Here is a 144,179-nt window from a genome sequence, read left to right as displayed (position 1 = left end):
GAATTCAGTTTTAATATCAATCTCTATCTATTATGTTCATATGATGGTTGTTTTTTCATGAAAAACTGTTGAAAACTGTTTTAGAAAAATTCTGGAAATTTGAGTTTCACGAGTTTCGATCAATCAAAAATTACCTTCGATCGATCGAGTGAAACAGTAACCAATCTATTTGGTTTGATTGATATTCGATTGCTAGTCGATCGATTGAATGTTCTTTTTCAATCGATCAAGAAGCGATCGAGTACCAATTGAGCCAGGCAGATTGTTAAGTTTAATTCGATTGATATTTGATTGCTGGTCGATCAATCGAGAAGCGATCGAGTTCCAATCAAGCAAGGGAAATTGTTTTGTGACAATTTTCTAATTTTTTTAACCGATCAAGATATACATTCGATCAATCGAAAACTGGGAATTTTGAATTTTTCTAAGTGTTTTCACATGGATAAAGTGCATGGCTATGTGTAATTAGACTACACATGTTTTATAACTAAAAACCTTTCATTTAAAACATCTAATGAGAGAGAGATACAAGGGTTGGATCTCACGGCCTCCATTGTCAGTTTATGGTAGTGTGATTAAGCACCTCGCCTTGGCATATATGCCTTGCTCCCTTCGAAGGGTGTTTAATTCATGTTACTACATATTAAACTTCTTAATGATGGATGATATGTGTTTTTACATTAAGAACAACCACTCTACCGTGGAGTTACTTAACGACTCTCATAGAATTCAGGCCATGGTGTACACTAGACTAAGTTTAATGTTAACCTCCCTTCGGAGCTTTGTCATTATTACTTAGAGGCTAAAGTTATTAGTGTTTGATAAGAGTTATCATGATAGCACTAATAATGAGAATAGTTCTCAATCAGTCATAGTGTTTATAATTTACTTGCTACCAAGGAATTTTAAACATGGGATTGAGTTGTCATTGCATATTTTATATTATGGTTTTATTAAGGTTCCATACTATATGTTTATATGCTAAATTGATAATGTCCAGTTTACTTATTATATTTATGTTTATTATTTTCAGATTTGATCATGGCATCATTTAGCCCACTTGTTACTATTCTTAATCAAAACAAACTGACTAGATCCAACTATGTTGACTAGAAAAGAAATTTGGACTTTGTTCTTAAAGCTGAAGAGCACAAATATGTGCTTACTCAACCATGTCATAGCTTTCCATCATTAGATGCTCCTCTTAAGAAAAAACAGTGATATGATCGTTGGCAGAAATTTAATGTGATGGCCAAGTGCTATATCCTAGCATCTATCTCAAATGTTCTACAGTATCAAATGCAGGATGTAGAACTAGCTTCAGACATAATGCTGAGTCTGAAGGAAATGTTTGATGAGCAAGGCCATTCTGTAAGGCAAGAAACCATGAGGCAAATTTAGAATACCAAAATTCAAAGACTGATTAAAGATGGACTCTTAGAGCCATTGGACTAATTAAATTTATAATACCAAAATTCAAAGACTGATTAAAGATGAATTTTGGTATTATAAATTTAATCAGTCTTTGAATTTTGATCAGTCCAATGGCTCTTAGAGTCCATCTAATGGCTCCAAGAGTCCTACTAATGACGCATATCTTTGGCACTTGCATTTGGGTCATATTAATCCAAACAGAATTCAAAGACTGATCAAAGATGGACTCTTAGAGCCATTGGACTTTGATGGATTTCCAGTTTGTGAATCTTGTTTGGAGGGCAAAATGACCAAACAATCTTTTAATGCAAAAGGTAGAAGAGCCCAAAAGTTGCTTGAATTAGTTCATACGGATGTATGTGGTCCTATGTCAACCCAAGCAAAAGGAGGTTATGAGTACTTCATCACTTTTACCGATGGCAAGGAAGCCATCATTTAGTTTAGTTTAGGTATTTCCTAGAATGTAATTATATTTATATAGTAGTATTAAATATAATTAATGGTAACTTTGGACTTGTCAAGAATTGACAGAAAAGCCCAAGGCCCATTAGAGCTAGTATCTTATTTGTTCCCTTTTGGTCCCACTCCAAGCCACATACTAAAACCCAATTGGAATGGCCCAAGAGGCTAGCCCAATTAGATAATCAGTTATAAGGAAAGAAACATATAGAATTTTGTAAGAGAATGAAATGGTTTGTATGTGAATGTTGGACACTCTCTTATTCTCCCTTGAACACATTCATAGAAATTGATTGAGAGACCACACTTCTTGGGTACAAGTGGAATTGAAGTGAAGATTAAAAGTGTTCCCAAGTACTTCTAATCTTTGATTTTGAATTTTATTGCACCAAGGTACACTCTATTGTTCTTATATTCTGAAATTTACATAGTACATGTTATCAATTACGAATAAAGTAGATCCGTTAATTTTCCGTTGTGTATTTTGTATGCAATACAAACATGTATTTTTCCATCACCTTCGACGAGGATATCTGCGGAGACTTGTAGTAGTAGAAGAACTCATTAAGGGTAAGCTGATAATTGCCACCACTTAACTGACCCCATATCACCCTGGCCCCAATAAATATCCTCCACGTGTTAGGGGCAAGTTGACTGGCGAATAGATTGAGAAAATTGGCAAGTTATTGATGTAGCTCTGTCAGCAGTAACCTCAAGCTTATGGTAAACAACGCATCATACATGTCAACGTCCTCCATCTGACCCGAATAGCACTTCTCAAACTTCCTTGGTAACCGAAGGGGGATGTGCTCAGGAATTTGATAATGGTCGGCAAGGGTGTTGAAGACCTTCATGGACATGGTCAAGTAGAAGTCATTCACCGTCCATATCAGAGGAAGGATGAAAGGCCTATGACCGCTACCGTCTACCTGACGTACGGCCCCGTCATCTTCCCCATGTTCCATTCGATCACTGTCGCCTTTTTCTTCGCTCTCATCCTCCTCATCTTCCGCTTCCTCTTCCTCCATCCTCCTCTCCTCCTTCTTCCTCATACTCCTCCGCCTCTTCCTCGTTAGTAGGGGAGTGAGCAAATGGCTCCCTTTTAGGGGACCATGTTAAATCCTTCACAGGCTCACACCCAAATGGATAGACTTCGTCGTAGCCCGCACCCTCATGAACTGACGACGACTGTTCACTCCTCGCTTTTCTATCACCAAACATCTATTCACCTACAAGCGACGGATGTATTCTAGGAACCTATTCGACGGGTCTCTAAAAAACAACGACCAGCTAGAAAGGCAAAGAAATGAGATAAAGAGAAGGAGACTTACGAAGAGAGTCGACGGTTACTCGTTAGTCCAAACGACGGATTGCTCGTTGGTCAAGATGACGGATGAACACAGTGATGGAACGGCTTAAGTTCAACTTGGGATCACAGCTCTCAAGAGGTGAAAATAAAGTAAAATAAAAAACTGAGGGAGAAATAACTATTTATAGAATGAAGGAGCGTAGTATACGAAGCAACGCTTCTGATTAGAAACGAGGCTAATCAAAAAGTGTCATGTGTCACCTAGCATTCATTCTAAGAGCTACATGCCCCATTAATGACACTATCTTCAATAAAGCAATTAATGCTCATAAAAACCCTTATTACTTTGAGACTCGTCGGTCATAGTCAACGGGGCCACGGAGTAGGGGGCACTTGATAAGGGTATTTTTGTAACAAAATCAAGACCCTTGGACAAACGAAGCCCATCAAGGGACGGCCATGAGGATAGATTGAAGACGAAGCTGACAGGTGTGCTTCCCTACTAGACCAACAGAGGACCCCCTAACTGATAGAAAGGCATACCGACGGATCCTACGTGGCCTTACATGGAAACATCTTGCGCATCACGCACAAAGACACTACCATACAATATTTACCTTCCTAAAATGGAGAGTATCCCCAAGATCTCGATAGCATTAACTCCACCTTCTCCCCATAAGGAAAATCCCCCTATTCTCAAGATCTAGGGCTCTTCCCCATCACTATATAAGCAACAATTCTCTTCCTTTTCCGGGTACACAGAAAATCCCTACCTCTCTCACAATAGAGTTCTTAGAGATTTCTCATTCATTGACTTAACCTTTGGAGGGTCTTTGGCTAGTACCACACTAATACATTCTGTCTGGTTCTTGTTTTCTCATTCTTTAAGTACCCATTAGTGTAATCAGGAGCCATCAACTCACTGACGATTTTCATGCATCATCAGTGCTGAACATAATATCAAGAACAATAGAAAAGTGATTTAGAAGACACCTAAAGGTGTCAAATTAAAGGCATACCCTTCCTTTCCCTTTTTTGCCACCAATGCTCATAAATAGTTTTGATTAGATTCATGGGGCTAACTCCATCCATAAGGTCTACTATTTCTTCAAATGCGAACTAATCACACTATTGAGTATATGCAGCATTCTCAAAAATGTCCATTGTCCTTTCAAACATCTCCTCAGAGATCTTTCCCAAGCCACAGTCATCAATTTCAGAGGAGCTTGGATTGCTCAAAACCCACTCCAAAAAAAAAAAAATTACAAAACAAAAACTACAAATTTATCACTGCAAGAACTCAAGCTAGCCAAAACAGTAATTTAATGAAAATTACAAACAAGAAATCTAATTATCACAGCAAGAAAAAACTAGAATTAAATCATCCAAATATATCACACAAAACAAACCAAAATAATATCAAATAAAGAGGGAGAGGCAGAGCATGTGGTAGTGGTTGGAGTTTCTGAAAAGAACAAAGAATAAGGATAAGAGAGGTGTTGATGGGGTTTTAAAGAGAGAGAGTATTTTCTTCCCGTTAGTACGTGGTCGTGATGCTCTTGCTGGTCTGAGGTTGCTGAGAAAAACAAAGGTGGAGGAGGATGAGAGAGAGAGGAGAGAGGCCGTCTGGCTAATGCTATTAACGTTAGGGTTAACATCTCTTCTCTTGCACATGACCCCAAGCTTATATGTCTTTTTATTTTATTGACACATGTCCCTGTTTGTAGGAATTGTTGCAAGCTTGTTTGGAGGAAATCCCTATCCTTTATTTATTTATTTATTTTCATGTTTATAAACATATAATTTAAAATTGACATATTTTATAAGTCCAAATATTGGCCTAAGTACATTAAACCAATGTATTAGCTTAAATAATAAGTTTTTAACTTTTTAAATATTTTTTTATTGCATTGGTTGAAACATCAATATCAACCAAAACATTTGACAAATCCTTAGTACAACTGGTATAGGATCTGTACAGCCCTGTGTTTTATCTGGTACATTTAATAGGAGTGTTGATTTTGGCTTAATTGTTAGCATGGTATATACCACTGGTATAGTATTAACTTCTTTGATACAATGATCACAACAATGAGTGGGAAGAACAAACAATCGAAATATCTGCTCTAATATATTTCAACCCATTAATCACCACACTTTAAAAATAAATGAGTCTCTTTCATTTTCAATATGTACAACCCACTGGACATATAGGCCTTACTTTAAATTTGGCTGAAAAATAGCCACCCAAACACTTTATAACAACCATTTTTTAGAACCGGCCTTAATTAGGGCTAACCACAGATTGGTTTGGGTCAGGCTTGTGCCCAACCCTCAACCGACCCAACCAAATTGGGTGGGGAGATTTCGAAACCGCAACCAACTTGTAAGACTATTAGGTTGGGCAGTTTGGGTGAATATCAGGTGGCGGTTAGTTTCGGGTGAAGCCGAAAATCAACGAAAATTGGCAACTCTTTAGATCCGGCAAGTTTTCACTAGATCCGTCTAAGACCCTGTGAGATCTAGCCAGATCTGATGGAGATCTCATTGGATATGGAGAGATTTCTACCAAATCGTATGGAGAACTCACCAGATCTAGTTGGAAAAGTCACTAGATATAGCCGGAAAAATCATTGAACTTGATGTTTTCGAGTCAATTCAGGTTTCATGGGTTTTGGAGTATGAGACCCACAACCAACTCGCCGGCATCGAGTTTTTGAATTTCAGGACCCACGTTCGACTGTCGAAGCAGTCGGATCAGGTGGTGGGGAGTCGAATACGGTTAGGTTAGGTGGGTTTGTTGAGTGGGTGGGTGGGTAGGTGGGTTGGACACCCTTAGCCTTAACCATCACAATCATCATGCAACCTAGACTATTTCCACCATTCTTGACGTTATTGTCCCTAGTGTCATCACCACCTTCAATGTTGTCACCATAACTACTGACATCTTGACCAGTATCATTTTTATAACACAATATATATATATATATATATATATATAAATGAATGAACTAAAAAGTTTTTTTTTTTTTTTTAATTTTAAATTGTGTGTTTGGCTAATATATTTGCATCTAACCTATTTGTTTAATTACTATTAAGAGTTGAGATAAATAAATAAATAAATAAATAAATTTTAAAAAATAATTAGTTTATTTTAAAAATGCTAATTTATTTATTTAAAGTTTTTTTTTATTCCTTAATAAAATAAACTAAAAACACAAAATTGCTAAACCCACAAATTTGAGAGAATAATTCATTTTCTAAAAAATATCAATGTAGAAATAAAACGAAGCATAAAATATATAGGATAGAAATAGTGATATCTTATACCTTCCACTATATAAGTTTTGTTTGAGTTTGTTGTGGTGTATGAGGCTGCAATTACTATGTTACCCCTAAAGACATATATGGGTTAAATCTTATATATATATGATGAAAATTTGTGTGGTTTTTTGTTTGTGGTGGTTTTGACAATGAGGTTGCTTTCTTCTTCTTTGTTTTAATTGCAGTGATTACTTAATTTGCTTTGGTAGAGAAATGATGATAAGCAATCGCTTTAAAATGCATATTATAAAATATTGGCTTTACTTTTAGCATCCTCGGGACAAATTCTTTAAAAGTAATTTTGTTGTGAATAAATTATTGGTCTTTTTTTTTTTTTAATCCATCTTCATTTTAAATGATATATAGAAAATTAATTTTAAATTAAAGGAGGATGTAATATAGTCATAATATTGTTTGTAATAAATATTTGTCAATTGTGATTTATATGTATCTTGCACATGCTTTAAAACTAATAATGATAAAAAGTTGAGAATTCATCCTAAAAAAGGTTGAGGAAGTAATGTGGTTTTTTTTTTTTTTTTTGGTGTGTGTGTGTGTTTGTAATAAATATTTGTCAATTGTGATTTATATGTATCTTGCACATGCTTTAAAACTAATAATAATAAAAAGTTGAGAATTCATCCTAAAAAAGGTTGAGGAAGTAATGAGGTTTTTTTTGTGTGTGTGTGCGCGCGCGTGCGTGCATGCGTACGTGTGTGCATGCGTACGTGCGTGCGCGCGCGCGCGTATGTGTGCATGCGCACACATTAAGATAGGTGTGCTTTTATGCCACAACCATAACTTTTTTTATTTTATAGAAAAGTTCCACAACCACAACTTGGTAGTTTAAAATGTCTTTACTATTCAATGGATTTTGGGGAGACATCTCTTTAATGAGTAGGGAGACATGTTTTAAATTTTTAATTAAAGCAGGATGGTACACATGGCCTAGGAGCTAGGACTCACTTGTTAAGAACAAATAAGTAACCACACACCAATGATTACTCCATATGGACTCACCACTTTCAACCTCCTGAAAGGGATATTAGTTTAACAATATTACATATACTTTAATGTTATAATTTTTTTTTCACAATATCTTATGTAGCATGTAGTGATTAATGCATCATCATATTTATATGGATTATGATTGACATGATTTATAAGTTTCACAGGTAATTATTGAGTACGCTTAAAGTACCATAAATGCATAATCCTCTCTTTCACATAATTGTGGATCGCATTAATTAAATTTATGATGGGATCCACAATTCATGTGAGAGGGGAGAATATGCATTTATAGTACTCCCGAAGTATTCAATAATTTTCCAAATTCCACTTAACTTAACTAATAAAATCTCTTGTCATCATAAGTTGAATTTTATCCTATCTATTATAAAAATTAGTTGACATAATTTTTATTGCGCACAAATTATAATTTTTTTGTATTAATAATTATAAAAAAATTCTCTAAATCAATTTTGAAGAAAATTCAACTAATTCTCTACATGATAATTGATAAAGTTATCAAACCATTTACATATACTTTTAATCATATGATACATTTACATACACTTTATAATTTAATGTACATGTTTTTTTTAAAAAAAAATAATTAAGAATAATAAATAAAAAAAAAGTAGATTTTTATGTTAAAATATATAAGGTTTTATATAATAAAAAAAAGTTATGTAAATTAAACAAAAATCGACAAATTTTGGAAATAAAGTCAGCTTGGAAGGTGTGGCCAGCAGAAATCCCAACCACCGAAGTCAATCCTTTTACTTAATAGAACTATGTGCTTACCGTAGAGTTTATGCTGCCTTTTATTGAAGCATTAAATAACCATTTGAAATGAATTGACTTAGGTCAAATCATTTTAACTAAACTTTTGATGTGTGGCCAGATCTACGCCAAGGCCGGTGTTTTCGTACAAACTTAGCTTTCTTTCGTTCATATTGAAAAGACAGAATCCTGCCACCGACTTGTTCCTTTATTTTCTTTTAGGTAGAGAGCATTAAATGCTTAATTGTTTTTTTTATTAAATGAAATTTTTGATCAATTTTAAGGGAGCAAGTAGAAGTATCTAAGTATTGTGTCTAAATCTTACTCATAAGAATAGGACAAAATTTATATATAATACATTAGATACTGTTTCTTAGGTTTTTCTTTTAAGATTCTGTCATATGATTGCTTAATTAAAAAATACACTTCTATTTCATGAGAAAAAAACCACATGATAGAATTTTAAGAAAGGAACCTAACGAACAATATCTAATTACTGTACCTAAGTCTTACTCATAAGAATAATAGTATTAATCTATTATTAGGTGGTGTGAACAAATTATATTTGTTAAAGCTACTCTCTTTTTATATAAATATATTATTTTATAATACAACTTGTATTATATGTTCTATTCTTTTATTACTTTATTTAAATATTTTTTTTTTTTTTTATTTAATTTTAATTTTATTCTTTCATTATAATTTGTTCCTACGCGGTCAATTTTTTAAATATGCATTTTATTCTAATGGTCACATTTTACAATAATCGCCTTATTCTATAGGTCATATTTTTAAAATTCTGAATTTTCTTAACAAGCATTTTTTTCTTTAAAAAGGATTTTTCTAATAGTCATATTTTTAGAAATCCATTTCTTGTGACAACCATATTTTTGGATTTTTTCCCCCCCTTAACAATCACATAGAGTTTTTGAAGAGTATCATAGATATAATAGAAACTCATATCCACTTTAATTGAACTAAACAATCAATCTGTCCAAAATTATATATGTAAAACATAAACTAAACTATGAACCAGTCAAAATTAGGGCTAAGCATGCCAACTTAACCCACTCGATCGACCTGACCCAACTCGAAAGGTCTTGGGCGGGTTGGATGAATGCTTGGGTCGGGTTTAGGTCCAATATTCGGGTCTACCTTGAGTTCGGGTCAGTCTCAAGTGCAACCCGACCCGACCCAACCAATCTTAAATTAAAAAAAAAAAAAATCATTTTCGTAACTTTCAATGCCAAATGTTGTTTTTATGTATTGTTTTTATTTAAATAGTAATGGTCTTTTCTTGCAATATTTCCAAATATAATTTTTAGCATAATTTGGTTTATTGTAGCATAATTTCCTAAATGATACTAATAGTGAAAATACTTTCCATCCAAATGAAGGTTAGAAATTAGAATGAAGATAAAATAATTGGACTTTACGCAAAAAGAATAACTCTAACAATAATATTTTCCATAGTGAGAGTTAAATTGTTGTTTAAATTTTTTTTTTTTTTATTTCGGTTCTAATTATACCAAGAATCTTATTTTTTTATTGGAAAGTATATTTCCAAACTAAGCCCCGAGTACTGATTTAAACAAAAATGGTAAAACTTATTTTCTCATTTAATGAGGATCGGGTCAAGATGTACACAAGGAAAAGAAATTGTAAAAGTTTGTTGCCTAATCAAGAAATCACGACCATTAAGCCTATACGACAATAAATAAATTATTGAATTTAATTTTTCACATTAATCTGCCAATCATTAAATAAGTAAATTAATTTCAAAAAAATATTGCCTAGTCATAGACATGCATTAACTTGATAAAGAAAAAGAAACTAATATTTATTATCATAAAAAGTAGAGATCCTTCCAACATGGAAGTTTAAAAATAATAATAAAACCATGACAACTTTTAAATGGCATGTCTGAGTAATAGAGTAAGTAATTTTTTCTCTATTAATAGCTCATGAAAGTGGTGACTATTTCAATGTTTCTTTAGGCCTTTCAAGGATTCACCTTCACACAATTTGAGGAAAAAAAAAAAAGGACCCAACCCAATACCCTATCACCCGACTCAACCATAGACTTGTAATTTTCGGGTTGGGTCGGGTTTCTCCCTAATAAACCTGATTACTATTGGGTCGGGTTGCGAGTGATAGTGAAACCAACCCGACCCGACCTGATTTCAGTCCTAGTCAAAACTCATATCAAAAGCCGAAAACATTTTTATAGATGCAATACAAATATCAACCATTCAAGTTGAAGTTGTTTCAATTGAACTAAACTACAATGAAGTCCACAAAAAACTTACATACATAACTCATATCCAATAAAATTAACTCACACAGCAAACTCATGGAATTCAACAACCATTAAGCTTGCAACTTCCTTTGATGACAAATGGTACTTAAAATTAACACAACAACACAAAATTCAATGACCATTAAGCTTGCCACTTCCTTTAATGGCAAATGGAACTTAAAGTTAACACAACAACACTACCAATGACGGCTTCATAAAGAAAAGGAAAAAAAAAACCAAATCAAAAGTTTTCACCACTCACCTTGTTGTAACAAGGGCAGCTCCACATTGAGTTCAGATGGGTCATAGGACCACCTTTGCCTGGAAAAAAAATTATTATATATATAAAATTTAAAAATTTATGATTTTTTATCTAAATTTTTTTAGGCCCAACATAATTTAACTTTAGGCAAAGTTTGGTAACAAACTTGGTTGTAAACTAAGGTTACAACTCCATTCAATATATACATTTATTTTATGTGAATTTTGACAAATCCATCATTGGATTACATTTTCTTCTTATATCCTCTATACTTGCAAAATTTTAAGAAAATCAAAAATCAATAGCTATGTCATCAATCAAATATTTAAATTTTTAGTTTTTGTAGTCTAAAATTGTACATAAAAAAAAAAAAAAAGTTTATAGATCGAATAGTAAATAGTAAATAACATCTGACTTGCATGAAATTTGATATGTGTTTTAAGAAAATAAAGAACACGCAATTCATCGGTTAGACTATCAAAATATGTAGTCATGTTAATTTATTTAGTGAGAGTTGTAGCCTTTACAACTAAATTTGTAGCCAAATTTCCTTCTAAGATAATTCGTAGAAGGAAATTGTATGACTTTATGTATTTTTGTGTGTGTGTGTGAGGGGTCTTTTTTTTTTTTTTCAATATATGAAGTTCACTTTTTATCAGATTTTGTATGATTTAAATTTCTTAATGACCACCTTGAAAAATTGTTTTGGAGCCGCCATTGCTTGTAATTGTCATAAATGTTCAACGAGGTCTAGTTGGAGTTGAGAATGAACTTCTTGGTCCCTAATGTATTGATGAAATTGAATGAACTCTATAAATTCATTTGGCTACTCACGTGACACTAGTGTACACGAAATCTCATCAATTTTTTCATAATTTACTTCTATTACTTCAACTTCATCTCGCTCATCTTTAATAATCATGTTATGGAGAATTATGCATGCTTTCATGTTGTCTTGTAGTGTTTCATGATAGAAAAACCGAGTAGGTCCACGTGCAATTGCAAATTGTGCTTGAAGCACTCCAAATGCATGCTCTACATCCTTCCTATGTGCCTTCTAAGCTTTTGCAAATAATATTCTTTTTTGTTTGAGTGGAGTTGGTCTTTTCTTCACAAATGTTGATCACTTTGGATATATACTATTGGCAAGGTAGTTTCTCATTGTGTAGCTATTATCATGGTTTTAAAAACCAAACCGGTCAAACAACCAAAAAAGGTAGTGGTTTTCGATTTTATGGTCGGACCGATGATCGAACCGGTGATGTCATAATTAATTAATTAATAATTATAAAAATATAAATAATAGAATATGTAATAAGTTTAAAACTAAGACTATTTAATTTTAAATACATAATTTTTTTTATAAAAAAAAATATGTGAGTATAATTATCACATATTATTTTTAGAAAATTAAAATAACAAATCCACAACTTATGTATAGTATTAAAACTATTTACCATGAAATTAACAATACATAATAAATTAGTAATTCTTTCAAAAAAATGGAAATAAAAAGTGTACTATTACTTATTATTTAATTTATATAAATTATTATTGTACATTTTTTACATTTGTGTTTATAATCCAAAAAGCCTAGTCAAGTTGCAAATAGGGCTCATTGCACTTATTTATAAATCCACGTACACCTAATAAACACCCTTATGGGACTCAAACTCAATACATAACCGCACAACACACTCAAACAGTCCAATCCACACAATTTTGAGAGGAAAACTAAGAAAAAATGTATAGATGATTGTAGATTTACAATCTCTAACTCTTAAGCGTTTTGCTAGGGTTTTCTCTCTAAAAGTCTCTTTACAATTTCGTGGATAATGTAAGCTTTTATGGTGTAGGTAAAGAAATGAGAAATGCACTCTCTAAAAAGTTCTAGGCGGAGAGTTTTACGGGTCACTTGCAAGTTGGCCAAGTCACGAAGTGACTTGCGAAATACAGTCTAGCAAAAGACTGTTCAAATTTCAACATGTGCTTCTTACGTGGTCTTTCACGAATTGTCCACTCGCGAGCTAGTCGCAAACTTCTGTATCTTCACAATTCTTCACCAACCGTCATACTCAACCTTTACATTAAATCTTACAAACATATATGAAAATGATTGAACAAAAATACAATAAAATTTAACACGAAATTAAATCTAATAAAAAAATAGTTGTAAATCACAACTTTACATTAAGTTTTTGTCTTTTTCATTTTAAAATAAAAAAACTTACACCACACATTTCCATGGAAGATCTAAGCAACCAAGGGTCCAAGACCACAATTGCTTGTACCAATCAGACCTTTAGAGCAATTACATCAGTTGATGCAAATTTACCTTCTATTTTGCACAAAAAAAGCTACTTTTTCTATTTTACACACTTATTTTTATAAAACACCAACATCAGTTTATCTATTATATACATTTATTCAATAAAATATTCATTCTTTTACCATTTTTTATTATTCTCTCTCTCACCGCTTTTCTCTCACAGACTCAATCTAAAAGCACCGAAACCCAAACCCATCTCCCTCGGAACAACTCTCTCTCTCTCACAGACCCAAACCACCACCACACAAACCTTAAGATTCTCCCTCAGAAAAACTCTCTCTCTCTCTCACAGACCTAAACCACCACTGCACAAACCTTAAGATTTTAGCTCTGACGAAGCACTCGTTCATCACGTCGTTCATCGCCTCGTCGCTTTAGTGGGTTCCGACCAGAATCTCAGAATCCCGATGCCGACAAAGAAAATCGGCGAAAAGGTGATGAAGCTCAGAATCGGCGGCAGTGAAGGCATGGTTTGACCGGCTTCTTAGAGAAAATTGCCCAAAGCCTGATAGAGATACCTTCGGATTGATTCACCCTTCTCATGGTGCTGCAAAAACTCCAAACTGATCACATAATTTCCGGTGATGATGACAAAGAGCAAGAGTTGAAAAGAACTAGAGGAAGAGAGAAGATGAGAGGATTAACTCAGGAATGAAACTGGGAGGAACACGCTGGTCGGCGTGGGTGCCGCTCAGTGAGAGGAGAGAGAAAAAGTGTGAAAAAGATGGTTTTTATACTATACCAATATAACATTAAAATAATACTTATAAAAAAAAACATTAAAATAATAAATAGGAGCACTACAGTACCCGTGTATATTTACACCGATACTGTAGCAACTTGTATTTATACACAAGTTTACCTAAACTGATGTAAATTTTTTTTTTTGCTCATATTGTATAAAATTATCACATTTTTTCGTTTTGTACAATTTTAAGCAATTTTCTATAAACTGATGTAATTGCTCTTACACCTTTACCCAAGGCTGACAGTTACACGGCCCGCAGTCTCTATGAGCATGCAGTCATGTCGCTGCCAAGTGCTAACCAATTAGCTGCACAGGATTCCACATTCAATTCATTTTGAAGAACTGTTCGTTAGATCATTATCGTGCAAAAAGTTGTCCAGTCACGTCAAATTAATTATTTTATATTATATTATAATAATTATCAAAGGACTCCACATTCAATTCATTTTGAAGAACTGTTCGTTAGATCATTATCGTGCAAAAAGTTGTCCAGTCACATCAAATTAATTATTTTATATTATATTATAATAATTATCATTCGTACTTTCTCTTCAATGCGTTAAGAGAAAATAAAAAGCAATATGTAAAATGAATATTATCCATTCTCTGAAAAAAAAATTATCCATATAAATTTATATATTTATTATAATATTAAGTATTTTTAATTTAATTGATGGAGTGATTTTCAAGTTAAACATGTCAAATTGATTCCTTTTTCATTTTTCATTTATCAATGCAAATGCTCTTTCCTCACTTCTCAATATATAAATAAATATATATATATATATATATTTTTTCGGTAAACATATATATATAAAATACACATCACGCTTTTCAAAAAAAAAAAAAAAAATACACATTACGTGAACTTCTTTGAATATTTTTTTTTTTTTTTTGAAAAGGAACTTCTTTGAATCTGTTCTTAACAAAATATAAGAGCAAAATTATTAATATACATTTTTTCCGTTTAGGTAAGATTTATTGTAAAAATATTTTATACCACTATCACCGTCACAAACCACCGCTATCACAAACCCACTACCACCCGAAATCAACAAACTATCACAGTAACAAGAACCTAAAATCAACTAGCCTCCACCAGTCCACCATAACCAAAACCCAATCAACCCACAACCACTGCAATCCACCAAAATCAGCTCACCACGAACCCATCAAAATCAAACAACCACAAAAAAAGAAAAGAAAAAAAAAGACCCACAAAAACCCAAAAAAACCATCACCACAACCACTGCAATGACCGTCGCCATAACCCAAAACTTCCAGTTGGGAGAGATTTAAAAGCTCTCGGTGGCATGGATGAGGGAAGATGGTGAGATCGACGCTTGGTTGAGAAAGAGGATGAGATCGGCAGCGTGGCTAAGATTGATGGGTTAAATGAGAAAAGAACGATCTAAGCAAACTGCTTTCCTCACAAATCACGATTGATGGCAAGCAAAAGAGTAAAAAGCACATATCGCTTGCAATCTTCGATCTTCTTCTTCTTGTATATATTCTTGTTTTGTTTCTCTGGTGTATATTGCTCCGCTAGAGATATTTTGAAGCATGGTGAGTGGATCATTGACAACGGTTCAACTCTTGTCTCCGCTGGAGAAAAGTTTGAACTTGGATTCTTCACCCCTTCGAAAGGCTCCAGCTCCAAAAGGTTCATTGGGATATGGTATCGCAATTGGGGTGGTCAACAAGCAGTTGTATGGGTTGCCAACGGGGACAACCCAATACTTTACGGTTCCACTGGAATGTTTGGAATTGCAGAAGATGGAAACGTCAAGGTTTTGGATATTTCTAGTTCTGGAAAAGAATATTGGTCTACAAATCTTAATAAAGCCTCATCCACAAATCGGACTGTGAAGCTCATGGATTCTGGAAACCTGGTCTTAAGCGATGATAATCAATTCTGTGGGAGAGCTTCAAAAATCCAACTGATACGTTTCTTTCAGGAATGAAGATGGATGAAAATATAACTTTGGACTCATGGAAGAACTCTGATGATCCGGGAAGTGGAGATTTCAAGTTTAGGCAAGATGGAGAGGGTGGCTACGTTATAAAAAATAAAGCGGTTACATACTGGAAAAGTCGGATCAAAGGCACGTTCATGAGATCAGATAAAATTCCTAGTAGAATATTCTATTTGTTATCAAACTTTAGCACAAATTCTTCTTCATATTTCAAAAAACCATTATTATCTGAGAATGATAATTACGCAAGACTGGTGATCAATTTCTTTGGGGAGTTTAAGGTATCTGGTCTGGGATAAAAATAATCAAAATTGGTCCGTGGGATGGCGGGAGCCAGAAGACCAATGTAGCATTCACAATGCTTGTGGGAAATTGGGGAGCTGTAATATCAACAATTTGTTCACTCGGTGCAAATGTTTGCCTGGGGCCAAGCCTGCTGAGCCTGAGAAGTGGAATAATCTAATATTTTCTGAAGGGTGCACCCAAACTTCGACATCATGTGAGAAGAGAAAGGGAAAATTATTAAGTATTTCTGGACTATTATTGAAGATGGTAAGATTTAGTCTGGTGGGCCTATCTTAATGGGCCTGACGGATAGGTACTGTTTGGTCTGTGTAAAGCGGGACCCACGCTCCCTAAAGGCCCATCATGGACAGACATAGTAAGGGCCCATAGCCCGAAATCTCTATTGCCTGGAAAAGCCTTAAGATCCAATAAGGGAAATGGTATCAGAGTCCCACATTGGAAAGATCTGGAGGTCAAGAAGAAAAGCCACCTCTCCACTGCTATAAAAGGAGTAACTTTCACGCAAATCAAGGTAAGATTAATTGACCCTCTCTAACGCCTTTAAAAAATAACTCAAGGGACGAATTCTAACTTGACCTTCGGAGAACTTTTGGCCGGCACCACACCGGTGCTCTCTAAGGGTTTTTCTCCCGTTCGTTCTTGTTGTGCAGGTTCGTTGACTCGCGAGTACAGTGCGACTCATTGGTGACAATTCTCAACGTCATCAGTTGGCGCCGTCTGTGGGAAAGAACGAGAGACGTATAGTACTTCGTAGATTCCCAGACAAAAGAGTTCCATGGTACTCACTCGCTCAATGGCAACCACGAATGACGTTCAGGAAGAAGCCCCTACGACGGCCCTTGAGAGACAGGTCAGGACGCTCGCCGCAGCCGTAGAGCGCCTCACCAAGCAAAACCACGACCTACAAGAGCAGCTGAACCAAAAGAATGCCGCGGTCAGTAACCAAGGAGCGGATCAAGAGGGAAACAGCGCCGAAAGGAGAAATCAGGACGGACCACAGGGGAGTAACGCCCCGAGCAAACCAGTAAGACGGGACATAAGCATCCCTTCCCCGACGGACACTGCCCCACAATCCATCATCGCGGAGATGCAGGCGATGAAGGAGCAGATGGATGTGATGATGAGCGCTCTCAAGGGGCGAGTGTCAAGTGATCTTGACGACCTTGTCAACCGGACTGACTCACCATTCACAGCAGCTGTTAACTCCTTCCCCCTGCCAAATAAGTTCCGTATGCCAAGTATGGATAGTTACGACGGAGTCAAGGACCCTCTAGATCACCTAGAGACCTTCAAGACCCTGATGCACCTTCAGGGAGTGGCAGACGCGATTATGTGCAGGGCCTTTCCTACAACCCTGAAGGGCGCAGCAAGGATTTGGTTCAGCCGGATAGCGCCCAACTCCATCAGCACCTTCAAGGAGCTAAGCGCTCAATTTACTACGCATTTCATCGGAGGACATCGGTACAAGAAATCCACGGCTTGTTTGATGAATATCAAGCAACGGGAAGAGGAGACGTTAAGGGCCTACATATCACGCTTCAACAAAGAAGCACTCTCGATCGACGAAGCCGACGACAAGATATTGGTAGCAGCATTCACAAACGGACTAAAGGGGGGTAAGTTTTTGTTCTCCCTATACAAAAACGACCCCAAGACCATGTCGGAGGTCCTTTACAGGGCCACCAAATATATGAACGCTGAAGACGCACTATTATCGCGAGAAGATAGGCCCAAGAAAAGAGACCGACAGGAGGATTCTCGACAAGACCAGGGGCGGAAGAAAGGAAGGATGGGAGACCGAAGGGAGGACAGACGTCCAAAACCCATGGGCGGAAGGTTCGCGAGTTTCACCCCTCTAAACGCGCCGATTGACCAAGTCCTAATGCAGATTAAGGACGAAGGATCCCTGACGTTCCCAGGAAAGCTGAAGAGTGACCCCAGCAAAAGGCCTAGAGACAAATATTGCCGCTTTCATCGTGACCACGGCCACGACACGGCCAATTGCTACGACTTGAAGCAGCAAATCGAAGCACTTATCCGACAAGGGAAGCTGCAGAAGTTCGTCAACAAGGGGAGAACGGATCAACCCCCACAGGAACAACACCTCCGTCGAGAAAACGAGCGACCAAGACCCCCAATTGGAGACATAAGAATGATAGTCGGAGGGACTGCTGCGGCCGGATCGTCAAAGAAGGCTCGCAAAACATACCTTCGGACGGTACAGAATGTCCAGTTGACGAGCAGACTGCCAAGGATAGCAAACGGAGAAGAACCTATTGTTGGGTTCACGGAAGAGGATGCACGGCGCCTACACCATCCACACGACGATGCCCTCGTCGTCAGCGTGCGGACAGGAGACTACAACGTCCACCGAGTGTTGATCGACAACGGCAGTTCGGCCGACATATTGTACTATCCGGCATTCCAGCAGATGAGGATTGATAGGGACCTGCTAATACCGACAGACGCCCCGCTCGTTGGTTTTGGAGGGAGTAAGGTATTCCCTCTGGGCTCAGTAACGTTACGGGTGACAGTAGGAGATTACCCCCAACAAATCACCAGGAACGTGACATTCTTGGTGGTCGATTGCTCGTCCGCCTACAATGCCATTCTTGGACGACCTACGCTCAACACGTGGAAGGCGTCAACATCAACTTACGCCCTAATGGTCAGGTTCCCAACGGAATATGGGGTAGGAGAGCTACGCGGAAGCCAAGTTGCCGCACGAGAATGCTACGTCGCTATGATGGAGATGCAAGACCAAATCCAGGCCTTGAACATAGAAGAGCACCGAACGGTGGCGGAACCGACAGAGAAGCTGGAGGAGATAACTCTTGACAGTTCCAATCCGGACAGAACAACCAAGATCGGAACGCTTGCCAAACCCGGAATCCGTCAAGAGCTAGTAGCTTTCCTGAGGAGCAATAAGGATGTGTTCGCCTGGAGCCATGACGATATGCCGGGAATCGATCCCTCCGTCATGGTACACAAATTGAATGTATTACCCTCGTTTCCACCCGTCCGACAAAAGAAGAGAGTGTTCGCAACGGAACGGGACCAAGCAATAGCGGAGGAGGTCCGCAAACTCCAAGAGGCAAGCCTCATCAGGGAAGTCTACTATCCCGATTGGCTGGCGAATGTGGTAATGGTAAAGAAAGCGAGCGGCAAGTGGCGCATGTGCGTGGATTTCACCGATCTTAACAAAGCGTGCCCTAAAGATAGCTATCCCCTTCCAAGAGTCGACGTCCTAGTAGACTCGACGGCTCAACACCAGTTACTAAGCTTCATGGACGCTTTCTCGGGTTACAATCAGATCCGCATGCACGAGGCCGATCAGGAAAAGACTTCGTTCGTAACCAGCCAAGGACTATTCTGCTACAAAGTAATGCCATTCGGCCTGAAGAATGCGGGGGCAACATACCAAAGGCTAATATGAACAAGATGTTCGCGCAGCAGATCGGGAGGAATGTTCAAGTCTATGTCGACGACATGCTTGTGAAGAGCCGGAAGGAGGAAGACCACCTCGAAGATCTTAAGGAAACGTTCGGTACGCTACGATCCTACAACATGAAACTCAATCCGGGAAAATGCGCATTCGGCGTAACGGCAGGCAAATTCCTAGGCTTCATGGTATCCCAAAGAGGGATTGAGGCTAACCCGGACAAAATCCGAGCCATATTAGAAATGGCACCCCCGCGAAATGTGAAGGAGATACAAAGCCTTAACGGCAAGATAGCGGCGTTAAATAGATTCGTGTCGAGAGCCACGGACAAGTGCCTGCCCTTTTTTCGCACATTAAAGAAATCCTTCGAGTGGACGGACGAGTGTCAGAGAGCGTTCGAGGAGTTAAAGGCATACCTATCTTCACCACCCCTATTGAGTCCATCGCAACCTGGCGAAGAACTTTTCCTCTACTTGGCAGTCTCATCTGTCGCCGTCAGCGCTGCTTTAATTAGAGAAGAGGATAATGCACAGAAGCCTGTATACTACGCCAGCCGGGCGCTCCGCGGCGCCGAAGAAAGATACCAACCTATGGAGAAACTCGCTTTCGCATTGATAACGGCGGCTCGCAAGCTGAAACCTTACTTTCAAGCCCATACCATGAATGTAATGACCGACAAGCCCTTGCGAAGGGCACTGAGTAATCCCGAAGCCGCGGGTCGACTGACGTTGAGGGCAATAGAATTGAGTGAGTTTGACATCAAGTACCGTCCGCGTGTAGCCATCAAAGGACAAGCTGTAGCCGACTTCATAGCAGAGTTTACGCGAGACGAGGACAAGGGGGCAGAAGAACCCCCCAAATGGAGCATCTACACCGACGGGTCCTCCAATCGGCGAATTGGAGGGGCCGGCATAGTGTTGCTGTCACCAGAAGGAGACAAGATCGAATGTATGGTCCGTCTCGACTTTCCCATTACCAACAATGAAGCAGAGTACGAAGCAGTGGCGGCAGGACTCGACCTGGCAAAAGCCGCCGGAGCGGAAAGTGTAGCCGTTCATTGCGACTCGCAGGTCGTAACCAATCAAGTAAACGGAGAGTATGAATGTAAGGGGGAAAGGCTAAAGAGATATCTTGATCAAGTGAAGGCGAGAATCAACGGGCTAAAAGCGACGGTCGTCCAAATCCCCAGAGGAGAGAATGAGCTCGCCGATCGCCTAGCCAAAGCCGCTTCAGCAGAACATGTGACGACACCGGGTAATGTACTTTCCTTTTTTCAAGTCTTCCCACTAATAGACCCCGACAATATGCAGGAGATACGCTCCGAAAGAAACTGGACTACACAGATAACTTCATACTTGAAGGACGGGTTACTGCCCCAAGAGAAGGAGGCAGCGAGGAAATTAAAAGTCCAAGCGGCGAGATTCGTCTTGATAAAAGACATTCTTTACAAGAGGGGTTTCTCCCGTCCTTACCTAAGATGCCTCGGGGTTGAAGAGGCAGACTACGTAATGAGGGAAGTACACGAAGGGATATGCGGGAACCATTCTGGGTCGCGGTCGTTAGTGCACAAACTGGTACGAGCTGGGTACTACTGGCCGACCATGCAGAAGGATGCCGAGTCTTACGTTAAAAGCTGCGACAAATGCCAGCGGTTCAGCAATTTTATCGGACAGCCGGCTGAGGAGCTCACACCCATGACGGCTCCATGGCCGTTCGCTCAATGGGGACTGGATATCATGGGGCCTTTCCCAACATGGGGCCTTTCCCAACGGCGGTAAGGCAGCTCAAGTTCTTGGTAGTGGGTATTGACTACTTCACAAAATGGGTAGAAGCGGAAGCCTTGGCCACCATCACAGAAAAGAACATTAGAAGTTTTGTCTGGCGGTCCATCGTATGCAGGTTTGGTATTCCTAGAGTCCTTGTCTCGGACAACGGGAGGCAGTTCGACAACGGCCACTTCAGGGATTTCTGCACACAGCTAGGAATAAAAAACCACTACTCATCACCCGCCCATCCTCAGGCCAATGGCCAGGTTGAAGTCACGAACCGATCCCTGCTAAAGATTATCAAGACTCGGCTCGAGGGGGCAAAGGGGATATGGCCCGAAGAATTACCGAGCATACTTTGGGCGTACAGGACGACGGCTAGGACTCCGACAGGAGAGACGCCATTCCGACTGACATACGGGAATGAGGCGGTCATCCCCGCAGAAGTTGGCCTCACAAGTTACAGGGTTCATAACCATGATGAAGGCAGGAACGACGAATCAATGAGGCTACAGCTGGACCTGATAGATGAGGTAAGGTCGGCCGCGGAGCAAAGGATCGCAAGATACCAGGAACGCATGGCCAGACATTACAACTCCAGGGTCCGACACAGAGACTTCCAAGTGGGAGACCTGGTACTCAGAAGGGTCATGGGCGCAGCTAGAGACCCTACACAGGGAAAGCTCGGCCCCAACTGGGAAGGACCTTACCGAGTCACGGCATGGAAAAGGAAAGGAACATACCACCTGGAGACTACAGAGGGGGAGAAGCTACTACATCCATGGAATGCGGAGCATTTGAGGAAATACTACCAGTGATAGTAACACGGCGAACGGCAACCAATTTTCCATTTGGCTTTTTATTAACTATTTATAAGTTTTCTTTAACATGTGTTTCTTTGCTACAATCCAGTCGTGCCTTTTTTAAGCCCAAGGGGGCAGGCACTTTTCCTTTACGCAATTAGAAACAAGTATGATTTTCTGTCTACTTTGATGTCACTACAATTGTCCTCAAATTGAACGGATGCTAGTTAAAAGTCCACAAAGTGGACGGATCACCTAAACAGGTGCATAATTCTACATGTCCGTCAAAGTGGACGGTTAATACGCCACTAAGTGGACGGATCACCTAAACAGGTGTATAATTCTACATGTCCGTCAAAGTGGACGGTTAATACGCCACTAAGTGGACGGATCACCTAAACAGGTGTATAATTCTACATGTCCGTCAAAGTGGACGGTTAATACGCCACTAAGTGGACGGATCACCTAAACAGGTGTATAATTCTACATGTCCGTCAAAGTGGACGGTTAATACGCCACTAAGTGGACGGATCACCTAAACAGGTGAATAATTCTACATGCCCGTCAAAGTGGACGGTTAATACGCCACTAAGTGGACGGATCACCTAAACAGGTGAATAATTCTACATGCCCGTCAAAGTGGACGGTTAATACGCCACTAAGTGGACGGATCACCTAAACAGGTGAATAATTCTACATGTCCGTAAAAGTGGACGGTTAATACGTCACTAAGTGGACGGATCACCTAAAAACGGTGAATAATTCTACGCGTCCGTAAAAGTAGACGGTCTATACGCCACAATGTGGACGGGTAACCTAAAACGGTAAATAATTCTACATGTCCACGAAATGGACGGATCATCAAAACGGTGAGTATTTAAACAAGTCCACAAGTTGGACGGTATGGCCTCCACAAAGTGGACGGACCTACGTAATTCAATACTTCCATAAGTTCGAGGTATTTATGCCACTAAGTGGACGGATCATCTAAAACGGTAAATAATTCTACATGTCCACGAAATGGACGGATCATCAAAACGATGAGTATTTAAACAAGTCCACAAGTTGGACGGTATGGCCTCCACAAAGTGGACGGACCTACGTAATTCAATACTTCCATAAGTTCGAGGTATTTAAGCCACTAAGTGGACGGATCATCTAAAACGGTGAATAATTCTACATGTCCATAAATTGGACGGTTCAGCCAAAACGGTGGGAAAATTACATACATAAATAAAGCGGACGGCTCCAGAACGCCCACGAGGTGGACGGACGACCTGACTATATAAGTCAGCAACAGCTTTTAAAATGGACGGATCAACAGATTAGCTTGTGCAAATCAACACTTAAAATCAAACATTGTTCAATACAAAATCAAACTTTAAACAAACCGTCTACAAATAATTAACTGTATATAAAAGGGAGACGGATCCTCCTAAACAATTACATGGGTTACTCTGCTTTCTTGGGGTCGGCAACAGCGACCTCATTCGGCGGAGCGGACTCTCCGTCACCCTGAGCTGCTTCTTCCCCAAAGAGGTCCTCCGTATTTTCGGAGGCGACGGGCAGGGCAGAAGTCTGATCTTGATCAGTAAGTGTTATCATAGACACGTCCAGATCTGGATAGGTCTTTTTTATCTGACGGAGCGCATCGTCAAAGCCTTGAAGGAACGATCCTCCCAGCTCCTTCAACAAGGACTCGGAGTTGCGATATTCGCTGACGGCGTCGTCCTTTGCATGACGGAGCTTTTTCTTCAGATCTTTCACCTCGTCCGCTCTGCTCTTCAAGACCTTCCCAGCTTCTTCCGTCTTCTGTTCAAGCTCCTTTCTTGTATTCTCAGACAGTTCAAATTTCTGCTCCATGGTGGACTTCCACTTGTGCAGCTGGCTAAGCTCTTCTTCCGTCTTCCCAAGTTTTGACCGTACCCGTTCCAGAGCCGCTTCACGGTTGAGGCAACGGTCCATCAAGCCCTTCATCATAACCAAGGACTGAAATAAAGAAAATTAGAAGTGTTAAAAATGAAACTAGAAAGTGAACGGACATACACTGAAGGATAATGAAAAGTTACCTGTCCGACGGCAAATAACCCCGTCTCTCCCATCGCCTCCGTCGAGTGATTCCCCAGATCCTCATAGTCCTCTGCAGAAAGTATGGACGTAAGCTTTTCCAAAGCGAACTTCGAATCATCACGAAGAAGGGGAGGGGGCTTCTCCTCGCTGACGGGTGGAGCATGCATTAGGCCCTTACCGGCCCCCTGTTTAACTTGGTTGACGGCCTTAGGGCCCTCAGCCATCAAGCCCACGATGGGCTCCATTGACACCTTTGGCTGCTTGTGTGGACGGTCGGACTTTGGTGGCTGCTTCCTCTTGCCCGATGACCCCGGCACACTGGGAACAACGATCTCACCCGTCTTCTTTTGCTCGACGGCTAGAGATTTTATCATGGCTCTTCTCTTGGCGTCGTCCATTTCTGCAATACAGGACGGATGATGATGTTCTCTCAAAAGTAAAATTTCAATTTCAAGGGTAAAAGTAGACGGACTCACGTTTGTGTATTCTTTCGTCGTAAGCAATGGCCTCACGGGTAGGTTCTGGACCGTCACAATACCAGTGTATTGTCTTTGGATTCACTAACTTGGCCCAGGTCCTTTCGTCCGGCTTAGCTTTTCTACAAACCTTTTCAAGGAAACTAAATTCCTCGAGGCTAACCTGCGGGCGCCCTCTACCTGCAAAGAGAGACGGTCAAAATACGCACATAATAGAGGACGGGTGTATAAAAAAGGAACAAGCAAGACGGGTGCATACGCGCTTGGTTTATTATCCCCCAAGTTGTATCGACGGGCATGTACTCCGTCTCTCCTGGACGGTTCATCCACCTGTCACCCTCCAGGAAGAAATAGCGACTCTTCCAGTCTCTATTTGAGTCTGGGGTCTCAAAGATGACCTTCAACAAGGGACTTCGACTAGCAAAACGGTACAACCCCCTTGATCTATCAATCTCATCTGGACGGTAACAGTGAAGAAATTCACGGACCGTCAGTCTCCTTTCTCCATTCGACATTGCGCCATAAAGAATCTCCATTGCTATGAAGACCCTCCAGGCGTTTGGAGAAATCTGGGTGACGGACAGTCCCAGGTAATGCAAGAGTTCCCTATGGAGTGTAGAGAGCGGGAACCGAAGTCCAGCCTTCAACACCTGCTCGTACACTCCAACACCTTCTACTCCGTCATAATAACATCTCTCCGACACGTAGGGAAGACGGATCGGGATGTAGTCTGGTATCTGAAAATTTGTTCTAAAGGTACTGAAATGTCTCTCCCGGATGACGGATGTGAACCTATGCACTGTCCACTCTGGTAACATGATGAACTGCCTTAGTCCATCAGCACCTACGACGGACTCCAGTGCTTGATTCCCGTCAGGACCCTCTATCTCAATTTTCTCCACATCCTCACTTGTTGAGGACGAAGAGGATGCAGACGGACTCCTATCTTCGCCTGGACTATCTTGGTCTTTATGACCGGACGGGTATACATTCTCGTATTCCGTCCCGTCACGAACCACCGATTGGTTACTTGACGCACTAGACATTTCCTACAATTAATGATGAAACCTAAGACTTGACGGGTTTAAAAACATTGACGGGTATATTAAGCCTAACAATATTGCTTGGTCGAAAATGTAACTTGAATATGAAATTAAAGTAAATACTTACCACACCTGACGGAGTAATGCTGACGGTTGTGGTAATTGGTGGTTACCAGTGCTCGACGGACTTCTCTGGCAAGGTTGACGGTTCTCTCTGACAGACGTTTTCTGTTTGGAAATGCGAAAATGAGAGATTGAGACGCCTCATATATATAGGAGATACACGGAAGACGAAGCGACGCTTCGATCCTATACAACGGCCAGTCAGAGATTGACACGTGGCATGCTAATAAATGCTAACCTGTCTGCTCGCATCAGTAGATGGTAACCGTCGACTATATGAAACCGTCTGAAACTGCAAGATACCCGTCATCCTATCTGACGGTTAAAGATCTGAAACCGTCATACATTCTGACGGTTGTGTCCGCCTATTACTTTAAATCTTCTGTTTCACGGATCCATTCCGTCATTAAAGTACCCGTCATGCCCCTACATTAGGATCGTCACCCCATTGATCCTTGGAACAGACGGACCATTGGGGTGAAGGGGGCAACTGAAGATGGTAAGATTTAGTCTGGTGGGCCTATCTTAATGGGCCTGACGGATAGGTACTGTTTGGCCTGTGTAAAGCGGGACCCACGCTCCCTAAAGGCCCATCATGGACAGACATAGTAAGGGCCCATAGCCCGAAATCTCTATTGCCTGGAAAAGCCTTAAGATCCAATAAGGGAAATGGTATCAGAGTCCCACATTGGAAAGATCTGGAGGTCAAGAAGAAAAGCCACCTCTCCACTGCTATAAAAGGAGTAACTTTCACGCAAATCAAGGTAAGATTAATTGACCCTCTCTAACGCCTTTAAAAAATAACTCAAGGGACGAATTCTAACTTGACCTTCGGAGAACTTTTGGCCGGCACCACACCGGTGCTCTCTAAGGGTTTTTCTCCCGTTCGTTCTTGTTGTGCAGGTTCGTTGACTCGCGAGTACAGTGCGACTCATTGGTGACAATTCTCAACGTCATCAATTATAATTGTGTATTTTTCCCTCTCACATGAATGATAAGTCTCATCATGAATTTAATTAATAGGACCCACCCTTCATGTGAGAAGAGAGAATACGTATTTATGGTACTCCAGGAGTATAGAGAAAGACAATCTTGCCCTTAAAAATGATGAAAGTGAGCAATATTCCAGACACAGATTCCGAGGTAAAAAATGAAGAAGAATGCAAAAAATTGTGCGATGAGGAATGCCAGTGCCAGGCTTACGCATATGCGGTAACTGAAACCAACACACAAAGAGGTGATACTTCTACTAGTGCCAACAAATGCTGGATTTGGAATGATGGTCTAAGTTTCAACATGAATTTAATTAGTAGGACACACTCTTCATGTGAGAAGAGGGAATACGCATTTATGGTACTTCAGGAGTACAAAGAAAGACATTCTTGCCCTTAAAAATGATGAAAGTGAGCAATATTCCAGACACAGATTTCGAGGTAAAAAATGAAAGAAGAATGCAAAAAATTGTGCGATGAGGAATGCCAGTGCCAGGCTTACGCATATGCGGTAACTGAAACCAACACGCAAAGAGGTGATACTTCTACTAGTGCCAACAAATGCTGGATTTGGAATGATGGTCTAAGTGATCTTCAAGAGGAGTACGTACACGGTCGTAACATCTCCGTTCGTGTTGCGAAATCCAATATAGGTTTTTACCCGTTTACAAATTGAATTAAATTAACAAAGCATCTCTAAAATGGAAAAGGAAGTGATGAGAAACCAGTCAACCACCTCTCTGGGGTTAGACCTGGAATTTGAGATGATATATTGTGCTCCCTCCTATGGAGGAGCGCGGCTCTCATAAGCTTGTGAGCTTCATAAAACGAGCACATAATATTTTCCAAAATTTTAAATTTGTAGAACTTATATTTCTTTTACTAATATATTTTTATATTTATTAAATTAACTAGGGCTTTTGGACGTAATTTTTCACTTTACATTTCTCGATGCAAAGAGGATAAAAAAAATAGAAGAAGCAAGGTTTTGGAGATGCCTTTCCTCTCCCTTATTTATTTTTATTTTTTTTCAAAATTGGAAAAGGTTTTGTTTTTTGGAATATGTTAACGAGGAGTGTCATGCAGACGTAGTGCACCCGTTAAAGTGATTTTTTTTTTTTTTATTAAAAGTGAATTTTAAAAATTTAACAATTGGATTGAATTTTTTTATTTATTAAATGTGGATTTTAAAAATCTAGTCATTAAATTGAATATTTTTTATGTTTTTAATATGTATGTCAAATTTTATTCAAATTGAGTGTTATTTACTATTCAATCTATAAACTTGTTTTTTTATTTATAATTTTTTACCACAAAAACTTTAAATTTAAATATGTCATTGATAGCATAGATGATATAATAAAAACATGCAATCCATAAGTTATATTTTCAAAATTCACATCAAAAAAGAGATATAGGAAGAGTTTAAAGGGTAAACCTTTTTCCAACCTAATATGTCCCTCAACATTTATTCAATTATTCAATCTAATTAATAAGTAATTAATAATGTAATTAGTTAATTCATATAAGGAGTCAAGCATAGTTTTTTTTTTTTTTTTAATTGACTTTTATTATTTTTTAAAATATGTAAAATCCCTTAGAAGCCTTGATGATGCCTGAATCGTCAGTCAAGTTTGATCGTCTTGATTGGAGTCATCCTCAGCCAACCCGCCCTAAAGAATGAATGGAAAGAAGAAGAAATGTGGGTCACTGGTGTGGTGCCTGCCACAAAGCCTCCAATGCTAAAGTCAGAAAAATTGGCCAAAGAAATGTTAAGAAATCAGTATTCAAGAGCTAGAGAATTACTTTGTATCTATACCACCCTTTTGGATTTCATAGTTATATATATACGTGCACACAGGTGTCTTCTTCTAGCCGTTGGTGAAGCCTTGATGATGACTTTATTCTCTCCTGGTAACGCCTTTACAGGGCGTTAATGGTGGGTTATCCTCCCAACGGTATGGAAGCTAATCAATGCTTTGTAATGGTTCCTTGATGAGTAAAGATGGATTTGTCTGTCCTTGTTTGGCGATCATTACAGCTAGGACGGATCTGGAAATCTTCCTCGTCCTTGCTCGTGGTAATGGACGACGATGATAAGATCGGGTCTATTAGCTGCCCCCCCTATTCCGTGGTCGTCCATACTTTGGACGGTCACAGGAATACGAAAGGATTTATTTATTTATTATTTACCTCTTTTTTTTTTTTTTTGCGGTTGTGGCGCTTAGGGTTCTGCTCCGCATTGATTGCCTAACGGTGGCTTGACACACATCGTGGCCACGTGTTTGATTTTGATTGACCGGGGGGGTCTTGTTTCTAGTGAAAACCTTTTCAGGTTTCCCGCATTTTTCAAGGCAAAACCTTTTGATTTTTGGCTTTCCTTTTTTCACTTCTCTATCTTCTCTTTACAATTGGTTTCTCCAACTCCCTTAGTTGCACATTTCGCTTTTAGTCTTCTCAGTTTCCTCCCTAATTTCCAGGTATACCCTTTATTTACTCTTTTTTCCTTTCTGAATTTTACTTGTATTCCTGTCATTTGAGTTCTTTTTTCTTTCTGTGCTTCCCTTTCCTCTTTTTGAGTGGTGTTGTTTCCTTAAATGGTGGGTAGCTCTGAAGTTAAGCGCACTTCTCCTTCCGTCGCATTTCTTTTTGCCCACTTAGGGGCTTTAGTGGAATCTTCCAACGACCCACTGGGTGCGCTTTCACCTAGTGATTCATACCCACAGATTGAGGGTTTTGTTTTTAGTGGCAGTGGCTTAGGTTTAGTATTGGGTGATTTATACCCTTTACTGTATAAATCTCAGGTTTGGTTTAAATCTATTTGAGAGGTCCTAAGGAGGGAAAATATGGGGTCCGAGGTGGGATCAGGTGACTTAGAGAGAGGCTCGTCTTCTGATGTTGGCGGGGAAGGGGCCGGGGTAGATACAGCCACTTCTGTGCTTTCTCACGCGCCTTCGTCTTCCCATTCTCCTGCTCTAGCCATTGTCCATCCTTTCCATGCCCTTAAGGAGAAATGCTCTTTGAAAATAGAAGTCTTTAGCAAGTTCAAAGATAGGTTTCAGTTTCCCGAGGGGACTAGGGCTCGTCTTCCCAGGCAAGGTGAGAAGGCTTGCGCCTTTGCTCATGGGGAAGTTTGTTTTTATGAGGCTGCGTTTTCGTGCGACCTCAGATTCCCCGTCCATCCATTTATCATGGAGCTTCTTCACTATCTAAACCTTGCACCAGGGCAGCTTATGCCCAACTCATGGAGAATCATCATAAGTTGTATCATGATTTGGACAACCATCGCACACGGAGATATGATCACGATAAATGAGCTCGTCCATCTCTATCATTTGAAAGAATCCAAGGAATTTGGGTATTAAGAGTTTGTACCTTGGAATAGGAAGTCGCGTCTTATCGTTGATCTCCCGTCGTCCTTCCGTTATTGGAAGTCTAGATACTTCTTTGTGTCAGGCGACGATTGGGAGACACTGTCTGATGATTTTTGGGGGGACGTCCCTAGGTTGCCGCGCCGGTGGGAGATCCCTCTGATTGGTGTGTTTGCTCCTCATGAGATGCTTTTTTTTTTTTTTCTCCAACTTCTTGTTTATATTGGTCTTCTGATCTTTTCTTGCCTTTGTATTTTGTAGTAAAAGAGCGTCCTGAGCTTGAGAGTAAGTTTGAGGAGTGGGTTCAGGCAGCAATCAGGTACACAAGGACGATTGATGATTTTGACGAATTAATTGATCCACGTACATTAGCTCATCATTACTTAGGGTCGGAACCTTCTCTTTACGTCCTCAGCACACTTGACTGAGAAGAAAGAAAATGTAAGTTGCCTATGCATATAGGATTGTCTTATCTACTTTTTCTTCCTCCTTAACTTTCTGTTTTCTTTGGCGTAAAGATGACGACCAAGTTTAACAAGGAGATATACAAGAAAATTAAGGAGAAGAAGAATGAACCCCTTTCTAACATTGGTCAGAGAAGGTTAAGGATCACAGACAAGGAAAAGGAGAAAGAGAAAGAAACAGTGGAGAGAGGTTCGTCCACCCCTGCCTTGGACTTGGAAGAGGGTCAGGCTGCTTCTCCTGGCGTTTCTGTTGAGGAGGTTGCTCGTCCTTTGAAAAAGCAGAAAGTAGCGAAGAAGGGAAAAGAGAAGATTGGTTCCAGTGTTTGGTCTGATGCCGAGACGGCTATGGATCGTGCCAATGAGCTCCTCACTCCCGGGGAGATGAAAGAGATCTCAAGCGTACCCTCCCACAAGATGTTGAGTCGTCATGTCCACAAGTTCGTGCAGGTAATCCTTCATATCTTCGTCCTCTTTTTCTTCGTCCTTAAGCGTTTAACTTTTTTTACTGACTTTGATAAGACTTTTCATTGTAAGGTGTTGGGGGAAACCATGCATATTACCATTCAGTACTTGGCAAATGAGGAGAAGGACGTTGTGGCCAACTCAAAGGTGGAAGCGCTTGAGGCTAAGGCTTCGAGGTTACGGAAGGATCTGATCGCAGCCATGGATGCTCTCAACACCTCCAAGGAACAGATTCAAGTCTTAACGGAGCAACTAGAATCTGAGAAGCAATCAGTGAAGCAAAAGGACGAACTCCTTGCAACAGCTGCCCAAAGAATGAAGGTCGTCGTGGCTAAGGCCGTCACTGCATTCCAGACCACAGAGGAATATAATACTATACTATTCTAGTGGTACTTCAAAGGCTTTGAACTTTTCCGGAGATACCTGATTAAGCACGGCCTTGGCACGGATCTCGAAGACTTGGATTTTGAAGCTGTTGACAGAGAGATTGAGGAGGATGTGGTAGCTTAGACCGCAGCGTCCACCAGTACGGAACCTTCCCAAGCAAACCAAGACAATGACGCTACCCCCCAAGCTTGAACCTGTTGCTTCTTACCAAAGTTTTTCTTCTTTTTTTTTTTTTTTTTTTTTTTTTTTTTTTTTTTTTTTTTTTTGCCTATATGTCTTAAGGTTATTGGACAACTGGTATTTGGATTCCCTACCTGTTTTTGGGGCTTTTTTGAATAGTTTAGTTTTATATAATATGTCTATTGATTTACCTTGACCTTCCTGGTTGGTTGTTATCTTTTGCTTGTGTTATGTTAGGATCTACTTTTGGATGTTCTTCTCTTCCCTTCAAGGACTTAGAAAAATTTTGTTGGCATATTTTAGTTATCTTCGTCCTTTTGTGGACTTACAAGATTTTGCCCCTTTTTTTTTGAACGCAAGGTTTGATGCTTCGCAAAAAACCTTTCGTTTGGGCAACGTTTCTGCGGATAAGGAGTTTGATAATTTTTATTAGGGCGATGTGACTCCGTTCAAGGAATTTAATCGTCTTTTTGTCTGGACGGTGTGTTTCCTTTTGGGGGACCACATCGTCTCTTTAATTAGGATGATGTACATTTCATCGTCTTTTTTGTTTAGGATGATGTACACCCATTTAAGGAACCTTATCGTCTTTTTCATTTAGGACGATGTACATTCATTTAAGGAATCTTTTCGTCTTTTTTATTTAGGATGATGTACATCCATTTAAGGAATCTTATCGTCTTTTTTATTTAGGACAACCATTTTGGTCTTTCGAGGAGGAAATAATTAGGGCGCATGGATTGCTGGGTAATACTTGTGAAATGCTGAATAACAACTTAGTAAATTCTGAATAATCACTTACATCCATTTAAGGAATCTTATCGTCTTTTTTATTTAGGACAACCATTTTGGTCTTTCGAGGAGGAAATAATTAGGGCGCATGGATTGCTGGGTAATACTTGTGAAATGCTGAATAACAACTTAGTAAATTCTGAATAATCACTTATATAAAAAGAGAAGCACAAAATCAAATTAGGTTTTACAATCAGGCTATGACTTCTTTTCATAATACCTCTTTAGATGTTCGACATTCCATGGATGAGGTAGCCTCTTTCCCTCTGAGTCTTCTAGATGGTAACTTCCCTAGCGTGAATAGTGGACAACTTTATAAGGTCCTTCCCAAGTTGGACCTAGTTTGTCTTGTGTTGGGTCTTTTGTTGCAGGGGTCACCTTTCGAAGGACGAGATCTCCGATGTTGAATCTTTTCAACTTCACTCTCCGATTGTAGTATTCGGCTATCTTCTGCTGGTACTTGGCCATTCTTTGGGATGCTTGGTCTCTAACTTCATCCAGACAATTGAGGTTCTGCTTCAATTGATCATCATTGCTTTGCTCGTCAAAGAATTCCCTCCTAAGGCTAGTGAGTCCTACTTCGACCGGGATGACTGCTTCTGTGCCATACGTCAGGTTGAATGGTGTCTCTCCTGTTGGTGTTCATGCCGTCGTCCTGTACGCCCACAGGACACTTGGTAATTCTTCGGGCTATGCTCCCTTTACCCCAACTAACCGAGACTTAATAATCTTGAACAAGGTCCGATTGGTTACTTTTGTCTATCCATTGGCCTAAGGATGTCCTAGTGATGAGTACTTGTTTTTGATGCCCAAGCTCGAGCAAAACGATCTGAATCCCTAACTATCGAACTGATGACCGTTATCTGATATGATCGTCCTGGGTATCCCGAACCTGCAAATAATATTTTTCCACACAAAATTTTGTACCTTTTCTCCTGGGACCCATTGAACATTTCCGTACCTTTGGCAACTGTCACACTTCTTCACGAAATCAGTTGTGTCTTGCTGCATCGTGGGCCAGAAATAGCCTGCCCTCATGATCTTCTTGACAAGGGACTTTGCCCCCATGTGATCTCCACATATGTGTACTTCTTCCAGGACGTATCTGGCTTCTTCCTATTCTATACTTCTCAAGTAAGGCTGGGAGTAGCCCTTCTTGAAAAGCTCGTCATTTAGTATTGTAAATATGGCAGGACGTTTCTGGATCTTCTTGGCTTCTTCGGGGTTTGGTGGTAATCATCCTTCTCGAAGGAACGAAAAAATCAGGCTCGTCCATCCCAAGCGGGTGAGCACAGGGAAAGTTTGAAGTTCCTTGATGCTAGGGGAGTTTTGTTCTTCTAGCCTCCAATCATTCATTTTATCCCGGTTGTCTGTTGAGGCACTTCGTGCTACCTCGTCAGCTTCTGCATTCTGATCCCGTGGGATCTGAATGAACTCCGCGTGATGAAAGGTACTTACCAGCTGGTTCGTTAATTTAAGGTATTTCTGCATTCTCGTCTCTTTTGCTTCAAAATCTCCTCTAACTTGCCCTATGACGAGCTGTGAGTTGCTCTTGAGCACGATATTTTCAACTCCAAGTGCCTGAGCAATTCTTAGTCCTGTCAGCAAGGCCTCGTACTCTACTTCGTTATTAGTTATAGGGAATTTGAGCTGGACTCCATACTTGAGAACGTCTTTTTCAGGGGAAGTAATAACAATGCCTGCTCCGCCTCCTTTCTAAGTGGACGATCCATCAGTGTTTATCGTCCAAAGTTCTTCTTGGTCACCTGTGTTCTTGGGGGTGGTAAATTCCGCTATGAAATCAGCTAACGCCTGAGCTTTTATGGCTGTTTGTGGACAGTATTCTATGTCAAACTGGCTGAGTTCGATAGCCCATTGTACCATTCGTCCTGCGGCCTCGGGTTTGTTCATCGCTTTTTTGATCAATTGGTCCATCATTACTATGATAGGATTAGCTTGGAAGTATAGACGAAGTTTTCTTGAAGCCATTATTAGGGCGAAGGTGATCTTCTTTATGCAAGGATATCGCGCCTCGACACCCTGAAAAGCCTGGCTGATGTAGTATACAGGGAGTTGCAATCTATTTTCTTCTTTGATCAACGCTGCACTGACTGCCGTGAGAGATACCGCTAAGTATAAGAATAAGTCTTCGCCTTCTTTGGATGGATTTAAGAGTGGGGGGTTGCTCAGGTAGTGCTTCAACTCTTGAAACGCTGTTTCGCATTCCTCCGTCCAAGCAAACGCTTTCTTCAAAGTCTTGAAGAATGGAAGGCATTTGTCTGTGGCCTTAGAGACAAACCTATTGAGGGCTGCTACTCTTCCTGTGAGGGATTGTACTTCTTTGATCGTCTTTGGCGAAGACATTTCGAGGATGGCCTTAACTTTCTCAAGGTTTGCTTCAATTCCCCTTTGCAACACCATAAACCCGAGGAATTTCCCTAAGGAAACCCTGAAAACACATTTGGACGGGTGTAGACACCCAATTTTACAACTTGCATTTAACCAACCGGTAGATCTTTAGATTTGTGATACAAAACAAATCTTGATGTTCTAACGATCATAATGGTATGTCATGGGTTTTGATCGGACCACCTTATCGAAAGTTATCATACAAATAACTTTCAATGATCATGGCTCGCCTATACAATGGGCCTAATCACATCCTATTCTAAACACTTAATTTTGATTGGTTCTCACAAAAATTAATTTGAAATTAATTAAGTGTGATTTTTTATTGGATTTCATTTTATTTCATTTTTTTTAAGAAATAATAAAAAATGTTTTTCTTTATGGCATCTTATCTGCTCTTTTTTTTTTATAAAAATAAAAAAATAAAAAAAAATTTCTGGAGATATGATCCATGAAAAATTCAAAAAAACAGAAAAATGCTCAAAAAACGTCATTATCTTCAGCTGTAACTTGAATCGCATTTTTGGTCAGAAAAACGTTGAAATTTGGATTTCTCTATTTCTATAAAAGTTGTAGAGAAATAATTTCCTTTCAAAAAACATCAATCCCGAATCGATTGGAATTTTTAGAAGCAAGTTATGGCTAAAATACGAAACAGGTGCAGAAGATAACACAAATTCAGCATTATCTTCAATTTTCTCTCAAAATTTCAAATGGGTTCAACATCAAATCTGTTCAAGCCTATCTAATAGACTTATCCTTTCCCTTTGCTTCAGAAGAAAGATTTTTGAAAAATAAATTGGATAAAGAAACAGATACATCCTATGAAAAATTCAAAAATGCTCAAAAGACGTTACTATTTTCAGCAGCAATTTGAAACACATTTTTGGCATGGATAACGTTGAAATTTGGCTTTCTCTATTTCAGAAAAAGTTGTAGATAATTGAATTTAATTTCAAAAAACACCCATCTTGAATCAATTGGAATTTTGAACGGAAAATTAGAGCCAAAATATGAAGCAGGTGCAGCATCATTTCAAAATTTGAATGGGGATCAACACCAAATCCGTCCCAACTCATTTAAACAGGTTATCTCCTCCCTTAGTTTCAAAAGAAAGCTAATAACTTAGCTTTAAAGCTAAGCCATCCCTTCCCCTATAAATAGAGAAGACCTCTTCCATTTTCTGGACCCCGAATTCCCTCTAGAGAGCTAGTGAGAAAGCAAAAAAGAAAAGCTATTGAACAACCATTGTTCTTACTTTGGTTGTAGTTTAGTACTTCCTTGCTTTCTCCCTAGCCCTTTAAGTGATCACTTCCCCTTTTAATTTATGCTGGTAAGTAGTTAATTTTTTTTAATTCTTTATACATGCTAGAATAAATGCTTACAAATCATTATTCACTTCTTTTATGCTATGCTTGGATGAACATGCCTATATGTCTTATTGGTTTTCTCTTGAATGCTTAGATGAACACTTCTAAGCTAATACACAATCTTCTTTTGAATGCTTAGATGAGCACTTCTAGGTTAAAACACAACTTTCTCTTTAATACTTAGATGAACATGTCTAGGTTGTTGTTTTACTTTTTTAAATGCTTGAACAAACATGTCAAAGTATTTTGATTTTGTCTAGATAAACATGTCTAGGGTTTTTCCTTTACTTCTCTTCATAATTGCTTGGATGATCAAATATGCTTAAAGGTTTTATTTTTTAATTGTTTCTCTTTGCAATTATGTTGATGACAAATAACATGACAATTTTGTTTTTCCTTCACATGCTTAGATGAACATGTCTAGGCTAGGAATTCTTTATTTATATTGATCTCTTGGATGAACATGCCATTACCTTCATTTTTTTTTACATTAAAATTGTTATCTAACAAGTTTTATTTATTTATTTATTTTTTGTTTCTCTTTATGTCAAATTCCCCTAACACATATTTATTTATAATTCCTACAAATCACATGTTTATATTACATATTCTTTGTATTTGTTTGACATGACATGACATTGGCCACCTTAACCTAGGAGACCGGTTATATCAGGCGAGATAACTGCTTAATCTCTTCTCATCTCGTAAATTAGCCTCCGAACCAAGATCAAGGGTTCTAGACAATGCTCTTGTATATACAATTTTACTTTTTTTAGAATGTAACTAGGAAATAAAGTAATGTAATTTACTTTTCTTAGATTGTATCTAGGACAAAAAGCACTGTAAATTTTTGTTACAAAATTCGATGTAAATTGTCATATACATTAATACAACAGAAGTATTTTTCATTAAAGGTTTTCTTGTTTTTCCTTTTAAATTAAATAAGTGGCGACTCCATGTAAAACCCTTGATCTAGGGGGGAGCACATTTTACAACGGGTTCAGCTTCATGCTGTACTGTCTGAGTGTGTTGAACGTCTCTTTGAGGTCATCCAAGTGATCCTCTTCCTCTTTGCTCTTGAGGAGCATATCATCAACGTATACCTCCATGTTTCTCCCGATCTGTTTCTTGAACATCTGGTTCACCAACCTTTGATAGGTGGCCCCTGTGTTCTTGAGTCCAAAAGGCATGACCCGGTAACAGTAGAGCCCCTGACTGGTGATAAAGGCAGTTTTTTTCTTGATCTTCTTCAGCCATTTGTATCTGGTTATATCCGGAAAATGCGTCCATGAACGTGAGAAGTTTATGTCCGGCGATGGAATCTACCAACTGATCAATTCTGGGCAAGGGAAAACTGTCCTTCGGGCAGGCTTGATTAAGATCTGTGAAATCGACACACATTCTCCACTTTCTGTTTGTTTTCTTGACCATGACCACGTTAGCCAACCACTCAGGGTAGTGAACTTCCCGAATAAAATTGGCAGCAAGCAACTTATTTACTTCGTCCATTACTGCTTTGTTTCGTTCGGGGGCAAAGACTCTTCTTCTCTGCTGGACGGGCTTCTTCTCTGGATCAACATTCAGGAGATGTTGGATGAGGCTTGCTGGGATCCCTGGCATATCTTCGTGGCTCCAAGCAAATACATCGAGGTTATCTTTCAGGAAGTTGATGATCCCTTCCTTCGTCCTGGGACTTAGATTCGTCCCTATTTGGGTAGTCTTCGCTAGACTTCCTTCAACCAACTCTATCGTTTCTAGCTTCTCAACGATCTCAGGTGTTTTTTCCTCGATTGTCCACGTATGGTTCTCTTTTGAGGCCAAGATGGCCTGGAAACACTCTCTTGCCAATACTTGGTCTCTTTTTATCTCTCCGACCCCCTGTTCTGTTGGAAATTTTACCTTCAAACAGTACATGGAAGTAACAACCTTCCAGCGATTGAGTGCAGGTTGTCCTATGATCACATTGTAGGACGAGGGTGAGTCTACCACCAAGAAATTGTGCTGGTTGGTTACCTGGAGGGGGTACGAGCCAGCAGTGACTGTCAACGTCACTATCCTCCTGGGGTATACCTTGTCTCCATTGAAACTGACGAGGGGGGACTCGAAAGGACGAAACCTTTTTAGGTCTAGCTTTAGTTGCTGGAAGGCGGAAAGGTAGATAATATCAGCCGAGCTCCCGTTGTCTACCAGAACTCTCCTTCTATTGAACCCCTTGATCATGATCATAATGACTAGTGGGTCATCATGAGGTTACCTTATACCCCTGGCATCTTCTTCTGAAAAGTACATGTCTTGATTTGTTCGTCTTTGCTTCAGGGGAGATAGACTGTGAACACTATTTACCTGCCTCTGGTGTGACTTCCTGAGGGATCTGAATGATCCCCCTGTGGTTGGTCCCCCTGCGATAGTTTTTATTTCCACTAGTGCATTCTGTGGACGAGGCGATGGGTGGTCTTCATCCCTCCTTGAACCCCTATGCTGACCTTTTTGGCTGTATTTGCTGGAATCTCCCCTTTTTACATATTGTTGTAGTTTTCCTTTCCGTATAAGTTCTTCAATCTACTCCTTTAGATCTCTGCAATCCTCTGTGTAATGCCCATGGTCTTTGTGAAAATGACAGTATTTCCTTCTGTTGCGCAAACTAGGCGATGAATGGAGTGGCCTCAGCCATTTAAGAGATGGTTCGTCTTTTATTTCCATCAGAATCTGGTCAACAAGCATCACTAACGGTGTGAACTTCATTGGATGAGGGTTCTTGTCCTCCCTCCGTCTATTTCCTTCGTCATTCCGTTGATCAGCTCGATCTTTTTTTTGCCCTCTCCGATCATCCTCCTTCTCCTTCTTCTTTTCCTTGCTTTTTTCTGCTCCATCAATTGCTACTAGAGCTTCTTCAGCGTTCATATACTTTTGTACTTTCAATAATGCCTCGGCCATTGTCTTGGGGGGATTTTTGGCCAAGGAAGCCACGAAATCTTTGGACTTCAACCCTACCTTGAAGGTTGTGAGCTGTACCTTATCATCCGCCTCGTCTACTTCCAACATTCCTCTGGTGAAGCGTGTTACATAAGACCTCAATGGTTCCTTCTCTCCTTGTTTGATGGTGAGCAAATGTTCGGCAGTCCTTTTTGGACGTTGCCTGCCGAAAAAATGATGGACAAAGGAACTGCTTAGTTGCTTGAAGTTATCAATGGATGACGTTGGAAACTTGTTGAACCACTCCCTGGCTGGCCCCTTGAGGGTAGTAGGAAAGGAGCGGCACAAAATCTCATCAGGGGGTTGTTGAAGACCCAGGGTCGTCTTGAAGGTATTCAAGTGATCCAGTGGGTCTTTCAGCCCGTCAAAGGGCTCTAGCTATGGTAGACGGAACTTGGAGGGCACTGGGCACTCTTGAACGGCCACAGTGAAAGGTGAATCTGTCTTCCTGACTATCCTTTCCAAGCTTTGGTCCGTCTTCCCTTTGATGGCGTTTCTCAATTCGTCCATCTCCTTTCTCATTTCCCTGAGGAGATCTGAGCTCGCCTCTTCTGGAGTGCTGGTTCGTCTCTTGTTACTGTCTTCATCGTCATCCCTGTTGACGTCTGTATGGTTGTCTTCCTGTTGCAACCGCTGCCTCATCTCCTGGTTTTGCCTGGTAAGTTCCTCCACAGTGGCTGCGAGTGACTGAATTTGTAGGGCCAACGCGGCAGGATCTGGGTTAGTATTGGATTCCATCTGGACTTGTGAGTTAATTAGGACAAATCACGTGTTGAATAGTACTCGTCCCCACATATGACGCCAAATTGATGATGCCTGAATTGTCAGTCAAGTTTGATCGTCTTGATTGGAGTCGTCCTCAGCCAACTCAACCCTAAAGAATGAATGGAAAGAAGAAGAAATGTGGGTCACCGGTGTGGTGCCTGCCATAAAGCCTCCGATGCTAAAGTCAGAAAAATTGGCCAAAGAAATGTTAAGAAATCAGTATTCAAGAGCTAGAGAATTACTTTGTATCTGTACCTCCCAACGGTGTGGAAGCTGATCATTGCTTTGTAACGGTTTATTGATGAGTGAAGATGGATTTGTCCGTCCTTGTTTGGCGACCATTATTGCCAGGACAGATCTGGAAATCTTCCTTGTCCTTGCTCGTGGTAATGGACAACGATGATATGATCAAGTCTATCAAGCCTCATTAACTAGTACACTTTGGCACACATTAACAAAAATCATTATTGTTTTATATTTAACAGTGTCAACACTCTTTTACATCAAGTTTAAAGTATGGATATTTTTGGAAAATGCGGACATTTAATATGGAAATGTGGTCATTGTGTGTATAAAATGTGCTTCCATGACTTGGGTGTCATAAAATTGTACTAGTCTTGATATTGTTGTGAGTCAAATTGATCATAGAATGGAAAAAAGTTAATTGTTATCAAAATGGGTACATGTATTATTATACCTTTGGCTCTGGTACTTGCTGCCTCAAAGTGGAGCTGATCAAACTGGGCACGTAGCTGCTCTGTGTAAAAAAGAAAAAGAAAAAAAAAGACTGTCCAACTTGAGACCCAACCCAAGACGTGATAAACCGACCCAATAATAGACCTGAATTTTTAGGTTAGGTCGGGTTTTAGCTAGGTAAACCCAATTTTCTATTAGGTCAGGTTACAGGTCACATTGAACTCGACCCGACCTAACCCAATATCACTCCTAATTATGAGCTTTGAGAGATGGATTGTCTTTGTTTTTAAACCTTAACTTATTGGCCGGTAGTTAAAATTGAGATTGATGCTAAGTTTATTTTATTTATTTATTTATTTTTTTAAGGTTTTAGAAACACATAACAATAACTCATAGCATGCAACTCTTATAGGAACCTCTTCAGTCAGATACCGTAGGAAATGAGTTATTGCTTCTAGGAGGCAAACCAATGAGCTTACGCCATGGCTAGAGAAAGACCAGATATAAGTTAGGATTTGAAGTTTTTCGTAGCCCCGTGTGTATATTTGCATTTTGCCTTTGTATGATAAAATGGATTTGTATTATGAGAGGCCATATTCTCCTAATAAGCTTCTTTTGCCTCATTAATGAAATCATTTATTACTACAAAAAACAAAACAAAAAATTCCAAAACCAAAAACCTCTTAGGGTCATGCGAAAGGACAGGCTGGTCGACCTTGATCTTGTTAGTTTTTTGGTGAACGATCTTGTTAGTTATGTCATTATCATCGTGTTATTAAATTGCTCGAAACAAAAAGTGACAAATGATGCTTTTCTATATAAGAAACCCGCGTAATCACATCTTAAATTCTTTCCAACAAAAAGAGGGAAAAAAGATCAAGCCAGTTAAAGAAAGTTTTTATAGGAAAAGAAAAAAAATAATTAATATTTTGACAGTTTTTTTTTCATTTTCCATAAAAGTAATGTCAAAACTTTCTTAAAATAGTTATTTTAGCATGACCCTTTTAATAAGGGAAATGCTAATGAGTGCCCTTAGGGCACTGGTTAGGAATCCAGTTAAAGAAAGTTTTTATGAGAAAAGAAAAAATAATAATTAATGTTTTGACAGTTTTTTTCATTTCCCATAAAAGTGATGTCAAAACTTTCTTAAAATAGATTAGGGCACTCGTTAGCATGACCCTTTTAATAATTCAACTTAGTTCACTCAATTACCCCTCTAATTACAGATTATTATTGTCCTGCCCATTTTATATAAAAATAAATAAAAAATAAAATTATTCTTTATTTAAATTCTACAAGTCTACGACCTTGTATCATAGTCCCCTTCAATCGTGTGTGGTTATGTAAGGAGAGAAAATAAATATGACAATTCTGATGGTTAGATTAAACTTCAACTAGAATATCATATGGTTAGATTAAACTTCAACTTATTGGTATTGTTTTTCCTCGAATCTAATTATAGGTTTAACGCACAAATAAAACAGGCTGAAAGAATTGTTGATAGGTAAAGCCGTAAAGGGCTAGCTCAGTCTTGGTCTCGGAAAGAGGACAGCTGTAAGTTCAATTCAATGAGTAATTTGTGGTTCATTATGGGCCAGTTTTTCTTCTTTCTGCTAGTGCCTTTCGTCCCCAAGTCATCTTCACGTGCTTCTTACTTGTTATTTATTTGTCATCCTTTGCATAATTTCTTTGTGCCCTGTGACGTCTATGAAGCTAAATGTCAAATGGGAATAGTGCTGCATTTCCTTTTCTTTTGATAATGTGAATCTTGGATAAGATGTTAAATCAGCTCTAAAGTCTAAATCAAGTCAATTCCGACTAGAAAATTGGGTACCAATTATTTAACTAGTACACATCACCCCATATTCCACATTGGTCTAAATGTCAGTCAATATGTAAAATAAAGTGTTTTTGTTTTTTACTCAAATTTTTCTATTTCTTTATTCACGTATGATTTTCTTTTTCAATATGAATGTACCTTCTTTTATATAAATATTAGTTCATATTGCTTATTGTATGCAAGGGTACACACATTTTGCACTGAAATGGTTATTTCAAGTCACGATCTCAGTTCAAAAAGTTTTGAACTAAAGTCGTTGGAAAATGTTTATGTGAAATAAACACCATCCACAATTATGCTTTAAGGGTGATAGTCGACAGGGATGTGGTATGTGTAATTTTAATTGATTTTTCTATATATACTAATTAAATATTTTTTATTCAATATTTTTTTTAAGTAAAACTATCTTTCCTTATGAAAAAATTTCAAATCCATTATATGAGATTATGAGTTTGTCTCAGGTTTTTAAGACTGTTTGGCACTATCAATAACATTGCATAAGTGATAATTTAAATTCTTCATTCATTGTTGGATTTTTTTTTTTATATATATAATTAATTGATTTCTTGTGCATCTCATAAGTTAGCAACTAGTTGCAAAAATATATTACTGACCATGATATTGAGGTGGCCATGTACTTTGGTATTTTTATTTTTTTTTCTTTTAAATTCTTTTTAGATAAGAAAAAACTGGTGAGCCAGATGCAACAGACTTAATAGTTAATATGCATAAAAAAAATAAAAAATAATAAAAATAAAAACAGCTAACAAGAGACAAGGATCCCAAAAGCGACATATGTACGCCGCACACTGCGCACAGTGCACTCTAATAGAACAAAGATAAAAATAATAGTGTTAAATAAATAAACTATTATAGGACCCCTTTTGTTTTTCATTGGCTGTCACTTTAGAGTCCAAATCTTCTGTCTCATTTTTTCTACTCCACTCTATATTCCATCAATAAAAACTAACCACCTATTCACTTAATTAATTAAATACTACCATTATGACTTATTGTTTTTATTTTTACTACTAAATAAAATAAGATAAAACAAAACCCAAAAACCTACACTGCCACCACCACCAAACATGTCGGCACTGTCAACTGCCGCCCTCGGCTTCTCCAATCACGGAAAAAACCATCACCCGATCTACACCATGTCGGACATCTCACTGCCCCTCACCAACCAACATCACTCCACCAAAAACACCAACAGATCTAGAACCAGCATCATTCAAAGCAAGACTTTGTTTTTCTCAAATCCAAATCTTTTAGATCTCTCTAACTTTCTTGTTAAATTTTCAAATAATATGGACATGTTGGTACTGAATGTGTTGGATTGTTCATGGATTTCAGATCTGTTGGGTTTATCTGGTGGTTGGAGGGCGGTGGTTGGATATAACCCACGTATCAATTTCTTCAACCAAAAACAAAACTTGAACAAAGGCCATAACTTTATTGTGTAACTAGGAAAAGGGGAAAACTAAGCTCAAGGGGAAAAAGTATTTAAAAAGAAAGCTACTGTACATCCATAGCTTTATTGAGGAGAAAAAGGGATTTATGGGTGATGCACAAATTGGAGTCTTCGCTTCTTCTTCTTGTTTCTGTTTTGTGGGTTTGGTTTTCTTTGATTTGGACAGTTTTTTTTATCGCACTTGCACTTTTGTTGTGTTCTTGGATTTATTTTTAGGTGGTAGCGTGACACTGGTTTGGATTTGAAAATAGAGAGATAGTAGTTCAGACCAAGCAATGGTAGTTAGCCATGACCGGTGATGTTGATGGAGCCGGCGCCAGTGGTTGTAGTGGTGGCCTGGTGGGGATGGGCTGGGGTTTTTATTTATTATTTATTTTAAGTAATTGAAATTAGGAAATGTTTAATGGTATGAGAGAATTAAATGCATTACCATGTGGCATAGTTTTATTGGTGGAGTCTAGAATGAAGTAGGAAAAATGAGACAGAAGATTTGAACTCGTCACTTTAGCCCTTTTGGCTAGTGGATCTGCAGAGAGGCCCACTTGGTCGTCTTCAACCTCTAACCTTCAAATTCTTTATCACAAAAATGGGTTTAAGACAAAAACTTTTATGCTGTTGCAGTAAGCTCCATTCCCTTTAACCTTTTTTTTTTTTTTTTTTTTTTTTTTAAATGACTTAGTAAAAAAAAATCGTTAAAAGTAAAAGCTAAGAGAGAATGTACAAACGAGTCAAATTAGGCAATTAGCTACATGACAATAGTTTTTTTTTTTTTTTTTAAGAAAAGAAAAGAAAGGGCTACATGTCAATAGTTTATATCCTAAATTGACAAATAAATAAATAAATAATCCTACTACTATAGCATGGAGTTAAGTTTTTTTTTTATTTTAGAGTTTCAATATATAGTGTTCAATTTTTATAATAGCTCTTTATTATCAAACCAAAATACCAATTGATTTTTGGTGCAGATGGAGATTGAATTTCAAATTTCTTATTCAATTATAAAAAATTTTACCAGTTAAGCTAATTGAAACCAAGTTCAAAACCCGGCTTATATAATGCGTTTGCCATAACTTTTTTTTTCCAACCATTTTTATAAACGAAATTTCTTGATCATGAAGCATTTTGGTTAAAAAGTAAGAACATTGGGGGCATTTTTGTACAAAGGCAATGTGTATGGACTAGCAGCGAAACCTTTTGCAGCTGATCTTCCTACCATTTTTATAAATGAAATTTCTTGATCATGAAGCATTTTGGTTAAAAAAACAAGAACATTGGGGACATTTTTGTACAAAGACAATGTGTGTGTACTAGCAGCGAAACCTTTTGCAGCTGATCCATACTGTCTGCAAAGCAACCATTCACAGAACATACCAACACTGCATAATTTCCTCACAATTCAGGATAAAAACCATTATTTTATAATGTCTGCATACCCCTTTCCATCTTCCGTCTCCTTCTTGTATGTAATCTTCTTGTGTTCCTCTCATGTATTTTGCTCTGCTAGAGATATTTTGAAGCATGGCGAGTGGATCACTGACAACGATTCAACTCTTGTCTCCCCTGGAGGAAAGTTCGAACTTGGATTCTTTACCCCTATGGAAAGCTCTAACTCGGAAAGGTTCGTCGGGATAAGGTATCACAAATGGGATAAAGCAGTTGTATGGGTTGCCAATCGAAACCAACCAATACCTAAAGGTTCCACTGGAAAGTTTGGAATTGCAGAAGATGGAAACCTCATGGTATTGGATACTTCGAGTTATGGAAGGGAAAGTTATTGGTCTACAGGTCTTGCAAAATCATCGTCCGCAAATCGGACTGTGAAGCTCTTGGATTCTGGAAACCTGGTCTTAAGCGAGGATGATCAGTCAGCAATGAGTCTGTGGGAGAGCTTTAAAAATCCAACTGATACATTTCTTCCAGGCATGAAGATGGATGAAAACATTGAATTGGTTTCATGGACAGACCCTGGTGACCCTAGGAAAGGAAATTTCACGTTTAAGCTAGATGAATCAGGAGAGGGCATCTACACTATCACAAATATACTGGGTTACTGGAAAAGTCGGACCCCAGGTAAGTTCTTGAGCTCAGATAAAATGCCTGATCCTATAGCCAACTTTTTGTCAAACTTTAGCAGGAATGCGACTTATGAATTTCCCAAAAACCAAGCAAAAATAGTACCGTCTCAGAATTATAGTAACGCAAGGCTGGTGATGGATTACAGCGGGGAGTTGAAATATCAAATCTGGGATACCACGAAGGGTGATTCTACAGAATGGATGGCGCCAGAAGACCAATGTAGCATTTACAACGCTTGTGGGAAATCTGGTAGCTGCAATAAAGGCAATTGGTTCAAGTGCAAATGTTTGCCGGGGTCGAAACCAACTGATACTGACAACTGGTTTTCTCAACAATTTGTTGATGGGTGCATCAGAAATTCGAGGTGTGACAATAACGGGTCGGCTTTCTTGAGCTTAAATGTGACACAAGTTCGCAATCCGGATAATAATTTCCCTGTAAATGATGTAAAAGAATGCAAAATAAAGTGCGTTGAGAATTGCCAGTGTCAGGCTTATTCATATGTGGCTGTAAACAGCACAGTAAGACGTGATACTTCTACTAGTACCAGTTTGTGCTGGATTTGGATCGATGATCTAAATGATCTTCAAGAGGGGTATGAAAACAGTCAAAAAATCTTCGTCCGCGTTCCAAAATCTGATAGAGGTATTTATTCCTTTTACAAATTGAAATATGTATTTGCAGGAACTAACTTAGTTACTGAATTGCACCCATAGATATTGAGTTGGCTAATATAATAGATGTAGTTTTTGAAATTAACAGAGCATTGATATCATTGAGTTGGAGAAGGAAGTGAGAACTGAGAAACCATCTCTCCCGGACATGAATTTTTAATTTAAGTAATGATAGTCATACACTCATTATACATTTATTGTACACACACTATCGATCTATCACATGTAAAAACATTATTTTAGTTAAAATTGTGAAATTGTGAAAAACAATTTAATTAAAAGCTTTTTTTTTTTTTTTTTTTTGGAGAAGATGAAGAAGAAGAGAAGTGTGCAATAGGAGTGTATAATAAGATTTTCTGTTTTAAATTCATAGTGCTAATCTTTCTTTTGTTAATATATATATTTTATATCTTTAAAATTAATTACTGCTTCTAGTCCCTGATGAACTGACGATGCATGTTGCACTTCTATGTACAAAGGGGCAAAAAGTGTTAGTATAACTGGGAAAATTCTTAGGTACTCTCTACAGAGAAATGGTACTCCTCTCACATTCATAGTGGACCTTACCATGAATTTAGTGAGTAGATCCTATCATAAATGTAAGAGGAGGGAACACCATTCTTCGTGCTCTGAGAGTACCTAAGAATTACTCGTATAATAAGGTCTTCCCATTTATTATGTTTATCCTAATATCTCTCTCTTTATTGTGTATATCCCGATTGACCCAAAATCAAGGACAATAAACATTATAGTCCTTAATTTTAGTCTAAATCCGGGAATATTTATTCCTTTTAGTCAATTAGCACTAGGCCTATACAAAAGATATAGAGAAAATACATACAACAGTATTCTATAAATGTTCATTCTCACTTACTATTTTATTTCTCTTGTTCTTGTGGCCTATGCTAGTCCAGCTCCTCACCTATTGGAAATTGCCTCAAATTATAATTGTGACTTGAAAAGCTAATTGGGTTTTCTTGTTGAAAAAAGAAAAATTAAATTGGTTATTTTTTGGGTTTCTTTGGTGCGAAAGAAAAGATTATTCCTTAAATAAAAAGGATAGTCTATTCATTGTCAAAGAAGTAATATATTTATTGTACATAATCGGAATTAAAGTATTATAAATAGATAGTATTACAAATGATTTGATGGCTTTGATCCAACTGTCCCCCTTGTGGGGGGAGGAAAAAAAAATATAGAATTGAATGTGAAACCAAGAGAACAAAAAATGGATTTCACTTGGAAGGTAGTACAAGAATAGAAAAATAGAGAAATGCAGCCTAGGGGACTTTTGTGATTAAAAAAAGAAAACAATTTGTGATGCCCCAATTTGATTGATTGTGTGATGTGTGTGGGTGTGTGATGAGTTCCACATCGGGTATTTACTGGGTTAAATTAAGCTTTATTAACTACTGCAAAGAGCCTCAATTGTGACTAATCCTTTTGAGGTGTAGCGTAGACGTGGCTAGAGCTTTTCCTTGGGTCATTACATATGGTATCAGAGCCGACCTGGTAAACCCATGTGGACTCGAAGACATTATCCCACAAAGTGGACCCTAACGAGGACGTTAGGGATTTAAGTGGGGGAGATTGTGATACAAGGAATCTCAATTGTGACTAGTCCTTTTAGGGTGTGGCGCAAATGTGGTTAGCGCTTTTTTTTGGTTCGTTACACAATTAGTCCAGAAAATGAATTTGGAGTTTTGTCTAGAAGGAGATTTTTTGGGTGCTACAATCATAGAGTTGTATTCAAAGTGAGTGAAAATCTCATATGATTTCACATAAATTCCTAAAGTGAGAAAAATTCATAGTACTAAAATCTTTAACATATGTTATCCAGACTATGTTTAATTACTATTCCAGACTTTGTACCTTTGCAGAATCAACTGTAAGGAACTGTGAGCCTTGCGGCATAAACGTGATCCCCTATCCACTGAGTACAGGACCAAATTGTGGTGATCCCATGTACTTTAGCTTTGAATGCAACAATTCCACGGGCCAGCTAAGCTTCAAATCACCTACTGGCACCTATCAAGTCGATGGTATCTATCCCAGTGAACAAAAATTTATCATCGAAGTCAAACGTGCAGATAATAGTGATGCTAGAAATTTAGAAAGAGTTCTGTCGCTCAATCAGTCCTTGCCTTTTGTAAACATCTCGTTCCTTAAAGATTCGGGCAAAATTACTTCTACTATTAGAGGTGTAGAGATTAGTTGGAAGCCACCCCCGGAGCCAATGTGCAATTCACCCGCTGACTGTAAGGATTGGCCTAATTCAACTTGCAATGCAGCAACAGATGGAAATATGAGGTGCCATTGTCTCCCAAACTTCGTATGGGATGCCTCAAATTTGAATTGCACTCATCAAGGTTAGGATATGTTATATTTTTCACCAATGACAATTTAAGATTCCTATGTTAATGAATTGCACTTATAAGATACATTTCAATAATTGAATTGAACTTATAAGATACATTTCAATAATTGTAGCAATCCATTATCCATATAAACTCCCATTTCTTGAATTTGACTTATTGTCATTTTGATTGCCAATTGTTCATTGTCAAGAACATAGTGATGGAGAGTTGTTTTCGTATTTTACCTATAAGTGAGACTAGCTCTGTTTCTTTCTTGTAAAGGTGATACTCCGTCAGAAGTAGTTGGTAATCCTGGGTCAGTAGATGAGGCTTTATCAAGGAAGATTTCATTGTCTTTGATTGTTGCGGTATCTCTTATAAGTGTGATTGCTTTCTCAAGTACCATTATATTTGTATATTTGTGGAGACGAAGGATGGCCAAGAGGAAAGGTAATTGCTTTGCATGATGCACACCTTGCACAATCTATAGTTTTGTCCACTTTGATCAAAGTAAAACCATTTGACTTGTTTCCTGTAATTATCATCTAAATATTCATATATTGTTGTCTTCTTAACTCAGAAAACAGAAACAGAGTACTTCGCACAATGAACAGTGAACATGTTAAAGACTTGATAGACTCAGGTGATTTTAGAGAAGAAGGTGAGACAGACATAGATCTACCCTTTTTTGATTTCGAAAGCATATTAGTTGCTACAGATAGTTTCTCAAATGCAAACAAGCTTGGACAGGGGGGCTATGGGCCTGTTTATAAGGTAATTTTATCTACATTACCTGGTTATTTATTTTCATGTTAACTAGGTTCTCGGTAATAGTAATTAATAACATTGTGATCTTGATGAATTTGGTCTTATTAGGGTACATTTCCAGGAGGCCAAGAAATAGCAGTAAAGAGGCTCTCAAGTGCCTCAGGACAAGGCTTACAGGAATTTAAAAATGAGGTGGTGTTGATTGCGAAACTACAACATAGGAATCTTGTTAGACTACGGGGATATTGCATAAAAGGGGATGAAAAGATTTTACTCTATGAGTATATGCCAAATAAAAGCTTAGACTCTTTTCTATTTGGTTGGTTTCCTAAACCGAATTCCTAGTATCCACTAGTAATTGATAAATTATCTAATTTGAGTAAAAGCTGACTTGTTATTGTTGCTGATATTGTTCTATTGAATGGAAAACGGAAAACCTTGTAAGATCCAAAGCAGAGCATGCTTTTGGATTGGGAGATGCGCTTCAACATCATCTTGGGAATAGCTCGAGGGCTTCTTTATCTTCACCAAGACTCTAGATTAAGGATCATCCATAGAGATATGAAAACTAGCAACATTCTTCTAGATCAAGAGATGAACCCCAAAATATCTGACTTTGGCTTGGCAAAGATTGTTAGAGGCAAAGAAACTGAATCAAACACCGCTAGAGTAATCGGAACTTAGTAAGTCTATAGTAGACTGTTTCTTATGAAAGTTGGTTCTTATATATTGTAGAAAAATTTTCAATCCCCTAAACCTATTTGTAACAATTTCTCTAATGTAGTGGGTATATGGCCCCGGAGTACGCATTGGATGGAGTTTTCTCAACAAAATCCGATGTATTTAGTTTCGGAGTAGTTTTGCTTGAGATTATTAGTGGAAAAAAGAACACTGGATTTTACCGATCAGAGCAAGCCATGAGCCTTATAGGTTATGTAAGTGTCTTGAATTTTTTAAAATCATTCATTCTCTGGTCATTTTCTACTTCATACCAATTTTGATTTCAAATTTGTCTCAGGCATGGATATTGTGGACAGAAACCAAGGTGTTGGATTTAATGGACCAAACTCTACATGAATCTTGCAATGCAGACCTATTTACGAAGTGCGTAAATGTTGGACTCCTATGCATACAAGAAGACCCAAGTGATCGTCCCACCATGTCAAATGTTGTTACCATGCTTGATGGTGAAACCGTAACAGTTCCAACTCCTAAACAACCAGCTTTTGTTCTAAGGAGAGGCGAATCTAGCACTTCTTCTAGTAGACCGGAAACATATACAGAAATAACTACTAGTTTAGAAGAAGCAGTATAATGCATTATTGTATTTCTGTGCAAGCTTGCTCTTTATCGCACTTGTAAAGTTTCTCATGCACAAAAGATTGATTTCTAGTTGTATTATTGTAATTGTAACCTTCTTTTTCCTTTGGTAACTATTTTTTCTTTTTGGGCAGTTCTTGGTAACTATTCCTTTGCTTTTTTTTTTTTCCTTTTTCATTTTTCTAAGTAAATGGAAGTAGAGTAGATGCAGGTCTTATAGCATTCGTATGAACGCTATAAGTTCATATGATTTAATAAAATCCAAGTTCAAATCATCAAGTGAAAAAATTGATTTGAGAGGACAATAGAAAGCCAATTTTTAAAGAAAATATTGAAGAGATTTTTTTTTTTTTTTTTTAAATTGAGTTTTGTAAGGTTGAATTTTATCAACTATCTTGTTGGCTTAATTTCGAGCCAAATTTGCTTGTATTTTAACAATTAGTAACCCTATATTTAGGTGGGAATCATGTAAGGGTAGTGTGTGAGAGAGTGTGAAGAAATGTTCAAGATTGTGCAAAGAAGCAGGGACTCGCGACTAGATCTTGCGGGTAGCTCGCGGCTTGCAAGCCGCCAGAAGTTGCACACGTGCCGAGCATGCAGAGAAGCTGAACCGTCATGCCAGCTGTAGCACTACAAGACAAAAAGTCCAGTCTGGCCATTCAGTTACCTTACGACTGGAACTCGCAGCTCAGTCAAGTCGTGAGGCCAAGTCGCTAGCCAGCTCTATTTTGAAAAACTGACTCTTCGCATTCCACTCTCACCTTAGTATATATACCATTTATACTCACGAAATGTAAAGAGCTTCTAGAGAGAATTTTGAGAGAGAAACCCTAGAGAAAAAACAAGATTAACTCATCCCCAATCTTCACATAAAGACTCTTCAAATTTCTCTACTCTCACCCTCTCCATTGTTACATCATTGAGAGGTACATTACCAAAACCTTTTCTCACCATGCCCACATCTGTGAGAAGGTCATTTGGTGATTGAAAAGCAGTTAGAAAGGGACCAATTTTATATTGGTTGATGCTATAGGCTATAGCGGAATTTGATAAGTTAAAGAAGAAATAGGTTCGGCATAACCTCATTGAAGTAGGAGCTTGGAGGACTTAGGTACACTGAGTAGATTAGGCTTGGAGGGTTTTCTGCTGTTCATGTATCCCAACTACATTTTTTAATGGATTATTTACCGCTTGGAGGGCAGTGGAGAGGTTTTACGCTGAGGACTTCAGTTTCCTCTTCGATAACACATCGTTGTGTTGTCCTTATTTTTGCATCTCTCTTCCCTTAATCTTTACCATTTAATTTCTACTGTGAATGTGATTTTATTTGGTCTAAGATTGTTTATCAATTCTGTTATATGCTTATGTTCATATTCCGCACAGTAATTGTTTGATAATAAGCTTGAATTCGTAATTTGTATATTGAGGGTCTAAACGTTCAAGGTGTTTTACACACTTATTGAACTTTCAAGTTTTATCATTGAAAGTTGCACAATTTTGTGCAGAATTAATCAATGAAGAAATTATGGATGTTCTTGATACAATTGATGAATATTATAGTGAAGCACAAGATCGTGAGGCAAAAATTGAAGAGAAAAATTGTCTAAGATCTTGTTGAAATCAAATCATATCAATGCCAATCTAAAGTTTCTAATTTTTTGGGAGGCGACATTGTTGGGTTATAGATTGATACTGGTTAATTAATTTAATTACTTAAGTTGATTAATTCTCCAAATTACATGCAAATATTGTGGAGGCACAATCAAATCACCAAACTAAATTAAGTGCAGCGAAAAATAAATTTGACATGACGATTTAATCATGATGGGGAAAATCTTCATAGACAAAAACCCCATTTGGTGAATTTCAAGTCACTACTTCCAAAAAATCCATTAATCAAGAAACAAGTGTTACAAGTACAAAAAATCTTACCCCACTCTCCTATCCCAAAATACCAACTTACAGTTAAACATTTGCTCCAATACCCAATTAGACTTGTTTTTGTAAAGATTTCTCATCTACACAAATAGAGTACTTCGCACAATGAACAGTGAACATGTTAAAGACTTGATAGACTCCAGTGATTTTAGAGAAGAAGGTGAGACAGACATAGATCTACCCTTTTTTGATTTGGAAAGCATATTAGTTGCTACAGATAGTTTCTCAAATGCAAACAAGCTTGGACAGGGGAGCTATGGGCCTGTTTATAAGGTAATTTTATCAACATTACCTGGTTATTTATGTTCATGTTAACTAGGTTCTCGGTAATAGTAATTAATAGCATTGTGGTCTTGATGAATTTGGTCTTAGGGTACATTTCCAAGAGGCCAAGTAATGGCAGTAAAGAGGCTCTCAAGTGCCTCAGGACAAGGCTTACAGGAATTTAAAAATGAGGTGTTGATTGCGAAACTACAACATAGGAATCTTGTTAGACTACGGTGATATTACAGAAAAGGGGATGAAAAGATTTTACTCTATGAGTACATGCCAAATAAAAGCTTACCTGGTTATTTATGTTCATGTTAACTAGGTTCTCGGTAATAGTAATTAATAGCATTGTGGTCTTGATGAATTTGGTCTTAGGGTACATTTCCGAGAGGCCAAGTAATGGCAGTAAAGAGGCTCTCAAGTGCCTCAGGACAAGGCTTACAGGAATTTAAAAATGAGGTGTTGATTGCGAAACTACAACATAGGAATCTTGTTAGACTACAGTGATATTGCAGAAAAGGGGATGAAAAGATTTTACTCTATGAGTACATGCCAAATAAAAGCTTAGACTCTTTTATATTTGGTTGGTTTCCTAAACCAAATTCCTAGTATCCACTAGTAATTGATAAATTGTATCTTCTTTGAGTAAAAGCTGACTTGTTATTGTTGCTGATATTGTTCTATTGAATGGAAAACGGAAAACCTTGTAAGATCCAAAGCGAAGCATGCTTTTGGATTGGGAGATGTGCTTCAACATCATCTTGGGAATAGCTCGAGGCCTTCTTTATCTTTACCAAAACTCCAGATTAAGGATCATCCATAGAGATATGAAAACTAGTAACATTCTTCTAGATCAAGAGATGAACCCCAAAATATCCGACTTTGGCTTGACGAAGATTGTTAGAGGCAAAGAAACTGAATCAAACACCGCTAGAGTAATTGGAACTTAGTAAGTTTATAGTAGACTATATTCGTATGAAAGTTGGTTCTTATATATTGTAGAAAATTTTTCTATCCGCTTAACCCATTTATTACAATTTCTCTAATGTAGTGGTTATATGGCCCCCGGCGTACGCATTGGATGGAGTTTTCTCAACAAAATCCAATGTTTTTAGTTTCGGAGTAGTTTTGCTTGAGATTATTAGTGGAAAAAAGATCACTGGATTTTACTGATCAGAGCAAGCCATGAGCCTTATAGGTTATGTAAGTGTCTTGAATTTTTTAAAATCATTCATTCTTTGGTCATTTTCTACTTCGTACCAATTTTGATTTTGAATTTATCTCAGGCATGGATATTGTGGACAGAAACCAAGGTGTTGGATTTAATGGACCAAACTCTACATGAATCTTGCAATGCAGACCTATTTACGAAGTGCGTAAATGTTGGACTCCTATGCATACAAGAAGACCCAAGTGATCGTCCCACCATGTCAAATGTTGTTACCATGCTTTACAGTGAAACGGTAACAGTTCCCACTCCTAAACAACCAGCTTTTGTTCTAAGGAGAGGCGAATCTGGCACTTCTTCTAGTAGACCGGAAACATATACAGAAATAACTACTAGTTTAGAAGAAGCAGCATAATGCATTATTGTAGTTCTGAGTGCATGCGTGCTCTTTATCGCACTTGCAAAGTTTCGCATGCACAAGTGATTGATTTCTAATTGTATTATTGTAAGATTCTTATTACAATTAATTGTAACCTTTCTTTTTCCCTGGTAACTATTCCTTTGTTTTTTTTTCTTTTTTTCTTTTTCTTTTTTCTAAGTAAATTGAAGTAGAGTAGATGCAGTTCTTATAGCATTCGTATGAATGCTATAAATTCATATGATTTAATAAAATCCAAGTTCAAATCATCAAGCGAAAAAATTGATTTGAGAGTTGACAATAGAAAGCCAATTTTTAAAGAAAATATTGAAGAGATTGAAAAAAATTTTAGTTTTATCATTGAAAGTTGCACAATTTTGTGCAAAAGTAGTCAATGAAGAAACTATGGATGTTCTTGATACAATTGATGAATATTATAGTGAAGCACAAGATCATGAGGCAAAAATTGAAGAGAAAAACTGTCTAAGATCTTGTTGAAATCAAGTCATATGAATGCCAATCTCAAGTTTCTAATTTTTTGGGAGGCGACACTGTTGGGTTGTAGATTGATACCGGTTAATTTATTCAATTACTCAAGTTGATTAATTCTCCAAATTACATGCAAATATTGTGGAGGCACAATCAAATCACCAAACTAAATTAAGTGCAGCGAAAAATAAATTTGACATGGCGAATTGATCACGATGGGGAAAATCTTTATAAACAAAAACCCCACCTGGTGAATTTCAAGTCACCACTCCCAAATAATCCACTAATCAAGAAACAAGTGTTACAAGTATAAAGAATCTTACCCCACTCGCCTATCCCAAAATACCAACTTACAATTAAACCTTTGCTTCAATACCCAATTAGACTTGTTTTTGTAGAGATTTCTCCTTTGGACAAATTCCAGTATGTGACTAACTCCACAACAACCCTTTTAATTGTTGTAGTTGATTTGCAACAATTTCACAGTAAACACCAATAAAATCTTCAATTGTTGGTGTCAGAGACTTTGCTTGGTACAAAACCTAAAGGCGCACAAGAATTGCAGCAAGATTGCTTTCTTCTATTTTCTGAACTCACAGGTTCAATAAGTGAATTCTACGATTTCAATATGAAAATCTTATGAAGCATTAAGGTTTTTTGTTTTCACCACCTTATTAATAGGAGCTTAATCGGTCTTTTAATGGGCTCTCCTATTAGGTTACACAAACCTACAAACAAAAGCCACTTAGAATAAAATGTTGCAAACTATATTAGAAATCCCGTAGCTTGATAGACCGAGAGGTATCAAGTCAGGTATTGAGCTTCATTAAGTCTCAATAGATCAACAAGTATCGAGGAGGTATTAGGACCTGTAGATTCATTTTTTTCTTGAGCAGTCTTGTGTCTTCAATAATACCACCTGTTACCACTTGTAAAAGTACTTCTTGATATTCTTGAACACACTAGAACTAAGACCCAAACACAAGTAAAGTGTGTTTTGTCATAAGGATATGACAATTACATAAAAATATGACCCTTACAAACACAAAACTCATGATTTTATTAGGGTTGAAAGATTTAGGTTGACTATCGACTCTTATTTGGTGAATCTTGTAAATTGCATGAAGGATGATGATGCAAAAAATCAACAGTTGAGCTCCTCGTCATAGTAGATGGACGAAGCTGTGATTGGGGTCATCTCTGTTGGAGGAAAACCTGCAAAATGAATTGAGTGTACTGCGCATTTATGACAAGTTGATGTTTGACCAGTTGAGTGCCATGTATACAGTCAGGATGCGTTCAACGTGCAAATTTCACTTGGTTTTCCTACGCATGTTTTGGCCTTTTATTTCGCATTTTTCCTTCCTTTTCCTTTTTCTTCGTACTCCTTCCTTGTTTAGTTGGCATTCTAGGGTTTGTTTCTCCTTCAAGTTTTCTTTTTCAGTTCTATGTTTCCTAGTAAGCTCCTCGTGCTCCTTTCTCTTTTCCTATTCTTCCATGGTAGATTACTCTTTTGTTAAGGTTGATTGCCCCTCAGTAGCTTTTCTATTTACTCATTTAGGTTGTTTACTTGAGGTTATAGAGGGAGAGTGCCTCAAGTGGGTTAGTTTCTTCATGGGGGAGGACTATCCACATAGGTTTGTCCTTTCTTCTTTATTCCCTCTGGTTTCCCATTCTACTAGGGTAGCTAAGTCACTGAAGATGTCTGGGGAGGTTAGGTCTAGTGAGTTGGAGACGGGGTTATCCTCGTCTGATGACCGTGTGAGTCCTGAGGTTACCTCCCCTTCCACTCCTTATAAAGCTTGGAATGTCCCTTGTGCCCTCTCCGGAAAGGATGAGAAATGGATTAGGGATAGGTTTCAGTTCCCTGATTTTGTTAAGATTAGGATCCTGAGTGGCGAGGATAAGGCTTGTCACTTTTACGTCGATGAAGTCTATTTCTACGAGGTGGACTTTACTAGTGGTCTTCATTTTCCAGTTCATCCCTTTGTTAGGGAACTTTTTGCATATTTACATCTTGCTCTGGCATAGTTAGTGCCCAATTCTTAACAGATCGTCGTTTCTTATATGGTAGTGTGGATGTCCGCCAATGACGGGGATGTCATCAAGAAAGACGAATTCCTTCATTTTTATCGTTTGAGAAAATCCAAAGACCTTGGCTATTATGAATTTAAGCCGTGGGATAGGGCTTCTAGGTTAATACTTGATTACCCATCGTCTCTCCGCTATTGGAAACCAAACTTCTTCCATTTTCTTTTTTTCTTTTTTTTTTTTTCTTTTTTTTTTTTTTTTTTTTTTTCTGTTTCTGGCAATGGTTAGGAGTTCGTCCCTGGTGAGGACCTAGACGAAGCCCCCAAATTTTTTCGTAGTTAGGGAACCCCTATGTCTGGTGTGTCTTTCTTGTCTTTCTATTTATTTTTCATTCTTTGTGAGTGATGGTGGTATGTAACATACTTTTTTTTTTGCAGTTTCTCAACGTCTTTATTTGAAGAAGAGATATCACTGTCGCGTTGAAAAGGTAAAGAAATATTTGGAGACTGTCAAGGATTTTGATGAGCTTGTCTCTCCTCAATCGCTACTCCTTCATTTCCTAGGTCTGAAACCGTCAAGTAAGGTTCGGAGAAATCTTGAAGTTGTGAAAAAGAGTGAGTGCTCCATCTTCTCTTCTTCTTTTTTTTTTTTTTTTTTTTTTTTTTTTTTTTTTTTTATAGTTTCTCATTCCTTTCAAGAATGATGACCAGATTTAGCAAGCAAAAGTTGGCTGAGGCTCAAGAAAAGAAAGCCAAAGGTGGCCTCATTAGTGGTCTCCTTTCAAAAAAGCATTCAAAAGTAGGCGACGTTTCCAAGGATGATCCCGTGGTAACTCCTCCTTCTGCCCATTCACCTGCTAAGCATCCTGCCTCTCCCACCTCGTCTCTGGAGGTAATTGCCTCTGTTAGGGAGGAGACTAAGAAGAAGATGAAGGTTGGTGGCAAGTCCTTTCTTCCTTCTTTCTGGGACGATGCTGATGCTGCTGCTTTGAAGGCTCATGAGGTGCTCTTTGTGGACAACCTGAATTATTTGATGGCGAAGTCGTCCAGTGAAGTGATGTCGTCTCACATTTAGAAACTTGTGCAGGTATACGTTGATAACGTAGGTTGCTTTTTCTTTTTTGTTTTGTTTTTGCTAAGGGAGATTTTACGTTGAGGCTTTGGGGGAATCTTTGTTCATTTCTAGGAAGCTTTTGGATTTGGAGAAGAAGGTGTCCACAGCTTAGCCCATGATCAAATCCTTTCCACTGAGAATGAGACACTAAAGAACAAGGTCACCATCCTTGCTGTTGAGGTTGAGAATGACAAAGAACGCATGGTGACCTCGGAGAGGAGTCTTCAAGTGGAGAAGGATTTCTGTAAGTTAAAGGATAAGTAGATGGGATATTTGCAGCTCAAGTTGCAGAAGGTTGGGGCCACAGCAATGCAAGAATTCAAGGACTCTGACGAGTTGTGTGGATACTACATGGAAGGCTTCGATCTTCTCAAGAAATGGATGGCGAAGCATCACCCTGACTTGGATCTTTCTGGTCTTGCTATTGGTGATGTTGAGAAGGAGCTCCTGTCTAATCATCCTTCTGAGGCCACGACAGAGGATGTAATGGAAGAAGCCACAACCGTAGTTGAGGTGACTAAAGAGGCCGCACCTATAACTCTTGCAGATCCTGTTCCGAATGAACAGTAATTTACCCTTCTTCTTCTGCTTCTTCTTCTTCTTCTTCTTCTTCTTCTTCTTCTTCTTCTTCTTCTTTTTGTGTAAGACAAAAACAATGTCTTTTATGGGCTCATTGTTTTGAGCAATTTATCTATACAATTTCTTTGGGCCCGTATGTTTTAGGCATAGATTCTCTCTCTAACAATGATAAGTAAATTTATGAATTGCTAACATGAAGAAATTTTTATAAGTACATCTTTGCTGCGTTCAGATGATGAAGGTTTTTGGATATCTTCATGCTTTAGCTATATTAAACAACTTTTCATGCTTGGTTGTGTTTAGGCAACCTTTTATGACGATATTAGTTATGTTAAAACAACTTTTTACGTTTAGCTTGTGTTTGAACAACTTCTCTTACCGAGTCATATTTGAACAACAATGCTAGTTGTGTTTGAGCAACTTTTTACGATCAATTGTGTTTAAATAGCTTTTTTGTTATGTCATGTTTGAATGACGATTTTAGTTGTGTTTGAACAACTCATTATTTTTAGCTACGTTTGAACAGCTTTCTATTGAGTCAAGTTTGAATGAAGATTTTAGTTTTGTTTGAACAACTCATTATTTTTAGCTGCATTTGAACAACTTATCATTTTTTGCTATGTTTGAAAAGCTTTTTATTGATTTTAGTTGTGTTTGAACAACTTATTATTTTTTGCTATGTTTGAACAGCTTTTTATTGATTTTTGTTGTGTTTGAACAACTTATCACTTTTGGCTGTGTTTGAACAGCCTTTTATTGAGTCATGTTTGAATGACGATTTTAGTTGTGTTTGAACAACTTATTATTTTAGCTATGTTTAAACAACTTATTATTTTAGCTGTGTTTGAACAGCTTTTTATTGAGTCATGTTTGAATGACGATTTTAGTTATGTTTGAACAACTTATTATTTTTAGCTGTGTTTAAACAGCTTTTTATTTTAGCTATGTTTGAACAACTTATTATTTTAGATGTGTTGAACAGCTTTTTATTGAGTCATATTTGAATGAAGATTTTAGTTGTGTTTGAACAACTTATTATTTTTAGCTGTGTTTAAACAACTTATTATTTTAGCTGTGTTTGAATGACGATTTTAGTTGTGTTTGAACAACTTATTATTTTTAATTGTGTTTAAATAGCTTTTTTATTATGTCATGTTTGTATGACGATATTGCGCTGTGCTTGTGACTTAAAGCCATGGTATTGGAGCATCTTTAGGTTAACCATTTTTTTGTTTATTCATGCTTGAATGATGGTTATATTAGTTGTGTTTAAACAACTATTGATTTAGTCGACTTTGGTAGTTGTGTATCAACAACTTTGATGGCTATGACGTCGTTGGCTATGTATGAATAGCTTTTGATTTGAAATTTTAACGATAGAGATCCTTAGGACGTCTCCTAAGGATAACTCCTAAGTGTTGCACATATTTTTATTGATAAATGATTCATGGATAACCATTGATAAATACACATGGATACTGCTTTCATGTATTATTGATCTATGTATGAAGAAGGTAATAACTGTCGTACATGCTAATATGAAGATTAGACAGCTTGAAATGTAAAGTATTCCTTACTAGTAGTATTTCTTCAAGTGTTCTACGTTCTATGGTCAGGGCAATTCCTGGTTGTCTAAAGACTCTAGGTAGTAGAAGCCTTCTTTGGAGTGACGGATTACTTTGTAGGGCCTTCCCAGGCTTGTCCCAGTTTTCCTTAGGATGGGTCATTTGTTGCCTATGATACCTTCCTGAGGACGAGGTCTCCTGTGTTGAACCTTCTTACCTTAACCTTTCTATTGTAGTATCTGGTCACTGCTTCCTTGTGTTTGGTCATTCACTTCATGGCTTCCTCTCTAACTTCATCAATTAGATCCAAGTTGCTATTAAGCTCCTACTAGTTCTTCTGGTCTTCGTAAGTTTTAACTCAAAGGCTCATTAGTCCCACCTCCATTGGTATGACGACCTTAGTGCCGAATGTCAATCTGAATGGTGTTTCCCCTGTTGGAACTCTTGTGGTCATCCTATATGCCAAAAGGACATTTAACAGTTCTTCAAGCCATGCCCTCTTTGCCCCCTCAAGCCAAGTTTTGATAATTTTGAGCAAGTTTCTATTCGTCACTTCTATCTGGCCGTTGGCCTAAAGGTGTCTTGGAGAAGAGTAGCGGTTCTTGACTCCTAAGTCTTGGCAAAATTTTCGAAACTTGGGATTGTCGAACTACTTTCCATTGTCTGATATTATTACATGTGGGACTCCAAACCTGCAGATGATGTTTTTCCATACAAAGCTTGCATCACTGGTTCTGCTTCTACCCATTTTATGAAGTAATCAATTGTGACGATCAGAAATCTAAGTTGCTTCTTCCCTAAAGGGTATGGGCCTATAATGTCAATCCCCCATTGGGCGACGAACCATGGTAAGGATATGGTTGTTATCGTCTCTCCTGGTTTCGTCTGGATATTTGTGAACCATTAGCACTTATCGCATGCTTTGACGAGGTTGTGTGCGTCCTTTTGTAAAGTCGGTCAGTAATATCCTACTCTGAGTGCCTTTCTTGCTAAAGACCTTGCCCTAGCATGATTTCCACAAATTCCCTCGTGTATATTACGGAGCACATAATCTGCTTCTTCTGAGTTGGCACATCTTAAGTATGGGAGTGAATAACCTCGTCTGTACAATACATCGTCAATAATGATGAAGCGGGCTGCTCTGATCTGTATCTTCCTTGCTTCCGTTTTATCTTTTGGGAGCCATCCTTCTTTCAAATAACAGACAATAGGAGTCATCCACTTGTCTTGTTCTTTTATCTTCAAAAGTACTCACCTTTTGTACTTGGTTGCTCCCTTATCTCTACATATAGTTTGGAGGTCGCATTGTAGTCGTTTGACGAGAACAATCTTGCTAGGAAGTCAGCTTCTGCATTTTTGGCCCGAGGGATTTGCACATAGTCTAGTTTGTCAAAGTGCTGGGAGAGTTGTTGGATGATCTTCAGGTACTTCTGCATCCTCTCTTCTTTGGCTTCATAATCTCCCTTCACTTGTCTAATTATTAGCTGAAAATCAGCTTGGACGATAAGATTCTTTGCTCCTAGAACTTTTGCTAGACCTAGCCCTGTTAGCAATGCTTCGTATTCTGCCTTATTATTCGTTGCTAAAAATTGCAATCTAACTACATATTTCAATGTCTCTCCTTCTGGAGATATGAGCACCACTCCTCCTCCTCCTACTTTCCTCATTGCAGACCCATCTATTTGGACCACCCATGTTTCCATGGGGAGTTCTTCTTCCTTATAAGGGTAAGTGGATTTTGCAATGAAGTCTACTAGTACTTGGGTTTTGATTGCTGCTCAAGGCTGATATTCGATGTCAAATTGGCCCAACTCAATTGCCCATTGAATGAGTCATCATGCTACATCTATCTTGTTCATCATCTTTCTTATTGGTTGGTTTGTCATGACGACGATGGAGTGTGCTTGGAAGTACAGACGAAGCTTCCTGGAAGCGACCAACAATGCGAAAGCTATCTTTTCCATCCTTGGGTAACTTGCCTCTGCTCCCTGGAATGCTTGGCTAGTACAGTAGACTGGCTTCTAAACATTTTCCTCTTCTCTGATTAGTGTCGAACTTATTGCAGTATTAGATACCACTAAGTAGAGGTACAGCTTCTCTCCCATCACTGAGGGACTTAGCAATGGTGGCTTCATCAAGTACTCTTTTAATTTTGCAAGGGCTTCTTCACATTTGTTAGTCCACTGAAAGGAATTTTTCAAGACCTTAAAGAATGACATGCACTTGTCTGTTGCCTTCACTTAGTTTGGATTTGCCTCTATGCCTCATTGGGACACCATGAATCCCAAGAATTTCCTTGAAGCAACAGCAAAAACACACTTTGTAGGGTTTAATTTCATATTGTACTTACGTAGTGTGCTGAAGGTTTCTTTCAAATCGTCCAAGTGGTTGGCTTTGTCCTTACTTTTCACCAGTATATCGTCTACATATACTTCCACATTCCTTCCAATTTGGTGAGAGAACATGCGGTTCACCAATTTTTAGTATGTGGCTCTTGCTATCTTCAATCCAAAGGCCATAACTTTGTAGTAGTACAACCCTTGGCTGGTGACAAACGAGGTATTCTCTTGATCTTCTTCGTCCATAAGGATTTGGTTGTAACTAGAAAATGCATCCATGAAACTTAAGAGTTTATGTCCTGCAATTGAGTTTACCAGTTGATCAATCCTTGGCGAAAGGATGCTATCCTTTGGGCAGGCTTTATTTAGGTTTGCGAAATCGACACACATTCTCCATTTGCCATTTCTCTTCTTTACCATTACCACGTTTGCTAGCCAATCTGGGTAGAAGACTTCCCTGATGAAACCAGCTTCTAGTAACTTCTCTACTTCTTTAGTTACAATTTTGTTGCGCTCTGGTACAAATATTCTCTATGCTTCTGCTGTACAAGTTTGCATTTTGGGTTGACTTTGAGACAATGATGTATGATCTTCTTATCAATTCCAGGCATATCCTCATGTTTCCAGGCGAAAACATCTCAGTTTGCCCTCAAGAAGGAAATCATCTCCTCTTTCTCTAGAGTTGGGAGTGTTGATCCTATTTCTAGGCGAAAACATCTCAGTTTGCCCTCAAGAAGGAAATCATCTCCTCTTTCTTTAGAGTTGGGAGTGCTGATCTCAACTTCTTGTGGTGTTTCTGACGGTTCGGGGATGGGCTCTAGTTCATTGATCACCCACATGTGGTTCTCCCCCGATGTTAAGGTAGCTTAGTAGCACTCTCTTGCTAGAACTTGGTCTCCTCTGATTTCTCCTATTCCATGGGTTGTTGGAAACTTCACCTTCAAGTAATATGTTGACGTTGCTGCTTTTAGCCTGTTGAGTGCAGGTCTTCCCAAGATAATGTTGTAAGTCGAAAGGCAATCTACTATGAGGAAATCAATTTCCTTGGTGACTTATGCTGGGTAAGTGCCTGCAATTACGGTTAGAGTGACGATGCCCCTAGGGATGATTGTATCCCCTGTGAAGCTTACTAGAGGCGAGGTGAAAGGTCTGATCCTTTTCTTATCTAGTTTCATCTGCTAAAACGCAGGTAAATAAATGATATCTGCTAAGCTTCCGTAGTCAATGAGCAACTGGTGGATGTTAAATTCTTCTACTCTGAGCATGATTACCAGTAGATTGTCATGGGGTAGCCTGATGTCGCGACTGTCTCTCTCTGAGAAAACAATATCAGGTTCGTCATTCTTTAGCATCTTCATTGGAGGGAGCCGCAAATAGACACTATTTATTTCTCTCCCACAGGCTTTTTTCAGGGACTTCAGTGTTCCGCCTGCTGTTAGTCCTCCCAAGATCGTCTTTATCTTTCCTGCGGGAGGTTTACTATCTCCTGCTCCCTGATTTCTATCTTGATCTTCCTTCTGTTGGTATCTGTAAGGCTCCGTTTTCCTGACATACTTCTATAACTTTCCTTGTTGGATTAAAGTCTCCACTTGGTCTTTCAAATGCCTGAACTCGTCGGTGCGATGCCTATGGTCCTAGTGGAACCTGTAGTACTTGCTCGTCTCTTCTTACTGCTAGAGTGCTGATTGGCTTCGGCCATTGCAAGGAGGGATCATCTCTTATCTGTATCAGGACTTGCTCAATTGGCATTATTTGAGGAGTAAAGTTAGTGAACTTTGGCTTCCTGTCCAAAAGTTCCATCTTTTTCCCTGTGGTCTGCCCAACACTTTCTGTCTCTTTCCCTTTATCATGATTACTGCTTGTTCCTTCGTCTCTCTTCCTCTTTCCTTTCATTTCTTTTGCGAGCACCGCGTCTTCTACATTCATGTACTTCTGAGCCTTTCGGAGCAACTTCGTGACTATTTTTGGTGGACTTTTAGTGATTGAGAAGAAAAAATCCTCGGGTAGTAACCCTGCTTGGAAAGTTGTTAGGATGACTTAATCTTCAGCTTCGTCTACCTACAGTAGCTCCTTGTTGAATTAGGTAACGTATTGTCTTAGTGATTCTCCTTCTGCTTGTTGAATGTTGAGAAGTTGACCAGTTGGCTTCTTGTGTCTTTGCCCCCTAATGAAATGACGAACAAAACCCTTACTGAGTTGTTCAAAATCTACAATAGTTCCTAGGGGTATCTTACTGAACCATACTCTAGTTACTCCTTTCAGGGTTGTTGGGAATGCCCTGCACATCACCTCGTCTAGGGTCATTTGTAATAACATCAGTGTTTTGAACGATTCAATGTGATCCAAGGGATCCTTGGAATCGTCATACTACTCCAACTGTGGGAGACAGAATTTCGATGGGAGGGGTTGGTTCAATACTTCAGTAGTGAATAGTGAGTCCATCCTTCGAATCATCCCATCCAGATTCTCCCCTCCATTGTCCTTTATAGCACTTTTTAGCTCGTCCATCTCCTTCCTCATGTTACGAAGCTCATTCTCCATTCTGGAGGAATCTTCTCCTGAGGTCTTGTCTCGTCTGTTGGCTTGAGAGTTTGATCTTCTTCATTTTGGTTTTCACCTGTTCGCCGACGCTCTGCATTTTGGGATTCCATTGTCTTTCGCAGTTCTCCATTCTGGCGAGTTAGCTCTTCCACATTAGCCAAAAGGGCCTAGATTTGTTGTTATTGCACAGCTTATGGCTGTTGTGCAGTTTCTACCTCCATCTAGTACTTCGAGGAACTCTTTTGTCACTGGGAAAGATGGCTTGAATGATTAGCAATTCCCACAGACAGCACCAAACTGATGATGCAAAAAATCAATAGTTAAGCTCCTTATTGGGGTCGTCTCTGTTGGAGGAAAACCTGCAAAATGAACTGGGTGGAAGAGTAACATGTCGGTGTGGTGTTAGCCAAACCGTCTCTGATGCTTAAGTCAGTAAAGGAGAAAGATTTTAGAGAGAAACAGACTAGAGAGTGATTTTTCGTAGAGTATTTGTGTGTACCTTTTAATTCTGTTGCTTTCTCTTTTATAGTTGTGTGCTTCATTGATGGGCAATGAATTGCTGTATTTATGCTCAATGGCTAGTGCATTATGAAATCTTTGTTTGAAGTTTCACAGCTCACTCTATGACTGTTGCTCCATTCATTGCACTTTACCATCAATGGGCGTAATAAATGCGTAACATCGTCTCTTAATTAATGACGGTTTCAACTTAATGATGATCGTAAATTTCTTACTCATCAAAGGACAAAGAAAAATAGTTTCAAATTGCTCAATTGATGATATGGAAGTTTGAAAGAAGATAACTGTAGAGAGGGAAAATTCCTGACCTATCACAAGCTGACACGTCACATTACCAAGTTCACAAAATACAGCCAATTACAAAGCACCACGTATTGCTGCTAGGTTTTGTTATCACTATTCAGAAACCAACAGAAATTTGTCAAGTGTCATGTAGAAACCAATCACACATCAGCACGTGTAAGCGATGACACAAGCAGTCCAACACATGTAAGCAATGACACAAGCAATCTAGCACGTGTAAGCGATGACATAAGCAGACCAATCAGGTTGTAACATGTGTCACCAATCAGACTTCGTCATGTGTTGCTCATTCACCCCCAAACTCCTATAAATAGAAGCCTTCCTAATACATTTAAAAGGACCAAGATTCAGAAGTGAAAAAGCTCTGCAAGAATCAAGCCTCATAGCCTTCAAGAACTTCAAGAACTTCAACCCTAAAATTAGAGAACATTCGAAGCAGAATCATCCAAACCATCTGCCTAGATCCTAAAGTTTGCGGGAATCAAGCTCGAAGTGTCCGAAAACATCAACAAATCACCAATCAGTGAAGCTCTATGGATCCAAGCTTCTAAAGCCTCGAAGAACTTCCACCACAAACCTTCAAAGACGAAGAACACACGAAGAACACGAAGAACGTGAAGAACAAAGGATTTCTAACAAGTTCATAGTCTAACATTCATTGTAATTCCGTTTCAGCAATCTTCGATCTATCCCTCAACCAAATTGAAGGATATTTTGTGTTCAAGTCAAAATCACATTACCACAAATCCAATCAATAAGTCTTGCAAGGAGATCGGATCAGAAGATCACTCTTTTGTAATTTTAGAGAATTGTACCTCACAATCATCAATACAAATTTGCATTTGTGAAACTATTTTACTTGTTTGATTTATTTCAAACTAGAAATTTAGTCGTCTACAATAACACTATTGAAGTATTCAAAATATTTATTCGTTTGGCATGGAAGACTTTAGATTTCCAATATCAACTTGAGGAGAGTGTTCTTTCAAGTGGAGGTGTCTGATGTAGGATAGAGTCTACAATTTAATTTTTATTATTTATTGATTTTAGTTTTATTTAAATGTAATTTTTGAAATTTTAGGTTTAGGGTTATTATTTTTCTTGATTTTAGATGTTTTTAAAGTTTTTAGTCAAATTATGGTCTTATTATGGTAGGGTAATATCAATTATGATCTCTTTTAGAATAGTTTTACTTGCTAATCAAGTTTTACAAAATGTTTAAATTAGCCCCAAAGCATGTAAATGAAAATATAAAAGTTGAAATTTCAGTTTAATAAAATTTCATATTTTTTGGTAGATTCTAGACCATGTCCTTGTGGATAGGTCATTTATCTTGAAGCAAACGTTGTTTGCTTTTTGTAATTTTCCTCATGCGTCATCTTTAAACCCACCCAAAGGTAGAGCTAGGGGGTGTACCCCCTGAGTTTTTATTAATTCCTCCCAAAATTCATTTATCCGGTCTCTCTAAAATTTTAAAATGTAAAGAACCCTTAAAAATAGCACTTAACCTATTATTTTTCCTATAATCTCTCAAAATTCAATTGGAGAGACAACTTTAACAAATTCCACATCACCCAAAAAAAAAAAAAAAAAAAAAAAGTAAACCCAAATCTATTTAGATCTCATGCTCAATGTAAATCAAGACCTTTCTAAAAAGGGAAAAAAATTAAAAACAATCTCAGTATTTCACTCAAAAACTATCCTCCTTACGCCGCTGAAAGCATGCTGCAACCGTGTAAAATTGTTCTAGTCTTATTGTGTGGCTCGATTCTTTGTCTAAGTCCTTGTTGTCCGTTCAAACCATCTTCGATTGTACAAATCCACCCCTTGCCCTTGTCGTCTATTAAGCTCCTCTCTCTCTCTCTCTCTCTCTCTCTCTCTCTATATATATATATATATATATAGTATATACACTAAGAATATATGTGCAGTGAGTACTAAGAATAAATTTGATTGTAGTTGACGATAATATCTAAGTTCATGTTATTAGCTAAAGGCTTACAGTTGGCTTGCACACTACTAACTTAAGAAATTGATAAAATATAAATACGTCCATGCAATAATTATACATGCATGTATAATTATTACATGGAGGTATTTTTTATAAATTGTTTAGGTTTTTGTTTTTTTGACGGTATACGTTATACAGTTTATTCACTTTATGGTTTACATTTTCTTCAAAGAATATATAACTAGATTAAAAATTTTTAATTTAGGTTTTTGTAGTGTGAGTCAATTTATGAGGAAACCATTCACAATTGTTGTATATTTTAAGAGAAAAATTGTTTAAAATTGGATATTACTACTCAATATAAAAGTCGGGATTACAAACAATAAATTTTTGAATGATAGGTTTATCACGTCAATCAAAAAAGATTTTTAAAATTTTGAGTTCAAAGTCAGTTTTAGCATCTTGAAAGAATGTACAGCACAACATTGTTGAGTTATAGTTTATATATATACTATAAAACCGAAGGTGTTTGACTATTTGTTGACCTTATATTTTGCCACATAAGCTTTGGTAGTCCCTCAATTTTATATATAATTTTTCAATTAATTTATTTATTAGTTTTTTGACATTAAGTAGGCACAAAGGAAATTCAGCTACGAAGTAGTAATATATAAATCTCTTAAAACCTATACATAAGGAGTAAGGCAACGCAAAAATCAAACATCAAAGTGAGGGGGAAAACTCCCTCAATTCGACATGGCCTTTTCTCCATGTAATTTTCTTTTTTCAATCACCAAGTTTCAATGTCTCTATAATTTTCTTTTTTTAATCAATGTTTTTTAGATTCATGGTGATAGGGTTGGCCTCTCTTCACAAAGATACTGATTTTTGTGATTATGTGAAAAGGACTTTGGGTGTTCTAACTGTGATCAATTGTTTAGTGCTTGAGTTTGAAAACTTTTATATTTTGTTTGATTTGCTTATGTTTTGTAAACATTTCCTGCCAAAATCTGTTATGACTTCTTTGCGTTGCCTTTTTAGTCACTACAAGAAAAACGGGCTATTGTGGCGGGTTTTTTGCCCCCTGTACATGAGATATATTGCGGTGTACCATTATACCGCCGCAATAGATATAGTCTTTTATTGCAGCGCTCTATAGCAGCAGTATAAAAAACCATCGCAATATATGTGTTTTAGCAGCATTTTTCTTAGTTATAGCAACAGTATACCGAATCGCCACAATATACACCTTTTTGCGGCATGTTTTCTTAGTTATAGCAATGGTTGGAGTGACCACTGCAATAGACCTTTTAATTGCCCAGGCATGTTTTTGCTTTTACCTACCCGCCTAAATTTTCATTTTTGTTTTTCATTTCCCACACAAAAGCAACATCTCATTTTCTCTAGAATCCTCTTCATTTCTCACTCACACACACGACACTCCACACACACAGAATCACCGTCACATTGACGAGTAGAGCCCGCCCAAAGCCACCGAGTCTAGCCCAGCACCGCCAAACCCAATGCCATCAAGCCAAGTTAAGCCCATCGCCGTGCCAAGCCTAGCCCACTCTTCTTTCTTCTGATCGAGTAGCGACACCAATCCTCACATTTCTCACTTCCAATCACTGTAAAATCTAAGATTTTCATTTCTATTGATTTATTTTATTTGATAGATCATATTATTTTATGTGTGTGAATTTTTTTGGGATTTCCATGTGATGTTTTAGGGTTTTGTTTGCAAGTACAAAATCTATTAGTGGGTCTTTGGAAACAAGAGAGTTTCAAAGATGAGTTATGTGAAATGCCAGTTTGTGGGTTTTTCATTTTTTTTCGTTTATTGGTTTTTTCTTGGATTTCTAGGATGATTAATGCTGCAAATTGTATGATTGAAGGTTTTATATTCCATATGTGTTGTAAATCTATTTCTGAAAAAACAGCTTGTATTCTAGAATTTAATTTTTATATTTACTAACCATCTTACTTCTATCTGACATTGTATTATTATGTTATCTATTGGTTGTACTTATAGTTAAGTTATATAAGCTCTGGGTCTGACCTCTCCAAGTCTAATAACCATTCCTAAAGATTTATCTTCTTTTTTTTTTTTTTTCCTAGTAAATTTCTCTGGCTTTTATTTTATACTAGTAGTGGTCATTTTGATTTTCATGAAGCTTATTTTATAGACTTCCCATATATGCTACATGCTCTCTATTTTGCCAATGGTATTCATCAAAATATATAGAATAGTGAGTTTCTTACTGATATCAGCATCCAAATAGAGGCTTATGATGAAGAAGCATGAGCGTGTATGGTGGAATTTAATTGATCCTCTATGAAATTTATTTCATTTATTTGTCTTTAATTTGTAAATGTTTGTCACTTCAGATTGTGATTCTGAGTGGACTTTAAGCCACCTTTTATTTTAATAACCTCAGTGCCGGTTACATTGTCCACTCCATCAAATCTGGTCAGTATTTTTTCAATTCTCTTTGAGTTCGTTCAATTTTCCTCTTGTTTGGTTCGGCTGAGTTGAGTTTAATTATTACTATTTTTTCTGTTTCTTTTATCGGTGATCAACAGGATCTCAGTTCTCTAGATGAGTCTGTGGTCGATTCGAGCATGACAGAGAGTGACGGAGAGGATTATCTCATTGGCTTGACGAAGAGCATAGTAAGTAATACTTGCTTAAATACTTATTAAACATTGTACTTGTAATTATAATAATTGTGTTGGGGTGGATTGTTGTGTTGGAGCAAGCGGGTGGTTTGCATGGTGTTATAAGGTGGTTTGAATTGATATTAGGAGTGTTTATTAAATTTCAAAATTTTGGATGGATATTGTTGAGTTAGGTTTGTTGATTACTATTTTTTTTTCCAATACTTGTAAGCATTTTATATTTGTTTTCTTAGGAACATAGGTTTTTTCTTTGTTAGATAAAAGATGATTTGTTTCTTAACTCTAGGGAGGTGTATTAGCATCTCAAGCGTCACAAGTGTTTTACGTGGAAGTGTATGTATTACCATCTCAAGTTTTGCAAGTGTTTTATGTGGAAGATGTGAGACATAAAGATTGGGTAGTGGTAGTTAAAACAAAACCTAGGGAGGTGTTTGATGTTAATATTAATGTTTCACATGATGATGATAATGAAGTGGATACTTATTTTGAGAATGTCCCTTATAATATAACTATTGATGATGCATGTGATGATGCAAATGACAACCGTACTTGATCTCGAGTTAATGAAGAATGAACCATTTATGATACACCGTTGATCAGTGAGAATGAATTGCTTGAATAAGACTTTATAGATGATGAAAAGTTTAGTGATGATGTTTAAGAGTCAAATGATGATGAGTCCAATGATGATAAGTCTAGTTAATACTCTAGTTATCATTCATTATATTTTGCCTTAATTATTAGAAGTTGTACTTGCAAACTACTTATATTTTGCATCATTTTATAAGAAGGTTGAATAAATTGTGAACTCTTATTGTTCCCTTTTCTTTTGCTTATTTGAATGGTGGTCCATGAGCTTGCTTTTTTGAAGGAGAAACTGTTTTTGGTGTCCTTTTTGTATAGAGTTGTATTGGTCTTGAAACTAAATTTTTGTGAGGTCATGGTGCCTATGTATTAGTCTATTTTAGTCTTTGAAAGATAAAATGGCAAAGTTGCATCATTTTATAAGAAGGTTGAATAAGTTGTGTACTCTTATTGTTCCTCTTTATTTTACTTATTTTGATAGGCCAAAAACATACTGACCCCTTGTGATAAATTAATTGATTAATTAACCAAGATTATTAATTAATCAAATTAACATGCAAACGCATGGTAACACAAACAAATCACCAATTAAACTAAGTATACAGCGGAAAATAAATTGACACAGTGATTTGTTTACGAATTGGGAAAATCTACATAGCAAAAACCCCACCAGGTGATTTTAAGGTCACCACTCCCGAGAATCCACTATTATCACAACAAGCGGTTACAAGTAAATGAATCCCAGTACCTTCTACCAACCTATAGTTGAATCCTTACCCTAATACCCAATTAGACTTCTTCTGTAGTGACAATCTCTTTTTGTAATGCATGGCTCACAGTACTTGTCTAACCAATTGCGCGGATTCCAGTATATGACTTCAATCACCAACTAGAGAGGGTTGTTGGCTGCAAAGCTCTTCAGTTCATCACACAATGAAGATTGAGAAGCTCCTTAGCTACAAAACCCTACGGTGCACAAACACAGTAGCTTCTTCACAAAAAAGATGAACTAGGGTAAATTCTGTCTCCGGTCACAATTTGCATGAACAAACTTTGCTCAACACTTGTGCAACTTGTGTCTCCTTTGACGGCCCTTAAAATAATCCTTTTATATGTCTAGGGTTGTGAGAAAAGAAAGCCTAAACATACAATCACGGATTGGATGAAAAACAATCCTAAAAAATTGAATTTCATAAACCTCAATAGATACCCTATCTGTCGAGCTGCTGTCAAGCCACATGTTGGAATAGCTCTTCAAGGCTCGATAGATTCTAGCTGTTGAGCTTTAATGAACAGCACTTTTCACACTTGAATCTTGGACAGACTTGCATGGTTTCTACACTTGAACTTGAAACCTTGTTTCTTGAAGCATTAAATACATCCTAGATCTACCCAATTACAAATAAAATGTGTTTTGTCAAAGGATTAGCTAATTACATAAAATAGTGACATATGTTCCTAACAAATGAAACACATATGTCCTAACATATTTGAATGGTGGTTCATGAGCTTGCTTTCTTTGAAAGAGAAACTATTTTTGTTATCCTATTTGTACATAGGTATATTGGTCTTGAAACTAAATGTTTGTGAGGTCATTGTGCCTATATATTTGTTTATTTTAGTCTTTGAAACATGAAATGGCATAGCAAAACTACTTATATTTTGCATCATTTTATAAGAAGTTTAAATAAGTTGTCAACTCTTATTGTTCCCTTTTCTTTTGCTTATTTGTTTGGTGGTTCATAAGCTTCCTTTCTTTGAAGGAAAAATTGTTTTTGGTATCCTATTTGTACATAGGTATATTATTGTGTTTTTCAACATGGTTATTATATGAACTTATTAACTAATCATAATTTGTATCTAGGGTGTTCCTTCAGACCAACAATCTCCAACTCTCCAAAGATCATCAAGAAACAAACAAATCAGTTTAATCTTGGTGTTTGAGGACATTTTGTGTAGAAAGAATTACATTTGAACAACCGCATTTTTTGCAAGTGTTGTAGGATATTTTCTAACACGTTGGAACTTTGATTATGTAATTAACTTAGTTTGGGCAGTTGTTTTATTCTTAGGACCACATCTTTTTGTCAATCTAATGATGATGATATTATAGACACTGTTATGTATATTGATAATATATTTCTCTATTTGATCCTATGTTAATATTGTGTTAGTTTGGAGACATTTGTGGTGTTGTCTTAGTTACATTTGTGGTATTGTGTTAGTAGAGTCAAAACTATTACAGGTTTTTTTGTAAACATGTTATCACTATTACATGTTATTGTGGGAAAAAAAAAACTACCTATAGCGGTGGTCAGAAGTGCCGTTAAAAGTGTACTTGGAACATTTTAAATGGAACCCTATAGCAGCACTTATTGCCCACCGCTAAATGTGGACACTTATAGCGGAGCATATGAACCACCACTAAAGGTTGATTTACCAAATTCCTACCCTTACATGGCGGCAATGGAAAGCCCGCAGCAATAAACAAACTCCGCCTCTAAAAGGTACCTATATAGCGTCGCTTTTTATTACCACCGCAATAGGTCTACTGCATCACTTAAACAGTGGCGCTTTGAAGTGCCACAATAGTAGCCATCGCTAAAGGTCAGATGTGCCTTTAGCGGCACTTTTTTTGGTTTTAACGACGCTTTTGGAGCACCACAATAGCCCATTTTTCTTGTAATGAGTGGGTCTATTGAGTGGACTCATAATCTCAATGATTTTCTATAGATTATGCTATCTGGCCGTATTTTCTTTCTTTTGTAGCATGTAGCTTATCCAAATTTGGATAGTTCCACCTCTTTCTTTGGTGTTTATGATGGTCATAGAGGTTAGCATATGGTTGTTATTTATTTTTACATATTTTATCCCATCTCATTACAAATTTCTTCCAATTAAAGTTCCTTTTCGAATTAAAGTTTTTGTCCTTTTCTTGCTAGTGTTGGCATCTTTTTGGGAATTAATATATTCTTTTGGGTGATATTTAGATTTGCTTAGGAATCTTAATTCATTTTCTTAGAAATATTGATTCATGGGGTCTTGGTTGGCTATGTTGAAACTCCAAAAATTGTTTGGATTCAATAATACTTAGTGTTAGGTTCTAAAGACTTAGGATTTTATGTATTTAGAACTCTAATTTGTATTGTTGGCAAACCATTATCAAAACAATGTATTTAGAAGTGTTTTAGTCTTGCTCAAAGTTGTGCATTTATGTAAAGTTGGAATCGAGCTGAATGCAGAAAAGATTAATGCATTTCGGTTTGGCTCAATCGATCGAAGCTTAGGCTCGATTGATCGAAGCTCGGACAGAATGTTTTTCTGCAGAATTTTCCAACTCAGCCCTAGTTGTTTTAAAACGTTTTTAGGGTTTCTTATTTGTCCTAAGTATAAAAGGCAGACCCTGACCACGTTTTAGTGTTGCTTATATTGCTGTTTGTGTAAATCTCTTGTGAGATCTAGATGAGCTTTCCTTTACACAAACTTAGGGTTTTCAAGAAGAAGATTTATCTACACCTTGATGATCAACTCAGTTGCTGCCATTGAAACTTAAAGAAAACACAAGCGGGTGTGCTTGTATCTGGTGGTGAATCCAAGAAAGAAGGAGTCTGTGGATTCGGAACTTGCACGTGGTCATGTCAGTAAGTTCTACTTGTTGGTAGCAATAAGAAGTCGAGCATAGGGGCTTGTAAGTCTTATTGTATGAACTTCGATTATTTCAAGATAGTGGATTCAAGTTTACCTTGAGGATAACTAGGTCAAATCCTCCCCAGGTTTTTACTGGTTTGGTTTTCTGGGTGATCATATCTTGTGTTATTTATTTTCCGCTGCTTTGCATGATTTGATCTTTGTTATTGTGATAACCTAGACTTGTTTAATTGGACTAAGTAACAACTTGGCTAATTACCTAGGTTAAATCAATTGTTTTAAGAGGTCTAAAAACTATCACTTCGGAAAAGTTGAAAAAATAAATTTATAAAGTGTCGAATTGTAGGAAGAGTAGTAGCACTCACAAAAGGAACTTGACACTTGAAAAAAAAAATATGGGAATGCCACCAATTAAATTAATTCACAAATTTCACTCTTTCGACCTTATACTTATTGAAAGCTAAGGCAATATATGATATTTAAAATAATTGTTACATATCAAATATGCCCATGTTCTTACTAAAATATATGTATAAGCTATTTCTATTAGCTTATTCGTATATATACTAATAATATAATACGTATGATACATATACCTATAATTGTAACAATATAGGGCTTGAGGAAGAGATTAGGCATATTATTCAAGGTTTCCCAACTTGGCTAATCTGAATTAAGGCAACCTTTACTTCTTTCTTTCCAATAGGTATTCTATGCACCAAATCCTATAATTATTTGGCTTGAAATAATACGTATTTGACAATATGTGATACATATTCTCCTTGCAAAAATTATTACATATTCTCATGTTTGGTGGAAACTAGAAAATATGTATATGTAGATGTGGCTCATGTATGTTTCTTTTTGAATTTTGAAAATATATCATGTCTTTCTTTATATTGTGAATGTAATATTTGCAAAACTGTAAGGACTATTCTTTTGAAGGTAACTCATCTTTCTCTTATATTTCTTTATTATAAATTATTAACAAACAAGTCAAAATTTAAAACAAAAAAATCACAGCTAGTCCGCATATTTCGTGGCCCTCATTCACCTACCAAGTAAATGTAAATCTTCTTTCTAATCTACTTTAACTTTAATTTCCCAACTTAAAGCTTCGGTCTTTACCAGTATTACACCCAAAAAAAAAAAAAACCATAAACAAAATGAAAGCTTAGTGAGCTAGGATGCACAGACATGGACACAGGTACGAATACGGGTATAGGTACGACAAAGCAACACAAGCAATTTTTGAAAAATTATAATATGAAACGGTAGGTACGACACAAGTATGACATGGATACTACACAGGTACAGCACCCTAAATGAAGTGTGTATGTATCCTAGTTAGTGAGCTCAAATAGCCAATATGAGGAAAGAGAAAGCCAGAGTCAGTCATCAAAGATACGAGAAAAAATATAAATATCAATTATGTCGTTGTGGAGAGCAGATCTGTGGGTGAGCCATGATGCCAATATAAAATTTGTTTTTTGGAATTGATTGAACAATGGTTTTTTATTTTTCTTTTTTGAAGGGCTAAGAAAAGGGTTTCATGTTAAATTTTTTTGGTTATTGTTGGTAGGGTTGTCCATGGGTCAGGTTAGCTTGGGTTTGGGCCTAACCTGCACTCAACCCGATTGGGTCAGGTCACTAGAAAATTGACCCGCACTCAACTGAAATATGGGTTGGACCCGCCGAGTCGGGTCATTGGTTGGGACGGGTCAAATTCAACGGTTTAACGGGTTTGGACCACATATTAGGACAAATTTGTATATTTTCATGGATTTAATTTTTTTGGGCCTTTTTTGGCCAAAATTATTGGGCTTTCTAAATTACAAGGATTTAAAATTTTTTGAATCTTGTCATATCATATTGGGCCTCTTTTTTACTTCATTTCTTTTAAAATGGCCTTCAAGCTCTGCTTGAATCTGTCCAAATTAATATTTCCTAGTAGGCCAGTACCCTTTAAAAAGGGCCTTCAAACTCTGCTTGAAGCAATATTAGTCCAAATTTATACTTCCCAGAACCCACATATTGACATTTGAGAACAAAAAAAATACAAAGTAAAACCTGGACACAATAGCAAACAAATAAAAACACACAAAATACCATTTTTTACCACCTGTTAAACATCAATACCATGTAAAACCTGGGCATTAATCAAACAAATAAAAACGCATAAAATACATTCTTCTTTTTTACCACCTGTTAATCATCCACACATTACAACAAATATTTTTCAAATTGCCTAAGCCTAAGGGCTTGGGCACTGGGCAGTACCTCAAAATTGCCTCAAGAAAACTCAGGCATATGAAAGTCAATCTAAACACATATTAAACCTGCCAACCATTCCACACATCAAGTAAATTTCCAAAACCACAAAGTAGCAAGCATTGCTACAAATACTAGAACATCTTCATAATTCCATATATATATATAGTAAGCCATAGAGGCAACAGAGAAGGCAGTTACTACACAAGTCTGTAAGGTAATAAACCACCAAGGCAGTAGGCAATATTCCCAGCAGTATATATAATTAGTTACAATTATGAAATACTATAAGTATTTCCAAAAAATAGCTTTCCTAAAGTAGTAAAGAACTACTCTATTATCTATAGTTAACAAGTCCATAACTTATAGAAAGGAAAGCCTACATAGATGCTAAGTTTTCCTTCCTATAAGCAAGAGTTAATGTATAGTTAGAAAAGCTATACATCTTTCCAAAAAAGCTTCCAAAATATATCCAAAAAACTATCTCTTATACAAAATGTGACCTTCCTTCCTCCTACAATACAAGGGGAAAAATATTTATCAATAATATATAAAGACAAAGAACAAAAGCTACAGAATGACCAAAAGGGAAGTAACCAAAATCAACAAAAATTACAGGGGCAAAAACATACCCAGTCAGTGATCATTCATCAGTACTAACTGTGGTACGGGTACCACCTTTGCTTGAGCAAGAACTAGAACTTGCTACTGTTGTTGCTTGATTCAAAACTAGAAAGAAAAAATTGAGGCAATAGATTAAATTTTGCTCAAGTATATGACACATTTAATAACAATTAATAGACAAGAAGTTTGGAAGTTAAACATATTACCTAAGTCATGAAATTCATCCTCCAAGGCCTCCATCTTGTCCTTTGACTTGCCAAAAAGAAATTGGGATATGGGCTTGCAGCTAGTTTTGAGCACAAACAAGATTTTGAACCATGAGAGGAAAGAGTGAACTTCGAAATGGATCAAGTATGTGCCCTCAGAAGCAATCATAGAAACAGGTACAGCTAGCACATCCCTGCCCATTTTGGATAACACTTGGTACCTATTTGAATTGGCTTTCCACCACCCCAAAATCTCAAATTTCACATCCCTTCTACTCTCACAATTTTCAGCCAAATATTTTTCAATCTCATTACTACACCTTATAGACTTCTCGGCCTCTAAGAAACACTCATATCATGAATTAACCATCGCATATGGATCAGTACAACCAATTGTATCACCTTCTATGTGTGTCCTCTCACTCTCACTTAGTACTACCACATTTGGTGAATCAACACAAGAATAATAATCATACAACCTATCCATGGTCTTCCTCACCAAACCATCTCATCAACCACTTCATCCCCATAAATTTCAGAAAAAGAAAATTTCAAAAACCTCATTTTCTTTCTTGGATCAAGAACCACAGCCACATACAAAAGCTTATTAATCTTATCCCCTTTCCCCCAATACTTTTTAAATTTAGCTTCCATTTTAGTTGCCATGTTTTTCAAGAAATGATTTTGAGATTTAATTAAATGAGCAATATTCTCTTGAATCACAAACATCTCATGAAAAAAGGTATTTGAAGTAACATACAAAGAACCGGTGAACTTCTTTGTTGCATTATAAAAAAGTTTCAAAAAACCCACAAATGTCCTACAATTTTGAAAATCAACCCCACAAGGAGATCCCAAACCACCATTATTTTCCTTGTTCATAAAGTATGAACAATAGCTATCATCCTCAAAGTCTATTCTTATGAACACTTTCTCAAATTTTTTAACAGTATCTAACATGAGGTAGGTAGAGTTCCACCTAGTAGGTACATCTAGACTTAGTAAACACTTGGATTCATTACCTAATCTCTCCATAAAACTCCTAAAAGTTTGATTTCTATTTGGTGAGGACTTCACATACCTCACCGCTTCACGCACCCTAGCAATGGACGCATCAATTTCTTTCAAACCATCCCCCACAATCAGATTTAGGATATGTGCACAACAACTCATGTACAAGAACTCATGTTCTAAAACAGTCCCCTTCCAATCTTTAGTTACTGTTTGTAAAAATTTAATGGTAGCACCCTTAGAGGAAGCATTATCCACTGTCAAGGTGAATATGCCATCAACACCCCACTCACACAAATACATCTCAATCTTACTACCTATAGTCTCCCCCCCTATGGTCTTCAACTTGACAAAAATTTAGAATTCTATTATGCAAGTTCCAATCATCATCAATAAAATGACATGTGAGGGACATATAATTCAGATTTTGAATACTAGTCCATGTGTCCGTAGTAAGGCACTCCCTATGACCTTTCAAGGCTTCCCTTAGTTTCTCTCTTTCAACACCATAAATGCCAATCACATCCCTAGCCACAGTTTAACAAGATAGGATATCCCTAATTCGCAACTTGGGTTGTAAGGTTGTTGAATATCTTTGAAACCCATACCCTTCAACAAACCTAAAAGGCAACTCATCTATTATAATCATTTCAACAAGTGCCTTCCTAGAAGCCTCAACAATAAAGGCTATTGGTATAAGCTGAAACCCTTCCTCCCTATTCATTTTGGGTTCAAATGCTAAAGTTTGTTGCCCTTTAAGTGCATCTCTATTAGGGTTCTTAACATAGTTTGGCACATAATTCAATAAATTAGTAGTACCATGCCCCTTATTATTAGCACGATAAGTTTTTTGGCAATAATGGCAAACAACCTTAAATTAACCCTCACTAATCTTTATTTTTTCAAAATGATCCCAAGCATTAGACTTTTTCCTATTATTACCACCATCAGTAGCTATCTGACTCACCTTGGCTTTACCATTAGGTTTAGGTGAAAGTGCCTCAACATTAGTTGAAGTGGCAGTAGGTTCAACTTGGGTAGTGAGTGTTGTTTGGGAAGGGGGTGCATCACTAGAGGGTTCCATAACCTAAAGACATCAAATTTAAGCATTAGCAAACTACCATAACAATGATACTACTAATCCAGTAACAAGACCACACACAAGTGACACAACAACAACAACAAGTCAAAGCGATAACAAAAACAATGACAAAAGTAACAAACAAACAATAATAAGAAGTTAAATGATAAACAATAGAAGAGAAATGATACCTCAGAGAACTCTTAGCTGTTAGGGATTCGACCTTGAAAAGGAAGCAAAAAGAGTAGCCTACTTGAACAACTTTCAACTCCTGTATAAAATTAGGATTTCAATTTTTTAAGTTAAGAAAGAAAAATGAATCAAACAAATGAGCAATAAAATACAATCAGATAAACAAAATAAAAAATGTGTTTGGATTTCATCTTTTTAAATTAGGGGTTCATCCTTCTTTTCTTTTTTTTTTTTTTTTTTTTCTTTTTTTTTTTTTACAGTGAAGATACAACTATATTGATCATAGAAAAAGAAAAAGAAAAAAAAAGGGAATAAAATTGGGCAGATACAAAGCACACTCAGAGCACACTAAAATAATGAATCAAACTAACTAAAATGTCTATCTATAAAGAGTTAACATGAAAATAAACACAAAGCACACTCAGAAAAGTGATAACTCAAGTCTTTGAAAAATGATAACACAAACGAGCACACTCAAATTAGGGGTTCATCTTTGAAAACTGATAAATCAAGTCTTTGACCCAACAAATCAAATAAAAGAAAAATTAGGGTTTCATCTTTGAATCCAATCTCTTGGTCAGTTTTGGTCCCTAATCTTTAAGTTTTAAATCATTTGAACAAGATGAAAAAGGAAGCCAAAACTGAGACTAGGAAAAAGAGGGGTGAAAAAGGAAGAAAATTTACTTGATCTGAGACTAGGAAGCCAAGATTGAGAGGCTGAGAAGACCCATGATGGAAAGAAAGTGAGGCGGTGGTGTCAGGTGTGGTGTGAGGCGGCGGCAACAACAACAACCAGCAACTAGGGTTTGGTCCGTTGGAGTGAAGAAAGATTTTGATGTAAAGGACTTGTTTGTTTCAAAATAAAAAAGAAAGATTTTGAAATCAACCCTTGAGACTAAAGAACAGAGAGAAGACTGATTTATGAGAGAGAGAGAGAGAGATGAGGGTTGAGGCCTTGAGGCTGAGGGTAATTGGCTAAGTCTAAGGAGTAAGGAGTAAGCCATGGGCATAGGGAAGTGGAACTCTGATTTTGATTTGAAATTTAGCCATTCTAAATCTTCTGATGAGATTTGGTTGATTTTCTTTTGCGTGTAACTGTGTAAGTTTAGTGCTTTAGTCCAATCACTCTTAGCAACTCAGTGCTTTTGATTTGAAACTTAGCGTGTAACACTAAACAACTCAGTGCTTTAGTCCAATCACGCTTCTCTCTTCACGTGTTCTCCTAGGAATAATTGAAGTTTCTATTTTTTTTTAAAAAATCTAAAACCATCGGTCGGGTCAGTTAATACGGGTTTTTATTTCCTTAACCCGCTATCCGACCCGAATCATCAGTGTTTGTAAGAGACAGACCCAAATCCGACCAACCATGGGTTTCGAGTCCACCTGCTAGGCTTCGAGTTGGTCAGACCCGGTCGGTTTGGGCGGGCCAATGAACCACTGGAAAGCCCTAATTGTTGGGGCCATTTTTGCAGTTGTTAGGCTATTTTAACAGCGGATTAAGTTAATCAGTAGTCTTTTTTCTTTTCTCAAAATTGTAGAGGAGACAATAAATAGAAATGTGTAGAATTTATGATTTTATGAGTACTAAAATAGGAATATAAAAAAGATTAGGGGGGTCTTGGGCCCCTTTTAGCTCTGTCCCTACTTGTGGTGAAGAACAAAAAAATTTGTCAAAGTTATATTGAATAAACTTGTGGTTGGTTTAAACTAAATACTGATGGCTCCTAATTGGGTATCCCTGGAGTAGCTAGTGGTTGTGGTGTGATTTGTGACCATTAAGGCTCGTGGATTATATTATATGGGTTTCTATTTTCTCAACTCATAGATGTGAATACTATGGTCGTTGAATTATGAACTTTGAGAGATGAATTGTCATTGTTTATAAGCCTTAACTTATTGGTAGTTAAACTTGAGATTGATGTTTGATGGGAGTGATGAGAACACATTACCATGACGAAGTCAATTTAGTGACGAGGTCATCCCTGGCGACGAACAGCCATCACTGACGAGGAAAGGAAAGTCATTCAATGATGCTAGCAAGTAACCTGGGCAGTTACGAAACCAGCAAAACAAACCGTTGGAGCCCAATAAAAGCCCTATAATTGGGCTGGAGGCGTTAACAAAGAGAGGCATTAACACCCCAACGGCTAGCAGTCAAGATCACATATATAAAGTCCTTACATCGGCAGCATAAGGTACATACATACCGATACTCTAAGAAAATATCTATTACTTTCGAGTTTGGCGAATTGCTTTATTGTTCTAACTTTGGCATCGAAGGCGTTATGGCAGGCACCACACCGGTGACCCCTTTTTGAGGATACATTGGTGCTGACGGGAAGTTCCATCTGCCTACTTCGACTGACGAATTTATACTTCATCAGTTTGGCGCCGTCTGTGGGGAACGACATTCTCAAAATCATATTTGAAAACGTAGTTTCCATCAACCCTCTACATTCAGATGGAATTCAACCCAGATTCAGCAGCCTTGGCCCAGCAAGTCCAAGCCCTTGCAGCCACCATTGAAGAACTCACCAAACAGAACCAGGAAATGAAGTTACGGCTCCAGCAGGTTCAACAGGCTCAACAGGAAGAGAACCGGTCCAAGGGTAACTTGAAGGGAGAAGGGGATAGTCACCGAAGAGGAACCCCTCAGAGGCCAACTATTCCAGACGAGCAGAACTCGGATCTCCTTCAAGAAATGAGGAAGGAAATGGACTAACTGAGAAGCGCCATTAAGGAGAAGACGGATCAAAGCGTAGACAAAATGGTAAGGGCTACGGATTCACCCTTCACTGCCGCGGTACTCGAATGCCCTGTACCGTCAAAGTTTCGCTTACCTCAACTTGAGCCATTCGACGGACTAAAAGACCCACAAGATCATCTTAATACCTTCAAGACGACTCTAGGTCTTCAACAACCACCTGACAAGATACTGTGTCGTTCCTTCCTAACGACTCTCAAAGGAGCTGCAAGAGAATGGTTTACAAAGTTGCCAAACTCGTCCATAGACAACTTCGATCAATTAAGTAGTGCCTTCTTGAGCCATTTCATAGGGGGGCAACGCCCAAAGAGGCCGGTAGACTACTTACTCACCATAAGACAGGGAGAGAAGGAAACTCTGAGGTCGTATGTCAAACGATTCACCCAGGAGACTCTGGAGGTAGACGAAGCTGATGACAAGGTGTAGCTGACGACCTTCAAGGCGGGGTTGAGGTCCAGAGAACTCGTGGCCTCCCTCACAAAGAACCCCCCAAAGACGATGGCGGAAATGCTCCTGAAGGCACAGAAGTATATGAATGCTGAAGATGCTTTAGCTGCCATAAAGGATGCCGAGAAGCCAGGAGACAAGGCCAAGAGGGAAGACGACCGTAGGGGGCAAAAAAAAGATCGACCAGACCATCAGAACAATGACGGGAACAGGAGGAAGGATGATAAAAATCCTCGGACGGTAAGATTTACTCCTTTGGTTATGCCTGTTGACAAAATTTTCACGTAGATCAAGGACGAGCATTATCTCAAATGGCCTAAGCCATTGCACTCATCCCCCAATGTCCGTGACAAGAACAAGTATTGCCGGTTCCACAAAGATCACGGCCACCACACAGAGGATTGTAGAGACCTAAAGGAGCAAATAGAAGAGTTAATACGGAAAGGGTTACAGAAATATGTGAAGAAAGGAGAATATAGCAAGTCCAGGGACGACAATAAAATCCAACATGAATCCTTCTCCCGGGATGACGACCGTCCGTCCCAGCCTCCACACAAGGTGATCGGGAAGATAAACACGATTACAGAAGGACCGTTTTCAGGAGGATCGTTTAAATCACTCAAAAAGGCATACCAGAGACAGGTGAACAGCGTCCACGCCATACCTCCATCCAAACACCAACGAATATACCAAGACATGTCCTTCAGTGAAGGAGACGCCCTGGGAGTGAAGCAGCCCCATAACGATCCCCTGGTCATAATGCTGAATATAGAAGGGTTCAATACCAAAAGGATCCTCGTCGATAACGGAAGCTCCGCGGACGTCATCTACTTCCCAGCCTTCCAGTAGCTGAGACTAAACCCTAAAAGACTGCGCCATTTTGACTCTCCACTCGTCAGCTTCAGTGGAGACAAGGTTTACCCCAGAGGCATAGTGACATTGACGGTGACGGTAGGGGCCTACCCAGTACAGTTGACCAAACAAGTAGACTTCCTGGTGGTAGATTGTCCTTCATCCTACAATGTCATCATTGGGAGGCCCACCCTTAACAAATGAAAGGCAGCGACGTCAACCTACTGTTTGAAGGTGAAATTCCCAACAGATAATGGCGTCGGTGAAGTGAAAGGAGATCAAGTCCTGGCAAGAGAATGCTATCAAGTCGTCCTAGTTGGGAAGGAGAACCACACATGGATGATTGAAGAAAAAGAAGAAGACAGGATAGAAGCCCTGGAAACAGTGGAATTGGTAGAAGGAGAAGCGAACAAGACGACCAAGATAGGAACGACATTGAGCCCCAAGATGAGAACAAGACTCATAAGGTTCCTTAAAGAGAATCTAGATGTCTTTGCATGGAGCCACGAGGACAAGCTGGGCATATCTCCAGAAGTCATCCAGCACGGACTGAATGTGGACCCAGAAAGGAAACCCGTTCAGCAACGATGAAGAACCTTCGCCCCAGAACGAGATCAGGCAGTTGCAGAGGAAGTTACCAAACTCCTGACGGCTAGATTCATCCGGGAGGTATATTATCCTGAATGGCTCGCAAACGTCGTCCTGGTAAAGAAAGCAAACGAGAAATGGAGGATGTGCGTAGACTTCACCGACCTGAACAAAGCATGCCTAAAGGACAGCTTCCCTCTACCAAGAATAGACCAGCTCGTGGACTCCATAGCCAGGCACAAGTTACTGACATTCATGGACGCCTTCTCAGGGTACAACCAGATAAAGATGGCTGAGGAAGACCAGGAGAAGACCGCCTTCATCACAAGTCAAAGACTCTACTGTTACAAGGTAATGCCTTTTAGGCTGAAAAATGCTGGAGCTACGTATCAGAGGTTGGTGAACAAAATGTTCAGTTAACAGATTGGCAGGAACATGGAGGTGTACGTGGACGATATGCTCGTCAAGAGCAAGGAAGAGCTCACACATCTGGATGACTTGAAGGAAACGTTTGCAACCCTCAAGAAACACTAGATGAGGTTGAATCCAAGTAAGTGTGTTTTTGGGGTTGACTCGGGAAAGTTCCTGGGATTCATGGTGTCCCAGAGAGGAATAGAAGCAAACCCAAAGAAAGTACGAGCCATCATCGACATGGCCTCACCCAAAATCGTCAAGGATGTTCAAAAAATCACAGGAAGGATAGCGGCTTTAAACAGGTTCGTCTCTAGGGCTACAGACAAATGCCTGCCCTTTTTCAAAACTTTGAAGCAGGCTTTTGCCTGGACCGACGAGTGCGAAGCGGCGTTCCAAGAACTAAAGCGTTACCTGAGCAGTCCACCTCTTCTAAGCCCGTCCAAAGAAGGGGAAAACCTATATTTATACCTAGCAGTGTCAGCCTCGGCAGTAAGTGCAGCCCTGATCAGAGAAGAGGGCAAGAAGCAGCTCCCAGTTTACTACGTCAGCCAAGCCTTCCAAGGAGCTAAGTCCAGATACCCAAGGATCGAAAAGATTGCGTTTGCGCTAATAGTAGCCTCGCGGAAGCTAAGGCAATATTTCCAGGCAAATCCCATTCTTGTAATGACGGACCAACCAATCAAGAAATCAATGAACAAGCCTGAAGCAGTAGGAAGAATGGTCCAGTGGGCAATTGAACTTAGTCAATTTGACATCGAGTACCATCCCAGAACAGCGATCAAGGCGCAAGCTCTGGTGGACTTCATCGCAGAATTCACTCTTCCAGACGAAGATAGGATTACCGACGGGGTAGATAGATGGACAATACAAACTGATGGTTCGTCAGCCCAGAGAAAGGGGGGAGTAGGGGTTGTCATAACCACCCCTGACGGAGAAGTGCTCAAATATGGGGCCCAACTAAAATTCCCAGCCACCAACAACGAAACTGAATACGAAGGGATACTGACGGGACTGAGGCTTGGGAAAGCTCTTGGTGCTAAAAACTTGTTGATCCAAAGTGATTCAAAACTAGTGATCGGACAGATCAGGGGAGAATACGAAGCAAAGGAAGAAAGGATGCAAAAATACCTCAAGCTGATGAAACATCTAACTTAGGAGTTCGATATAGTAGAGTTCGTGCAAATCCCAAGAAGTCAGAATATGGAGGCTGACGAAGTATCGAAGCTAGCGTCATCAGAAGAAGGGGGGATTAGCATAGACCTGGCGATGGAGGTCCAGAAACACCCTAGTATCGAAGAAATTGCAACATTCACCATCCAGAGCACAGACACCTGGATGACGCCTATAATATCCTACCTCCAGGACGGGCGCCTCCCTCAGAACACAGAAGAAGCTAAAAAGATCAAGAAGAAAGCGGCCAGGTTCACGATCTTGAATGACGCCTTGTACAAGAGAGGCTTCTCTATGCCTTACTTGAAGTGCGTCGACGAGGAAAGGGCTAGATACATCCTGGAAGAAATCCATGGAGGAATTTATGACGATCACGCTGGCTTCAGATCCCTGGTGAACAAGGTAGTACGAGCAGGATATTTTTGGCCAACCATGCAGGTAGACGCTGTTGAGATCGTCAAGAGGTGCGACAAATGCCAGCGATACGGGAATGTACAACGGCTTCCAGCAGAGAGACTGACGACTATTGCTTCCCCATGGCCATTTGCACAGTGGGGAATCGACATCGTCGGTCCGCTACCCCAAGGTAAAGGTCAAGTAAAGTTCCTACTTGTTGCTATTGATTATTTCACGAAATGGGTTGAAGTAGAGGCTCTAGCAACGATCACTGAGGCTCGGATCCGGAGCTTTGTGTGGAAGAATATAATCTGCAGGTTCGGGATTCCCTTGACGATCATATCAGATAATGGGAGGTAGTTCGACAGCCAAGGTTTCAGGGAATTTTGTTCAAACTTTGGGATCAAGAATCAGTTCTCGTCCCCAGGGCATCCTTAGGTAAACGGGCAGACGAAAGTAACGAACCGAACGCTGCTCAAGATTATCAAGACCAGGCTGGACGATGCAAAGGGTGCCTAGCCAGAAGAATTACCAGATGTCCTGTGGGCTTACAGAAGCACAGCCAGAACCCCGACAGGAGAAACCCCCTTCAGGCTTACCTATGGCACAGAAGCAGTAATCCCAGTCAAAGTGGGGGTAATGAGCATCAGACGAGGAACTTTCAACGAAGGGATCAATGACGACGAACTACGACTCAACCTGGATTGTCTGGACGAAGTAAGAGACAACGCGTCCAGCAAGATGACGAAATATCAGAAAAAGATGGCCAAATACTACGATAAGAGGGTTAAACTCAAACGACTGGACATAGGAGACCTCGTCCTACATAGGACCACCACAGCAACTAAAGACCCTACCCAGGGAAAGCTGGGTCCTACGTGGGAAGGACCTTACCGAGTCATTCATTACTCAAGACAAGGAAGTTACCACCTGGAAACCATGGACGGACAAAGGCTCCCTCGACCATGGAACATTGAGCATTTAAAAAAGTACCACCAGTAGATGTAATAGACAAATGCAGTCATTCTTGAATTTAATAAAAAAACTTTATTCTCTGATGTCTTTGTTCAAACAGGTCTAGCCAATTATAAGTCAAACTAAAGTAACAAGATTCCGCCTTGACGGATGTAAGTTACTGACGACAACGCCAACGGGTATAAGGCAAACTAAAGTAACAAGATTCCGCCTTGACGGATGTAAGTTACTAACGACCCTCATAACAGGTACAAAGTATGTGAAAGCTAAGTGATAAGATTCCGCCAAGACGGATGTAAATCACTGACGAAACTTGAAGTGACGAGATTCCTTGAGTGGATGTAAGTCACCAAAAAATGGCCAAGTGATAAAATTCCGCCAAGACGGATGTAAATCACTGACGAATCCTAAAGTGACGAGATTCCTTAACCGGATGTAAGTCACCAAAAAGTGGCCAAGTGATAAGATTCCGCTTTGACGGATGTAAGTCACTAACGAAGACATAAAAGAAAGTAAATGTCCCCAGAACGTGCTGGTGACGAAGACACAATCCTTAAGGCCTACGCAATTGGCAAAGTCCCGCTTAACGAACTCAGGATACTGACGAATACGCAAGAGAAAGGATAAGGAGAAAAAGAAGAAGGACAAGAACCCTCATTAAAGATAAAGAATGACGAGCAAATCACGGCTAAGAAATTTATGCTAAGTACAAGCTAAGTACAAGGTATGCTAAGAAATTTATGCTAAATCACAAACACGTGCATGGTCATAAACAGAAGCATAGCCATAAAAACGGGTAAGTACAAAATCATAAAAAGCCCAAAAACAGAGGGCAATTATCTTTGTTCTTCCTACAAACCCATGAAACAGAGGGCCAAGAGACATTGTTCTAAAAATAGATTTTTTTTTAAAAAAAAACATATATTTACATCACCAAAAAGGCCCAAAACACAACAGGCATATATGACAGATAAATTTTCCTAAGTATCAGGTTCGGGTTTCTGGAGCGTCAGTAACAAGATTGTCAGCAGTAGCGGGAGCATCATTAGCAACAGGGGCATCATCAGCAACAGGGGCATCACCTTCAGGTGCAGAAGACTGGGCAGCCTCGTCAGCAGCCATCTCTTGATCTACCACTTCTAGATCCAAATTCAGCAGATCAACCCCTGTAGGGTGCTTAACGAGGTACCTACGAAGGAGCTCGAAGCCCTTGAAGTACCAGCTGAAGAGTACTGTGGAATACTCCTCAGTTTGCTGGAAGGCCTCAACGAACCTAGCAGCGATCGTCTTCAACTTCTCCTTTGCCGCCTGTAGCTGGTCATCCTTCTCCAGATTCAGCTGACGCTCGACCCTAAGGTCGGAATTCAAAGCCTTGACTTTCTCCTTCAATGTGGAGAAGGAGAACTCAACTTTATGAGGTCCTTTTTCAGCGTCGAGTTCTCCTTCTCCAAAGCCTCCATCCTGGACGCCAAAGAAGCCACCTTAGCCTCTTAAGTGAGACACTCAGAAGCAAGGTGAAGGCTCTCCCCCAACACCTGACAAAGCAAATTAAGTGCGTCAGTAAAAAAGGATGGGGAAATTGATGTGAAAAGAAACCAAGGAAAACACATAAACAGCCTTACTTGCACGATCTTATGAACATGCTGACTTGCAACCACATTGAGAGGCACTCCAGAAAAGACCTTAAGGTCTTCAACCTTCACAACGTTATGTGCCCGCTCCACGGCCACACCTTCATCGTCCTAGACGAACAAGCCCACTCTCTCCTTCTCTTTATCTTTGTCTGACAGTCTCGGCCTCTTTGATGACGGGGTAGGGATCTCCTCAACTGAAGTGGCCGGCGAAGCCACCCGTAGACTCTCTACTCCCGAGACGATGGGAGTGGCATCTGCAGAAGGAAGGACGAACGGACCCTTTCCCGTGACGCGAACTCCCTTCTTGCCAATGTTCGCCAAGGGTTCGTCCTTCTTGGACCTCATCTTGGCATACATATCTTTGTTGAATTTAGTCGTCATCTCTAAAAAAAAAATAAAAAAAAAATTAAGAAACCCAAAGTACACAAGTGAAGATCAGTACTGACGAGGTAAATGCTTACTCTTCTTCTCCTCGATGTTGATGCTGCGCAAAACGTAAGGAGATGGGTCTGGCCCTAAGCAGTAGAAAGCAAGCGTCCGTGGATCAAGAAGATCGTCCCAACTCTCAATTGACTCTGCGTATTCTATTGCCTTCTCAACACGACCCTGATACTTGCTCTTCAGTTTGGGGCGTCTTTTAACTGCAAAAGAAATTGAACAAGTGGTTAGTGACGACCAAATATGCAAAACGAAAATGAACAGACAATGAGAAACGTGGACGCACCTAAGTTTGGGGTTCCCCACCGACGAAGTAACCTTGGGATATCACCCCAAGCCTCACTAGAAGGGGTCTCAAAGTCATCCTCGGACATGAAAAAGAAACGTGATTTCCAGTACCTGAATGACGAAGCTAAACCCTTAATGATTCTAGTCCTCCTCGTCCAGGGGACTAGCTCATAATACCCATACTCTTTCAATTCCTTTAAGCGGTAAAGGTGGACGAGCTCACTCACTTTGATCATGTCTCCATTGGCAGCCAGCCAAATCTCCATACAATTGATAACTATCCTCCAGGAGTTAGGCATGAGTTGCCCAAGGGCAATGCCAAAATGACCCAAAAGCTCCATCACCAGAGGATGGACGGGTAGCCTAAGCCCAGAAGTGAAAGCAGCCTCGTAGAAGCATACTTCACCAAGAAAGAAGTGGCAAGCCCGATCCTCAGGACCAGGCCGACGAACGCGAACTCTCGCAGGAAACTGGAACCTATCCTTGAACCTAGCCACGGTGTCAGCATCCAGCCCACACTCCTCGTTAAGAGCATAAAAAGCCCTAACCTGATGAGGGGTGGAAACGGCCGTATCACCCTCAACTGGGCCGCCGCTAGACGACAACCCCGTGTCTAGTTCGCTGGATCTCACCTCCGACATCCTCCTCGTCTCTCCCTCAAACCAAGCCAGCGACTGACCTAAAATTGGAGACAGCTCCCCTAGAACTACACTCAACCCACAACCTTCAAAAAGATAGTCCCCAATCAAAGGAAAAAAGTCCCCGGAGACACCCAAAGCCGCCCCTAAGCAATCAAAAAAGAAAGAAACTGAGGGGCAAGCTACCCAAACCTCAGAAGAACTAACCATGAAAAGGGGTACCCAATCCTAAATGCCCACATATCAAACACAAAAACAACAAAAGCAAAAGACAAAGGAAAAATCAGGAATTTATAAAGGGGCCATGAAGAAAAAGGATCTGAGAAAAATCAAAGAAGTAGCGTACCTTGAAAAGCGGAACAGTCGAGGCCAGAGAAATTCATCGCCGGAGCAAGGTTGAAGTCGCCGAAGCAGAATCGGAATAATCGCAGAAACAAGCAAGAGAGACAAACACTCGGAGCAGGAAAAGAAAGAAAAATCAGAGTGAAGGAAAAAGAAAAGTTTTTGAAACCAAAAATCCAAGGAAACTGAAAAGTAGCGGGAAACCCAAGGGTCATGCCATCAATGCCTTCAATCAGCACGTGCCACGTGGCCACATTTCATACCGCGTCGCCATCATACATTAAATTCGAAACGAAACCCCAAGCGTCACAAACAACTCAGGAAAAGAAACCTTTCACCTTCTGTAGCCCTCATGACACGTCACTGACGACCACAGAACCTAGGAGGCAACTGATGGGAGTGACGAGAACACATTACCTTGACGAATTCAATCTAGTGACGAGGTCATCCCTGGCGACGAACAGCCATCACTGACGAGGAAAGGAAAGTCATTCAATGATGCCAGCAAGTAACCTGGGCAATTACAAAACCAGCAAAACAGACCGTTGGAGCCTAATAAAAGCCCCATAATTGGGCTGGAGGCGTTACTAAAGATAGGCATTAACACCCCAACGGCTAGCAGTCAAGATCACATATATAAAGTCCTCACATCGGCAGCATAAGGTACATACATACTGATACTCTAAGAAAATATCTATTACTTTCGAGTTTGGCGAATTGCTTTATTGTTCTAACTTTGGCATCGGAGGCGTTGTGGCAGGCACCACGCCGATGACCCCTTTTTGAGGATACATTGGTGCTGACGGGAAGTTCCATCTGCCTACTTCGACTAACGAATTTACACTTCATCAATGCTAATTTTTTTTTTTTCCGGGTTTCTTAAACACATAACTATACTCACAACATGCAACTCTTATCATGGATTATAGGAACCTCTTCAGTCAGATATTGTAAAAGATGAGTTATTGCTTCCATGAGGCAAACCAATTTACTTACGCCATGGCAAGAGAAAGACCAGATATATAAGTTAGGATTTGAAGTTTTTCGTAGTCCACATGTGCATATTTGTATTTTACTTTTGTATGATAAAATGGATTTGTATTATGAGAAGCGATATTCTCCTAATGAGCTACTTCTGGCTAATTAATGAAATCATTTATTACCACAAAAAACAAAACAAAAAATTCCAAAACCAAAACCCTCTTAGCCTTAGGGTCATGCGAAAGGACAGGCTGGTCGACCTTGATCTTGTTAGTTATGTCATTATCATCGTGTTATTAAATTGCTCGAAACAAAAAGTGACAAATGATGCTTTTTTATATAAGAAACCCGCGTAATCACATCTTAAATTCTTTCCCACAAAAAGAGGGAAAAAAGGTCAACCCAGGGACAACTTTTCAATCAAATCAAATTAAACAAATCCAACAATCTTGACCTCCCTGGCCGCCCTGCTTTTTCAATAATTCAACTTAGTTCACTCAATTACCCCTCTAATTACAGATTATTATTGTGCTGCCCTTTTTATATAAAAATAAATAAAAAATAAAATTATTCTTTATTTAAATTCTACGAGTCTACGACCTTGTATCATATTCCCCTTCAATCGTGTGTGGTTATGTAAGGAGAGAAAATAAATATGACAATTCTGATGGTTAGATTAAACTTCAACTTATTGGTATTGTTTTTCCTCGAATCTAATTATAGGTTTAACGCACAAATAAAACAGGCTGAAATAATTATTGATAGGTAAAGGGCTAGCTCAGTCTTGGTCTCGTAAAGAGGAGAGCTGTAAGTTCAATTCAATGAGTAATTTGTGGTTCATTATGGGCCAGTTTTTCTTCTTTCTGCTAGTGCCTTTCGTCCCCAAGTCATCTTCACGTGCTTCTTCCTTGTTATTTATTTGTCATCCTTTGCATAACTTCTTTGTGCCCTGTAAATGTCAAATGGGAATAGTGCTGCACTTTCCTTTTCTTTTGATAATGTGAATCTTGGATAAGATGTTAAATCAGCTCTAAATCAAGTCAATTCCGACTAGAAAATTGGGTACCAATTATTTAACTAGTACACATCATCCCATATTCCACATTGGTCTAAGTGTCAGTCAATATGTAAAATAAAGTGTTTTTGTTTTTTACTCAATTTTTTCTATTACTTTATTCACATATGATTTTCTTTTTCAATATGAATGTACCTTCTTTTATATAAATATTAGTACATATTGCTTATTGTATGCAAGCCTACACACACATTTTGCATTGAAATTGTTATTTCAAGTCACTCTCTCAGTTCAAAAAGTTTTGAACCGAAGTCGTTGGAAAAATTGTATATTTGTTTGTGTGCAATAAGCGGTGTGAAATAAACACCATCCACAATTATGCTTTAAGGGTGACAGCCGACAGGGATGTGGTATGTGTAATTTGTCCTATGCAATTATGTATTTCACCCATTCGTCCCAGTGAACTCCATGGACACTGTTTATCAGTCAAAAAGTTACTGTGTGGGGGCAATTTTGATAATGGAAAACAACTCTGTAAGTCAGTTTCGCGGAAAGAAAACAAAATCCGAGCTTCACCAGCAGACGTATGGAAACTGCATGATTAGCTACCACTGTACTCTTTCTAGATAAGTACAAGATTCTAACCAATTTAGATTTGATTACAAGGGTATGCAAAAGAAAAATATGAGAAAAACCATCATCATTACTTGGTCTATAAATTACATGCTACTTCCTACCATTTTCTCATTCTACACATTTGTACTTTTCTCATGCGTTTTGTTTTGCTCCGCTAGAGATACCATATCCTTTAGCAGATTGGTTAGTGATGATACAAGCAATACTCTCATTTCAGCAGGAGAAAATTTTGAACTGGGATTTTTCACTCCTAGTGGAAGCTCTGACAATAGAAGATATGTTGGAATATGGTATTACAGGTCGAATCCACAAACTGTTGTGTGGGTTGCCAATCGAGACAGCCCAGTTTTAGGTACTGATGGTGTTTTTGCCATTGTGGAAGATGGAAATCTAAAGGTATTGGATGCAAGTGGCAAGCCTTACTGGTGGACAAACATGGAGACATCATCACCTATGTACAGGACAGCAAAGCTAATGGATACTGGGAACTTGGTTGTGAGCCATGTGGAACAAGAAAATCTCACAGAGAGAGTTGTGTGGCAGAGTTTTGAAAACCCAACTGATACATTTATTCCAGGCATGAAAATGGATGCAAGTTTAGCATTGACTTCGTGGAAAAGTTATGATGATCCAGCACCTGGGAACTTCACTTTTCGGCAAGATCAAGAAGAAGTGAACCAGTTCATCATCTGGAAAAGGTCTTTAAGGTACTGGAAAAGTGGAGTTTCAGGTAAGATTATTAGTTCTGATCAGATGACATCTGCTATATTTTACTTGCTATCCAACTTTACCTCGAATTTAGTCCACAATGAGTCTTATATGCCATATCTTGCATCACCATTATACAGTGATACGAGGCTAGTAATGAATTTTTCGGGCCAACTTCAGTATTTGAAGTGGGATACTGAGAGGATTTGGTCATTGATTTGGGCAGAGCCCAGGGACAGATGCAGTGTTTACAATGCTTGTGGAAATTTCGCTAGTTGTAACAGTAAGAATGACATAATGTGCAATTGTTTGCCTGGTTTCAAGCCTAGCTTGCTGGAGAGCTGGAATAGAGGAGATTTTTCAGGAGGCTGCACCAGAAAGTCAATATTATGTGGCAAAAATACTGAGAGTGACATTTTCTTAAGCTTAGAGATGATGAAAGTTGGAAATCCAGACACTCAATTTAATGCCAAAAATGATATGGAATGCAAAATAGAGTGCCTTGACAATTGCCGCTGCCAGGCTTATTCTTATGAAGTATCGAATATCACACGGCGGGGTGGCACTGGCAGTTCTGTATGCTGGATATGGTCAGAGGACCTCAACAATCTTCAGGAGGAGTATGACAGTGGCCAAAATCTTTTTGTACGAGTAGCAATTTCTGATACAGGTAACACTTTTTCCATATCTGTAAATGTTTCATGAATGAAAGTTCATGATTGCCAAATATACATTTTAGCTGATGTAATTAAGGTATATTTGAAGATTAGAAAGTCACTGATATAGGAACTGCTATAAATTAGATCTCTTAGGCTTAGATTTTTGCTTTGTTGTTTCCATTGAGTTCAGAGGATGTCTGAAAACCAGGGGTGATCCTCCACTCCTAATGACAGAAGGAAGGCTAATTAGTCCTTCCAAACACTGGAGTTATTGGCATTAAGTTAGTTCACCACAAGCCGTGTCTAAACCACTAAACTTTTAGTAAATATATCAGGCTAAGGTTGTTCTTACCCAGTTGAGTAATTCGTTTGGTTCCTAGGAATGTTCCAATTCATTTAGCTGAAAAATATGACCAAATAGATTGTGTAATTATGATCAATTGATAGTTATTAGGTTTTGAATTGACAGGACTTAAATAGGCCAAATCAGCTGAAATGGGCTCCAGCCTCATATAACATCACCTTAGAACTTATGATCTATATATCAATGATATGTTTCCTAGATTCAGTCAGATTTATATTAAAGAATCCATAGCCTTATGCTTGTATTATACGCTTGACAAGTGAAACACATCACCAATATGGTCAATCTTTAAATAGCAATTGAGCCAAAGCTTGCTGGTTAGTGTTTCTGAATTCTAAAGTTCTAATTTTGCAGAATCAACTACTAGAAATTGTGAAACTTGTGGCACAAACATGATTCCCTATCCCCTTAGCACTGGACCTAAATGTGGTGATCCAATGTACTTCAATTTTCACTGCAACATCACCACAGGCCAAGTTAGCTTTGAGGCACCTGGTGGCACCTACCGTGTCACAAATATCTATCCAGAAAAGAGAAAGTTCATCATCCAAATAAAAGACGCAAATAATTGTGGGGATAGGAGCTTACAAGACAAAATTCTGCAGCTCAACCAGTCATCACCATTTAAAGCGATCAGCTGGTGCAATTTTGGGCAGGCCAACTTTAGTTCTGACTTATCATTTAAAGGTGAAGATGAATTTGAGATTGGTTGGGATCCACCACCAGAGCCAACTTGTTCTTCACCTACAGACTGCAAGGACTGGCCAAATTCAACTTGCAATTCTACTGGAGATGGGAAGAGAAGTTGCCTTTGCAAATCAAACTTTGTATGGGATAGTTTGAGCTTGAATTGTACTCAAGGTAAGGATATGTTACTGGGCAAAAGTATGCAATGTTCATTATTTGTTTTTTTGGATAGAATGAATTAGGTCAATGCTGCTAAGGTTAGTGTTATTGCCAATATGGATTTTGTTGGGCAAAGATTGAATAAAAGTGAGACGTTCATTTTCATTCTTGCAGCTGGCGATTTCAACCAAACAGATGGACATTCAACAGGAAAGTTGCCCCTATCACTGATTATTGCAATAGCTTTTGCAAGTGTAATTGTCCTAATTATTCTCTCAACTACTATTATTTGTATCTATTTTTGGAGAAGAAGGATCGGCACAAGACAAGGTAAACTAGTAACCATTAACCATTGCTTATTTTACCCAAAATTGCCTAAATTCAAGTCTTCTTTAATATGACTTGCCCACAAATGAGTAATTCAGTTGATATATTCGAAATCAGAAAATGGAGAAATTGCTCTGAAAAGTCCTGTGTTTCATGTATACGACAATGAAAGACGTGTCAAAGACTTCATTGAATCAGGCCGGTTCAAAGAAAATGATGCAAAAGGCATAGATGTACCATTTTTTGATTTGGAAAGCATACTAGCTGCCACAGATTGCTTCTCGAGTGCAAATAAGCTTGGACAAGGGGGATTTGGTCCTGTTTACAAGGTAATGATTCATTTCTTTACACTTTGTTGAATTGAGTTGCACCTTTTTCTTAGTTAACAATGAAAGGTGTATTTTGAACTCCAAAATCAGGGTAAATTTCCAGGAGGACAAGAAATTGCTGTAAAGAGGCTCTCAAGTGGTTCTGGGCAAGGTCTAGAAGAATTTAAAAATGAGGTTGTGCTGATTGCCAAACTCCAACATCGGAATTTGGTTAGACTTTTGGGCTATTGTGTCAAAGGAGATGAAAAGATGTTACTCTATGAATATATGCCCAACAAAAGCTTAGACTTCTTTATATTTGGTTAGTCTCTACATTGAATTTCTAATGCATTTTATCACAAGGTATAGTATCCTTATAAAATAAAAGATTGCCTAAAATAGTGATTAAAGGCTAACTAATAATGTTATGTACTTGGGATAAAAAAATCTTGATCTTCTAAGATCAAAAGCTATGCAAGTTATTGGATTGGGACATGCGGTTCAAGATCATTTTGGGAATTGCTCGTGGGCTTCTATATCTTCATCAAGATTCTAGATTGAGGATTATTCATAGAGATTTGAAAACAAGCAATATTCTACTAGATGAGGAGATGAACCCCAAAATCTCTGACTTTGGGTTGGCAAGGATTTTTGGAGGCAAAGAAACTGCAAGAAACACCAACAGAGTAGTGGGAACGTAGTAAGTTTGTGTAGAGATTAATTTAATGTAGATTGTATAATCAAATCCTGCTATCTCAAACTCTATCACATTATTCAATCCTCCAGCTTTCTTTGAGAAAAAACCATTTGGTCACCTACCTGATTCACTGATTATTTATACTTTTTAATGCAGTGGTTATATGTCTCCAGAATATGCCTTAGATGGGTTTTTTTCAGTGAAGTCAGATGTTTTTAGCTTTGGTGTTGTTGTGCTTGAGATTATTAGTGGGAAAAGGAATACAGGATTTTATCAACCTGAACATGCTTTGAGTCTTCTAGGCTATGTAAGTTTGCTGAATTTTTTTCATACCCATCAACCTTTTGGTCATCCTCTCTACTTCATAACACTTTCACTCTTGAATCGATCCCAGGCATGGCATTCGTGGAAAGAAGAGAAGGCACTGGATTTAATAGACCAGACACTATGCGAAAGTTGCAATACAGATGAATACTTGAAGTGCGTAAATGTTGGGCTGCTATGCGTACAAGAAGATCCAAGTGATCGTCCAACCATGTCTAATGTTGTTTTCATGCTTGGCAGTGAAACCGCAACTCTTCCAACCCCTAAACAACCAGCTTTTATTGTTAGGCGATTGCCTTCTAGCAGAGCTACTTCTTCTAGTAAACCTGAAACGTTCTCTAATAATGAGTTAACAGTCACTTTGGAAGGTGGGCGATAGTTCTTGAGGTTCAATTTCTAGCTAGTCTTGTACTTCTCTCCATTCATCAATGTTATAAAGTTTCAACTTTCAAGTGCATTTCATGTGTAATTTTTTGTTATAGGGATATACCCTATTGAAATATATGATTGATGGAACGTTCTTCCATCCACAACTTGAGAGACTTTATAAGTTATTTTAAGGCACCTTTTCTATTCTAAGTTTTACCCTTAATATTGTCACTGTTTCCTAAATACTAGAGCACCGTGTAATGTATCGAGCTTTGAGTCATCTAGCTTTGATTTTGAAATCAAAAGTAGGGTCCTTGATTATGTGAACTTTCCCAGTTTTCCTAGAAGGAAAAAGTTTTCTCAAGTACTAAGTCAAGCATGACAGCTGGAATGCTTTATGAAAAAAATAAAATAAATCTAATTTGGATCCCAACTTACAATTTAATGGATTAAGTGTTGCTTAAGTCCAGAGTTAGCAATCTAATAATAGTGTGTGTAACCACATTAAACAAAGAATTTCTGCCAGTATGGGGCAAGGCAAAACATAGATATAACTTCATATACACACATATAAGCATGCATGAATACAGTGGTAAACCCTCCTTAGGACCATGTATGCATGTGACCACATTCTGTTGGTCAAAATTGACGAAACTATGATGGAGTGGTCAATTTCACAAATATAAAAATATCAAGAAATTATAAGGAAAAATTGAAAACTCAGAATTCAGTTTGCGACTGACCGAAACCCAAGGGTGGTTTTGTATTTTGGCATTGTCTTGGGGTGTTTTCCTGGGCCACGATAAAATTTTAAAATAATATATAATTTCAACAGGAAATTATGTAACCAATACATACATAATTTAGAAAAGAATTTAAGTGCCCGTTTGGTTCAGCATTTGAAGCCCAAAAAGCGCTTTTTCAAAAAAGCTCAACCCAGTTTTGCGTTTGGTAAGCTCAAAACGCAACTTTTTTATAAAAGTTGCGTTTTGAACTTTTAGAAAAAACTGAAGGCAAAACGCGGAAGGAAAATGGTGAGGCAACGGTCCATAAATGAAAACGCGCACTGCGCGTTTTGATAGTTACCGTTGCTAATGATGAAATTCCAGAAATACCCATGAACAAACACAGAACAAACACTACAGAACAAACACTACAAATCATAACAATAAACAATCTTTCTCTCAAACAAATCAGATTACCAGAATACAAACTCAAAAACACAGTTTTAAAATTAATCAAATCATAACAATAAAAGCAAAAAAAAAAAAAAAAAAAAAAAAAAAAAAAAGATAAAGGACAGAAGCTTGCTGACCCATCTGGACTGGGTTGGGGACGAAGATGAGCAATAGCATGAGATGAGAGCCCCTTGAAATGTTCTTAAATGACAGGGAAAATGAAATCTTTTTCTTATCGGAGAGAGTTTTGGAATCAAGTTAAAAAAGGAAAAAAAAAAAAAAAAAAAAAAAAAAAAAAAAACAAAGACGAGACGGAGCTGGAGAAAGAAGACCTCCTGGAATGTTCTGATGAATGAGGAGAATGAGAGAGAAAAGGAGAGTTAAAAAGAGGGGTAGAGATAGTGGAGAACGTGTGGAGGAGAAAAAAAAGAAAAAAAATAAAACTAAACGTGTGGTTGGTAACTTGGTATGGGTGAACGTGAAATGGAAAAAGAAAAAATAATATAAAAAATAAAAAAATTCAAATTGAGAAATACTACAGTAATATTTTCACAATATTTTCACAATAAATTTTAAGTAACAGATTATTATTAGTTAATATTGGTTAGTAAAAAAATAATTTCAGTTGTGGGTTCAAATTAGAACTAGTAACAATTTTCCACATAAATTTTATTGTGAAAATATTGCAAAAAATGTTGTAAACGTAACACTTCTAATAATAAATTTTACACAGTAATTTGTTATTGGTTCTCATTTGAACCTACTAATGACATTATTATTTTTCTTATCTACCATTAACAACTTGTCATATAGACTTTATTGTGAAATTTTTGTAAAAATATTGTGTCCATAATTTGCATTAAGAGAGATAATTAAAACAAAAAATTCACTTATATATATATCTTGTCCTTTTTAGTAATTTATAACTCAAACATCCACTTTTATAAGTGCTAGCCAAACACTCAGCTTTTTCAAAAAGCACTTTTTAACAGTTTTTACCAAACACTCAGCTTTTTAAAAATGCACTTTTTCATTATGCACTTTTTAAAAACTCCACTTTTTTCATTATGCACTTTTACAAAAAGCTGAACCAAACTCACCCTAATAAGTGTTATATCATAGTTTACCCCCAAAAAAAGTGTTATATCATATGTTTAAATATCATTATGATTTTTCTAAAAAAAAAAAAATATATATATATATATATATATCATTATGATTATTTTTATTATTATTTTTCTATTTTATTAATTCATTATCTTCAAAGTATTTTTTTATGAATTTCTCATTAATTTATGAGATTTTGATCTAATGTTTTTGTTATATTTTTTATATTGTTAGTAACATATTTATCAAGGGGTCCTATTAGAAATTCTATTGATTTTTTTATTCTTCTCTCTTTATGTTTTTATTTTCAAATAACAAGTTTTAAATTTTAAATTTTTTAAATATCCTAGTAGACATTTATAATTTTTTTAAAATAAATTACAAACATAATAAACACTATTTATAATATAAAAATATATTTTAAAAATATAATAAAATTCAAAATTGTGGACAATATATTCTAGTTTAACAAAAACACTTAGCACAAAACTTAATGAATCAATACTGACTGATTATGGTATTTAAAACTCAATGTTACAATTCTCAAATTATGGTGTTTAAAACATGTATTTTAAGAACTTATCCATATCAATTTTTAGGTTTCAAGTAACATTGTTGAGTGGCTTTTTTTGTAAATAAGTTGAAAATAGTGGGACCCACTTGAGAAGACCAAACATAATGAAATTCTCTCTCATGCTTTAATCTCTTTCTTTTTCTCCCATGCTTCCACCTCTTTCACACCTTTTGTTGTTCTCTCTTCTTCTTTTTTCTTCTTTTTTTTACTCTCTCCTTAAATATAATAATATACTTTTATTGTACAACTCAATGAGTCATCACTTTTTTTAATTAAAAAAAAAAACATACACATTCCGAACACATGAACACATTTTTTCACATTTTAAAATATGTTATTTCAAACAAGATGCCAAACACATTGTTGAGGTACAATTTTTTCACTCATGCCACATGTCTCCCAATCCTATTTAATCACATTTATTTATTCACCAAAAAATACCAAAATATCACCCATAAATTATTTTGGGCCTCTATGAATATTTCTTATTCCATTGGCCCACAAATATTTCATATCTCATTATCTAAATTTGGTCATGATATAAACTATCACAAAAAACCCAAAAAACTCATATCTTATCAAATTTTATTATCATTATTTAGTTAAACCCAAAACGGGCCCTATAAGCCCAATGCACACATCTCATTCTATTTAAAACCCAAGAATACTTATACTTGGAAATATTTGAAAAACTCATAATTCAAGTCCATGACAAAACAATTTTATCAATGGAATTCAAATCTATAATCAAAGCCCATGGTTTAAACCCATGACAATTTTATCAATAGAATTCAAATTCCATAAGCAAAACCCATGGTTTAAACCCATGGCAATTTATTTATCGAAAACCCAATTCGCATTGGCAATATCAAAAGCTCAATTCACATTGGCAACATCATCAAAAGCTCAATTCTCATTCGTAATATTAAAAGCTCAATTCTCATTGGTAACATCAAAAACCCAATTTACATTAGCAATATCGAAAGCCCAATTCTTATTAGCAATATCGAAAGCCCAATTCTTATTAGCAATATCGAAAGCTCAATTCTCATTGGTAATATTAAAAGCCCAATTCACATTAACAATATCAAAAACCTAATTTACGTTGGCACTATTAAGAGCTCAAGCTAACTACTTGGCACTATTTTATCAAAAGCCCAAGGTTATTAATACTTGGCAAAATACTATATCATAAGTATTTCACTTAAAGTCCAATAATGAACAATATTAAGTTCTTAAACCTATTACTATAATATTACAAGCCCATGAAATCTGTGGCAATTATCGATTTTCAAAACTCATGGCAATTATCTTATAAAAGCCCATGAAAAGTTATGATTATTTATCTTACACCCATGACATTTATTTATTTCATATCATATTATAATCTCATGGAATTTATATAAGAACCCATGGTCACTATTTATCTTATATCACAACATTCATAATATTTATTTCCAAAAACTCATAATAATTATATATCCTATAAGCCCATTATGATTATCTATAGAAAAACTCATGAGAATATCACATTATTCCATTATAGTGGTTGTTACCATATTTTATTTGAAACCCATGGATATTGCATTTATTAAAACCCATGGTAAATATTATTAACAAGAAACATTGGAGGTTACTATTTAAAAGCCCCAAAGAAAATACCATTTACAAAATAATCCATGGCAAAAATTATGAGAAACTATAAAAATTGTTATTTAAAGTCCATGGAAATTAATACCCAAAACTTATCATAAATATTTATTAAAGCTTATGAATACATTTCATTTTTACTAATAACTAAAGCCCACATGGAATAAAAATCCATGACAATATATGGTATCTTTGTCCATTTTGTAGGACTTGCAATGAAAAAGCAAAAGAGTAGGCCCAAGCGGAGAGAATCACCAAGTTAGAGGCCCACCAAAGTACTCAGCCCTCATGGCCAAGCCCAACTTGAAGTCTCAGCCAAAACAGCCCATGTATGCAAACTAGCCCAGCTGGAGAACTCCCTTCAGTTCTGCATTCCACTGGAGATCACCCCAAGAAGAACCCAAGCTCTTAAACCAAATTAGGAGCTAGCCATCTATCCCATCAGCCTCTTTGCCACTGCTAATTCTAACGTGAACGGTACCAAAGGCTAGGCTGACACCTAAAAGTTAATGAGTAATAAATACCCTTCTTCTCCAAGTTTTAGTCACAACTCAAGGAAGCTATAACCAAGACATCCAAGCTCATGAAATCCTTAACTAAATAGTTTATTTTATTACTAAAAACATATATAATTGATTCATGAGCCAAGCCCATGAATCCCAAAAGGGAAAATTAGGGAAAAGTAGTTTGGAGGGCATAAAGGGGTATCCAGCGGAAGCTGCCAGCAGAAGCATCAATGGTTAACACCTAGCTTGTAATGTCAACCAACCCTCTTGAGCTCTGATCCTAGTTGCAATAAGCAAGATCTCTAATCCTCATAATTGCCCTAATTCTATTGGATGAGATCTCCAAATCCCAACATTTAATGCCTAGATTAGGAGCATCTCAGCCTCCAGTTGCATTACCTAAATAAGCAATACACTCTAAAAGCAAGTCTTACCATTTTGGATCAAATCTCAGAGGAGATATTCTGGGATTTTGCTGCTATTAGACCTGGTCACTTCTAAATTTTGCTAATCAATCCTTTAGGCTTCACTATAAAATGAACTACCATCAACTCATCAAAGGGACAAGATCTCCTCATAAAATTTCTCACCCATCATGCTATTTTCAGCTCATAAAGCAGTCCTTTAGTTCATAAATTAGCTTTTGATCCATAAATACCCATGTACACTTACCCATAAACATCTCATTCCATCTCCTCATAAAATCCCAACACCTTAAAATAGTCATAAACAGCCCATCTTTACACCATACCCAAAAATGGCTAAATACCACTTCATCCCTCTTCCATATTTCCATATATTCACTCATACTTTCCATAAAGTCATTTACATCACTTACTATACACATATATTCATCATTATGGGCATAATATGGCACATAGAGGTCTTGTTTAAACATTTGTTGCACTAAATGGACACTCTTTCTCTTTCTTCACTCCATCCTAATTTTTCCTCTTTTACTTGTAATTATGAAGCTTTTAATCCTTATTTATTGCTATTATAATGTTTTGGATACTATGGAAGTTTTTCCTCTTGTTGACTTAATAATAATGTAGAAACTATATGATTTTTAGTCATGTAAATACACTTACTAATCTGTTAGACATCTGCTGTTGGAAGTCTGTCATATTCACTGCTGAACCATTTTTCCTCATGTATACTTGTTATAATGGGCCCACTTTTATATTAACTACCTATGGAGGAAATGCATAACATTTACTATGCAAATATATTTATTAATTTTCTAGACATCTACCGCGGGACATTTCTTTTGTTTATTGTGGTGGGCTATCCGTTGTGCTAGCTTATCTTTTGCAAGAGTTATTTTTGAGGCCTTATTATAATCTTTGTTGGATGCAACCTGAACCTTGAGCAAAAATGGGCCTTCCTCGCTTCCCTGATAGCCTTTGGGCCATATTTCAAGCCCAAAGTCAAGTCTCGGTCTTGGCTTCCCAAATATCATATTAGCAACAAAAAAAAGGCCCCCAACACACATTTTTTGTATTATGAGTACTTTAAACACATGTTTTCACACTTTTTAAACCACAATTTTCGCATCATTTTGAATACCAATACTTAAACACCACTACTAAATAGGCTTAGTTACAAAAATTGAGATTTCAGACCGTTAGGAGAAGTTCATCATCAACAATGATTCAGCACACTAACAAGTTTCTTTCTTTTCTTCTTTTTAAACAACTTAAAATTTCAATTGTGTTGGATTTTTTTTTTTTTTTATCTACAATTTTGGGTTCTTGTACTCTTGTTGAGTAGTGATGAATAAGAGAAAGTATACACCAATGGATATATACAACATCTCTTTCATGTAGTGATGAATAAGAGAAAGTATACACCAATGGATATATACAACATCTCTTTCATAATAAGTGGGCTCTATTGATGTGTGAACCCACGTACTGATAAAGATATGTTGCATATACCTATAATTTTTAGGTGAATAGATCTCATAGCCCACTTATGTTTTTATTTTTTATTTTTTTTACTTTTTTGGTTTCCCTTAGAGAAATCAATTATATATTGACCTACAAATATTTTGAGCTCCTTATCTAATGGTTACCTTAAGCAAATGCCTAAATGGCCTGGGCCTGGAGCCCATCCTGTACTTAATTAAAACTGTTGATATAAAGATACACGGTGTTCCTGTAACATGGTCCAAGAATATCGATATCTCTTAACAAAAAACAATGTTAAATGGACAAGAAGCATCCTTAACGGTGTCCATCCCCTCTTCTGCCCAGTATTTCTAATGAGGAACATGATTCCATTGTTGTAATTTCTCTAGTATTTCACATTGCTATGTATACATGACAAAAACGGCAGTTCTTTCACATTGCCAATTAGAGCAGTCTAGGCATAAATATGATTTAGAATCTGAAGTTGCAAACCCTCAAGAGTCAAGACTAATAACACAAGTAATTGCCACTCACAAGGGAAGATCGACATAAACATATATAATAATAATAATAATAATGCATTCACTCTTCATTTTCAAGCAACTTTATTGTTCACCTGTGGCTTTCTGTATGCAGCGAGGAACTGTATATTACTGTGTGAACATTGGAAGTATTGTGGCTTCCACAATGGCTGCAAAATTAATGCCTTTATTTTGACTAGGCTATTTTTCCAAAAGAGATCTCCTATTTTCTACTCTTAACATGAGAGTCAAATTTATTGCCTCTTATACATTAAGGAAATTAATTACTAGTAACCCCAAAGAAACATTTATTGCCTCTTACATAAATTGTAATTCTTACTTGTACCACATCAATTAAAGCTCAGAAAATTATATTATGGATTCCTAATTGACTGTAGAATTTCAAAGTTGAATGTCGATTTTGGCCGGCTATCACATTAATTCTTTAACAATTTTCTTAATGTCCAAGGTTAAAAAGAGGATGAGGCTACGTAAACCTTAATTAATTTATCTAGTTCAGACGCAGATATGAAATATAGTGTTTTTTCTTTTCTAGAAATAAGATGAATGTGAAAGATAATATGAGAAGAGAAACTTCTAAAATGCTGTGGGAAAAAAAAGAAGTGCAGGAAGCTTCCTGCTGTGTTGACCTTGGGAGTTGTTTGACTCCGACGAAAAAAACTTGTCGACCAATTTAGAGCTAGATTTAGATTTGTACATTATAGCCATCGAAATTGTCAATGTGCTCACAAGCAATCCGTGAAAGGTCCCAATCTGAATCAGTCTATCCATGTGTTTGTAACTCGTGAATTTGTATATTAAACAATAACTGTGACTGCCAACTGGCCAAGAAATTAAAATTGTATGTGTATGGGAGGTAGCCTTACGCGTTATGGAATATGGACCACTCTAGTCTAGGCTTCATCCACATCTCTTTCTTACTTTGATTGTCTTATACTTTTATTTGGCCCTATTTTCTTTCCCAAACTGGAAATGCTTTGTAAGTTCTAATTTTGGCAGTACATGAGAGGTTCCAAAAATTTTTTTAAAAAAAAAAAAAAAAATACACATTCACACATAGCTTTCTGCAATTGAATACACTACTTTTGACTTTTGTTGTAATTTTGCTTGTTTGGGTTTAATCGATCAAAAGGAATTTTCCAAGTCAATGGAAGCTGGAATTTGGAGGTCATTTTATAAACCAAAAGTGACAGCGAGACACCCAAATTATCATCTGGCCAAAATTCGTAAGAAAGAAAAGAACAAAAGAAAAGGAAAAGAAGTTTCATGAAGAGCGCAACACGGCAACAGCCTGGTTGGGTGGTAAAATGTGTGGAGTGAGAGAAATAGGAAAAGAATCAGATTTTAAAATTCATTTTTGGTTTAATTACCATTTCAATCCTTAACTTTTGTTTCATGTTTAAAAATGGTCCCTCAAATATGTTATTTTAATCCTCAATCTTTTTATCATTAAGGTTTTTTTTTTCTTTTTTTTTCTTTTTTAGAAAGCTTTTTTTTTTTTTCTTTTTTAGAAAACTTTACAATCTATGATGTCTGCTCTTGATAATAATACTTTATCATTAAATCAAGACACCAATCGATTTTTGGTATAGATTGGGATTAAATCTCAAATCTCTTATTCAACTATTAAAGACTTTACCAATTGAACCAATTGGAACCCACATTCATACCATTAAGTAATAGATGATAAACAATGATATTAAAATAGTAACATATAAAAGTCCTCTGTTTTGTATATTTGATGCTTTATATATAAAACTCCCCTCTTTTTAGAGAGAGAGAGAGAGTATTCTAGTTTTTATCATAATAGAAAGAGGCGTCACCATTACTAACAAAATTGCATAATGCAGCTAGCAAGAAAATAGAACCTTCATTGCAATCGGGCAATGTACTAGTACCATATTTAACCATTATCATTATTATTATTATTATATAAAATGTCCTACCCAATTATCCATCTTAAAAGTTGTACTTGTACGTATGCTTGAATATTATAACAAACTTTCTTAGCGATGAAGTTCATCAATAACCTGAAGTTACTTCATGAAAGTTATCACTTTATCAGGCTATCCAATGCCTTTTTATTTTGCATCTTCCTCCAAATTTCCTATAACTTTTCTCCCATGAGTCATGAATTTTTCATGAAAGTGAACCCAGACGTGTCATATCCTCATCCTAACTCCCAGCCGACCTACACTTTTGGGCACCTTCGTAAACTTTTATGTGAACATAGTCTTTAGGTTAAAGTCAACCCAAATGCAATAGGACCCCTCCTATAACCAATACTTGGGCCAAATTAACTCTCCTAAAAGTCAAAACAAGTAGAGATCAAACTCTACTAAATAACAGTTATACCCTTCGAACAACTATCATCCAGCCAAGTTTAGAAATACTCTCATTTCCAATCATTTTTAATTGAACTATTTTTTAAACTCTTCCAAATGAGGAAGAAAAATACAACTCAATATGACCATATCACTCTAATTAAATACTCTAATTTCCTCTTATTTTTATTTGAATGTGTCACATATACTATAAATTTTATTTTTAAATGTCACATGTTTTATAATTAAATAAAATGAATGATTCAATGTAAGGAATTTATGAACTTAGCTTGGGCCCAAAACTCCGTTACAATACCATTATGATGATGCCATATATTCATTTTTGACTGTGTATCATTAACGCATCGTCACAATGGGTTCAATGAACTGAAGTCCCACAAGCCAAGTTTTACCCGAAACCTATAGCCAATACTCCGACAAAGCTGGAGTATGGTGTATGGATCAAAACCAAATTGACAAATTATACACATCCATGGGTCAAGTCAAAAACATTAAACTTTGTGAAATGACGAGCATACCCTTGACAAACTTCTGAGAAAGTGAGGGGGCAATTGCAACCTCAAAGAATCAAAACCGACCAGCAATTAACCGCTTATTCCTTTGCTGTCATCCATTGGGAAACCATACCCATGTTCCTTCCAAGAACCCCTTCTCTTCTTCTCTTTCCACATATATAAATATTGACTCAATTCCTTGCCTCATCCATAAACAATTGCATCCAAATCTTTATTTGATAATCTTTCTTTCTCTCTCTCTAAATCCCAAAAAACAATGGCAGGAGTTGGCAAAGGTGCTGTTTTTGAAGATTTGCTACCTGTTATGGCTGACAAGCTTGGTGGTGAGGGGCTGATAAGGGAGCTGTGTAATGGGTTTCAGTTGCTGATGGACAAGGACAAGGAGGTAATCACTTTGGAGAGCCTGAGGAAGAACTCTAGGCTTCTGGGTCTGCAGGACTTGAAGGAAGACGAGCTTGTGAGCATGGTTAAGGAAGGTGATTTGGACGGTGATGGTGCACTGAATCAGATGGAGTTTTGTGTGTTAATGTTCAGACTCAGCCCTGAGTTGATGGAAGAGTCTCAGTTCTGGCTTGAGGAGGCCTTGGAACAGGAGCTCAAGAATGCTAGCTAGATTTTGATCATTGCTGATTTCATATGCGACCAGGGCAGTATTTTGCAGTTACAAGGCAGAGTGAGGCAGACGACAGCATCTTGATTTTATTTGTGATTAAACTGACATTTGTAAAGTGAAACATTGCCTTGGTGTAGTGTTCCCTTTCTGACTTTTCATTGTTGTTCATGTTCTTTAGTGTTTATTCATGTTGAGATTGATTAGAAAATACAGACATTTCTTTTTCTTCTCTTTTTGAGGAATAAAATACAGACATTTATGTAAATGGCAATTGGGTATTTGAGTATCAAATAATTTATACGTAAAGTATTACAATCATGTTGCTAATCTTCTGCCTTTTTAACGAGATGGGATTATACCAATAGTGGCATTACTGGATGCCTCCTCTCCTGCAGTAATTTCACTTTCTCTAATCTTCTGAGTGAGAAGATGAAAAAAAATTGTAATTTGAGTTAGCAATTACCTACTCTAATGTTTTATTTTTAGTCCAATCGGCAGAAAGGAAATATATTATAAAGTTAATCCAATGGATCACAACATAATGTACAGAAACGTAGATCAACAAGCTTTATATTTTGTTAGTGTTATACAATTATATATGTCTATTGCATTGCGTCGAACTTGCACGCCTCTTTTGTTTTTAAGTCTGTAGCCGTTGGAACAAGTGGAATTGTACACTGACACCATTTTTTAAGTTTTATTTACTTTATTTTAAGCTTGTTTCGATCAAGGTGAGTTGGATAATTTTGATTTCAATCTATGTCATGAATAAATTATCTTTTTGTATAAATAATTTTTTTTTTTTTTTTTAATCTATGAATCACCGACAACTAACGAGATATAGTGTGCATTTAAATATATCTTATTTTGCTGAAAATAATAAAAAATTAATTCTTTTTTACTGTTTATTACTGTTCAGCACTGTTCATTGGCCTAAAATCAATGTTCATGGTTAATGAATAGTGCATAACGCGCTGGACTTAAAAGTAAAACGCGGATGCAGCTGCACTACCCAAGCCGACCTCTAGTCCTCTAGAATAGAGGTAACTACAAGGAAAGGAAATGATAGAAGCAAGAGAACCAAGAAAAAGTCACCTCCGTGATTGATTTGAATAGAACTACCTTCAACCATTTCCATTCTAAACTTAATTATTACTATTTACAAGGGATCATTAACAACGCAGCCAATTGTTGCCACGCCGTGAGCTAACTTTTACTTACCAGCTTTCTTCTTCTTTTTTTTTTTTTTTTTTTTTTTTTTTTTTTTGGGGGGGGCGTGGGGGGGTGGGGGAGATCTTCCATTGCAAATCCTTGATAAATCATTTTGCACAAAATGAAAATTCTGAACCTAATTATTCACTAAACTGCATGCTTGTATTCCTAATAATTAGTGATTAGGCACTAATTTGAGATTTGCGTTTACTTATTATGCATTAGAGCATCTACAACAAATGTTTCGAATGTGCCAAATGCCAAATATTTGGCACACCAAACACAAAAACGAAGCTTTATCAGATGTGTTAAATATGTCAAATTTTTGCAACATACCACAGTACCATTGCATTTTGACATAGTATGGACTCAAATGGCATTTGTACTTTATTATTTTTTTTATTATTCATCTTTCTCTCTCATCCCACTCAGCCACTCCATCTCTACTTCTCCGAATCCTGCTCTCTCTCCTCCCTCTCTGTCTAATCGCCCTCTCTCTAGTGAAGGATGGGTTCCAATTTGGGTATATTCTGGCATGGGCTCCGGCGTGGGTCAGATGACGGTGTGGGTCGTGGGTATGGCAGCGAGGTGGGTCGTGGCGAGGTGGGTCACACCGAGCTGGGTCACGGACTCACGGCAGAGGTGAGTGGGTTTTGATGGGTGGGTTCAGATGGGGTTTGGGGTGGTTTCCTTCACCCTTTTTCCCCCTTTTGTTCGCTCTCTCCTCTCTGTTCGATCTCTATGGTTGTGTTTGATGTGGGTTTTGCTTTTGGGTTTGTTTGATTTGTCATGCCGATCTCTCTAGTTATATGTGTGTGTGTGTGTTTTTTTTTTTTTTTTTTTTCAAGGTGGCGCTGGTGGATGCAGATTTGTGCCGATGGTGGCTGGTCAATGTTGTTGCGGTAGTGGTTGTTGGTGGCTGTTGTTGCGGCAATGGTGGATGTGTTGTTGTTGTTGATGATGGTGATGAGAGGGAGGAGATAATATATTATTTTAATGTGTAGTAAATATTATTTTTATGTATAGAATTGAATGATAGAACATCTCATAAATGAGATATTGTAAAATGATGTGGTAAAATAATAAAATAGGCTTTTGGTGTGTCAAAATGGCATTTTTTTTGCAACATCTACTACGGATGCTCTTATGGTTCCATTTGTAATTTTTGTCCTAGTTAAACTGTCATGAACAGATTAGGAAAATTTGTAACTTAACAAGTTAGATTGAAGTCACGTCCAAATTGTAGGTGGATTCATGTAATATTTCTAAAAGTTTTTTTTTTTTTACCAATTTCTTTTTTCTTTAATATTTTGGGTAAATTCTTATCTATATATGAGAGAGAGAGAGAGAGAGAGAGAGAGAGAGATTGTTTTGTGTTTGCCAACCGGACAGGCTTTGACAATGATCCCACTTCGTATTTGTTATTCAGCAATTCTGCCAAAGTATGGTTGGGACTAGTTCTGCCTATTTTATCTCTGGAATCTGCCGTCCAAATTAACTAAAGTTGACCCATTAATTTTATGTGCGATTAGGCCCAGCACTCTTTCATAAATTAAAACTTAAAAGTCTAAGAAGTTAGACTTAGCTCATAGGAGGAAATTCAAACTTGCTATTCTACCTTTAACCTTTGCCATAGAGTGAGAATTGGTTTGGATTGGCTGTGTACATTTGGCATGAAGAATGAATACATATTAAAAGAGTCCGTTATAAGATGTCAATGCACTTATATTAGAGGTCGACAAGCTTTTTTTACAAAAGGTAAGAGAAATATTTTCCTAGGAAATTTGCCTACACATCCCTTGCTCCTTGACGTTCTTATTTTAAAGGTCTGTTCTGTTTAGGTGGCTATTGATTGAGAATTGTTTCCTTCAATTTTTGTGGTTGTGGTAAATAGCAGGTAACAACTTATATCTCCCAGGGCCTAATTCATGGAACTTGATTAACTCGCTGCAGGTTAACTTTGTCTTCGTCTTCACAATTTTTCAACCAAAAAAAAAAAATGTCTTCGTTGAATTGTTGCTTGCCAAGTTGGTCTTGCCATGACCGAGCAGTGAACATTTTTTTTTTTTCTTTTTTGAAATAGTTAGCATTACTTACTTCATATATATGCTGCTACATAATATATATACTGCGGCCCCAGCTCAAACTCCACTCACCCAACTAGGGGGCGATGTCATGAGCATATTTCTATAATACAGAAATGGGAAAAATAAATAAATAAATAAAATAGAAGATTAAGACAAAATTTTTTTTTTTTTTTTTCAAATTATTTTATCCTTTTCGACTAAAATCCCACAAGTTGGTAGACTAGTACAATAAAACAAAGAACCCAAATTTATTGCGGATATGGTTTGAGAAATAAGGCCTAATATCCCATTTATAGCCCAATAGAGCACGGGAATAGAATATGTTTTTTAATTAAAATGCAGGATTGGGCCGAAGGTTAGATATGTCTACTTGTTTAAATTATATCTTTTTAAAAATTAAAATAATTAATATTAAAAATAAATAAACCTTGTATAAATTATACTTAGGCCATGAGCCCACGATCCACTAAAGTTTTTCTTGGCTTGTTCAGGAAATAAACCACAGAATACTAGGACCTATTTGGTAAGAAATTTTTAATAACGTTGTTTAAATGTTGTAAAAATATATGTGGGTGAAAAAGTGTTGTAAAAATATATGTATTGTTGTTTAAACAACGAAAACTGTTGTTTAAACAATAGTACCAAACAGTCCCATAGTCTCAATACAAATAAAAATATTGGTATACTCTTACTTGAGCTATTCCGCATCATAATTAAGAGTTTGAAACTATAAACCACCCTATTTTGGGCATGATTTTAGAAGGAAAAACAAAACCAAAAAATTCTGGGCACAGGAATACAGGATCAATCAGTAATTTGCTTTCTCAAATAAATAAATAAATAAATATCAGAATTTTTTTTTTTTTTAGAAAGTAAAAATATGGAATTTGATATTACGAAAACATTTTTTTATAAGCATCATAATTAAGTGAGAAGGAGGATTAAAATCCTAAAAATGTCCATTAAAATCACTAAGAATTGACGTAAACGTCATTAGCTACAAAAACAACTTAGTTGTCGTTAATAAATGGAAACAAATCAAGTACACTTTACAAAGTAGTCGCAATTTTACAGTTCACTATGGTGGCACTAATGGATTTCCTCAATTTTCTTTTTGGTAAAATACTTGCATAAAAAAGCTAAGTTATAATTATTAATTACAGACCCAAAGTGAACCAAAAGATAAAAGACCAAAAGATAAAAGTCCACAGATTACTGACCATCCTTTTTTGGCACTAGAATTAGCAACAAATTCTAATTCATTCAGTCTTGCACAAAATTCAACTTTTAAAAGATTTCTGGTCTTCTACTTGATCATGATATTCATTTTGGGTTTATCCTCTGTAACATCTTTTTAACTTGCTTTACATGGGGGATATGTAAGGAATGGTGTTGAGTGATTTCTTAATTAATTGATACTGGGCATGCCTTTGTAGGTCAAGCCAAAAAATTAAAGATTTCTTGAAGCAAGGAGATTGGATTAGTGTGTTCTTTTTGAGATAATGTGAAGCCAATTAGTAACTTTTAGGAATTTTCTTTAGTTCCCAAATAATTTTACTTTGTTTCATTTTTATATGTTTGCATATTTTTCCTTCTTGTTATTTATGAATCTAATTTTTTAGCATTAGGGATTCTTGCATGTCTAAGATTTTATTGAATAAGGAGACTTTAAAATACTCAAAATAGTGAATCATTTCATTATTAAAAGAAGTTGGTACATGGATGCATATAGATGACCAAAATTTTCACTAAAAAAATAGTTTGCAAAATAAGAAAAATCTTTCAAAGTCCAATTGCTTGTGGCTTTTGTCGGGAACCATGATAAGGTAGAAGGGTTTTGGACTTTATTATTATTAATAGTAAGTGAAGATGGTAAGATTTAGTCTGGTGGGCCTATCTTAATGGGCCTGACGGATAGGTACTGTTTGGTCTGTGTAACGCGGGACCCACGCTCCCTAAAGGCCCATCATGGACAGACATAGTAAGGGCCCATAGCCCGAAATCTCTATTGCCTGGAAAAGCCTTAAGATCCAATAAGGGAAATGGTATCAGAGTCCCACATTGGAAAGATCTGGAGGTCAAGAAGAAAAGCCACCTCTCCACTGCTATAAAAGGAGTAACTTTCACGCAAATCAAGGTAAGATTAATTGACCCTCTCTAACGCCTTTAAAAAATAACTCAAGGGACGAATTCTAACTTGACCTTCGGAGAACTTTTGGCCGGCACCACACCGGTGCTCTCTAAGGGTTTTTCTCCCGTTCGTTCTTGTTGTGCAGGTTCGTTGACTCGCGAGTACAGTGCGACTCATTGGTGACAATTCTCAACGTCATCAGTAAGTACACCCCTATCTTAGCCCTTCACCACTACATGAGCTACGACATTAAGGTTCTTGGTCCAACCTCCTTCTTCATTCTTCAATTGGGCCTCCTCAGTTTGATCCTCGAAAGCTAGGCTTGAGGAAGAACTCTAGGCTTCTGGGTCTGCAGGACTTGAAGGAAGATGAGCTTGTGAGCATGGTTAAGGAAGGTGATTTGGACGGTGATGGTGCACCTATAAAGCACGGGTGTGTTTCGGGACTCGGGTGCGAGTGCGGGTGCGGGACTCGGTAATTTTTAAAAAAGGTGGGTGCGGGTGCGGCGGGACTCAGCGATTAAAAAATTATTAAAAATATTTTTATTTATATTTTTAATATATTGCTAAGCATACTTTTTCACATTATACAAACATATACCAAATTTAAGAGTAATAGTAGATAATAACTAAAACATGATGTTCATAAATTAAATACAACCCACAAGATTGAAACTAAAACATTCCATGATGTTCGGGAATTAGAATACAACTCACAAGTTTAAAACTAAAACAAAATAAAAGATAATCAATAAGACAATCAACAAGACAATCAAACACCAACATCATCATCATCAAGATCAATAGCTTCACTTCGAACTTCACTTTCACTAGTAGTAACACTAGTGCTAGCATTCCCAATAACTATGGCCTCCAACTCTAGCTCATCAAGTGTAAGGGCTGGATTCTCAAGAATTCCAGCTCCTCCATGTATGTTGCTCTCATTCCAAGAGTCTCCTGCAATATCCCACATCTTTGTTATTGTATTTACGTACTCCTCATTGTGCCTTGACAAGAGTCGAAGATTAGAATGCACATATACCAAATCTTCAGCGCGTGCAAGAACCATTTTGTTTCTTTTTAAGGAATGAATGAATTTGTATGTGCTCCAATTCCTTTCAGCACATGAGGATGAACAAGGTTGTCCAAGAAGTTTAAAGGCAAGGGATTGAAGAGTTGGAAATGCAGAGCCATGGTATTGCCACCAAACCAAAGGGAGTAAGGCCCACCTATCTGTCAAGGCATCTGGTGAAGGAAATCTCCCTCCTAAAAATGCAGCAAACTCAAACTTCACCACCTTTAATTCATTCTCATCTTCAAAGTGTCGATCCAAACAGTTGCTTCTTTCCATAGAAATTTCATGATCCCGATGTGGAAAGATGTGTTTTGGATTCTCCAACTGTCAGTCAATGGAGTAATACCTAGTTAAAGATTAAAAAACAAATGTAGATGAAACGTGTGTTTTACTAGAAGGGGGAACTAAGGAAAATAGAAAATAAATGTACTTACTTACGATTTAAGGAATGAGCCAAGCAATGTAGTGGTGTACAATTTTTAGTCTATCGATCAATGAGTATATCATACACCATACTCCAAAATGAGCTATACTCATCATCTTCTAAGCCTTCGTGTCAATATATTGTTGCCTTCACCTTCTCTATCATTGAATCCCACATCTCATACACAAGATGAAGACAAGGCTTATCTGCGTCGGCTACTCGTAGCATATCATAAATAGGTGCTATGAATTCAAAGATATAATCAACTTTATCCCACCGAAGATCACTTAGAATCATATCTTTCACCTTTTGAGCTTTTTCCAACATCATCCTCCCTATAAGAAGCCCATTGCTCACTAATAGCCATGGCTTGAAGGCATCTTTTTATCAACTTCAACCTTTTCAGCATTACAACAACCGAAACAAATCTAGTATCAGTAACTTGGAGCAGTTTTAATGGACAAAATTCATTAAATATTGCCAACCTCATTGAATGGTTTATAATAAAAATACGTATGAAGGATGCATCATCAGCAATACGTGTAATCCAACTACATTCCTCATATATAACTTCATTCTTTTCAGTGTTTTTTGCTACACAAATATTCTTCAAAGCTAGATTGAAAGTATGGACAACACAGGGTGTCCAAAATATTTTAGGATACTCACCTTCAATAAGAGCTCCAACAGACTTCATCACATTAGTATTATCAATGATGACTTGGACAACTTTTTTCATGTCCAATCTCTTTTATAGCATCCTTCAACACCCCAGCAATATAATGTTCGTCTTTGAATTCATCTGACCCATCAATTGCCTTTATAAACACTAGACCCCCATCTGATACAGCCATAATATTAATAAGAGGCCTCCTTTGTGGATCTGACCATCCATCAGGAACTATGCTTACACTATTTTCAAGCCAAAAGTCCTTAATTGGTTTCAAAAGTCTTTCAACATGAGCTCTTTCTTTTTGCAAAAGTGTTGTTCTCAAGGCATTGTATCCAGGAGAAACATAACCTAGGATGCTATGGGTAGCAGCATATGCATAGGAATTACGATAATAAGGGTTCCTTGCAAAGTTAAATGGAAACCCACCGGTGTAAAACATCCTAGCAATCCTACTATCCAATTCATGTCTAGCATTATTTTGGAATGCTTTCTCAATAGGAGAAATCCCAATCACCTTCCTTCTCTTTCCATCAACCGAATTTGTACTATCACCCCCTTCTTGTCTCCGAAATGGGGAAATAGGTATAGGCCCATAACCTGGGAGAGGTGGGTGTAAGAGAATTCGACTTCTCTGTTCTCTCTCTAACTTATCATTCTCAACTTGATCATGCATTCGCTGCATTTCCTGCCTATGGCTCGGTGTCACATTAGGGCATGCTTTAATACCTTTATTAAGAATTTTTAATAAATGAGCCTTAACCCTAGAATAGGATCCCAAATAAACTATACCACAATAGTTGCACTTAAAGTATGTGTTTCCACCTTTTTTAACAGTAGTACCAGGTGGTTTTTCTACTTTAGTCACATACTGCCAAAGAGGACATTCAGCATTTGGCACTTCTTGAGATGAAGTTTCTGTGCTAGTAACTTCATCCATTGCAAATTCAATAGATTCAATTTAACCTACCAATAATAACTATTAAGTATTAACTAAATAAATTAATAATAAATCAAACCCAAGTTCACAGATTCACAAAACAAATTCACAAATCACAATGAGTAATAAGTAATAACTATTAACTAAATAAAACTAAGATTGAAAACTAAGATTCACAAATCACAAATTACAAATCAAATATCAAACTAAGATTGAAAGCTTTATATCAATACCTGAGTTAAGAATGCGTGAGAGAGAGCTAAAGAAAGAATGAACTGAAGTGAGTCAACTGACTGAGTGTCGAGTGGCTGAGTGTCTCACAACCACAGGGGAGACGAGATAGAGGCAGAGAGCACAATGAGCACACAGAGAGTGAGAGACGAGTGACGGAAGTGAGAGAGAGGCAGAGAACTGAAGTTTGGTATATGTGTGAAGTGGGCTGAAGTAGGGTTTAATATTAAGTTCAAACGGTGTGTTTTGCAACTTTTTTTTTTTTAATTTCAGCCTAAATCGACCGTTTCAACCGATACAGCCCGAGTCGGCCCGATTCGTGATTCAACGCGAATCGACACGAGTCGAAGCCGTGTCGACACGAGTCGCTAAAAAAAAAAAAAAAAAAAAACCCACGTGGCATGACGCGGCCTGACGCGCAGGCAGCAGCATCCCTCGCGCATTGCCGCATTGGTGGTGGGTGCGGCACCTCTGGTGCTGCGTCCGTGCTTCACAGTGGTGCACTGAATCAGATGGAGTTTTGTGTGTTAATGTTCAGACTCGGCCCTGAGTTGATGGAAGAGTCTCAGTTTTGGCTTGAGAAGGCCTTGATTGCTGATTTCATATGAGACCAGGGCAGTATTTTGCAGTTACAAGGCAGAGTAAGGCAAAATGACAGCATCTCGATTTTATTTGTGATTAAACTGACATTTGTAAAGTGAAACATTGCCTTGGTGTAGTGTTCCCTTTCTGACTTTTCATTGTTGTTCATATTCTTTAGTGTTTATTCATGCTGAGATTGATTAGAAAATACAGACATTTCTTTTTCTTCTCTTTTAGAGGAACAAAATACGGACATTTATGTAAATGGCAATTGGGTATTTGAGTATCAAATAATTTATACGTAATGTATTACAATCATGTTGCTAATCTTCTGCCTTTTTAACGAGATCGGATTATACCAATAGTGGCATTACTAGATGCCTAGCCAAAATGGCCAAATACCACCTTTTTTGGAAATTTTTTGCAAAAAAACACTATTTCAGAAATAAAAGGCAAACTACCACTTTTTCCAAAACTCGAGTTTCAAAAACTCGAGTTCCTCATCAGTTCTGTCACCGTGGCACTGCTGAGTTGGATTTGTGTGATTAAAAAAAATTATGTGGTATTCGAGCTTAGTAAACTCGAGTATCATGCAACACAATACTCGAGTATACCAAGCTCGAGTACCTTTTATAAATAAAATGCAGAAAAAAAAAAAAAATCTATAGTACTCAAGTTTACCAAACTCGAGTACCATGTAAAAATTTTTTTTTTTTTTGGGATAATTAAAAAATAAACATAAAGATAAAAATAAGTAGCTTTTTTTTATGTTTTTATTTATTTAAATAGAAGCATTGTAAAATATAGAGATTTTAATTTCGAAATATGAATTTAATTTCTACATTAATTAAAATTGTTCATTGTTTTCTCATAAAAATTGTTCACTGTTTTCTGTATAAACAATTTCTACAATTTTGCATAAAATTATTTTCTGTTCAGTATTATTTAAGAAATTGTTCGCTCTCTTTTTTGCATAAATTATTTTCTGTTCACTATTTAAAAAATTGTTCACTGTTTTCTCATAAAACACCTAGTAAAATCGTGTTTTCTAAATTTAAACGCCAAATCTAAATGTTTTTTCATGTTTGAATTTCACAATAATCGAATATATTTTTCTGCATTGATAAATCTGTTTCTACATTAATAAATTTTCTCTCTGCACATCATATTTACTGTGGGGCCAGGGAACTTATGTTCCGACCCACGCCCTATTAGGACTCGGTGCCCATGCCGAGGAGGGTATGTGCCGAGGACGAATGGGGAAAGTCCGAAGTGTCGAGGGGAATAGCTGAGGACGACCCTGTCCTCAGCACTCCAGGACCTCAAGGGGAAGAGCAACGTCTTGATGAAGGATGCCCCCAAAAGAGCCCCCTGAAAGAGATGCGAGTAGAATGAGACCCACATGGGGGTACGGTGCAAAAATGGTTCAGGGTAAACACGTCCCCTCCGCATTAAATGCACCAGCCAGCGTCCTGACCATGTTAATGAGAAAAGACGCCTGGGCAGGGCGACTTCGATCATTGCAACTAACAGAAAGTAAGGAGGGACAGCTGATGGGACGGGTATAGAAGTAGGCACTTGCCTGACCAACAAGTGGAGGGCTAAGATCAACCAAGAAGGGCTATATAATGTAAAGGTTAATGCGCCAAAAAGGGGGGCTGGGAAAAATGGCCAAAAACCAGAGCCTCCCAGCCCGCCTCCAGGAGAAAGACTCCTATGGTGATCACGATTTAATTATGTACGAACACCAACAAAAACCCACTGTCTTGTGACCATGGCCTAGACTTTCAAACCCACGCTCTATAAATGATATTGTTTGGGCCTTTTTACGTGCGAACCCAACACTATTACGGGTCGTTACGAACCGTGTCCTTACATTTACTATATATTCAAATCTGCTTACTGCATTCATAAAATCTGTTTTTTGCATTAATTAAAACTGTTCACTGTTTTCTCATAAAAAGTGTTCACTATTTTCTGCATAAACTATTTCTAGCATTCTACATAAAATTATTTTCTGTTCAGCATTATTTAAAAAATTGTTCACTCTCTTTTATGCGTATATTATTTTTTGTTCACTATTTAAAAAATTGTTCGCTGTTTTCTCATAAAACACCTAGTGAAATCGTGTTTTCTAAATTTAAAAGCCAAATCTGAATGCTTTTTCATGTATAAATTTCATAATAATCGAATTTCTTTTTCTGCATTGATAAAATCTGTTTCTATGTTAATAAAATTTGCTCTCTACACATCATGTTTACTATATATTCGAATTTGCTTACTACATTCATAAAATCTGTTTTTTGCATTAAGTAAAAATGTTTACTGTTTTCTCAAAAAAATTGTTCACTGTTTTCTGCATAAACTATTTTAGCATTGACGCAATTATTGCACTTAAATGGTTTTTGTGTTTTTTAAAATATGTAACCATATGAATAATGGAAAAACTCCATGAAAGAAAAATGAATGATTCATATAAATCACCTAATGGTAAATGCCTCGAAAAATTTGAAATTTCTACGTTCAACAATTTTGAAATTTTCATCAAATTAGGATGATTAGTACATTAGTACATAGTTTTAAATTGAATTTTCACGATTTTGTACATTTGACGACTTCAAATCTTGAAACAAATTTGGATGATTAGTACATCTAATGTAATTAATTTTCCATTAAGTTAACTCAATTTGGTATGTTCTTCAATTTTCATTTGAATTTTCACGATTTCACACACTCAACGAATTTGAATTTTTCAACAAATTCATACTATCTGTACATCTAATGTACACAATTTTTCCTTGAGTGTTCACAGTTTTGTACATTCAATGAATTCAAATTTTTAAACAAATTCATACGATCTATACATCTAACGTACATACTTTTCCATTGAATTTTCATTATTTTGTACTTTCAACGAAATCAAATTTCTCAACAAGGCTAGACTATCTCTACATCTTATGTACACCTTCACAATTTGGTACGTTCATTGATTTTCCATCGATTTTTCTCGAATTTCTACGTTCAACTAATTCGAACTTTTTTACAAATTCGAATTTTTCGAGGCATTTACCATTAGGTGATTTATACGAGTCATTCATTTTTCTTTCATGGAGTTTGTCCATTATTCATATGGTTACATATTTAAAAAAAAAAAACACAAAAACACAAAAACCATTTAAGTGCAATAATTGCGCCAATGCTAAAAACAGTTTATGCAGAAAACAATAAACAATTTTTATGAGAAAATAGTGAACAATTTTACTTATTAATGCAAAAAATAGATTTTATGAATGCAGTAAGCAAATTCGAATATATAGTAAACATGATGTGTAGAGAGCAAATTTTATTGACGTAGAAACAGATTTTATCAATGCAAAAAAACAAATTCGATTATTGTGAAATTTAAACATGAAAAAGTTATTCAGATTTGGCTTTTAAATTTAGAAAACACAATTTCACTAGGTGTTTTATGAGAAAACAGTGAACAATTTTTTACACAGTGAACAGAGAATAATTTACGCAGAAAAGAGAGTGAACAATTTTTTAAGTAATGCTGAACAAAAAATAATTTTATGCAGAATGCTAGAAATAGTTTATGCAGAAAATAGTGAACAATTTTTATGAGAAAACAGTGAACAGTTTTTATGAGAAAACAGTGAACAGTTTTACTTAATGCAGAAAATAGTTTTACTTAGTGAACAGTTCTACATTCAACTAATTTGAACTTTTTTACAAATTCGAATTTTTCGAGGCATTTACCATTAGGTGATTTATACGAATAATTCATTTTTCTTTCATGGAGTTTGTCCATTATTCATATGGTTACATATTTTTAAAAAAAAAACACAAAAACCATATAAGTGCAATAACTGTGCCAATGCTAAAAACAATTTATGCAAAAAAAAGTGAACAATTTTTATGAGAAAACAGTGAACAGTTTTAATTAATGCAAAAAATAGATTTTATGAATGCGGTAAGCAGCTTCGAAAATACAGTAAACATGATGTGTAGAGAGCAAATTTTATTAACGTAGAAACAGATTTTATCAATGCAGAAAAACAAATTTGATTATTGTGAAATTTAAACATGAAAAAGCATTTAGATTTGGCTTTTAAATTTAGAAAACACGATTTCACTAGGTGTTTTATGAGAAAATAGCGAAAAAATTTTTAAATAGTGAACAGAAAATAATATACGCATAAAAGAGAGTGAACAATTTTTAAAATAATGCTGAACAGAAAATAATTTTATACAGAATGCTAGAAATAGTTTATGCAGAAAACAGTGAACAATTTTTATGAGAAAACAGTGAACAGTTTTAATTAATGCAAAAAACAGATTTTATGAATGCAATAAGCAGATTTGAATATACAGTAAATATGATGTGTAGAGAGAAAATTTTATTAATGTAGAAACAGATTTTATCAATGCAGAAAAATATATTCGATTATTGTGAAATTCAAACATGAAAAAAAAATACGATTTCACTAGGTGCTTTATGAGAAAACAGTGAACAATTTTTTAAATAGTGAACAGAAAATAATTTATGCAAAAAAGAGAGCGAACAATTTCTTAAATAATGTTGAACAGAAAATAATTTTATGCAAAGTCGTAGAAATTGTTTATACAGAAAAAAGTGAACAATTTTTATGAGAAAACAATGAACAATTTTAATTAATGTAGAAATTAAATTCATATTTCGAAATTAAAATCTCTATATTTTACAATGCTTCTTATTAAATAAATAAAAACATAAAAAAGCTACTTATTTTTATCTTTATGTTTATTTGTTGATTATCCCCAAAAAAAAAAAAAAAAAAAATTTACACAGTACTCGAGTTTGGTAAACTCGAGTACTGTAGAAAAAAAAATTTTGCATTTTATTTATAAAAGGTACTCGAGCTTGGTATACTCGAGTATTGTGCTGCATGGTACTCGAGTTTACCAAGCTCGAGTACCACATAATTTTTTTTAATCACACAAATCCAACTCAGCAGTGCCACAATGGCAGAACTGATGAGGAACTCGAGTTCTGGAAAAAGTGGTAGTTTGTCATTTATTTCCGAAACAATGGTTTTTTGCTAAAAATTTCCAAAAAAATGTGGTATTGTGCCATTTTGGCCCCGGATGCCTCCTCTCCTGCAATAATTTCAATTTCTCTAATCTTCTGAGTGAGAAGATGAAAAAAAAAAATTGTAATTTGAGTTAGCAATTACCTACTCTAATGTTTTATTTTTTAGTCCTACCGGCAGAAAGTAAATATATTATAAAGTTAATCCAATGGATCACAAATTAATGTACAGAAACGTAGTTCAATGACCTTTATATTTTGTTAGTGTTATACAATTATATATGTCTATTGCATTGCGTGGAACTTGCACGCCTCTTTTTTTTTTTTTATGTCTGTAGCCGTTGGAACAAGTGGAATTGTACACCGACACCATTTTTTAAGTTTTATTTACTTTATTATTTTAAGCTTGTTTTGATCAAGGTGAGTTGGATAATTTTGATTTCAATCTATGTCATGAATAAATTATCTTTTTAGTATAAATATATATATATATATATATTTATATATATATTTATATATATTTTAAAATCTATGAATCACTAACAACTAACGAGATCACCACCGGGCCTTGTAGCCCAAGTGGTACCCGGTTTACCTTGAAACCGTTTGCTCGGGGGTTCGAGCCCCCGCATCCGCATAAACAATTACCTAGCAAAAAAAAAAAAAAAAAAACTAACGAGATCTAGTCCTCTAGAATAGAGGTAACTACAAGGAAAGGAAAAGATAGAAGTAAGAGTACCAAGAAAAAGTCACCTCCGTGATTGATTTGAATAGAACTACCTTCAACCATTTCCATTCTAAACTTAATTATTACCATTTACAAGGGATAATTAACCATGCAACCAATTGTTGCCACCTCGTGAGCTAACTTTTACTTACCATCTTTTTAATTTTTTAATTTTTTTGGAGATCTTCCATTCCAAATCCTTGATAAATCATTTTGCACAAAATGAAAATTCTGAACCTAATTGTTCGCTAAACTGCATGCTCGTATTCCTAATAATTAGTGATTAGGCGCTAATTTGAGATTTGCATTTACTTATTATGCATTATGGTTCTATTTGTAATTTTTGTCCTAGTTAAACTGTCATGAACAGATTAGAAAAATTTGTAACTTAACAAGTTAGATTGAAACCACGTCCAAATTGTAGGTGGATTCATGTAATAGTTCTAAAAGTTTTTTTTTTTTTTTATCAATTTCTTTTTTCTTTTATATTTTGGGTAAATTCATATCTATATATAAGTAAGAGAGAGAGAGAGAGATTGATTTGTGTTTGCCAACTGGACAGGCTTTGACAATGATCGCACTTCATATTTGTTATTCAGCAATTATGCCAAGGTATGGTCAGGACTAGTTCTGGTTATTTTCTCTCTGGAATCTGCTGTCCAAGTCAACTAAAGTTGGCCCATTAATTTTATGTGCGATTAGGCCCAACACCCTTTCACAAATTAAAAGCCCGTTTGGTATGTGTGTTTAAACAACAATTTTTAGTTTTTTTGGAAATACGTGTGAGTGAAAAAGTATGTGAAAATGCATGTAATATTGTTTGAAAACTGAAAACATATGTTTGAAATTATGTACCAAACAGCCCCTAAAAGTCTAAGAAGTTAGACTTAGCTCATTGGAGGAAATTCAAACTTGTGTTGTTCTACCTTTAACCTTTGCCATAGAGTGAGAATTGGTTTGGATTGGCTGTGTACATTTGGCATGAAGAATGAATACATATTAAAAGAGTCCGTTATAAGATGTCAATGCACTTATATTAGAGGTCGACAAGCTTTTCTTACAAAAGGTAAGAGAAATATTTTCCTAGGAAATTTGCCTACACATCCCTTGCTCCTTGCCTTTCTTATTTTAAAAGTCTGTTCTGTTTAGGAGGCTATTGATTGAGAATTGTTTCCTTCAATTTTGTTGTGGTAAATAGCAGGTAACAACTTATATCTCCCAGGGCCTAATTCATGTAACTTGATTAACTTGCTGCAGGTTAACTTTGTCTTCGTCTTCGCAGTTTCACAACAACAAAAAAATTTGTCTTCGTTGAATTGTTGCTTGCCATGACCGAGCAGTGAACATTTTTTTTTCTTTTTTGAAATAGTTAGCATTGCTTACTTTATATATATGCTGCTACATAATATATATACTGCGACCCCAGCTTAAACTCAACTCACCCAGCTAGGGGCCGTTGTCATGAGCATATTTGTATAATACGGAAATGGAAAAAATAAAATAAAATAAAATAAAGATAGAAGATTAAGACAAAAGTTTTATATATAAAAAAAAAAAATTTATTTTATCCTTTTCGACTAAAATCCCACAAGTTGGTAGACTAGTACACAAAAAAAAAAAAAAAAAAAAAAAAAAACCCCCAAATTTATTGTGGATATGGTTTGAGAAATAAGGCCTGATTTCCCATTTCTAGCCCAATAGAACAGGCACGGGAATAGTATATGTTTTTTAATTAAAATGCAGGATTGGGCCGAAGGTTAGATATGTCTACTTGTTTAAATTATATCTTTTTAAAAATTAAAATAATTAATATTAAAAATAAATAAACCTTGTATAAATTATACTTAGGCCATGAGCCCACGATCCACTAAAGTTTTTCTTTGACCTGTTCAGGAAATAAACCACAGAATACTAGGACCTATTTAGTAAAAGATTTCTAGTAACGTTATTTAGATGTTGTAAAAATATATGTAAGTGAAAAAATGTTATAGAAATACGTGTATTGTTATTTAAATAATGAAAACTATTGTTTAAACAACAGTACCAAACAGACCTCAAAAATGTTATAGAAATACGTGTATTGTTATTTAAATAATGAAAACTATTGTTTAAACAACAGTACCAAACAGACCTCTAATCTCAGTACAAATAAAAATATTGGTATACTCTTACTTGAGCTATTCTGCATCATAATTAAAAGTTTGAAACTATAAACCACCCTATTTTGGGCATGATTTTAGAAGGAAAAACAAAACCAAAAAATTCTGGGCATAGGAATACAGGATCAATCAGTAATTTTCTTTCTCAAAAAATAAATAAATATCAGAATTTTTTTTTTTTTTACAAAGTAAAAATATGGAATTTGATATTACGAAAACAATTTTTTATATGCATCATAATTAAGTGAGAAGGAGGATTAACTCTGGTCTTCTACTTGATCTTGATATTCATTTTGGGTTTATCCTCTGTAACATCTTTTTAACTTGGCTTTACATGGGGGATATGTAAGGAATGGTGTTGAGTGGTTTCTTAATTAATTGATACTGGGCATGCCTTTGTAGGTCAAGCCAAAAAAATTTAAAGATTTCTTGAAGCAAGGAGATTGGATTGGTGTGTTCTTATTGAGATAATGTGAAGCTAATTAGTAACTTTTAGGAATTTTCTTTAGTTCCCAAATAATTTTACATTGTTTCATTTTTATATGTCTACATATTTTTCCTTCTTGTTATTTATGAATCTAATCTTTAGCATTAGGGATTCTTGCATGTCTAAGATTTTATTGAATAAGGAGACATTAAAATACTCAAAATAGTGACTCATTTCATTATTAAAAGAAGTTGGTACATGGATGCATATAGATGACCAAAATTTTCACTATAACTCGTTTGCAAAATAAGAAAAATCTTTCAAAGTCCAATTGCTTGTGGCTTTTGTCGGGAACCATGATAAGGTAGAAGGGTTTTGGACTTTATTATTATTAATAGTAAGTACACCCCTGTCTTAGGCCTTCACCACTACGTGAGCTACGACATTAAGGTTCTTGGTCCAACCTCCTCCTTCATTCTTAAATTGGTCCTCCTCAGTTTGATCCTCAAAAGCTAGGCTTTCATTGAAGAAGGTTCCATTCCAAGCCACAATTCTTTGGTGATCTCATCAAACCGTGGCTTAGAAAAGCCACAACAGGGTGGTCTTCTCCTTCCTTAACAAACTACCCACCCAACATCTTCAAGATTTTTTTGGTCATGTGTGGCACACACACCTATCACACCCCAAATTCTTTCTACTTCCTTGGGATTTGAATTCAAGAAAAGCTACTACGCCACACTAATTCTTCTAACTAGTCGCTAACCCGTGCGATGCACGGGAAAGCTATTGTGTATATAGATGTTAACAATTATTTGTCTCTTCCTCTTTGATTGTATATTAAGATTCCAGCCTCAAAATTTTCTATCCTTGATATGAAACATTAAATTACATAATGAAAAATATAAATCAAACTTAAATTAAAATTAAAATTAATATTCCAATCCTTAACATCCTCAATTATCCAATAAATATATAAAACACAAATTTAAAGAACTACTTAATTAATATTTGAAATAAATTGAAAGACAACTTTAAAGTATTATTTGTATTTTCTTCCTTTGTTGCTTCACAGTAGTCACTAAATAACTCCTTTTATTTTCCTTGATTACAAATGCTCGTATAAGTTGTACATTGCTTTCAACATAAACTTTTTGAAACTTTGTAGAATCACCATCTTGTTCACTTGATAAGTTGTTGTCACATTCATTTGAAATACCACTGATGTAAACCTGTCAATAGAATAGGTTGAGAAATCAATTACAACATATAGAAGTGAAATATCAAATTTGTAAATTTGCTATTTTAAAAATAATACGTATTTATGTCATTTTATCATGTAGAATTCTCCTCCATATTTGAGATTATAGTAATTTAAACTAAACAATTAAACCAAACATAAAACCAAGTTTGAGATAACAAAGAAACTTAAATATGCAATCACATTCCAATTTCAAATTCTTTCTAGAAACATATTACCAATAAATACGCAAGAAACAATATAGAATAAAGGAGAAGACTGGTAAATACTTGGCTTTTCTCATCGTGCTATCGTATTAAGAGTCTTACACAGATAAAGATCCACAATTCCAAATAACCCAGATAACAAAATGCCAAATACCTATCTACAAAACAATAAAATCCAATTTTTAGCCATCATTCAAGAAACATTAATAGAATAAAACAGATTAAATAAACCAACTGCAACTGAAAAAGAACTACAAATGCAAAGAAAAAAGTACAACAAAAGCATTCAGAACATAAAAATCATCCAAGTCACAGTTAGGAATAGCTAAACACTTCCTATCAATCACATAGGTAATACCTCCCTTCATACCAAGTACAATTGAGGGTTGCTACTAAATTTGTGGGCTGAAGCAAAAAGTTCAGTCCAACACATAGAGGAGAGTCCTAGTAATCTAATCATTATTGATTCTGAATATAAAGAAAACAATGTCAAAGGAATTCAAATTAAGATCATCCAAGGCAGTACTGATGTTTTCCCAATACACACACACTCAATATGTTCTACATACAGAACAAATACAAAGATAACTAAGACAAAACCCTCAAACCCACATTGCTCTATTTATAGAACTTGACATACAAAACAGAAAATTGGTTATATCATGGGTGCTAAAAAGTACTCAATACAGAAAGTTATTTAAAAACAATGCAGAAAGTTATTCAAAACAATACAGATTTTATGAAATAGTACAGTGCAGATTTTTATGAAACAGTGCAGTGAAAATTTTGGTTGATTTTGGTTGTAAAAAAAGAATGCAGATTTTAGATGTAAGATAGTGCAAATTTTATGTAGAAAAATAGTGCAGAAAAATAATGTTTTGAAGAAGAAATCCTTCTAACAAATTGGATCCATAGACCAAATTTTACACATAGAGAACAAAACACAAAGATAACCAAGACAAAACCTTCAAACCCACATTACTCCTTTTATAGCACTTGACATACGAAACCTGATTTATTTAGATTCAAATGCATGTTAGAAACAAAAATCCCAAAGCCAAAACCTATTAGTAAAATCACATACCAACCAATACAAAGTACAAATTAAATCATAGGAACAAATCACAGTGTTCCTTTTATAGAACTTGACATATAAAAAAAAAAAAAAAGTCCTAAAGCCAAAGCCAAATAGTAAAATCACATACCAAACAATACAAATATTAGGCCATGAATTGCGATTGTAACAAATAATCTCTAAAAAATTAAACACTATTTATAATATAGTGTTATGTACTTGCCAACATACTAATGTAGAGGTCCATGGGTAGGAAGTATCGGAATTTGGGGGAGAAATAGTTTGGGGGAGATATTAAAAGTCACAAACCAAAACAGTGTAGAATTAAAACCTTTAATATAGACAGCAATGCATCAACCACACATTAATAACACTAAAAGAAAATTACACAATCAACCTTTCATATATACATTACTAATTAAATTCACACACATGCTAAATGTTTCAGTATCATATTTCACTAAACAATCAATGAGTAAAATAAGAAACATAGAAATATGATACACACCAACATTGATGTAATACACTAAAAAAAATAGTACTAACATAGTGTTGGCAATGCAAGAACACACAAAAGGTGCATTTCACTTATAAATGGCCTTGCTGAATGGTCAACAACAGAAGAGAAATATGATAGAGAAAGCACAAGATTAAAGCTACTAAAAAAGAAAATGAGCATTTTGAACTTACCAGTTACCAGTATTGCCCAAAAACAATGTAGAGTATGAAAAATCAGCAAATCCGAAGAGAATATATATTGGAAACTTAATTGGATTAGGAATCTCTCAACTTATGACTATCAACCTTAGCGTCAAAATTTCTCTCTTCTTGTATCCATCTGGGTTGGAAGAAACACAATGAGAAAGAAACATAAATCTTGCATACTTTCATGAGTTGGAGGACCCTAAAATTATCATTGACATAAATCACAAATTACAATGAGAAAGAAACATTGTTAAATCTACATTGAAAATTTAAACACTACCAAAATTCAAACATTTTTTGAGGGCTGAGTTATTGTTTTTCATAATTATAGTCCTCAGATGCTTTGGCTAGGCAATTTGACATATATTGATTTGAAGTTAAAGCATCTCTTGAAATAGTCGCCACTAAAGAAGGATCTTATACATTATGGAGAAACAAAGACTTTTTTTTTTCCAATGAATAATAGAGAATTAAAATGTGATTCAATCTCTTTCTTTAATTCTCAAACTACAAATACTAACCCTTTAAACAAATAATGATGATGAAGACACAATTAAGGACATCAAACGTGCTCAGAATAACAATATGTGTTATATCATACCTTTAGCAAGTGTAAAATAAGACAGTATTGTACCTGTCCAAAAATGTGTCTAATTCCTCTATCAAAATTATCCATTGACTGCATACCTTCACACACGATCATAGTCTCAATGCCAATTCCATTCCATTCCTAATTGAAGACATAATTGAAACTCAACTTTGAGCCTCTGTCCCATTTAAAACAATTTCAATCTGAATTTTAACCCATATCAGTAACTATCATTTCATCAAATGAATAGCTATGCAAATTTCATCATTTCAATTGGAAAAAGTAGCTACTTGGAAAAGGCAGTAACTATCATCAATATACAATTTACGATAAACAAAAGGACCAAAATTGTATTATTAGTACAATCTAACGGGTCACTACCAAACTGTTCCAATACCAAAACTTATCTTGTTCCTATTAGGGACATAAATCATGGTCTCAGTCAACACACCACATTCTCCCTCAAATCTACATTCTAGTAGAGGGATCTCATTCCTAGCCAAATCATTTTTCCTTTAATACCAAAAGGTATATTATGTCCAGATAAAAGCAATCCTTAAGATTATTAAAACCTGATGTCAGTAAGAGCACCTCAATGTTCCACAAATTCAGCAACTATGCAACAATATTGGTTCCTAAGGAAAAAAAAGAAAAAAAAAAGCCATGCACGACCCAAATATATAATCCAACAATATGCACAAAATGCTCTTCTTTTCTAATAAATCAGATCATTCACATAAGCATAAAAGAAGAAGAAGAGAGATAGAGATAGACCTGGTGATGCCAACGGTGACAACCGAAAAGGCAACCACACCTCTGCTAGGATTCACTTGGCGTTGGGACTGAGTAATTGGCATCATCATCATTACCTGAAACCGAAACTCAAAAAATAAGTTTTAGAGAAAATCGTAGAGAAGAATTTCTTGAGAAGCAGATCAATCAAATAGGAAAGAGAATGACAGAGGGGGAATTCTTTAACCTAATCGGCTCTGTGGCTGAATCCGTCCATGGAGAAAAGAGGTTGAGAGTGGAGACCAAGGAAACTCCTGCATAGGTCTAGCACGTTGGCTGCCTTAGGTATAGGGTTTGCTTTGGAGATACAGATTGATGATTAAATTTGATTTTAGGGAAGTAGTATCGGTTTTAGAGAAGAAGATGGCGTTTGGGATTGATTTCCAGAGTTGGGTTTTGGGGAGAAGGGTAGAGAAATAGAGAGAAACGATTCAGAGTTAGATTTGTAGGTAGAGTTGGGTTTTGGGGAGAAGGGTAGAGAAATAGAGAGAAACGATTCAGAGTTTGATTTGTAGGTAGAGTTGGGTGAAGGGTAGAGAAATAGAGAGAGAGAGGATTCAGAGTGGATTTGTGGGTATCAGGTTTGATTTTAACGATTGTGGAACAAAATTTGGACTTCTTTTTTCAACTTAATTATTGTTTTTTTTTTAATTTAATTAATGCTGACGTGGAAAATTGTGGACGTTTCAAAAGCTTCGGTTTTATATATATATATATAAGGCCCTTTCTTAGGAAATGGCTCATTTCCTTCATCATTTGGGCCACCATGCAATTTGCAATGCTCACCAAATTCTAAGCTCAAAATCTCCTTCCTTTCCCCTTGCATATCAGCCATTCGCACCTATTCAAACATGCTAAACTCAGACTCATAGGGATATTCCTTTATTTTATTGACTAGTACCAATAGTTCCAATTTTCCATGGATGGTTAAAATGCCTCATTTTCTCTGGAGTTTGATATTTTCGTGGACTATCAAGGAGATGGCATCTACTTGATGCATCCAAATCGATCCTATTAAGGGGGTTGTATTTGGCGGTGAGGTCCAAAATGAAAAACTCAGTCAAAGATTCCATTAGGGCCACTTTACACATTGCTTACAAGGACACCAATACTTCCCTAATTTTTTTTTTTTTTTTTTTTGTTGTATGTTCATAGCGGCTTTTGTTATCTTCATTCATGCCCAATTGAGTGAACATCTTAAGAGCGCATACATTTAGGGAAAATCCTACATCGACTAAGAACAGTGAATTTTTATACCTCCTATCTCCATTACATGGAGAGCCTTGGGATGGTTGGTACCCTCAAGTGGCAAATCTTTATTTACAAAAGTAATTTGAGGTCGATCTAATGGGTGTTAAGATTTGCTCCAAAGTCAATAATGTTGACACTTCCTCCCGCTTAACCCACCTTATTTCGTTCTACTCTGTGCAAATATTAATTTCCTACCCTGAAGAGATGACAAGGCAGGGATATTTTTTTTCTACCGCAACCCATCTTGCTCCGCCTCAAACGTATATATACATATTTTACTTAATATATCTTTAGATTTTTTATGCATATAATTTAATTTTTTTTTTTTATATATCCTTATTATAATTTAATTTTTTATTCACATTTGACAACCATCTCTAAAATATTTGTCTATCTTTCTCACTTATTACTATCATGGTCGACTTTTCTCCCTATATTTCATCTTTATCTTATCAATGTTAGATTTTAGCCTAATTTTCTTTTCTTCATAGTCCTTTTTTCTTCCAAATCCCACACGGTTTCTTCTTCATCAACCTCAAGCTTCTTCCCTTGAAATATTTTCATTTTCTCTACAATCTATGGCCCCTTAGTGAAATGAGGTTTGATCCTCTACCATCTTCTTCATCGTTCCATCAACTTGGCTACTGTAGATATCTTCATTTTTACTTAACCTTGTATGTATGACTTTACAGAGACTTCGATTGTAGGAGAGTAAGCCCAAAAGGATCGAGCCTGTGCTTTTTGTTGGTGGAAGCAATCAACAAATGGGATTTCTATCAAATGTTTCAAGAACTTTTTTCTTTCCCTTTAGGCGAGAAACAAGTCCCTTTGTACTCACTGGTGATTAAGAAATGTTTCTTTAAACAATTATTTCATATATTCGTTGTATTAATTAGATATCTTATAACATGTAGAATTTGTGGGTGTGTAGATCCCATAAATTGTAAGAAATCCTATGCGTGCATTATATGCTATTCCCAATACTAGCTAGAATTCTAGGACTTTGGGTAATGTTTCTAAAAATTAGGCAAAAAATGGGTTCCATTAGTATTAACTCATAGCCATGTGTTACTAAAGGACCCAGAAAAATAAAATAAAATACAAAATACAAAATTAAAAAAAAATAAAAAAAATAAAAAATAAAAACTCTTTAATTTTTTTTGTATTAGGTTGTTGATGATGATAATTATTTTTTTATTTTTAACCTGAGTGTTAGGTCCAATAGGTTAAGAGTTGGCAAACCATGACAAATACACATTCTAACTCAACAAAACTTACACTTTAAAGTGTAAGTTTTGTTCAATTAGAATGTGTATTTTTAAATCCAAGACAAAGAACCAAGTTTAACTTAAAGAAAAAGGAGTTTCTATTTTCTCGATTCCTTCTTAACTCCACCTTGACCCAATGAGGTTGTTTCTCGACCACACGAGTGCTCAAATCAGCCACGTAAGAAGCCTAATAACTTGTATATTTCAAACCCAATTTGAGCCCTACTTCTAGAGTTTTTTAACCAAGATTATCTCAATTAATGTCACCATACTAGAGATATTCAAGTAGATATAAAGATCAGGTAGTGAAGAAGTTGAAAAGCCATAACACCTACCACATACTTGCTACTATGAAGAAAAACTTCAAAAGATTCTTGAAGTCGATTGAAGGTTCCAGTCATGATTACGAGTGCATCATTTGTGGAGGAAATCCATATAATTGAAGAGTCCTAACGTTCTAGTGTAGTGAACGGTTTTTATTGTAAATTGTCTAGGGGTTGTAGAGTCTATGAAAATGTTTTTCATGGGATTGTAAAATTTCTCTTACTATAGTATATTTGTTTCATTGGAAAAGGTTTCCTCTGCGATGTTTTCTCCTTTGGAATAGTTTCCATTGGTTTTCTCTACGACACAAAATTGTTGCCTTCATTTTATTTTATTTTATTTTTTTTATATACAAAATAGAAATTCTGTTCTAACTTAATCTAAGTGTATATATGTGTGAAGTTCTCTTCTAGAGACTTGAACCCCAGCTCTTACCCTCTACACTCTATAAGCACTTATACTTATGAAGTACTGACTATCGCATCAAGGGTGCACGGTAATGTCTTCATTGTATTTGATTTTGAGCAATTGGTGACATATTATTTAATTTGCCATTAAATGCTTACATTGTTTACATGAAAATTGATATTGGCATAGTTGAATTTAATGATCAACTAATTCAGCAAGTAATCAACCAAGATCTAAATCCCTAAAGTAAAAAAGCATGGACATGTCGATCACAAGGAAAACTTCTGGTTGGTTAACTGGTTTATTTCTAAAACCTCATAATAGGCCGAATTCAATTTTTTTTTACAGCATGGTCCGATGTGAGGATAGGTCCTTGTCTAGTCATCTCAAACCCGACCATTATAACCAAAATGTATCTAAATTATTTGCTTTATTATGTTATCCTTTCAACTTTCTGATAACTTTGCCTGCCATATTGATTTCTACTCGACTTTGAGCACTATTCAAAAGATTATCTAGGACAATCATAATAACAAGAAGAAAATTAAAAAAAAAAAGAGACCAGGGATATGCTAAACAGAGGAGTGGAGGCACAGTTTTCCTTACATTTTGTTTTCCAGTAAAAAAAAAAAATTATGTCAATAAAAAATAGGGGTATTCTGGCTTCTGGATTTTATCAGTTTTATATTTTCCAATAAGACTTTTGGGATTTAATTAAAAGCATGGGTTGTTGTCGAAGGGAGGACCATGACACCCAAGTCTATGAATCAATTTACCTTATCACCTTTCAGGGAATCTAATTTGGAAGCAAAGGATATTAAACAAAGAGGCAATCATGTGTTCCCCCCTTACATGTCATATAGATGAATATCAGGAAGACACAACAAACTCTCTTTTTAGAACCACATATAGAAAGGGACACATACCCTCCCAAAACCCTAGCCTTCAAATTTCAATTTCAACACCAACACCATCCCTCTCTTTTCGATCTATTATTTGTTCTCTTAAATAGTTTTTGGGGTAGCCATACACATATTTCCACCTTAATTATTTTGCACTATCTAGAAAAGTTAGCGTTTTTCCCATATAGAAAAACCCTCTTACTGTACCTATTGGAAGATTAGATCATCCGTATCCTCTAGCATGATGGAAACACATCATAATATAACCTGTTTATTATGTTTACTTCTCAACTTGTATATTAATATGCTCCCCACCTTTGCTAGACCTTAGGCCACCATATCTTTTCTTTCCCTGGAAAGTAACGCAAAAGACATAGAAAATCCCATTGAAAAGAGAACTCAAAAGACACTGTCCCCTTCTTTCATATGTTCACAATTATGTTCTAAAAGACACTAATACTCGTCGTGCGTGTACTTTGAGGTGAAGCTAATGTCAAAACCATGGACCTACATGTTAGCCAAACTGCACTACATGAATTAATATACAGGCAGAATACTCTATCTTCTACCATGGGCTTGGATTTGGCCATAAGCTTCAAGGTCCAACAAATCAATTGAAATGTCTCCGGAATTTCAAGTTGCATCAAGCTAAGGTGTCAAAGTGTGTCTAGCTTGTGGCTTCGTAATCACAAAACTAGTCAATCCTACATCTCCTTTTTTTGATCCATCTTGTCACTCTTTTCAGCTTTGGATAAGTGCTATCCTGCCCAACATCATAACATCGTTAATTACATTCCTTGTTGCTAACTTATAGTTAGTCACCGTTGTTTAACCCCCAAAATAAACAAGTTATTCACCATTGTTAATTAAACCAAAGCTTGCCTGATAATTGTGCCGACAGTCTCTATCTTTTGGGAAAGTGGTTACTGAGGTTTGTCGTAAATTCCTAATGATGTTTTGCTTTTCCATTTCGAAGAGTTATTTTCAAGTGAACTGAATGGCATTGGTAAGTGGTTTTTCGCGGTCTCTCTAACAAAATTCGTGTCATTAAAAAGAATACAAATCTTTTTCTTTTTCTTTTTTTTTTTTGGTGTGGGGGGGGGGGGGGGGGGGGGGGGGGGGTGGTGAAATCAAAAGTTGAAACCTAATGCTGTTTATACTTTATACTGCTAAACGCAATCCAGATTGTGATTCCCATTTCGTTGTGTCAATGATGGTGAATGTACGTAATTCAGTTTTTTTTTTTTTCCTTTTTTAAATGTACAAAATTCCTATTCCCTGGTCTCAATGATGATGAACTCGGAGAATTTTCATCTTGCGCACTTGTGCTGCTCTTTAAGCGTTTTAGAGTTCATATAATTAAAATGGTCGAGTTCAAACATTCAGTACATATATATTAAGCAGGTCACCTAAAATTTATGTTTAAGTACTGATGGTCTTACAAGGATTTTTATTCGTCTTGTATCCAATAGTTAATAAGTATAAAGCCGTATCCAAATTCATACCTATCCACTGAGAGTTTCCAAGCAAAAATACATTTTCAAACGCATTGAATCAAACCAAACCAGCAACTAAAAGAAAAAGAAGAAGGAAAAAAGAAGCTAAAGAAAAAAAAAAAAGAAAACATTTTTTTTGCAAATATGTATAACATTGTAAACATTTTTGTGTATCTACAATGTAAGTTAAGAATTTTCCTAATGAAAAAACATGTGAAAAGTAGTAGTCACGGCCAAAATTAGCCACCCTCCCATATTGAAGAGCTAAACAGATTCGTAAAACCCTAGAGCTAAAACCTATTCCATCTCTCTTCCTTCTCCCTCTCCAACTGCCAAATTACACAATGGAAAAACTAAAATCATCACACAAAATCATTGGAGCATACTCGAAATCTCCAAGAGGCTTGGAGTGACCAAGAAGTCTTGGTTTTATGATTGGCAATTCAATTCTTAGATCCGGATACTAACAAGTAGAAAAGATTAGAGAAATCATTTGCTAGCATGAGCTAAAGGCTCAGATACGTAGTCATTATTTAATTTGAAGGGTTTTGTGATTTGTATTACAACTATTCTTGTTAATGGATTTTTGGTGTTATACGCCCTAGAGAGTTTTTTTCCACCCGTTTCTCAAGTTTTTCTATCTGTAAACACTTCAGCATTCTTGTGGGTGTGATTGTTTATTTGGGTTTTTCTGTCATGTCTATGATAATGTTAATTGGATAATTACTTCTAAAATTTTGAGTTTAATTCAATAGTTAGCTTAAAATTGGCAATAGACGTAATATCAAGGTCTATATTGCGTTAACTCTCAATCGGTATCATAGCATTGGTGTACCTGTGTTTGAATTCATTTCTTATGGTGATACTTGACCTCATTGTCATGGAGAGTGTTGGATGTGAAACGGTATATGTTTGTGAAAATGACCCTATGTTGGTTGAGTCAAATTTGTTGGTAGATAGAAAATGAAAATATCCTTTTGCAAGATAAGTTGGTTGAGTCAAATTTGTTGGTAGATAGAGATAAAGAAGAGAATATGGCTCCTTGTGACAAAATTGCTCGTTTGGAAAGAAAATTGAACTCCACCTAATTGTGTAAATCTCCCAATAGGAAGCATGCTTGTTTCAATGAGAAATTAATGTGTTTCCCATGTGTCTTGTTGTGCATACTGCATTGAAAGTTTTTAACTCATGATTGTGGTATCTTGATAGTGGTTGCTCCACACACGTAACAAGTGCTATGTCTCTCTTCAAAGAACTTTAGGAAGGGATAAGTGGCTTTGTGAAATTTGGTGATGGGAGTAGATATCAAGTGCTAGGAAAAGGAACAGTTATCATTCCTGGATTATCGGTTCTTAAGGATATGCCATATATATGTTGATAGGTTAAAGGCAAATCCCAGTTTTTTTTTTTTTTTTTTAATGTACAATTTTTTAAAATTTTGCTTTTTTATAAAAAAATTATATTTTTTTCAACATTTAACAAATAAAATTTGAGAAAAAGCTAATCCAAATTAAATCACAGTAATATAATAGAAATACAATAGTAAGTAGTACTTTTACACACATACCCAAAAAAAAAAAGAGGGCTACACGTTGTAAGTCTTTAACCTAACTCATCAAACTGATTAATTGGTGCATGCATATGGTACGGTGGCTTCTAGTAGGATTAGAAAAGTTATCTGTCATATGTTGAAGTCAAATCATATAGATAATAACTTTGATGCGATGTGGATTTTGGACTAGAAAATAGTTAATTTAGTACTCATACTTCAAGATGCTTCATTAAACCCGAAAACAAAATAAACCAAGATGATTTTTCATGATTTTATAGTTATTTGTATGAGCTTGTGGGTTCAAATCCTGAATTACGTATGTCACTAACAAGGTAATTATTGTACTTTAAATTCTTAATAGTGACTCCAATCAACTAATTATTTGCTATTGTGGTTAATGTAAATAAGGGTCCTATTGCTTCTTGATTGTTTAGATAGAGAGAGTAGATTAACTCAATTAGACATTCCAAACTAACACCAAAATAAATAACACTGTTGTAGTTGACAGAAAAGAGTGTAATATAGCGAGTGGACAACTGGACATGGACAGGTACCAAAACCTGTTATAATTAACCAGACAGGAGAAAATTATTGGATTTGGACCCAGAAAAGTGAAGTGATCCTGTATTTTTCAACTAGGGGTGAAAATCAGTATCCATGATTGTGAAAGAGTGCAAAAGGTCACGACGTCATCGAAGAATTTATTATTCTGAAAAAAGAAAAAAAAAATGGTTACAGAGAAAGCACATCCATTCAACATGAGGAAAATGCATGTAGTAAGTTGTGATGGAACAGAAACATCAAATCTGTAGAGATATTGAATTTTTCACTATCTTTCATTGTTATTGGGGTTTCGAGATTTTCTTGTTAAAGCCTGAAAAAACAGCTTTTGTGGTGTCGGTATTGATCCGTATAAATAAAGCTAGTTGCAATCTGAGCTTTTTTTTTATATATATATTTTACTTCATGAAATCATGCATTGCCATGTCTGGAAAATGGTACAAGTTTCGTACTGAGTTGTTTTTTTAATGAGTCAGATTACGCATGCGATTTGTTGATACATGTCTCCCTCCTCATATCTCACTATGTGTGCACATTTTAGGAGTATTTATTGTTATTATTTGCTGGATCACTGTGTGTTCACATGAAAGAGGTAAAGGGGGTAATAACTAATAGGGTAAATTCCAGAAACCTCCCCTGATATTTGAAGAAATACCAAACACGTCCAACAGTTGGTGAAAATGACCAATTTACTCCTAAAAAAGCAGACGGTGTGTACTGTCGTTACTCTCTCCAAACGATTTTTTTTCCATGTTCTCTGTTCACTTTCTTCTTCGCGCCATAACATAAACGCTTCTCTCTGAAAGCTCAAACCACATGTATTTTGAGAAAGATTACAGAAAAAAATCACTAAGCCAGTACCCATTTTTCAAATCAAAACCATACATTTTCAAATCAAAGCCATACATTCTCATTTGGAAAAATAAAAATTTACATTACATTCTAAAAACAAAAATCCTCCCTCCATCAAACCAAGATCAACCCAATTAGATCTAGTATCACACAAGGCAATCAAACATAGATCGGCTCAACCAATCAACCATCCAACATCTCAACTCAAATAGATCCATTTACATCACACCTCAACAGATCCAAAAAAATAAAATAAAATTCAAAACAAAACCCAGACCCATTGGTGAGCATCGTGTGACCCAGCAACCGCCTGCCACCACGGCACCACCCATCACTACCCACCCATCGATTTCAAACCCAAACCACTCCCACCATCAAACATCACATTATTCACACCTCAAACCCAAACAAACCCCAAATTATTTATATATATAAAAAAAAATAAAAAATAAAAAATAAAAAAGTCCCACCGTCGAGCATCGTGTGACCCAACAACCACTGTCCACCATGGCACCACCCATCACTACCCACACATCTTCCTCAAACCCAAACCGTTCCAACTATCAAACATCACACCTCAGACCCAAACAAAACCCAAATCAAAAAATTAAAAAAAAAAAATACCCATACCCACAACGGGCAGCTCCACCGAACTGACCTTGCAACCGCCATCTCCACTCATCGTGACCCAACAATCGCCATCTACAATTCATCATGATTCGCAACCCAACCACAAAGCTTTTAACAGCGGAGTATAGCGTGAAATTTGTGGTTAAACTGGCTTTGAAACCATTCCGGTGGAGGAGTTGTTGGTCCCGAGTCTGAAATTTCAGACTTGAGCTTGAGAGAGAGATATTTTTTGACGTGAAGAAAAAGAGAGAGTGATTTTCTGGGCGTGAAGGAGAGAGATTTTCTGCGTGATTCGTGAAGAAGAGAGAAATTACATAATATAGTTTGATATATGGTGCTTAAACGGCGTTACACGCCGTTTGCTTTTTAGAAGCAAATTGGTCATTTTTAACAACTGTTGGATGTGTTTGGTATTTCCTCAAACCTCAGGGGAGGTTTCTGGAATTTACCCTAACTAATAAGTAGACATTCTTTTGGTACTTAATTGATAGCTAATAAACACTTAGGCAATGCCAGTGGACACTCATTTTGGCGCATTTCATTATTGAATATTGTTTATATACATCGCTCATTTCACATATTAAATACAAATGTGTTCTAAAAATATATAAATATTTCCTGTTAAATTATATACATTGTGTGTTTATATTAACTGGTTCTTTTTTTTTTTTTTCTGAATTACTAACGAGTCTATATTAGAATATTTTCTCTTGATAGTTTACCTCTTACACGACTGTGTTGATTGGGGTTAAGGTGTACTATTTGCAATCCTAGTCTTTAATTAGTGGGTGGGTGTACTCCTTTTCCTCCTTCTTTTTTTTTTTTTTTTTTTTTTTTTTTTTGTCTTACGTATAATTATGCATTCATTCCTAATTTGAAGTTTAAGAAGCTGAAAGTACAAAGGATCTTGGTAGTGTCCTCGTTAAATGATCATCAATTGAAAATTTTGCATCTAACATGTTTAATTAATTACCTTGTTCCACACATAGCTAGCCTCTAAGCATGCATTCACTCGTGAACTCAGAGACGCTTCTATTTTTTTAGGTAAATGTTAATAATTTGCATCTATTATAATTTAGAAATATATATTTTTTATTTTTCAAACAATTAAAAATGATAAATATTAGAGAAAAACAGTAACTATAAATTATTATTTTTTTGAACGTAAAGGGAAAAAAAATCATAAATTTTAAGAATTCTCTTTTTGAATTAGAAATGAAATTTGTTATTTAACATTTATAACCCAATTTCTAAATTAAGTTACCCTTCATTAATGAGTGTATTTTTGAATCACAAAAAATCTAGTTGAATCCCCTTATATATAGTATAGATATTTCCTATAAATATTTCCTACTGTGGCTGGAGACAGGTATTTTATAGCTGTAATTACTGATTACTTTTTTTATTGAATAGCTGATATTACTAATTAGAACTTGGAAGGCTTAAATGTTGTTATTACTGATAAGAGAAACGATATCGTTTTTGTTTCAATACTTCAACCATCAAAAGAAACAATGTCGTATTTACAAACAGCTTCGATCAACATGCTTGTATCATTTGCTGTTTATAACTAAACACATGTTAATAATCTGTTTCTTAGATTTGTTAGTTTGTTATTAGAGCTTAACGGCTAATTAGATATTTTATTCTCTCTCTTCGTATATATAAAGAACAGGTCATGTATAGTTTTTTTTTTTTTTTGGATGAAAGGTCATGTATAGTATTGATTAAGTTGCAATAACAAAATTTTTGCAATTCATTCGGGTAGAAGTTCTCTCTTTTCCATAATCTTTATTGGTATCATCCAAGATCTATGGCTTCCTCTCCTTCGAATACCAACACCATCAAGGACGGAGCCAAAACTTGAGGTTAGAGGAGGTGGCTTTACTGTTGGTTACATGCAGCGACTTTAGCCTCTAGCTCTGTTGCTTAATAACTAATAGTTTTTTTGTTTTTTTTATTTATGTTTTTTATATGTGCATCTAGGTATGAACAAAATTAGTTTATTGAAAATTTGTTAAAGGGCCAAGTTGTTTGTTTTTGGTAAAATTGGTTAATTGAACTTAATTGTTTTTTAACTATATTATTGATAATTTTTGTTGTTGGGTAATTTTTTGAACTTGTTTATTTTGTTTTAGATCTTAGATCTAGCTTTTAAAAGGAGGAAAATGCTAAAATTGCAAACTTTTTTACAAATTATTAATGTGGTGAATGGTTATTAGTAAGTAAAAATGTGATGTAAGTGATGGACTCATATACAAACCAATAAGAATTTACTACCTCAACAATTTGTAAAAATATTGTAAAAAAGTTTGTAGCTATAATATTATTCTTAAAAGAATCAATGATATTGTAAAGAGGGGCAAACTGCAATTTTATAGAACAAAATTGCTAAAATTGATACCTATATTTATTAATATTTAAAAAAGAAATTAGGGGGGCCATCCTCCCCCCCCCCCCCCCCCCCCCCCCCCTTGTCCAAGTTTCTCTCCGTCCCTGAACACCACTACGCTACCATCAAACAATGTTTCTCCAAAGTCCATGCAAACACCATAACTCCTTCACAACCACAAGCACCATTGTTACTTCTATCAAATATGTCAAACC

General features: G+C 36.7%; 7 protein-coding genes and 1 long non-coding RNA gene across 9 annotated transcripts; 7 read left to right on the top strand and 1 right to left on the bottom strand.

Moving 5' to 3' along the window:
* The first annotated feature begins 14,933 nt into the window (after positions 1-14,933).
* Positions 14,934-16,434, top strand: LOC115958418 (G-type lectin S-receptor-like serine/threonine-protein kinase At4g03230). The gene has a single exon (XM_031076837.1). It carries the CDS (start codon positions 15,395-15,397, stop codon positions 15,911-15,913), a length of 519 nt encoding a protein of 172 aa, XP_030932697.1. The 5' UTR covers positions 14,934-15,394; the 3' UTR covers positions 15,914-16,434.
* Positions 16,435-23,551: 7,117 nt separating this feature from the next.
* Positions 23,552-26,683, bottom strand: LOC115958417. 2 transcript variants are annotated; one of them, XM_031076836.1, is made up of 5 exons: positions 26,193-26,683; positions 25,959-26,059; positions 24,789-24,968; positions 24,312-24,712; positions 23,552-24,231 (listed from the first exon to the last, which is right to left on the bottom strand). In XM_031076836.1, exons 1-5 carry the CDS (start codon positions 26,204-26,206, stop codon positions 23,695-23,697), a joined length of 1,233 nt encoding a protein of 410 aa, XP_030932696.1. In that variant the 5' UTR covers positions 26,207-26,683; the 3' UTR covers positions 23,552-23,694. The 2 variants fall into 2 exon arrangements, with proteins under 2 accessions (XP_030932696.1, XP_030932695.1); XM_031076835.1 differs by having other exon boundaries at positions 25,048-26,683.
* An 18,727-nt stretch (positions 26,684-45,410) lies between these two features.
* On the top strand, positions 45,411-51,449 carry LOC115958415 (G-type lectin S-receptor-like serine/threonine-protein kinase At4g03230). The gene is made up of 8 exons (XM_031076834.1): positions 45,411-46,850; positions 48,760-49,248; positions 49,519-49,686; positions 49,817-50,010; positions 50,113-50,323; positions 50,450-50,687; positions 50,789-50,939; positions 51,023-51,449. The coding sequence occupies exons 1-8, from the start codon at positions 45,551-45,553 to the stop codon at positions 51,317-51,319; spliced, it is 3,048 nt and encodes a 1,015-aa protein (XP_030932694.1). The 5' UTR covers positions 45,411-45,550; the 3' UTR covers positions 51,320-51,449.
* An 18,482-nt stretch (positions 51,450-69,931) lies between these two features.
* LOC115958419 lies at positions 69,932-73,987 on the top strand. Its single transcript, XR_004084527.1, has 3 exons — positions 69,932-71,018; positions 71,132-71,221; positions 73,677-73,987. It is a non-coding gene; the product is annotated as an uncharacterized LOC115958419 (long non-coding RNA).
* Positions 73,988-84,107: 10,120 nt separating this feature from the next.
* On the top strand, positions 84,108-84,905 carry LOC115956782. The gene is made up of 2 exons (XM_031075078.1): positions 84,108-84,296; positions 84,351-84,905. The coding sequence occupies exons 1-2, from the start codon at positions 84,108-84,110 to the stop codon at positions 84,903-84,905; spliced, it is 744 nt and encodes a 247-aa protein (XP_030930938.1).
* Positions 84,906-87,110: 2,205 nt separating this feature from the next.
* LOC115956781 lies at positions 87,111-88,478 on the top strand. The gene is made up of 3 exons (XM_031075077.1): positions 87,111-87,770; positions 87,823-87,914; positions 88,031-88,478. The coding sequence occupies exons 1-3, from the start codon at positions 87,111-87,113 to the stop codon at positions 88,476-88,478; spliced, it is 1,200 nt and encodes a 399-aa protein (XP_030930937.1).
* A 5,847-nt stretch (positions 88,479-94,325) lies between these two features.
* Positions 94,326-99,220, top strand: LOC115958414 (G-type lectin S-receptor-like serine/threonine-protein kinase At4g03230). Its single transcript, XM_031076833.1, has 8 exons — positions 94,326-95,801; positions 96,509-97,015; positions 97,175-97,330; positions 97,445-97,656; positions 97,747-97,957; positions 98,098-98,335; positions 98,489-98,639; positions 98,727-99,220. Exons 1-8 carry the CDS (start codon positions 94,457-94,459, stop codon positions 99,033-99,035), a joined length of 3,129 nt encoding a protein of 1,042 aa, XP_030932693.1. The 5' UTR covers positions 94,326-94,456; the 3' UTR covers positions 99,036-99,220.
* Positions 99,221-109,476: 10,256 nt separating this feature from the next.
* On the top strand, positions 109,477-110,286 carry LOC115957538 (calcium-binding protein PBP1-like). The gene has a single exon (XM_031075810.1). The coding sequence runs from the start codon at positions 109,612-109,614 to the stop codon at positions 109,966-109,968; it is 357 nt and encodes a 118-aa protein (XP_030931670.1). The 5' UTR covers positions 109,477-109,611; the 3' UTR covers positions 109,969-110,286.
* The last annotated feature ends 33,893 nt before the right edge of the window (positions 110,287-144,179 follow it).

Source organism: Quercus lobata, chromosome 8 (assembly GCF_001633185.2).
Source record: "Quercus lobata isolate SW786 chromosome 8, ValleyOak3.0 Primary Assembly, whole genome shotgun sequence".
Classification (NCBI taxonomy): Eukaryota; Viridiplantae; Streptophyta; class Magnoliopsida; order Fagales; family Fagaceae; genus Quercus; species Quercus lobata.
The sequence above is the reverse complement of the archived record's forward strand: the minus strand, read 5'-3'. Positions and strand labels throughout refer to the sequence as shown.

Excerpts from the sequence above, each read along its gene's own strand:
- LOC115957538 (XM_031075810.1), top strand. The coding sequence starts at position 109,612 with ATGGCAGGAGTTGGCAAAGGTGCTGTTTTTGAAGATTTGCTACCTGTT.
- LOC115956781 (XM_031075077.1), top strand. The coding sequence starts at position 87,111 with ATGGAGGCTGACGAAGTATCGAAGCTAGCGTCATCAGAAGAAGGGGGG. Across the intron at positions 87,771-87,822 it reads AGGCTCGGATCCGGAGCTTT|ATAATGGGAGGTAGTTCGAC; the intron begins GTGTGGAAGAAT and ends CGATCATATCAG. Across the intron at positions 87,915-88,030 it reads CGTCCCCAGGGCATCCTTAG|AAGCACAGCCAGAACCCCGA; the intron begins GTAAACGGGCAG and ends GTGGGCTTACAG.
- LOC115956782 (XM_031075078.1), top strand. The coding sequence starts at position 84,108 with ATGGCGGAAATGCTCCTGAAGGCACAGAAGTATATGAATGCTGAAGAT. Across the intron at positions 84,297-84,350 it reads ATGATAAAAATCCTCGGACG|GACGAGCATTATCTCAAATG; the intron begins GTAAGATTTACT and ends ACGTAGATCAAG.
- LOC115958415 (XM_031076834.1), top strand. The coding sequence starts at position 45,551 with ATGTCTGCATACCCCTTTCCATCTTCCGTCTCCTTCTTGTATGTAATC. Across the intron at positions 49,687-49,816 it reads AAGGATGGCCAAGAGGAAAG|AAAACAGAAACAGAGTACTT; the intron begins GTAATTGCTTTG and ends TTCTTAACTCAG. Across the intron at positions 50,688-50,788 it reads GCTAGAGTAATCGGAACTTA|TGGGTATATGGCCCCGGAGT; the intron begins GTAAGTCTATAG and ends TCTCTAATGTAG.
- LOC115958414 (XM_031076833.1), top strand. The coding sequence starts at position 94,457 with ATGCAAAAGAAAAATATGAGAAAAACCATCATCATTACTTGGTCTATA. Across the intron at positions 97,016-97,174 it reads GAGCTTGAATTGTACTCAAG|CTGGCGATTTCAACCAAACA; the intron begins GTAAGGATATGT and ends TCATTCTTGCAG. Across the intron at positions 97,958-98,097 it reads CTTAGACTTCTTTATATTTG|ATCAAAAGCTATGCAAGTTA; the intron begins GTTAGTCTCTAC and ends TGATCTTCTAAG.
- LOC115958418 (XM_031076837.1), top strand. The coding sequence starts at position 15,395 with ATGGCAAGCAAAAGAGTAAAAAGCACATATCGCTTGCAATCTTCGATC.
- LOC115958417 (XM_031076835.1), bottom strand. The coding sequence starts at position 25,834 with ATGTCTAGTGCGTCAAGTAACCAATCGGTGGTTCGTGACGGGACGGAA. Across the intron at positions 24,969-25,047 it reads GGGGATAATAAACCAAGCGC|GTAGAGGGCGCCCGCAGGTT; the intron begins GTATGCACCCGT and ends CTCTCTTTGCAG. Across the intron at positions 24,232-24,311 it reads GGTTATTTGCCGTCGGACAG|TCCTTGGTTATGATGAAGGG; the intron begins GTAACTTTTCAT and ends TCTTTATTTCAG.